This window comes from Anastrepha obliqua, chromosome 5, assembly GCF_027943255.1.
Source record: "Anastrepha obliqua isolate idAnaObli1 chromosome 5, idAnaObli1_1.0, whole genome shotgun sequence".
Lineage (NCBI taxonomy): Eukaryota > Metazoa > Arthropoda > Insecta > Diptera > Tephritidae > Anastrepha > Anastrepha obliqua.
In genome coordinates this window covers 27700021-27844199 of record NC_072896.1, presented here as the reverse complement: position 1 = coordinate 27844199, position 144179 = coordinate 27700021, and positions in this window count along the sequence as shown.

Genomic DNA, 144179 nt, shown 5'->3' with positions numbered 1-144179 from the left:
AAACGAAATTAAACGTGGGCGAACATCCGTTTTTGATGAGGATCGACCAGGACACGCGGCAGACGTAGTCACCGAGGAAATCATTCGAAAAGTTCACTACATAATTCTCGCTGATCCACGAACGAAAATGCGCGAAGTAACAGAGGCCGTAGGTGTGTCGACCGAAACGGCAACTAATATTTTATAATACACGAAAAGTCGGCAATGAAAAAATTATCGGCCCGATGGGTGCCGCGATTGTCCACTGGGGACAACAAGCGGATGCGGTTGATAACTTCGAAGCAGTCTTTAGAGCAATTTAAGCGAGACCCGAACAAATTTTTGCGTCGAGTTTCCGCCGTTGATGAAACCTGGATTCCTCATTACACACCAGAAACTAAGCAACTGTTTTGATTGTTCAAATCTGCTCCAAAGAAGGCGAAGACAGTCCCAACGGCCGGTAAAGTCATGGTGACGATTTTTTGGGATGCGAACGGAGTCATCCTCATGGGTTTTTTAGAAAAAGTAAAAACGATCACTGGACAATGTTGCAGTGAGTTATTGAACCGCTTTCACAAAAAATTGAAGGAGACACGGCCGCATTTCGTGATAAAGAAGGTGTTGTTTCTCCACGATAACGCATTAGGACATTCATCCGGAGTTTTTGCCGGCAAACTGCATGGATTGTGTTATGAATTGCTGCCGCACCCCACGTATTCACACGATTTGGCTCTCTCCGACTTTTTCTTGTTCCCTCACATGAAGAAATTCGTCGCGGTTGAAAAAAATTTAGTTGAAACGACGAAGTCAAATCCTATTTTTTAGAGAGGTTAAAAAATTGCCGGAGCTTTGAGAGACGTGTGACTTTCTAAAAAGGACTATAATGAAAAAAAAAAAAAAAAAATTTTTTTTTTTAAATGGTGTTTTCATTTCTAACACGGGTACTTATTGAAACCCCTCGTAAAACGCCCCCGTCGTAGAATAAAATATCTCACAACACCTGTCTCGCTAATTAATAGTCAAATCTCGTACATTTATTCAGTTCGGAAATTTAGTTGATCAAAGGTCGAAAAAATGCCGAGAAAATTTGCTGGTATAAAGTTTTGTGAACCTACGCATTTTTTGAGAAAAAGTATATTCATAGTTTGTAAAAAAAATTTTGAAATTTTCAACACAACACCGCGATACTACGCTCCCATGCGGCTTCCAAGTGCCCTTCTTTCTGTTCAAGCGCATAAGTTTGCTTAGAGTCATTTGATAGTTAGTGTCATTGGCATTATTAGCAACAATGAATTTATCACTGCGAAGTCTTCATCACTTTCGCGAGCACTTTGAAAGGCAAAACACCAAAGCGCATGCACATATGTGCCTGCATGTATGTGTACTACACACCTATACACATATAGGCAGCAATTCATTTTTGACAAAATGTTGGAGCCCATTAGCACGTGCACACATTAAGTCCGCCTCGGCACGGTAGTCTCATAATTTTGCGCAAATTACCACCATAGCTACGCTACTTGCCGCTACACGCCGCTTGTTTATATCGCACATACATATGTATGTGTGTACGTGCGTGCCGCGTTTGGCTTGGCACTCGAGGGGATTTTACACTTCTGTAGATTTGCTTATTTGTTTGCTTGTGCACTGCAGCAACACTGTACTTTGGTTGAGTTCCGTTTGTCTCAACATTTTCGGTAGCTTCGATTTCATAAACCATGTCGCAGTCGTCTTCCAACAGTTGATTCATGTGCACCGTGGAGTGCATATGGCAACAACAACAACAACAACAACACAAACTGCAACACAATGTTAACAATATTCATCTAACTACTCACATAAATACATACCTCCGCTTTCATGAAAGCACATGGAACAGGTGTAAAATGCCGTGGTTTTCCGAAATTCGGCATTTAACATCTCACCGAAGCCACCACATCTTTCGCCAACCACTTCTGTACGGCATTGAGTATTTGCTTTGAACAGTGGTCGTGGCTCGCAAGGATACTCAAATGGCTTTGTTGCTGCGGTGTGTTTAGCACGAATATGCACAAATCATTTCCGAATTTGTCTGTTGGTTTGAAATTCTTGTTCAGTCGTGCTTTGACTACTTCTTCTTCTTGTGCTTGCTTTTACTCAACAGCAGGTGCAGAAGGTGGGATTGTAGGCGACTTAGTTGCACTTGTGCGTGTACTGGGTGAGTGTGAGAGTGTGTTCTGCTGGAGTTTTTGTTTTTATTGCATTATAAGCTTCATACATAATTTCGCCATATTTATGCTTGTGGGATGTGATGCGACTAGACATGTTCGAAGCGTTTTTGAACGCAGTGGGGCTAAAGGATAAAGTACGAATGCTTTTTGGGTTAAGTTTCAATGAATTATCTTTCAGAAGTATTAGCTTAAGGGAGGCAGTATGCACCTACGGCAGCGACGCAAGACGTTCTAAATGTTGTAATGGATTTGAAAAGAGTATAGAGATTAAACTACTCACAAACTTTCCTGGATCTTTGAATTGCAAAAATAAGTCCAAAAATATAAAATTAAGTTCCAAAATATGTACGAGTAGGTGAGAATGATTACTGTTTTATTAATATTTAATTAAGTAGAAAGGACGATAAATATTTGCTATACAAAAGCTTAGATGTATGTTCCAATAATTCAATTTTCCAAAAGACATTACAAGATCCGGCACTCGAAGTGTAACCAATTAAAAAGGCCATAAATTTAGTTCGGAAAATTACTTTTATTCAATTCAAAGTAAAAAATATGTGAAAATAATACCAAATTAAGAATTAATTTCCTTTTGGTCGATATTACCACCTTTTCCCTTGACTATGGCCTTAAAACGGTCCAGAAACGAATCGCAAGCTGCCTGAATAAGATTTGCGGACATTTTGGCCCACTCGCGGACAATAGCTTTTTTTTTAGCGCTTCGAGACTCTTTTAGTTCGGACTTTGCTCTTCAAAATGACCCAAAGAGGACAACCCATCGGACTCGCGTCTGAAAAATTTTCTCGTCAGAAAACACAATGTTCGGAAATTTATCGCTTTCGGCAAAGTGAAGGAATTCCTTCGCTCTCTCAAGTCTGACTTGTTGCTGCTTTGGTGTGAGACCATGCACCGTTTGGATCATGTAAGGCTTGACTTTGAGATCATTTTTCTGATTGCGGTGGATGCTATGGGCAGATACAAGTGTTTTCTGTCCTTTCGTCATTTGATTGGCACTTCATCGAGAATTTCGCTCAAGTCGCTCCTTCACTTTTGAACCATTTCACATGACGGTGCAGTCTTTTGTTGACCACCTCCATGACGTTTCTCAATGCCACCAGTATCATTGTAACGAGTAATGATGCGATAAGCAAAAACTTTATTTACTTTAAGGTGTTCGAGCTCATGAACAATCAGTGACAAAGGTCTCAAGCCTGATTCGGGCGAGGGCCAGGCAGATGCACATCAAGTGTCTCGCCGCCTCATCTTTCTCTACCAATGCGGGGTAGAATGCACTGCCTGAGATGCCTATCATTTCTAAGTGCTTCGCCTATAGAAAATGGCTCCTTGCTTAATGGCAGGAGGATCTGCCACAGTCGGTGCGACAAGGCAGAAAACATCAGTTTTATCCATCTGCAGCCTCTCTCAGCTTACCAAGCTCGCTTGTGGGTTGAAGAAACCCGTTTGCTAATTGTGGTTTTGATGGCTGCAGAAGAGAGTGGCAGAATGGATTCCAGGCCAAGGAAGTGGCCTCAGAGCCTATCCTATCTAAAGAGTCATAGGTCTCGTTACCCGCGTTACCCACCTGTTCCGTGATCCATGTTAGCATCAGGATATTTTTTTATTTATATATATATACGATATATATATACCCATGAAGGGCTGTCTAAGGCGAAGCTTTGCTGTCGCTGCGGATACCTACAGATCTGCCTCTCCACCTGTTTTCCACAATGAAGCGCATTGCTTCTTGGACAGCATACATCTCCGCTTGAAACACAAATGCGAACATTCCAAGAGCAAAATCTAGGTTTGTCCCGTACTCGGTTGTGAAGTCATCCGTGAAAATGCGAAAACAGTGTTTGCAGTGTCATTTTCATAGTTTGACCACAATTGAGCCTCTGGCAGCACCATCCTGTATCTCTTTACAAGTACGACTCCTTTTGGATCGAAGCCCATGTTTTCTATGTTGTAGAATACTGGGGAGGGAGCGTACCAATTCCCATTGTACTTCAGCCTACAGATGGCCTTCAAGGCCTTTTCTTGGATGAAAACATCAAGTGGGGGTAGAGGAACCAGAGCATCTAATGTTGGGCCTGAAGTAGTCGTAAAAGCTCCGGGGCAACAGATGGTCTTCTGACTTCCACAAAGGAGCACAGGAACGTCATGGCTATCGGCTCATAAGAAAAATATATCACTTTATAGGCAGACTCAACTGAGGCCAGATCCGTCCTAATTAACGATGGATCAAAATTGACAGCCTCAGTAGATGATTTAAAGATTTCAAAAGAGCATAAATCTGAATCTGCATTGTCTTGAAACCAAACCAGCGTCTGCAGCGACCATTGGATGTTTGGTGGACGTGCGCAGCTCCCACATCGCAAATTCCACACGTATTCGTGCCATAAAGTTTTCATAAATAATCCCGCAAAATTACTGCACGCACAAAATACAAGAATTTGTTATTTTCCTCAAACCACCACGGCAACCTCCAACGCTACACCAACTACGGCCCACGTGAGTGTCAACTTCTCATTGCCGCCGCCGCCGCCACCGTCGTGATGATATCATGTAAAGACAATTACCATTTTGTGCATTCGGAACAAACAGATTGACACAAGTCGATCTGGAAAAACTAATCAAGTGTCGCGGCTAGAAACAGATGAGGCTGACTGTCGGCCCTCTGGCCACCCGCAATAGCAACATGCCGCACAGAATTTGACGTGCAACACTCATTTGACGACTGCGACATGTTATTGTACTATTGGAGTGCGTGATATTACAAGAAAACAAGCAAAAGACAGTCGAATGTGTTGATAGAAATGGCAAACGGGCGAATAAATACTCGTAGTAGGTGTGAGTATATGAGGACAATGAGCAGTGGGGTGGGTAAGGAGTTAGCAAAATGACGAAAATGTTAATATGAAAAACGGAAAACGAAAATGACAAAACGCCAAAGCGTCGAACGTGTATGTGAGTATATGAGGACATAAGTATTCTTACGCAAAAAAAGAAACGGGTGCTTATGTTCCCTTCGAGAAATGGAGTAGCCGACTACTGAACTGTTAACTTTTGCCCACTTTGAAATCGAACGTTCAATTTTTTAATTTTATTGGGCTCCCGGAAACTCCAGCACTCCTTCTATTCGAATGTGATACTATAGCGAGAAGAAAGATAAGATATCTCGGCCGAATACGACCGAAAGAAAGTCACACGCGCTCAGCCCAACTCAGCTCTAGCTTAAGTTTATTAAGAAAATTGGGTTCGGATGAGGTGCTGTGTATAGTGGACATAAAAGCCCGTAAGTTCTAAGTGCATACTTCATTTCCATTCCTTAGAGAAGAAAGATAAGATATCTCGACCGAATACGACCGAAAGAAAGTCACACGCGCTCAGCCCAACTCAGCTCTAGCTTAAGTTTATTAAGAAAATTGGTTTTGGATGAGGTGCTGTGTTAAGTAGTGGACACAACAGGCTGTAAGATCTAAGTGCATACTTCATTTTCATTCCTTCAATCATGTATCCACAATTTTGAAAGTGGTCTTAGTCCTATATCACCTTGGTTAAAACGTTCCCGATACAACCGCCAGGTGACGCTATAAGTCAACTAATGTGAGTTCTGTTTTTTTCTGTTAAGTTGCTATATCTGTGATTGACATTTACACCAAAACCTTATAGCCATGACTTGACATTTGTAAAAGGTACGCCGCCTTCAGTAAATCTACCTCCGCACGTTTTTTCGATTTTCTACAGTTTTAAAAATGGATTTGAATTTGCAACAACGAGTTTGTATTGAATTTTGCGTTAAAAATGGATTTAATGGTGCGAAAACCTTAGAAATATTGGGAAATTTTTTCTGTAATGATACTCTAAATGAAAAAGGGCAGAATTCCGTTTACGACCCGACTAGAAAATTTGCATCGATGAACGTAGTTGCAGGCCTTCGACATCTTAAACTGACGAAAACATCAATGAAATCAGAGAAAACTTGATAAACAACCGCAATTTAACCAGCAGAGTGCTGGCAGAGGATTTGAACATTGCTTATCGATCCATTCAGGGCATTGTAGTTAATAATTTGGGTTTGCGCCGTGTTGGTTGTTCGCTGCAAAGTTAGTCCTAAAGGACCTAAATTTCATGAAAAAAAGGGACCGCATTGATATCGCCATTCATCAAACGCAAAATTACTGGTGACGAAACGTGGACTTTCGAGTTCAACAGGCAATCCAGGCATCAGGCGAGTGAGTGGAGCGCTCCGAATGAATTAATACTAAAAAACTACGTCCATTCAAACTATAGTTCTTTCGAAAGCCCAAGCTTCACAGTATAAATGCAGTGAGGTTTTTTGGACCTGAGGTAAGTCAATCAGCCGCACTCATGGAGCCCATCGCCAATGGGTACCTTTGGAGTAGTGTAAAAACATTTTAATTTAAAAACATTTTGACTAAACATTCAGATGATTTTAAAAGTATAATAAAAACTTCATACTGCTACATTTCTACTACGAAGGGTGCCTTTTATATGTCGGGATTGGAGAACAAAAACAAATTTTAATCATCGAAAATCACTTTATTGTTTTTCAAAATATTCTCCATGAAGATCTATACACTTTTGCATGCGTTTGAACCGATTGTCGAAGCACTTTTGCCACTCTGAATGAGGTACCTCCGAAACATACATTCTGAATGCCGCAACCGCTTCTTCAGGTGTCGAAAAACGTTGACCTCTCAGTTTGTTTTTTACGTACGGGAAGAGAAAGAAGTCATTCGGTGCCAAGTGAGGACTATACGGCGGATGACCCATTCATTCGATGTTTTGGGTGATCAAAAATGCAGTTGTTTGAGCCGATGTGTGAGAGCTCGCATTGTCCTGGTGAAGAGTGATCCGTCTTTGGCGATTGGTTTTCCTAACTTCTTGGAAGACAACTGGCAAACAAATGGTTGTGTACCACTCAGAATTTACTGTTCTGCGTTGTTCTAGTGGCACGGTTGCGACATGTCCAGTTTTTCCGAAAAAACAGGCTACCATTTGCTTGGAAGTGCTTCGTGCCCGAACAACTTTTGTTGGATTTGGCTCATCTTGAAACACTCATACAGTCGACTGCTGTTTACTTTCGGGCTCGTACGCGTGAATCCATGATTCATCACCTGTCACGATGTCATAGACGTGTTTCGAAGCCCCGCGATCGTATTTTTTGAGCATTTCCTTCGACCAATCCACGCGAGCCTTTTTTTGAGCGATTGACAAATTGTGTGGGATCCAACGCGAACAAATTTTTTTGACAGTCAAATGTTTAAGCAATATTGAATGTATGCTGGTCCCCCTAATGCCTAAGATGGTCTTAATCTCACGATAGGTCACATGACGATCTTGCAATATCAGTTCGCGCACAGCATCAATGGTTTTCGGAACAACAACTGATTTTGGACGACCTTCACGAAATTCGTCTTGGAGTGAACTACGACCACGATTGAATTCACTATACTATCGATAAACACTGGTCCTTGATGGAGCTTCATCGCGAAAAAAATGAATTAAGTTCATCCATGCAATGTTGCTGAGTTAATCCACGTCGAAAGTTGTAAAAAATAATCGCACGAAAATGTTCACGATTTAATTCCATTTTTGGACCGAGATGAATCTTTTAAGTTACTGTAAACGACACAAATAGCGCTGGTATTTCAAAACGTTCTGAGTACATAAAATCCAAAAAATGTCAAACTTTGCGATACAGCTGTCAGTTGCCAGATTGCAACACCAGGGTTGCCAAATCCCGTCATATAAAAGGCACCCCTCGTATTCGTTAAAACAAAATTCCAAGCAAAGGTAAAAGAAAACTAGCCGTCATATGAGGTGACCCCCTTAGAGCCGATAAGGAAACTATGTCATTTCATCTTAAGTTGAAATCTACTGAACTTTTTGTTCTGAAAATTGAGTTCTTCTAATAAAGATCGAATGCAAGTTATGGTTAATGAGCAGCAAATAACAGAAATAACAGATAGCAAAAGCAGAGAGCAGATAGCTTCATATCCTTTATTGATTGCCATGTCAAAGAAGATTAGATTAGATTCTTTATGAGGTTTGCACTTTAAACTCATCATCTCTTGTGTCCGTCCAAGAAAACATGCGCATAGCCCTCTAACAAGCATTACAGTAGAAAAAATAAATACTTTTTCCAACTATGCGGCCAACACAAAGCAAATCAAAAAACTTTCAAGTAGGAGGAAAGGTAATAAATAGTGAATACCGTCTCATATTTCATTAATTTTTTTTTCTTTGCAATTCAAATATAACACCGTTTACCAGGAATTTCACACACATGAGAAAATCTATATGAGTACGATTCGACTAGCCAACGGCAGTAAATCTGTGAAAAAGATAAGAATTGTTGAAGCTCTTCAACAGTCAAGCAACAGCAAGTAAAGTAGTCGAAATATCAATGAAAAGTGGCTTAGAAAAAGTGCATCTAAAGCGAAAGTTGAGTTAAGAAAATTTCCTGCAGGGCGCATATTTTTATTCACACATACCTACACTCATATAAGAAATCGATTGCATATTCTGCGCAACAAGCAGAAACGCGAACGAGCCGCTGTGCCGCCATGACTGCCTTATGGCCAAAGTTACAAGGTTTCTGTGAGCGACAACTGTCACTCTAGTCGCACTGATGCTGGATGAAGCAACAACCGTGGCGCAACATTAAATCAACACTGTTGAGTTGCTGCTGCACATGGCATTGTTGCCATTCACACGTAACTCTCATAAAGTAGAGCAAAATTGTGGCTTAACGCGCCCTGCCAGCCAAACGGGTGGGTGGTTGGATGGTTGGCTGTTTTGGTTGATTCGAGGTATCGGTAAGTTGGCCTAAGAATCAACGTGCGACATAAGATTTGTTCACAGCGATGCTTTTCAATGGCATTCACATGTCGCATTCGCATCAACATCAACGTTGTAGATGGATAGGAAGAATACGACAAAGTAGCAGAAGTAGCATCATCATCATCACACCTTTGTGCGTGCTTGTGTGCGCTTACATCACAAGCACATTAGTGACGCGCTCAGTTGCAAACCTTCAAGTGCACCATTTAACCACACTATTTCATTCTTGCAACACACATTTTGGCCTTTCGGGTAGAACAATTGAACTGTGGGGCAGTAAATGTGTACATATATGGATATTCTGATGCATTTTTGAGTGGTGATCGCGGATTTGTAGGCACATTTTGAGCTTCAGTATTTGAATTCAATATTAAAATTCTTGTTTTTGGGAAGCTTAAGCAATGCGGTAATAAACTAATTAAAACTTGAATGACTGAACTATGCTACGGGTAATTTCCTCTATGCTGACGAATCAGTTTAACGGCTGGAATTCCTATACTTTATTGCATTTTCCCGATATTTATGCCTAGCCTTCGTTAATTCCCAGTTATTTACATAACCCAAATGCCAAGTCTTTTTAACCCTTTATTATTTGTAGCTACTGTCGGACCACATTCCCATCCCTTTTCACATCTTTTACGCTTTTTCTCTTCATTGGAGCGGTAACCGCCCAAGGCAATTTTGGCCGAGTTTGACAAATCGTATCAGTCGTTTCTTCCACGAGCTAACCGACACCAATTAGAAACGCCAAATAAATCCAATTCCTTCTCCACCTGCTCTTTTCAAAGCAGACGGGCCTTCCACTTCCTCTAGCACCACTAGAATGTGCCGCATGGAATGCTTTCAAGACTCAAGCATTTAAGCCACTGAAATCATCTATTATCTGATGAGATGTATGCTAGTTGTTTGAAGATAATAGGTCAGTGCGCTTTTACTATCAAGCGGACAAGAAATTTCTTTACCAACGGACGGATTTCCTTCCGATGGAGTTCCAGACTTCGCAACCACTTCGTGCTGTCGACATCTGACATTTGAAGGCCTTGTAAGGCCGGAGGAAGAATAATCGACAGCTAGACTCACGTTTTATAGAAAGAAGAAAGTGAGTTCAGAAAGTGCCATTTTCTGGTCGTTTGACAGACAGCAGCTTGAATGTGTCTCCAAAAACGAAAAGAATAAACCAAAAAACCAGTAACAAAAATTATTTGTTTTACAATTTTAAAATCGTTCTTCTTCTCTATCTCTTATTCGTACTGTTTCGTTTCTAGCATCAGATCAAGACTCAGGGCCCATTTTTTATTTTTATATTTTCTATTTTATCTACCTACCTACCTACCCCGGTGGGAGAATGCAGAGGTGTGGCCAGCTTCAGACCGTTAACCGGCTCTCAGCGATTTTGACGGAATCAGCTGATTTGCTGACGTAACAAGGGATTAAACAGCGGTTTTTTTTACAACAATACTGAGATTGTGTTGGTGCTATAAAACAAAAATCAAATCAATGTTGCTTCGTGTGCAACGATTGGTGGCAAGAGCGTAAAAAGAAATTATAGAGCACCAGCTTAGTTATACACAGCAAAATTGTGAGACTTACTTCGACTACCACGTCACCAGTTAACGGTCTAATATTGGTCACACTTCTGTGTTCCGTACATCGTGTCCATCTATGATGTCTCAACCGAAGTTACCCTCACAATTTTGCTTCGGATGGCAAAACCTTGTAATCTTTTATCCTGATTGCTGCTACTTTCAGAAAAACTATACAAAATGGCTCACGGTTGCGTTTAATATCTCATGGGTCGTTTGGAATCGAGACATTAAACTAAAGAGAAAGCTAGAGCTGAGCTTAGGCAGAGGGAGATAGAGTAGAGTATAGGGAGAAGAACAAGAAGTTAATATGAGATGGGTGTAATGAGTTATTACCTTTTTGTTATTAGGCATACATTGAGTATTTCTTTTAGCTTGACATTTGATCATATGACGGGCTCTAGCGATCTGGGAAACTGAGGAAAGCCAGTAGAAACTAACCAAATTAATAACTTCTTACTACTGCAGTTCAAGCGGAACTGAGAGATGAGTTGGTATACATCGAGCCCATTATAAGCTTCATAAGCTTGATGAGAATTGTAGGGATGTATACAAAGTAAAAGCGAAAAAATCGATTTGGAATGGAGTAGTTAAGACTCAATGGAAATTTGAAGATGGAGATGGATACTGCTTGAAGACCTCTTTTGATAAAAAATTCACTAGTTAAATATTATACTGGGTTGCCCATGTGCCATTCGATAACTCTTTGGGCCCATTCCAAGCGACAAGGCATATCCGCAGGCAACAATCTTTGCGTCAATTGAATCTTATACGGGAATAAATGCAAATCAATGCGAATAATTCATTGTAAAGCGGTCCGAGCAATGCCCAACGGCGATTTTGAGATGTCCTTGGCGACGTCTCAACACTGGCCCGTACAAGAGCCTTGGTCGGTTTTGATTTGGCCTCTTTGGATTAGAAAGAGCATCATCAGTCGAAAACCTTTCATACAAACGTTTAATGGTGCTCTTAGAAGGCGTACTTTTCACATTATTTAATTTTTTATACGCACGATGAGTTTTCACAATTGACTTCTTTTGTTGAATGTAAACTTCAACAATTTGTGAGCGCTCGCATGGCATGTACTGTTCCGTGATAAAAATCTGCTTGGACTGACGCTTCCAACGTGGATGTCATTAAGCGATCTGACGTCTCTGTCAAAAGATACGGGGTTGCCAGATGGGTCCGTCGAATATTAAAAGAAGGCAATCGAACGCTAGTTACCTTCGGAGCGTCTGCGAAGACTTTATATGGCCGTAAAAATACTAGCAGACAGAAGCTTGCTGTAACTGAAGAATATTAAAATTGTATGAGAAGGCAGTTAGTAAGCAAACCATTCCAACTTTATGAGACTGAACATGGCTAAATAAACCTGTGCGATAGGATGTGTTCAACTGCCACTAATTGGAGACTGATTTGATTTGTGTGTCTGTCTATGGGAAACACATTTTTTGTTTGCGTTTAGTGGGAAGAGTATTCGTTAGTTGCCGCTGAGCAAAAAGGGCATCAGGTAATATTATTTCTCAGCCTTGAAAAATTCAACATATGTAACGGGTGATTTTTTAGCTATTATCTATTTAAACAGTTGGTTTAAGCAGCTGACGCACATTTCTTGTTTTGTTTCACTCTCAAACATCTTCAGTTTTGTCTATAATTTAACCTTGAATCGTCTTACAAACGAACAACGCTTGCAAATCATTGAATTTTATTATAAAAATACGTGTTCTGTCAAGAAAGTTTAAGATCCACTTTTTTATCGAAAAATTGTGTTCAGCCACGAAGCTCATTTTTGGATTAATGGGTACGTAAGTAAGCTGGAGTGAAGATCAGCCAGAAGAATTGCAAGAGCTACCAATGTATCTAGAAAAGGTCACAGTTTGGTGCGGTTTATGGGCTGGAGGTATCATTGGACCGTACTTCTTCAAAGATACTGCGAATCGTAACGTAACTGTGAATGGTGAGCGCTACCGTGAAATGATATCCAAGTTTTTTCCCCCCCAAAATGCAAGAGCTTGACTTGCATGGTATGTGGTTTCAGCAAGATGGTGCCACATGCCACACAGCACGCGTAACAATGGACTTGTTGAGAGGCGAGTTCGGTGAACATTTTATTTCACGTTCGGGACCTGTCAATTGGCCACCCAGATCGTGCGATATAACGCCTTTAGATTATTTTTTGTGGGGCTATGTTAAAGCTTATGTCTATTCAGACAAGCCTGCTTCAATTAACGCATTGGAAGAATTAAAGCATTTATATGTGAGATACCGGCCGAAACATTGGAAAGAGTATGCCAAAATTGGACTAAGCGGATGGACCATTTGAAGCGCAGTCGCGGTCAACATTTGCATGAAATAATCTTCAAACATTAAATTATATGGATTGTACTATCGGTTTAAGTAAAAAGTTCATGCATTTTTCTGAATTTTTCGTGTGTTTTTTTTTTTAAAACTTTCCTATAGCTCTTAAAAAATCACCCTTGATATCCGATATCAGAGCTCAGTTGTAGTGTGTCTGTATTTTTAGTAATTTACCAACACACCGGAGTTTTGTAAAGGACTTCAAAAAATTTTTTTAGTAAATCTATCAATGATATTATTTAGACACATAAGTATCAAATGAAAGGAGAATATGAAGGCAAATTAAAAATGACATTCATTTAGTTTTATCCTCCTTGAGACGTGTGAAAAATGTCCTTTCAAGATTTTTAATTGGATTCAGTCCACAAAATTTGTAATAAAAATTATTATTTTAGCAAAAACTTGCCACAATTTTGTGCTTCTAGCTATACTACATACTCTTTGGTTAAAAGAACTATGATCCATACATACATATACACAGGGTGAACGATATGAAGTGTAACGAACTTCACACTGCTTGTATCTGTAGAACAGCTCATGACATCAACGTCGAAATTGTTCTAATGACAGTTCAATATATTGCTTATAAGACATCAAAAGCATTTGCGTCTCAGTTTTGACACCTCAAAGTGAATAAAATGTTTGTGTATCGCACTACAAAACGTTACAATGATACTAGTAGAATTGCAAAACGCTATGGAGGTGGACCAAAAAAAACCGCAACAACGCCAGAAATGGTTCGGAAAGTGAAGGCTCGACTTGAACGAAATTCACGACGAAGTTGAAGAAAATTTTCCAAAGAACTGAAAATATCGCAAGACAGCATTCGACGCATATTGAAAAATGAGTTCAAGGTCAAGGCTTACAAGTTCCAAAGAGCAAAAAAAAGTTCGGTGCGAAAGAGTAAAGGAGTTGTTCCTTCCGTTTGAAGGCTATAGTTAAGGCAAAAGGTAGTCCTATCGAGCTAAAGTGAATATATGTTAAAATTGTTATCATTTTGGTACAATTTTGTCTTTGAAATCAATAAAAACTAATTTCACACAAAAAAGTCATGGTGTTCTGAATATCGTTCATCCTGTATATGTACTACAAATACAGTGTACTTTTATTCAAACACTCATGATCAGTTTTCACCAGTTTTGTTTCATTTTCATTAATTTTTTATAAAAATATAGTTCAATTTACAAGAAATCAAGGAATCAATGTTAAGACTTTGTATAGAAATTATAAAAATTCAACAAATTTCCAGAAAAATTTCAAAATTTTTAACCAGAGTTTTTAGTATGTTTCGGGTAGTAGTTTCAGGAGTGGTTTCGGAAATTTCGGTTATCACATAGCACACTGAATTTTGATATAATAAAGTGAAAACTTGAAGTAGTTCGAAAATTGCGTAGATGTTTTGGAATTTTTCTTGCTGATGGTGTTGGTTGGTTTCTTCCATAGAAGCAACATTTCGCGAATTCGTTATACGAAAACAAAAATATTTAAATCAACTAGAGCCTTGAGCTGTTTCAAACTTTCACTTTATTATACTGGAATTAAATAAGCAATAAAACTGCCTGATTATATTTCTACTTCCGATTAAAATGTTCAAAATTTTGCAAAATATTTATTGGAATTTTTCTTAGCATTGTAAAAAATTTTACGGTTTAATTACATGGTTTTGGTTAAAGAATAAACAATATTTACAAATAATGAGACACAAAAATGTGAATACTAAAAACAATCATCCTGTAGTCCAGTTATGCTCGCCACTCTATATGCTTATAACCAAGGATGATAGATTACCGGGTTTGGTCTTCAGCTATAGTAAAAGAAAAGATTGTGAGGGAAACTTCAGCTGCCACATCACGTCGTTCAGACCATGAGCGAAATAGCATAAGCGAAGACCAATGCAAGGTATTGAATATTAAATTTGGCGTCCCAAGACAATTACTTTATTTTTCGCTTCGATTTTGACAAGTCTGATGTCAAGCTAATTTCCAATACAAAACAAACAAAAGCAGGAGAAATTACATGTTCAGTCATTTGTTAAGGTAGTTTCTATAGCTTTTGTCTCCTATTCCTTTCACAAAGGGGAATTCCCTTCTTTTTGTTTGTTTATTTATGGAGCCTGACGACACAGCGAATTCGAAAGGCGTAACCTTATATTCTAACATCCTTGAGCGAAGACGGTGTTGATTTTTTCGTGTGTCACCAACACAGTCTCAATTTTTTTCGTAAACAAACCGCTTCGTAATACCGGTTACGTCAGAGAATCTGCTAATTCTTTCAAATTCGCTGAGAGCCAGTTAACGGTCTGATCGTGGCCACTCCTTCTGAATTTTTTTTCACCTTGTTTATAACTAACAAAATTGGATGATTAATTTTGTATTTACGTATACTCGGAGGCGCTCTTGTTTTAACAGACATTAAAATATTTACATAGCAAATGCAAAATTTATAAGTTTTTAAAGTTTTTTTTGCCTATTATGTTTTGATGAAAAAGTTCACTTGCCTATCATGTTTTGATGAAAAGTTCAAAATTTCAAATGACATCTTTCTTCTTTCATTTGAGCCCCATATGTCCACACCATTTACTAACTTTTGTAGATTTATAATAATTTTTCGCATTCTGGGTCTTAAAAGACACTTTCAAAGGCTTTTAAAACGAACCACTGACATGCTGACGAAAAACTAAAAATGAGGTTTACTGGAATCGAGCTGTAGTATAAAATGCAGATCGATTTTTTATGGTTGCAAAAAAGGTGATAAGTGAGAAGCGAGCGCTTTTAAAATATTACTTCATAAGCCAGTTGAGAATTAAAGCCAAGTATGAAATACGTGTAGAAAAATAAGCAAATAGCACAACTTGCTTGAAAAGTTAGAAAACAGAGTCTTTAATGTACTTAAGTTTGTTTTCATTTCCTACTTCTCTTAGTACTTTTTTATAAAGGGAACGAGGGGACACAATCTTAAGTTGCCTATCGACAGATTAAAGAAAAATAATCGATTAATAGGTGGTGTTTCAAACTAGAAAATAGATGTATAGTTTTTTAAATTTTAATTATTATTTTATTTAATTCTTTTGTTTTCATTTAAATAAGATGTGACCAGTGAGGTTCTTTATGAAGAACTCCACGCGTAATAATATTTTTTTTTTAATACAAAGCGAAAAAACGGTATATTATTGTTTCCTTATCACTACAAAGCAATTCAAATGACAAAAGTCAAAAACAGAAGCGCTTCGAACTCATGACAAATCAAGGCCGAGGGGCAAGTGTTGACTGCTTTATGTATTGTGCAAGCAACAGGAGCTGCTTTGCTGCTGGTGATGAGTTCGGCCACCAAAGAGTGGGAGACTGGCTAAGTGAGGGATGTGTGTGCATGTGTGTGTGTGTGTATGTAGTGCTGTGAACTCACCCAACAAACCATCAAAGCGTTGTCACTGTCAGTGCGGTTGTCACAGACACGTCACAGGGATTACAACGGCAAGCGACTCTCAACTGTCACTCAATTTTGCCGAAGGAAGCGAACGTAGACGACGACAACAACAACAGCACAAGCACACACACACACAAACGCAACCATACATACATCTAAAATAGCAGTGAATAAAACCGGAAATGGGTTTAAAGGTTTATGCGACGCGCGTTGTTGACAAATATCGTAAACCACTCACACACACACACACATCCACCACACGCTCGCCACTTTTGGCCTTGCGCTTGACTACTGTTTGGCGTGTTTAATATGTAGGCGCCTCGAAGGGCTGACTGCAGCCAGCGTATAGCTAAAGGGGTGTGGCGTCAATTGAGCGGTCGTTTGTTAGTCGGTTGTTAAGCTGTTTGTTCGCGCATACCCTCGCCTGCGCGCCACCACCCTTTTCTTGTCATTATTTAAACCGCACTTTACATATGTCAACGTACAAGAAGCGCATCCTTTGGCTGTCACTTTGCTTTGCAGGTATGACCAGGAGCGATTTTTGGCCGAATGGAGTAGGGGTGGGGGCGATGAATTGCTTGAGTTACTTGAAGTTGGCGCGTTTTTGAAGTTTCATTGATGTCCTGTGGCATTGTCGACATGTCTTGTGCATTGTCGCATACATTATAAACGAATTACTGCTGTACGCATTTAATGTGCAGTGGCAGAGTTCTGCCTTGCCGCTTGGGATGAAAGTGGTTAATCGCCGTTAAATCTAATTAGATGACATCACCAGGTAGCGGTAATGACAGGCGGAAGAAAATATAAACACAAACATGCGTTCGCGCACATACACACATACATACATATATCTATATATATGGTATCATTTAGATGAAAGCATACATACCCTGTAGGGAAAGCGACCAACTGACGCTTCTAAAAAAAAAAACAACAAAATAATAATAATTTGGCCGAGCTGCTCCTCCACACAGGACCTACAGCTTTAAGCCGACTCCGAACGGCAATTGGTTTTTTTATTCGGAGCTTTTTCATGGCAGAAATACATTCGGATTTTTGCCATTCCATGACCTGCCGAGGTGCGATTGCTATTACACACAACTTTTTTTATCATTTTGCGGTTTCATGCACGGAGATGCACTTACCATCTGGCTACGGCGGCTGCCATGACGCGTTTTTACGTAAATTTGAAAGAACTTCAGTCTGCTCAAAGCCAGCACGTACTTCTTTCTCGATAGTTGCGAATTTCGTCAATTTCGGCATTCATAGATAAATCAGTTCAAAAGTTGATACAAAAACACAAGGAAAGAAATATAATTTCGCATAAAGTTTATTCACACAAGTTTAGGAAGGCTGGGTATTGGCTCATTCAGTTCTAAGAAATCACTTTGGGTGAGTTTGAGGTTTCATAAATCATAGCGTGAGTTTAATGAAGTGTGTCTAAGGAGCGAGGCCCTATGCAAGGAGATGGTCATGGTTGAGAGTACATTCACAATATTGGAAGAAAATATCCGCTGTTCTTACAATAAAGGATATTTCCTAGGGATCGTTCGAAAATGTATTACTTTATAGCGGCCTCATTGCGAATTCTTCAAGAGAATATGGGGAATTACCAAGACCGGTTATACTAATATGTAGCTCGGAAAAACGTGTGCAAACTATGCAATTCTATTTTCAAAATTTGTGTTCGGATCGAGAAAATGTACCGTATTCGTTTTGTTGTTTTGTTTCTTTGAAGTTCAATGATCAAAACTATAACAACCGATTCAACAAAGAATCAACCTATGTAAGAGATGGTTAACTCCCGGCTTTTCAAAATAACTTAGCCTCTCTAAGATTTAAATTTGACGAACTTTTCTTCCGGTCTTAGATTTGTATCTATAAGAATCCATCTTATCCAAGTAAATGAAGTAAACGAGTTTAGAAATAAAGCCGCGTTTGCTGATTGGAATAGTCGTGAATGGACTTGAATTTCGGCAAGAAAAAACGTCTTTAGTACAAAGTCCTCTGCCCGGTAAATGAATGTGTGAATAAGGGTAATTATCGGATCTGGTACTCCACTTATGCATACAAAATTCATCAATACCAATACATACCGAGGAAGCCACTGTTTGAAGCAGATTTTAGTTTAGCGGAGCCACTGTTCAGTACTTCTTTTGAATCAAAAATGATATTGTCTTAACAGTTAAAAGTTCAATGGCAACCAAGTTCTTTAGGCCCAAAATTAATAATATAAAAATAGACGGCATGTGGTTCTGTCTCCGATCTGTAGAGTTGAACTCTTACGTTAATTTGCGATGCAGTGTCGTAAATATTTGCTATTTTTCTCTTCTTTATGCTGTGAGTAGCCTCGACGGAATTGAAAATTCGAGCATCCGACGGAACGAGAGGTGAAAAAATGTTAGAAATATAATCTGAGAAAATGCCTTTATTAAAAATTTTCGTGCTATTTTAATTACTATTTAGGTTAGGTTAGGTTAGATTTGGCAGCCGCATCGCACATAGAAACAGTGATGCCACTAAGACCACCAAATGTGTCCGTTGTGAGCCGCAGGGGCTGGGCTACATTTCCCCTTTCCATATTGAACCAGCCCGAGCTTTTGACAAAGCGTAAAAGGTTGCTGATACCTAAACCGTATAGATTATCTATATTCATAAAGAAGTAGGGTCATAAATATCGGTTCTTGCACCTGGCTAGAGCCGGGCATGTGCAAAAAAGGTGTTGAATTATTTCCAACTTCCCCTGATTCCTGCAGCTACGACAGAAATCACGAATGTAAACGAAATATCTCCTTGCATGGTTTCCTCTGAGACAATGTCCTGTGAGTGCCCGTACTAAGGTCCTAATTTGAAGTCCACTCAATTTTATAATATTCTTGGACAGACGTAGATTTAGCCTTGGCCATGTTTGCCTAGCAATTTTATAGGTACTGGCACACCAGAATGAGACTGATTTACAGAACTGATTAGTGCGTCCATAATAGGAAGCTTACAAGTTGCGAGAGGTACCCCCATAAAAATATTTATATTTTGCATATAGGTACCTTCTCTTGCAAGTTTGTCAGCCCTACAGTTTCCTGGTATATCTCTGTGGCTCTATTTGCTTTGACAAAATTTCTAATCATAATTCAACAGCAAGTATTTTGGTGGAATGTAACGTGAAATCTTGGCTTTAGCTGGTATGAAGAGGTGTATATAAATTAATCAATAATGTATTAGAGGAAAGGGGCTGAGTTACTTGTATAAGAGTTTTATGAAATGAAAATCGCTTCAATAGCAAGTCACCGTATAACGAGGTTTGACGCCCTCACTACAGTCGATTGTACATTTCGACGAACCGGACTACTCGACCAAGAGCTGTTTCATCATTACTCAAAAAATTCATGGTGAATGCTTTGTGCACTAACAACAACCACTGCGAAATAGTTGAGAGAAAAATTGAACTTAAAATAATGAATATGTACCCTATGATCAGAAAGAACCGGGAATGTTTAGATAAAATAAAGCAAAGTTAAATTTCAGGAAAATTTATTTTATCTTCTTCAAAATATGACCCGTCTGAAGCAACGCAAATGTGCCAACGATTAACCCAGTCCTCCATGCACCTCTGGTAAGCTGACGAAGGGATAGCCTTCAGCTCCTTCGTCGCATTCTCTTTGATCTCTCTCTATCGACTAAAATCTCCCTCCACGAAGTGGTAACTTCAACTTGGGAAACAAAAAGAAGTCGCACGGGTCCATATCAGGTGAATACGGTGCTTGCACGATGGTATTTACTTGGTGTTTAGTCAAATAATTCAGCACAATTCGGGCTCGGTGCGATGGCGCGTTATCATCATGCAAAATCCAAGAATTGTTTGCCCACATTTCCGGCCGTTTGCGGCGTACAACATCTCTCAAACGCTTCAAAATGGATAAATAATATTCTTTATTGACTGTGTAGCCTGATGGAAGATACTTAGGGTGCACTACGCCTTAGCAATCGAAGAACACAGTCAACATCACTTTCCCGGTACTTTTTGATTATAGAGTCCTTGGTTGAAATTGATTTAGTAACGGTAGCAGGTTTATATACATAGACTTTATCAGATTTCACCAACTTAACTCTGACATCCTAGCTCGTGCCAGTAGGCACTTTGGGTTTTCTTTTTATTTTATCCAGACATTTACATGGAAACTTGTTGGACTAAGCTGTAATTATTTTTAGATTCTAGAAAAAAAAAAAAACTAAAAATTAAAAAAAAAATGTATTTGAATATTTACTTCAATGCAATGTCGTATTGTGAAGCTGATCACTTTAAGATTCCTTAAAATTAGCCAGTCAGCAGTTATGGATCTCAACTCCTTCGATGTTACACCAAAACTTGTGCTCGAATGTCTTGATAAGCTGAGTATCTTAGGCTAGAGCAATCAAGTACGTATCCGAAGGGGCGAAAGATGTGTGTGAGTTCGAGGGCACGTAAGTACGAGGTGATGGATAAATTAGCAAGCAAATCGACCAGGGTGGTCAACCATTTTATAGGCCCAGAGCCAACTTGTGGTCTAGGGAATGGGAACTTCTTCTCTCTTACTCAGGAAGTAGAGTAGGAAAGACAAAGAAGACAACCTATCGGGCTTATCGCAATCAAAATCAATGAGAGGAAGCTTTAACCTAAACCGATTTAAAGGTTGTGTGGAATTAAATAAGAATAATTTTGGAATCATCACAGGGAATGAGAACTTCTTCTCTCTTATTCAGGAAGTAGAGAAAAGACAAAGAAGACCATACTGTGACAACCTTCCGGGCTTATCGCAATCAAAATCAATGGGAGGAAGCTTTAATTAAACAAGAATAATTTTAGAATCATCACAGGGATCCAAGCAGCTCATTCTAGATCGCATTTTCATCTTATTAACCTAAGAATATATTCGAATAGAACTTGCAGGTTCTGTAGGGAGGAAGATGAAACCGCCAAACATGTGCTGGCATCATGACCAGCGCTCTGAGGAACAGGAGGGACCAGAGGAGGAATAAAACCCAATGAAATAGAATAAATATTAAAATTTATTGAGAGAGTTTTGTTTCGAGAAAAACTCTGAAGTCATGAAAAAACAAGAACAAGAAGGGGACATAATAGATCTTTCAGGTCGCAGTGCTAAATCGCGCTATAATAGTAATATTAAATGGGTTTGGCTGGTCTTAGGTGGAATTCGGTTAGCTTTGCGCATCCAGAGTGATCTCACATAGCTCATAACTGGGGTCTAGGTTTGCAAAAAGATTGTATGAAGGCGTAGGTTAAAGATTTATATCCAATTCTAGATGTGCTATCAGAGCATTTTAGAAATATGCTGGTCCTGTTATACACAATTAGCAAATTTCTAAAGAAGACAGAACCAAGGCATCAAACTTGCGATTCGGAAAGAACGCAAAACCAGGACATCTAAGTTGCGATTCGAAAAGACCGCAGAATCAGGACATCTAAGTTTGCAAAATATTAATTAGTCTGAAAAATTAAATGAATAGCCCCTTTAGGCATTCAGTTTCGGTTGATAAACACATTTAACTTTTTTACTCTTTTGACGGAGAAAACGTCAGAAGATGGCTTGGGTATATTGAGCTTTAGTGTATATTGGCGGCATAAAGAAGATATACAGAGTGCGTACGGTATTTGAAGATAACTTGAACGAATTAAACTTTATTTAATACATTTTCCATTAGCTGCAATAATCTCCTCGGTCCGGATCTGGAAACAATTGCATGCTCCCTATTCATATTCACCATAACGGTACTAGTTGCAGCCTTCAGAGAAGAAATGGCGTAATGAGAATGCTTACTGGTTTCACGCTCAACTTCACCCCATATGTAACAATCCTGGGGATTAAGGACGCAGGAGTTAAACGGCTATAAGTTCGATGTTATGTGGTTGTGGAAATCTTCAGCCAGCCAGCCTTGTGTCACCGTCGCTTTATGTGAGGGAGCAGAGTCTTGCTAAAAAACGTATGGGGTCTCACCGCGTACACTATCAATCCAGGGTTTCACTACCGTCTCTAGGTATGTGCAGTGGAATTCACTCGAAATCCTTGATTAAAAAAGTGTGGTGTATTGACATGTCCTCTGTTGCTCACAACTCCCGAAACCATAACAGTGGCTAGAAACTTCGTGTGTGCGGCAACAGGAACCTCTGTTGGATTGGAACATAGCCATGTGCCATTTTTGCGGTTGGTTAAAATTTTTTTCGACAGAAAAAATGCATACGTTCAACGTTTCAGCCGCTTCAGGGTTTCGGATTAATTTTGTTTAGAAGCGGTTTTGATCGGATAACTCGTGGTTCTCGTTTTTGCGCCGACATAGACTATCTTCTGCGCATAACATAAGGTTTATACTGGAGATATTCATGGACAACTCCACGGATAAGGCCATCAAGAGCATTAAGTTTCCTCGAAAGATCTGTCATTGATTTTGAAGATTAAATTAGGGTTAGGTTGGTATGGTTGCCAAGGGAATGAGCACACTTGGACGAAGAAAGATTCGTCCTTTGTGGTACCATTATGAAGGGGGTGAGGTGAAATGGAAATACCGACGGGAAGCAGGGAGAGGGCGGGGAGAGCTGGTGATGGGATGGTTAGGAGCGTGCGTATTACGAACGCTAACTATGTTTGCGTCAACCGCTTTGTGCTGCTGATGAAATTCATCAGATTTTTAATGTCAGCGCCAGCTACATCAGCAGGCGTGACAAAGAAGTAAGAGCCAAGATGCCTGGATCTTAGCCCCGCCAGACCAGGGTAGCTAAGGAGAAGGTGGTGAGATGATTCCACCTCATCTTCCATACAGCCAGCGCAAAAAGGACTCGAGGTGATTGCAAGTCACACAGCATGCATTCCTCGCACTTTGTGTCCTGTGAAAGAACCCAGGAGATTAGAGAGCTGATATTTTGTCAGCCTCAGAAGCTCGCCAGGCGCCTGCGGTCTACACGAGGCCAGAAGGATTTCGCGACCTTACACGTTTGTGTACTTGCCCAGCGCTCGCTGAGTTGGCGCGAGGCCCATCTTTCCAGGAGCAGACCGCAGGTAGTCAGGGGGATCCCAATTCTCTCCCTTCGCTGGGAAATCACCTCACATGTCCCTTGTCTGGCCAGCTCGTCCGCCTCATAGTTTCCCTCAATGAATTTTGAAGGTTTCTCGTGAATGATTGCTTGCACTGAATCAGAACGTTCCTGGTGTTTTTTGTATTTTGCAACAGATTCTGCATCTGGCAACATTTAAGAAAATGTTTAGATTTCTAAATCGGTGTGATATCCACATATAGCGACGATAGCTGTTTTCTCTTCATTTCTTGAGTTAAGTTGTAGTCCTCAAAACCCGTCAAAAAAGAGCAAAAAGAAAAATAATGGCTTCGGGAAGTTATAACCAGATTTATGCATGCCCTCGAATACTGTACACACTCTGTATATATCTCTGCATGATTCCATAGTTTTTCTCTGCAGGGTAGCATCATAACCATACTCGTAATGGGAATGCGGCAGGAGGAGACTGAAAGATATGTTGCCGCTACAACGCAAACGAACAGCGAATTGTTTAACCCTTAAATATGCAGCCAAGTATATTAAACTGCCAAAAGGTTAATAATGTTGAAACCAGTATTTGTACACGTGCAAATCACGACTATTATTTACTTACATATTTCCACACACACACACATATATACATACGTACTATTATCTACAAGTATCACTCGCATTCGCACTCGCACTCGTCCAAAACAACTTTCAACTAAAAATGTATTTTAACTTAGTAATGCTAAAATGTTGTTGTAATAAGACTGCAGCAATTATTCATCGTCGTTTATGCGCCGTTGAGCCGCCGCACCTTAGCTGGAGGGTGGCCATACCATATCGCCGCCACTCGGTGGTAATATTAAACCCAGACTGCAACTAGCAAAACAAATAAAACAAATGCTCCGCACAATATTTATGATGCTTTATAAATTTTGTATACGTCAAGTTGATGTAGTTGTAGTTGTTGCTGCTGTTGCTGTTGCTATCGTGCCGTACGGGTCGGTGTGCCCATTAAATGGCTTGCTCGATGGGTCGGTGAGTCGTGTCACGGCAATGGTGCTTAATTTTGCATTTGGTTGGCGATTTATAGTAAAGCTCTGTGCAATTTATGACACATTTCCGTCAAAATATTCGCTATACGGTAAAGTGTCGCAGTGTCACAGTGTCACAGTGTGCTGCAGCTGCTCCAATGGGCAATGGGCCTACCATTCGCGGTGGGCTAACGGCTGGTTGGAAACATGTGAAGTGTGAGGCAGTTTGTTAGTGGGCCGAAAAACGCGGTGATCGGTCGTGCAAAGTAGTGTGGGCTGTATATGTAGTGTAAAAGGGCTTCCAGCAGATAATTTCAAAGGAAAAGTGTAGAGATTTTTTGAAATCAGTTGACTGAGATATTCGTTAGGCAACTTTAACACTGTGATTTGGTGTAAACATAGTAAAATTAGTTTTTCCAATTCTCTATTACATTTTTTTATCTAAGCGAAAAACGCTTTATTTCCACCATGAAATTAACACAAGGCGCTTTCGATTCGCTACTTCTCTGCTCATTATTTTTGCGCCCCGCTCGCTTGATGAAAAGTTTTCAAGTGAAAGCAGCAACAAAGCGAGTATAGTTTTACCTAATGAAACTGGTATAACTCACTATTTTCAATGTTGCCGATCCCCCTTTTCTGATATTAGGTAAGTTGCATTAAATTTGCATTTGCTGTATGAACACAGTTTTACTAATACTTATCATGTGCTTCCAAACATATGTAATTTTCGGCAACTCCTTTCCAGTGCTGCCAACATATATTTATTTATGCCAGTTGCCTCATCTTTTCGCCACTTGCTAACGCTTGGTGAATCGACGGCGCCTACAAGCATGTCGCTTGTACGCTAAGCAACTAAATGCAAAGCCATTTTAGTTTTCCTGGCGAGCAGAGAAGTGATGAATCGAAAGCAGCTATATGTTCTTAATGCCAACGTTACTATGCATATGCATGCGAACTGTGTGCCAACTGTGATAGTCTGTGTCGTAGTAAACTAAGATCGCGAAGTAAGTTTATTGTATAAAACACCACTACACATATCCGGTTATTCTAAGCTAATATTTCCATACGATTTGATGACTTGCGCAAGTTAAAATTGTAACACTTCTTCACGAAGTCATTAGTTCTCATGAGTCCAAACCAACTTCAATTTGTTAAATCGTCTCAATCTCTTAACTCATGCATACATACATACATATATATATATAATTGGTGCTTAAACTCTTTTTGGGTGTTTGGCCGAGCTCCTCCTCCTATTTGTAGAGTGCGTCTTGATGTTGTTCCACAAATGGAGGGACCTTCAGTTTCAAGCCGACTCCGAACGGACGAGCTTTTTCATGGCAGATATACTTTCGAATCTCAGAGGTTTGCCATTGCCTGCCGAGAGGCGACCACAATTAGAACAAACTTTTTTTATAATTTTGGAAAGGAAACTCAAACCTGTGCACTTCCGATTGCTAGCTGCACACCTATGCAATTTACAATTTACAATTTACGAAATATAATTTTCTAGTAACAGAATGTCAGTTCTTTGTGCTCGCTGTCCATCTTTGAAATCCCCTACCACAAAAAATAAAAATTATCAGAAGCATATCGAGCTTTAGGGGTTAACTGTGACATTACTTTGACAAATATTGTGAAATAACTTTTGGTTGTGTGTTTGGTACGAAAAATAAAATATGTATTTTAAAAGAAAATTTTTACTATATTATTTTCTTGGAAATTTTCTATATTTTTACACCAACAAGCAGTGGCACTAAAAATATACTGTAGCAAAGTCACAGAAGCAATAATTTTTCTGAACACAGTTTTGGTTTTACTATACTGCAGACGTTGCTGTCGACGCTTGAGCACAGCTACGCTGTGACTTCAGCAGCGCTATTTCAAACAGTTTAGTCCTCTAGATCGTTTAGGAAAGATAATACGTGATTTGATTAGACCAAAAGGAGTGACTGATTTACGTGACGCATTTGCGAGACGAATACGAAAAATATTTTCCATACAAACCAAGGTTTTAATGACATTATGAGATCCAATTGATGACTTAATTTCGAAGTTTCTTAGTTTGGGGCATGTAGACCATCTTAAGTTAGATGGACTACTATTATCAAGAGCTCACCCATTCACTCCGAGGCCATATATTCGCTTTAGAAAATCTCCGTTCAGCAAACGATAGACAAAGTTTACATCTATAAATATATCCATATAAGTTCACTTACGGTTAGTAGTTGCTATAGCTTTCTTCGTTGTGCGTGAGAGTAAGAAAATTAGAGGGACTTGTATACTGAGACTAGATTTCACAAGCTCCACCTCAGAATCGTTTTCGGGCAATCATCAGATTTCTTATTTTATGGAATCAAAAATTCGCTCAATGAACTCCGCGAACAGATTTCAAAGTAAATTTTCACAACTAGGAGGAATTTTTCTGGCCTAAAGCGATGACTTGCCAAACCTTATCTTTGCCATTCGCAGCTGTCAAACTATCGATATCGATAGTTTTCATACAGCTAAAAAAACACCCGATATGACAGCCTCTGAACAGTAGCGCTCTTTGAATAGCTTTGATAGCAAAGTCCTTATTTGTCCATGTTTGCATTTGAAACTAATAATACAAAGTAGCGCAAAATTAATTACCCTATTGAAAGATTTATAATTTTTGCAAATGCCGTCGTACGCCAGTCATGTTTGACACTTGTCAACTAAACAGCTGCAGTATACAAACAGAAAAGCAATGGGGCGCGTAAAGGTCAAAATAAAGATTTTCATCACTCAAAATATTTTTTTTATTTGGGAAAATATTTTTTCTTTTTTATTTGGTAAAAAATTATTCCAAAATAAAATTGGAGTGGACACTGAATGGACTACCAAACTGCATACCCAGAATTTTTGAAATAGTCCGACTAAAAACTTTGGAATTTTGATGAAAATTTACTGATTGTTTCTAAGTTTTATAAAAAGTTTAAAACTTTGAGTTCCATGGATTATATTGTAATTTCAACAATATTTTTATAAAAAAAAAAAATATTGTTCTTAAAAACGATTCGGTCTTCGTCCAAAATTTTGTGAACTGTTTTCTGTTTTATGTTCTAACTGGTAAGTAACTAAAAAATAAAGTATCTGGAGTATTCCTATAACACTTTAGGTTAGTTGAAACCATTCAATAATGTCGAAAGGGAAAAATTGCTCCTAAGCTCTTCGAAAAGCAAGCACAGAGTTGGATCGGATTATCCTACAGTATTAATGAAAAGTTTCAAAACCGAGGGTTTTTAGTGGTTTGAAATATAAGACATCAGAAAATGCTCCCGGAAAAAGAAAGAGCTAAAGACTACTAGCCAGATTGATAAGATGAACGTTAGATTGTGAGAACAGGATCCTCGGAAAAATACTGCCGACATCCATCGAGAAATTTTTGTTTACGGAAGAAGCCATTTGAAGAAGCCCGAAACTTTGCAACATGTCGCGCTGCTATTATTATGAACACAACTGTATGTGGTTACTTACAAAATTATTTCGATGTGCCTTAAGACGTTGTTATCTTTGCTTTTACAACCTTTCTTTATTTAGTAAAAAACTCATTCAAAAACAAAATTGGATGCTTAATTTTGCGCCACCTTGTAATTACAATTTTCACATTAAAGATTTCCATAACTTTTTTTTTATTTAGTAAAGAGTAATTCTAAAACAAAATTGGATGATTAATTTTGCGCCACCTTGTAATTACAATTTTCAAATTCAAGATTTCCATTACTTATTTTTGTATTTAGTAAAAATCGGATGACTATTTTGCGGCACCTTGTATAAAATTTTCTTTGGGATCTCAAGTATCATATGCACACGGCAGCCGCCTTGGACGAATGGGTTGATGCGTGACCAAGAAAAAGCTCCGCATAAAAGATATCTGCGGTTCGGAGTCCATTTGTGGAACAACAAAAGGACGCACGCCACAAGCAGGAGGTGGACCTCGGTCTAAGACTCAAAAGGATGTGAGCGAGAATTATATGTATATATACAGGGTACTCTCTCCTAACCGACACCTCGCTTAAGCGGACAGTGTTTTCTGTACCACAAGAATTTGTTTAAGAAGACAGATACCTGTAAAATTTCGAAAAAAAAATTTTTTTTCATAAAATGTTAATAGATATAGTCCTTTACGAATGTGTCAAAAAATTTTAAGAACGTAAATTTAAGTATTTCTTATATTATAGATCGTCAACCGTGACGATTCTATTCTTTGCGTTCGAAAAAATAATTTTTTCGAGGCAAAAATATAGTATGAAAATTCGCCCCAAAAGTCATTTTTTTTTAAGCATTTTATTCCTCGAATTTTTTTTTTCATTTTTGTTTAATTCATATAGAAATTATGATATTAATAAACAAAAAAATTTTTGGTTTTTTGTATTCAGGTCACTGACGCCGATGCTACAATGCCCGCCCATTGAGAAAGCCCGCTGCGACTTTCCTGGAAGAATTGAGAGTACATCCACCATTTTAAATGATTAAAATAAAAAAAAAAATTTTGTATATTATTTTAATGTATAAATAAACTATATGCCAATTTTGAAAAAAAATTATTGACTCCTTCATTTTAAAAATTTTTAATGAAAATCAGGGAAAATATGGCCGTTTACAGGTATCTGTGCCTTTAGTTGCTTTTGTCTTGAGCGGACAACTCTCCCATAACACACAATTAACTTTTTTTACACTTTTCTGATGAGCGGACATCTCTCATAAGAGGAAACATTTTTCAGTCTTTTTGGGGTACGCTTAAGAGAGAGTACACTGAATATAGTTCAATTTTAATCCACATAATCGCTAAGGCGGTTTGAAATAAAAATTTTAAAGTAAATGTTAACAAAAAGCAAATAGAAAGTTATCAATTCCTTGAAGGAGATAATCGCAATTCTCAGATCCTCATTTAGGCACTAAATGCCAAAGTTGTCATTTTTTTTAAGGAGATAAGCGCATTTCTTAGATCTCCATCCAAGCGCTAAATTCCAAAAATGCCTTTCTACATTCCATTCACATTATTTCACCTACGCTTCAAATCACTCCAGCCCTTTAAGTGTTAAATAAATAATCTCCAAAGATAGAAATACTTACGCGCCACCCAAAAATGTTCTCTTCAAGACACGCAAAATATCCTTTTTGGCAATGATACTTGCAAAATGGAATTTTTGCGAGCGCCTCAAACCGAACTGAAGGAGTAACAACTCTAATAATTTTCACAAAGTACTCATAAATCCAACGCGCTGTAATAACTTTTATTTTTATGATACAGCGAGGCACACATACATGCAAACAGATATAGACATTGCGACAATTACTGCGTAAGCTAACCTCACACTAACCCAAAATTTCACCGCCACCACCTGACCACCGTTTCACGGATACGTCGTCGTTAGCGTCGTCTCATTGTCGATTATCATTGCGAGACTGAATGTCTACTCAACTGCCTCTGTGTGCAAGCGCGTTCGCCTACCTTGTCGGTTCGGTTGGTTAGCTAGTCCGTGCGCCAGCCAGGCTGTCTGACTACAGTTTAAGTCTGTCCACTTGTCGCACTCGTTCGTCATTCTGTCTGGCAGAAATGCAAAACATATAAATAAGTAAGCTTACGGTTTACAAACAAATATTTTAATACCTATGCATGTGTATGTGTGTGTGTGTATACTCGTAAGTTTGTTATATCCACGTCCAATTATTATGTGTGGTTGTATAAGTCCGAATGCAATGAAGTTGCTGTTGTTAACCACCTGCTTAACCCCAAGTGAACATATTAACGCTCAGGTTTGGTTTAGCTGCATTTAAAGAGAACGACAACTCAATAAAAATGTCAAAGAATTTGCTGCATTTGCACTTTTCTCTTTATGGTTTTTCTTTTTTTTTCTTTTGTTGTTTGAGTTGGTGTTCCTGACTGTTATGGCTGCATGGGTGGCACATACATACCCCATTGTTGTTGAAATATGTAATTTTTTTTGTATTTTTGGTCGCTTCGCATAAAGCCATAAATTTAGTTCTCATAATAGTAAATGGTAAACGCTGTTTAAGTAATAAAATTTCACGCTGACATTTGATAAGCAGCGTGTCACTGAGTGACACGCGGGCAATGCCAAAGCGAAAATAAAAGTTGGTCATGATATGAGTTGCAGCTTTAGAGTCATTTAAACATAAAAAATGTATAAAAACAACATTTAGTCCGGCAACAACTTTGACCGAGTTTGATGCGCAACAAGAGCAGGTAAGAGAGGACGTCAAATTTGTACGAGGTGTGGCTACTCACCCTGGGATAACATTCATTTTTTTGCAAGGCAAAGACATTATACGTCGAAACGACGACAACCACTTTTTAACTTACTCCAGATTGCACCTAAGCCCAAGCTCCATTTAATACAAATGCCATTTTTTATTCCGAATATTTATTTATATTAACAAAATGAGTGCTTGTTTATTTATTTTATTGCGATATTAAACTAAAAGTTAAATTAGGTAGGTAGGTAGGTAGGTAGGTAGGTGAAATGGTTGAAGTGCTAGTCTGGCACTCCTAAAGTAGCACTAAAGCGCCGTTTTGATACCATTATGAGACCGCCAAAGGCAGATATCTACAGCCAGGCAGAGCTGTTGATATAATGGGAATTAGGTTGGCGCATTGCCGCAGGCTGTCGAAGGAAGCAGCTCCCAGTGACTTTAGTCGTCTAGTTGCGAAACTCGGACATTTACAGAGAAAATGCGCTACAGTCTCCTTCTCTGAAAGGTTCCCACAGCTTCTGCAATGGATGTTAAATGGGAACCCTAGCCCTTCCGCGTGTGTGCCGATCGTTCAGGGACCGGTAAACACAGCTACGTGTTTGGAAATTGAACGGCGAGGAGTCCAAAGGACTTTCTGAGTCCCCCCTATATTGTACTGGGACCAAATGGTTTTCGAAATAGCACATGAAGAAATGGAGCTCCATCTTTTCTGCACTTTCCTGAAAAATAATTTGTGCAGTTCCCCTTTAACTACTGCCAGGGGGATACCGATGACCGGGTAGGAGGTCTCTGAGGCCAATTCAGTCCCTCTTCCTGGCAAGCTCATCAGCAATTTCGTTTTCCTCTATGTTCCTATGTCCTGGAACACAGATCAGAGAAATGTTACCTGCACACCCAAGTGATTTGATCTCCTCTCCTTACAGAAGTTTATTAATTTCGTTTTGCACCATGACGTCGTCTGAGCCTTAATCGTGGCTTGACTATCGGAGAAAATGTTAATATCTCCTTCACTCCCACGCTCCCTAAGAATTTTGCATGCCTGCAGGATCGCAAAGACTTCTGCTTGGAAAACACCAGCAGTGCTCGACAGTTTAAAGCAGATAGATAAATTGACTGATTTAGAGAAAACCCCTGCTCCGACTCCCGAACAGTCAGTGAAGACAGAGGTGCAAGCTTCGATGCAGATTTTCCCCTCTATCCAATCCTGCCTATTTGGAAAGATTGCTTTAGCACGACCCTCAAACTCGGGTTTGCGGATCCAAAGAAAAGGAAGTCATGGGGACTACCCGCTCATGCTTCTACGTCGTCGCCTCGGCCGAATATTCACGCTGCGAAGGTTATGCTATGTATTTGGTGGGACCAAGTTGGTGGTATTTATTATGAATTGTTAAAACCAAGTGAAACCATCACTGCGGATCGGTATCGACTTCAATTGATGCGATTGAGCCGAGCACTGCACGATAAGCGGTCGCAATACGCGGAGGGGCATGAAAAAGTGATTCTACAGCATGACAACGATCGGCCTCACGTTGCCAAACCCATTAAAACCTGCCTGGAAACACTGAAATGGAAAATCCCACCCTGCCCGCCATATTCTCCAGATATTGCGGCGTCCGATTATCACCTGTTTCGACCGATGGCACATGGTCTAGCCGACTAGCAGTTCCATTCATATCAAGACATCAAAAAATGACTTGATCCGTGAATAGCCTCAAAATATGAACAGTTTTACCTCAACGGTACCCGAGATGGGGAAAAGTATCATAGTAGCTGGCGATGGCCGATACTTTCAATGATTCACTTGTAACCATTTTTCAGAATAAATTTGTATTTTCATCAAAAAAAAAGTTAGTTGCTCACCTAGTACTTATTATTACCTTACAGCCCACTGCTATCCGTATCGACGCTCTATAGGAATCATCCATTGTTCGAGCCAGTACTAGAAATCATCTTCTACTAGCTTCTTCTGGATGCGTGTGCTTTGTCTTTGAATATTTTTATTTGCTTTTTATTTTTTATGAGGAGGAATGATCGAAAGCTTTTACCACATCAGTATTAGACTTTAAACCGAAACAAGCCTAAAAGCTTCACTTGGTACGAATACTGCAAGGTAAGTTGAAGCCTAACCGAAAGGGGGTTACGCCTAACTAGCAATCGCTGAAGAGATCTAGCAAGAAATATTGCAATTTATTCCATATTTATTGCATTAATCAGATACGGAGACCTTTGGAAGAAGCCCTCTCGCATCACTAAATTATATTGTTTTTCCAATTCAGTTCCTTAACCAAAACCTAGCAGGGAAATTTGGATTTATATGTGAAGCTTAAGCAGACGTCATTTAGTTTTTGAGGAGTTTAGATATAATTTTGTGTTTTTTGTAAAAACATTAGTTCTACTTCGAATCAAGGTTCAGTTTCCAGTCACTGGATTACCTTATCTTTTATCGAAGCATCCTCTGCATCAAGCCACAAAGCGCTTGCGAAAACGTTCATGTGTGCGGCTTTTACTATAACCACACCTGCTTCCTTCACATTTTTCCCAGTGAGCAGATGATTAAGTTTCTAATTCACCCAATCTTGCATTTACTAACTCGCTATTTAGTAGCTGACTGACGAACTCCACCTTGGGTTCGTTCACTCCTAATCCTGTTAGCACTTAAATGCCTCTGATGCTATACAGGTTGGTGAAAGCACTCGCCTATGACCTACTAACAAAGTTCCTCGACCTATCGCTGACAATCTTGCGAAAACCATGCCGGTGGTTCGCATGTTTAAAAAGGAAATCAGATAATCCGGCACAATTTTGCTTAAATTGTTTTATTACAGGTTGGTTGAAACGTTTTTAAAGCCAACATGAAATAATCTGAGCATTTAATCAAAATATTTTTTTTACTCAATTCACGTATCATTTCGATAATGCTTTTCCAGAATCTTTACAAAATACTGTCCCACAGCCTTTTGTTGAATTGTAACTAATGCAATCAATCATTTTTCGAACAATTTTTCCTTTTTTAGTTTTTCGAGTAAAATTTGGAGTACTCATTCATCTCAGTCGGCAATGATATCAGAAATTTCACACTTTTTCTGTGAGTGTCCTGGCTTTGCTAGAGCAAGGGTATGAGTTTTAGGTTCCGATGTCGTGAGAATGAGTAAAATTCGTCCTCTAAAACTGGAGGATATTTACAGATTTGCCAAAGAATCTGGAAAATTCTCACAGGACTAACTACCTCAGTCTCTGCCTCTATTCTCTCCTATCTCTTTCTCTGATACTTCTCTCATTTCCTCCTTCACTATCTACCCTTTTTCCAGAGCTCTAAATACAATGGGGTTTTTAGCCTGAGTGTTTTACAAACCACCAAATCTCTTGCAAGCAAAATGTAACGACGCAGCAGGGAGAGTACAGCGATGGCTCGCTAATGCGGGATTGGAGTTGGCAGCTCAGAAAACAGAAGCCGTGCTTATAAAAGCGTGGAAGCAAAAAAGAATTATGAGAATCACGGTTGGCGGTCACGAAATATTCTCACAGGAGGCGATTAAGTATCTCGGAGTCATGCCTGACACGAGGCTAAGCTTCAAGCATCATCTGGCAGCTGTTAATTGTAAAGCAGCGGCTGTCAATGGCGCACTAGCGAGAATTCTGCCTAACATAGGTGGCCCGCAAGGAGAGAGGAGGCGACTCATATCGACTGTGACGGACTCTATTGTATTATATGCGGAGCCGATATGGGCTGAGGCTAAACATAGCCATATGCACGAGGTAGTTCGCACCCACAGACGCGGCGCACTACGTACTGCATGCGCTTATAGAACGGTATCAGACGACGCAATATGCGTTATTGCTAGAAAGATACCAGTGGATATTCATGCGATGGAGCTGTATCGTCTCTATGGAGTAAAAGGAGTGAAATCGACGATAGCAGAAAAGGCGGTAGAAAGAACGCGATCGATGGTCGAATGGCAAAGAAGATGGGATGAGTCAACCAAAAGCCGGGGGACTTACAAGCTCATACCGAACCTTGAAGGGTGGATGAGTAGGAAGCATGGCGATATTGACTACTACCTAACTCAGATACTCACCGGACACGGCTGCTTCCTTGAATATCTACACCGTTTCCAGCTGGCCGACAGCCTGTTTTGCTCGAGTTGCTCGAATACAGTCGAGAGCGCAGAAATGTGGCCTTTCACTGCAGACGTTTCAGTAAAGAACGAGCAATGCTGGCGACGACATTCGAATACCCACCATCCCACGCAAGATTTGTCCAGGATATGTGCTCAACCATCGCTAAATGGGACGCCGCAAAAACATTCGCGGCTCATGACGTCGTGACGAGGCTCAACCGCATTGACTGGGAAAGGAAAGCCCAGAAACGACAGCAGCAGTTGCTACTGCAGCAACAACAGCGGCAGCAGCAGTAGACGCAGAAAGATAGATTAAGTATTCAATACTATTAAGATACTAAATTAATTAGGTAGCAAGACCAGCTAGATTATTTTTTATGCAATATACTTAATCCAGCTAAGTCATAATTCGACAGTTCTTCGGGGAAGAGGAAGGGGGGAAAAATATCAAACAACCTTATAAATATAAAGCCTATTCGTTGATTACAAAGTTTTTGGTACCTTTGCTAGCAGGTGAGCAGTGGAGATGAACTGTTTTAGACAAACCGACGCCACACACAGACGCTTGAGCCAAACACTCACAACAGTACCGAACTGAAGACAAGACAATAGTTTGTGAGTATCGGACTATTGCATTTTCTCCGATGTTTAATTCGACCCACAACCGCTTTCGAAGCCAGTGGGAGGAGTGAATACTATCGATGGCGCAAAATCTCTATACGCCCACAGGAGCGGAACCTGGACGCAGGAACCTGGACGCAGGAACCTGTTGTGTCAGTAGACATAAACGCGGCTCCACCTTGAAGAAATACAACCGCGGTTCCACAAAAAAGAAAAACAAAAAAAGAAATCTCTTGATGCTCCTTGGCTCGACCTATTCAAATTTCAATCAGGAATTTCAGTCTTAGACAAACTAAAAACTTTGGAAACACTATTTTGCTCTCAATAAACTCTCTAAACTTAAAAATGACTCCATTAGAGATGCTCTAGAAAATTTAACCAGCGATAAACGTACGAACTATTCACTTTGGAAGGCAACTAAAACCTTGAAAAGGCATTCCCCACCAATAAAAAAATTATGATGGCGGCTGGGCCAAATCTAACGAACAAAAAGCTGAGAGATTTGCCGAATATCTTCAAAACATTTTTCATCCTAACGAAGAAGATGAGTTAGAAAATATACCTCATCCTATTCGACAAAAAATCGATAAAATCGATACTAAAAATAAAATAGATAGCAAAAAAGCACCCGGTAATGACCTTATAACAGGGAAAATATTAAAAGAATTGCCCAATAATGCTATTGTCAATTACTTCAATTTGGTTTTCGAAATGAGCACTCAACGATTGATCAAGTGCACCGCATTACTTATGTAATTGAAAAATCACTGGAAGAAAAACAAATCTGTTCTGCGGTATTCCTGGATGGATCGCAAGCTTTTGATAAAGTATGGCATGAGGGACTAATCCATAAACTTCAAGCAGTTCTACCAATCCAGTACTCAAACATTTTAAAATCCTACTTAACGAGCAGATACTTTAGAATAAAGCAAGCAGATGTCTATTCAGAACTGAAAGATATTAATGCAGGTGTCCCGCAAGGCAGTGTACTCGGGCCAGTTTTGTATCTCTTGTATACTAACGATATACCCACATGCAGCAACACAACAACTGCAACATTTGCCGATGATACTGCAGTATTAGCAACTGATGAAAAACACTTAGAAGCAATTCAGAAGTTACAAGCATCAGTAAATGCAATTCAAAATTGGACCAAAAAATGGCGTGTCAAGTTAAACGAAACCAAGTCTGTGCATGTTGACTTCACTAATAGAAATATAAATTATAAACCAATATTTATCAATAATACGGCAATACCGCATGCAAATACGGCAAAATATCTAGGAATGACCTTAGATGCTAAGCTGTCAAGCCATGTATTGGCGGTTAGGCCGACAATCTAAACTCTCTATTTATAACAAAATACTTTTATATAACCAAATACTGAAACCAGTGTGGTCATATGGCATACAGCTCTGGGGCTGCACCAGTGAAAGCAACAAAAACATCATTCAACGATTCCAAAATAAAGTATTACGGGACATCGTTAGAGCGCCGTGGTACATTCGTAATTGCAATCTACATAAGGATCTTAATATAGACACCATTATGGATATCATAAAAAAATTCGCAAATAAACATAAAGAGAGACTTCAGCAGCACATCAATGATGAAGCAGCCAAACTACTTGTAACTGATAACCTCACGAGAAGATTAAAAAGGACGAAACCGCATGATCTCTTTTCATAAAATTTTGTCTTTACTTCAGATGTTTTAATTTAATTAAATATATGTAAAATGAATTGCTTATTAGTTTTGTTAACTACATTGCAATAGTAAAAAAAAAACAAAAAAAAAAAAAAAAAAAAAAAAACTATTTTGCACTTGGTCAGTGAGTTCTGTAGTTATTGCAGTTTTTGGTCGTCTATCACGTGGCTTTTCTTGAACGCTTATACGACCACTTTTTAACCCTAAAACCCAGCGATGCACAGTTGGAAATGAGGAAATAGATTCCTTTAACAATTTTTATGAATTTCTGTTTTTCATAAACCTTCCAAAGCAAAAAAATTTATCACTGTCCGATATTTGCTTAATTTCATTGTAAAAAAAGGGCACGTCAATTTCAAGTAAAACAAACAATGAATTGACAGATCGAATAAAAAATGTTACTGGGTTCAAATGAAAGTTGAAACATTAAACTGGTTTACGAATTGTGTTCCGTGCCATTTATTATTTACCACTTTCAATAGCTTTCAACCCACTTGTATATTTTTTTTCCCATTCAACATCACGCGCATCAGTAAAAATCCCAGCTAAGCCTGCAGATCCTTTTTTTAAAGCGTTTTGGATATTCCAAGTGATATTCCATTCAAAAGGATCTTCCAACTAAATCCGGTTGAAGTGATGCGCTCACATTTTAGTAAATCATCTTATAACCACTGCATGGCAGGACCAAATATTTAAGTCTCTTAACTCTTATACGAATTTGAAAATAAATACTTGAACTTCCCAAGCATTTACAACTCAAAATTTACCAGTTGACAAGTGGAATATTTGCTTTTCATGCATAATTTGTGCCTGGACTAACACTTACGCGCGCCAACATGGCTGACTCTCCAGCCATGCCAGCCTTGTTAACCCCACTCAAACAGTTGTCAAACGCTTTTCTGGCAGAGTATTTTCATTTACATATCTTGTCGATGGATGCGTTTGACGATGTTAAACTGCTTTGACGGGTTCGAGGCAATAAAATTCAAATGTGGCTGCCACGCAAAAATTTGCCGACTTTGCTAGAAACTAAAAATAAAATGGACAAGGAAGTACAAATACCAAAGCAAAGAGTGATTGCGGTGTGTCCCCTCTACGCCACATACGAGGACATAGTAGTGGCATAGAAAAGAAAAGGCGTAAAGCACGAATATAGTCTTAGAAAGAACAAAAGGAATATAAACAAGTGATTTAGTTAGAAGCAAATCACTATGCTACATTTGTTTTTGTATTTCATTGGAATGGAGTGTATTTAACAATCTCGCCTGCAGTAGACAACGCTGCTTGCTCTGAATCGAACCAGTTTAAAATCTTTCCCATGTCCGCCCTTACCCATCAAGCGCAACAACATTTGCTTTGGGTAGGCTGGGGCGGGTAGCTGATGGGTTGGTCACATTTTTAGTTTGTAGCTTTGTTGTTAGAGTGGACGACAACACTGTGTCAAGAGTGTCTATGCTGCCATTTGGGCCTGTTGAATGGTTGGTTAGCGGGTTGGCTGGCTGGCCGGCTGGCTAGCTGGTCGGATGCCTGGCTGGTTGCCGTCACTTTGTGTAGGAATTCCCGCACATTTATATTGGTTCGTTTCCTTAAGTTCATTGCAATCTGTCTGATACGAATACAAAATATTGGAACTTGTACAAGAAATCAAATGTATTTGAGAGTGCAGGCGGGAGGGGGGTAACGTTGGAAAATGGTCGAATGATGTGGCATATAAGATACACTTGAAGTGATTCCTTTGCTGTTGCCGTTGACGTAGCTGATTGTGTGCACCAGAGATGTGGTGATTGTGTGTGCTTTATGCATCTACTGACTCTGCGGCAACACTGCTGACATGTCACGACTTGTCACTTGATTTGACCGAAATGAAGAAATTGTGAACTAAAGAATTTTATAGCCCCTCAATCCCATTAGACTGACAGCGATGTCGATATTTGCGTAAGATATGAGGTAGAAAGGGTTTTACGTCTTGAGTGTAAGAAGAGGACGAATGAAAGAGAATGCAAAAGGGTGAAGAACGAAACAAACTCATGCTAAAGTAATCAGTCACATCCCAATTTTATTTTAAAGCGAATTACTATATATCGGCGACTTTTTGGTCGGAGGCGTCTTTTGTAGTGTACGCGTATTGGACAGCAGGTAGCGATTGACAATTACGAGTTTGGTCTTAGAAATGGGAGAGAATTGGCTGGCTGTCTAGTCAGCTGTCAAGGCCTTTTGGACTCGAGCTTTCCTGTACACTGGCGCGTATGTCTTATGCTGAACAGAAACGTATGCGAGGTTTGGTTGCACCAAAGCAGAGATTAGGTTAGGTTGAATTGGTTGACTATGTAGACACGTATAGACCGATTCGGTCCATAGCGATACCAGAAGGAGTTCATTAGTCTTGTGGTTTGAGCAACAAAGCAAAGATCGCAGCTAATTTTAGCTCCTCTCATCGTATTTATAACCAAAAAAATGGTAGCGAGCCTTTTGTATATTACAAAATATTTGACTTGGTTTCGGGCTTTTCCATAGATCAGGCGCTTAAAGGATTCTTTGTGCCAAAACTTGGTGTCACAAACTACCAAGTTTCTCCATAAAGCCGATCAGTTTCAGTACGTCAGCAGAGCTTTCACAATGCACGCAAAAGGAAGCAAAGAGGAAGCAAATAAAATTGCGGATTGGCAGTCACGAAATTCTGCGCAAGAATCAATTAAATACCTGGGTGACTTGAATGATGCACGGCTCAGCTTTAAGCAGCATCTACAGGTAACTACTGTGAGCTCCAAGGCGGCTCCAGTAAACGGAAAGCTCACAATAATTCTGCAAAATATCCCAAATATTGGGGGTGCATAAGAGACGCCTTCTGTCAAATTCTGGAAGACTCTGTTGTTCTCTATGCTGCTCCCATTTGGGCGGGAGCTAAGCCATCTAACGTACGACACGTAGCACAGGTGTTACGAAGGAATGCTTTAAATGTCGCTTGCACATTCAAGACCCTCTCTGACGACGCGATTTGTTTTATCACCGGAAAACTCCCTATGGATGTACATGCACCAGAAATGAGTCATCTCTATGACAAACATGGCGCAAACCCATCTAAGGAGAAAAAAGCTGCAGCACGGATTCAATTCATAGAGGAATGGCAACATAGATGGGATCTATCAGTCAACGGGCGTTGAATTCAAAGGCTTATACCAAAAATTGCACCATGGGTGATCAGAAAAGACGGCAGCGTTGTTTTCTATCAGCGCACATGGATGCTTTCGGTCGTATCTCTACCATTTTAAGCTGGCAGACAAGCCCTACTGCCCCTACTGCCTCTATTGCCCACACACGACCGAAGATGCGAGCGTATTATCTTCCTGTGTGGCCGCTTTTAAGACTAGCGTCAAGCTCTGGCGGTTGGACACCCGTTGCAGGTGAGCAATCTGATGCTGTGCGGTGCATGAATCAATAACTGGAATCCTGTTAAGACATATTCCGATATGCGGCGTGGGCGGCTGAAGAGTAGGAGCTCTTGAGTAAGGAGGCACTTACTGTTTGACTCACGACCATATCAAACGGGAATACATCGGCACTAACAAATTTGATATCGTTTTCTTTCGAGGATCCTTTTGCTTCAATCGTGGTCAATAGACACAATGGCGGCACAGATGGATACATAAGAAGACGAGTCTACAGCATGAAGCTGACTACCAATATGGTGGACCCAAACGTGGGCGAATAGAACTGATCCATTTCATGGACGCCGTTCTGTGCCCTCCCGAAGTAATGCAGAAAGAAGTCCCGGAAAGGGAGTCTCCCCAGAAAAGGAAGAGGGATTGGTTTTGTTTACACACCACTAACGCGACGGCTGCTGTAAGTGCGAAAACATTTTGAACCTTACGCTACCCACAAAAAAAAAACAAAAGTCAAGGACTTGGTAGATTCTCGCTGAGATGTGTTAGCCTCGGCATTATCAGAGGTGTATCAGAGGCATTGCTTAATTTTTCACTTAAATTGGTTTTGAAATGGCTGGGCGAGGACAAAACTCTATGCGCTATTCTTGGCGATTTCATTCCCGAAGAAATTTCCATAAGGAGTCGCTTGCTTTTAGACCGATGCTCACTTGTAGTCATTTTTATCGGTGGTTTTCGTGGGATTAACCCTACAAGATTTTATCTTTCCAATTTTGTTTTTGATCTCTAAAATGTGGAAACCCACTGAAAAAGCTCTTCAGAGGGTGGTGCTACAGATAGAGAAAGCACTGCGCTATAAAGAATTTGGGATGGGAGTCTTCCTTTATAGAGAGTCAACTAGTGTAGAATCTGCTATACGACACTGGATCGGCAGCTTATTAAGATGTCGGATGGTGGTGGCCGAATGAGGGTTCAGCACAATTTCAAAAAAGGCAAACAGGGTGCTCCACAGGAAGGCGTGCTCTCCTCTCTTTTAGAAAATCTAGTTATAAATTAGATTCTCATCAAGCACCGAGCCAAAACGGATGGAATATGCTGACGACTTGGCTGTCATCATCTCAGGCAGGTGTCCGCAAATGATGAGTGAAATACTCATCAAATACTTGGAGTAAATCCAAATAAGACGGACTTAGTACTATTCACAAGGAAGTACAAGATTCCCAACTAGTCACCCCTGTTACTTGGAGGAGTTGAATTAACACTTAAAACATCGACTAAATACCTAGGGATTACTGTAGATAGTAAAATGCCAGGAAAATTTAATGTGGAAGAAAAAATAAAGAAATCCTCTAATGCCTTATACGCATGCAAAAAAAAGCTCGGTTAGACTTCGGGCTTATCTCCTCGACTCACGCATTGGATATATAGGGTCCGCCATATAACTTTACGGAATTAAAAATGCTATAAAAAAGAAACTACTCAATATTTTTCCAAACTGTTTTTTTTTTATTTTGAAGTACAATCCTTCCGGTTAATGATGGAACACAACTTCATTCATATGGCTGCCTCGGCTAGCTATGCACCATCCCATACGATCGGTCCAATTTTTCAACACATTTTCGATTGTATGCGGCTGTATTTCAGCTATGACATCGCGTATGTTGGTCTTCAGTGCATCAATTGTTGCTGGTTTGATGGCATAACACTGGTCTTTGACGGCACCCCAAAGATAATAATCCAACGGCGTCAAATCGCAGCTCCCAACCCAGTTTCTCTTACTTTTTTCGTAAAGTAACGCACATACGCTTCATTCGGTGCTTTTCTTCTTCCCATTGCCGTACGTAATTTTCGTACACATTCTGCAACATTACCATGGTTTTCAAAGTAATGTCGCAATATTTCCCAGCGTTCTTTGAGCGTATACGAGTACACAACCATTTTCGTTCAGCGGAAGAAAAAACTAATTTTCTGTCAAATCAGATAACAGCTAAGTGTTACCATTCTTCAAATAATAATACCTAGTTCAAATCCGTAACGATAGATGGCGGGCCCTGTACATACGCGGCGGTTATTAGATTAATAATGCTCTATGGTTCGCTAGTATGGTGGACAACGTGTAATAAAATGACGTACGTTAAAAAATTAGAAAGTGTGCAAAGGAGTGCAAAGGAGTGCAGGAATATGAGTAAACGGCGATATGAGCACAACTCCAAGAGCGGCAATAAAAAGACTTCTCGACTGGCATCCAATCAAATTAGTAGTAAGAAACTCAGCCAAATGATCTACACTAAGACTGAAGACTGGACACTTCTCACAAAGGATATAAACGGCAGGTCAGATTACGTTAATTCACAAGAAAACTTTGTTAAGAGGCCTGGCTTTGTAATAGAACAGAACGGCTGTCGGAAGGGTTTAGAATCTGATCACCACGCATTCAAAATTACGGAAGGAGTAAGTGCGGCTGTCTTCTGCCCGCAGTTTGATTTCCAAAAAATCGTTCAGGCTTCCTAATCACTCTACCATATTTCAAACTGAGATCTAAGCTGTAACCAAAGAAGCTGATATTGGAATTTATTCCTCTCGACGCTCGCACAAAGATCTTAATTGGTAGTCTAGCTGCTATTAAATCAATAATGGCTGCAAGGACTAGCTCGAAATGCATGCAAGACTGTAGATCTAAAATGGAAGAGCTCTGCAAGAATAGACAGGCCATAATTTACTAGGTACCACAGCACAAGGGCGTAGAGGGAAATGAAAGAGTTGACGAGCTAGCTAAGGCAGGCACCCGCTTGCCTAGGATGAGAACGTTGAGCGTATATCCCGCACTCTCAGTTTTGAAGACGGAACTAGACGAAGAACTAACTCTGTAAGCTCAGACTATATGGGAAGCCTCGACATGTCACAGGATTGCCCAAATAATGCTACGCAACACGAAAACAACCAACTTTATTTTATCACTCCCAAGGAAGGAATGTAAAATATTGGTTGGAGTTATGAGCGTGTCTTATCTCTCTGCATATGAGGCAGCTAAAATGGGATTAGCCCATTTGCACGATGCGTGTAACTTATACGAAGAAGAAATTGGTACGATAGAATACCTCTTTTGTCACTGTCTGTTTCTAGCAGAATTCGTTACAACTGCTTAGGATAGGTATAATTTTCATCTCTGAAGGATTCTCCAACAAAACTACGGTAGCACTACTGACCCTTGTGGTCTATGGGAGATCTACTCAGATCAGCCAGACATTCCTAACCTAACCAAACCTAAAATTTGATAATCTATAAACAAAGATTGACAGTTTAGAGTAATTTAAAAAAAAAGTTACAATTTAGAGACCAAATCAATAAAAAAATTCAACTGCTATGCTGCTGCTACCTATTGAATGAAACTTAGAGTTAGGACCAAGAACGTTTTTTGTTTTTGTTGGCCATCCTAATAAGGCTATCCTAATCCAAGTATAAATAGGGAAGAAACTTATTTAGCAGACACAACAGCTACATCACTTTACCATTTTCGTCAAATCTGCCAATTTATGGTCAGTCCATAAGTTCGTGCGTATTTTACCAATAATTTCGGTTTTGTACGATTTTTGCATACAAAAAATTATTGGCGGTTTATAACGGAACTATTTATATTTCATATGGTTTCATATGTAGAAGTCCACACAAGTGGGGAAAGTTACTGATCACCATTCACTTGGGAGTGGCCAGGACGATTCTTCTGCATATCGTTCAAGCAGCTCACAACTCCCGGGATTAGCCCAAGTATCCTCTGGGTAGCTTCCGAACACCCGTTCGGGAGTGAGCTAAAGTGAGAAGGCGAAACATTCCAGGATAGCTGGTTGTGCGCTGGGTCTGGGACCCGCCACTTAAAACCCTCCCCCAATGAAAACATCCACAAAGCCTCGGATAAGAACTTCCAACACTGATTGGACTAAGTAGACAATTGAGTAGTAAAGTCCTCTCTCGACGAACAAAACTAACACTCTGCAAGCCTCCCATCATGCCCGTCCTAACGTATGGCGCAGAAGCTTGGACGATGAAAATATCCGATGAAGCGACGCTTGGAGTGTTTTAGCGAAAGATTCTGCGGAAGATTTTTGGATCTTTGCACGTTGGCAATGGCGAATATCGCAGACGATGAGCTGTATGAGCTCTACGACGACATAGACATAGCTCAGCGAATAAAGATCCAGCGGCTACGTTGGCTGGGTCATGTCGTCCGAATGGACACAAATGCTCTGGCTCTGAAAGTATTCAATGCGGAACCAGCTGGTGGTAGTAGAGGAAGAGGAAGACCTCCTCTGTGTAGAAAAGATCAGGTGGAGAAGGACTTGGCTTCACTTGGTGTGTCCAATTGGCGCCAGTTAGGACGAGAAAGAAACGACTGGCGCGTTTTGTTAAACTCGGCCAAAATCGCGTAAGCGGTTATCGCGCCAATTAAGAAGAAGAAGAAGAAGATTTATATTTTCTGTGATATATTGTGCATTCAACAAGTGATTTTAATCGCGGATAGAAGCACGTATTGTTAAAAAATAAAATGGAATCTTCGAATGCGTATAAGAGGCATATTTTGTATTTTTTTATAAAAGTGGTAAAAATGCAACAACTGCTGCTGCACAAATAAACACTGCTCACGGAGAAGATACACAGATACCTGGTTGAGTTAGGAAAGGTTTCCAAGCTGAGAAAATGGGTTCCGCATAGACTTTCCGTCGCCAACCTTCAGCAGAGAGTGAATGTGTGTTATCAGCTGCTGCAATGGCTTGAAAATGAAAGTTTTTTGAACCGCAGCGTTACTGGTGATGAAAAATGGGTCCTTTACAATAATCCTGTTCGCAAACGCCAATGGTTTGATAAAGATGAAATACCAGAACCGACCCCTTCACCGCCTTCACCTCAAGAAGATTCTCCTGTCTATTTGGTGGGATATGGCCGGTATTGTTTATTATGAACTTCTGGAACCAAACCAGACGATAACTGCTGATTATTATTCCCATCAGCTATCAAACCTGAATGAGGCACTTAACAAAAATCGACCGTCTTTAGTACGTTGCGAAGATATTGTAAATAATGAAGGAAAATATATTATTGATTAATAAATACTTTAAACATCTTTTTTATTGATTTTAAAACCACCTTTAAAAAACGCACGAACTTATGGACTGACGTGATAAGTGAGCTCAGTAATATTCTAAATATCTGAAATTATATTTTTGAAGTGAAAACTTCTTTAGAATCGTTGGGAGTGATTTGAGAAAAAGTGAAACGAAAAAGCGACACCAAAAAGAAGAAGAAAAAAGATATACGTATATATATGTATGTATAGAAAATGCTTCATTACCAGGCACACAGAAGGATGGCATAAGCAAATTTAAATTTGTGAATTTATATATGTATGTAATATATATATGCGGATATATGTATATATGTTGTGTGTATGTACATATGTGCCTCGCCACAGCAATACATACGGTAAAATTTCTCAAGAAATCCAGCGCGCATTCATAGGCACAGCGCACATTCATAGGCACAGCATTGCATGTACAGTAGGGCGGGTCGATTTAAAAATCGCTCATTGCTCTATGAAAATCGTATTCTAGGGATCAAAATAAGAAACTTTGCCGAAGGAACCATACCTCCAAAACGAATTCTGATGTCCCCCAATTTCAAAATATCACCATTTTTGGCCTTTACATGAAAAAATCAGCTACATACATATGTATAAAAAATTCAAACCAAGCATCCTACGAATGTTTGTGTGTATGTTAGTACGTCTGTGTAATATACGCGCTACGACGCTCATAATAGCAACCGCGTGTGCTGTATTGCGTCCGTATTTTTATATTCGTAAATATTTTCATTTTTAAATGTTTACCGCAATTATGCCGAAAAATAATGCAGAAAAGTGTCGTGAATATCGACAGAAAAAAAAAACAATTGACACGGTATTTCAAAGATATGTTAACAACATCGAAACCAAAGCATTTGTATCATATTTTAGCTATCATAAGCCACTCATATCATTTGTTGAAATTGAAAACATGGAGGATGAATAAAATATGAACTTTATAGCAATATTATAATGAACCTATAATTATCCCGCTCCTAATGCTGCCTTCGTCTCATTCTCTCTCAGTTTGTTTTACGGAAGGTTTCACTTCTATCGCGTCTAACCGTTAGACTGGTATTTTTTTTTTCTTGTCATCTCTGAGCACAATCTCCAGCACACTTGCGCCACATTTGCGCATTGCATTCACATCAACATTATCAATGAAGTCAGCAAGTGCCAGCGAGCAGGTCAAAATGTGTACTGCCTAAATGACATCTGAAGTCTATTCGTTTGATTGCGCGCCCAACTCCACCTACCAAACCAAACTTTTTTCCGCGTTGCAGCACACGAACGATTGGTTTGGCATGTTGCCTCAAAGAATGTCTTATTGTGCGCACTTTTATCGCGCGTACAGTTGCCACATATTTTGCAACACTTAATAATTGAAACGGAAACGATGCGCGATCGTCATTTCATTCGTACATTTCATTGCGTGTCTCACCTAACGTCTCCGGGTGCATACCACACGTCCTTCATGCAGACGAATGCGAATGCGAATGCGTTTAAGTGTTTATTGTTGTTGGCGTTGTGGTTGTTGTTGTTGCCTGCCTGTCTGACCGTTTGCCTGTCGCTCTATTTGATAGCGTTGCATTCAAGCAGACTGCGGCGAATTATTTTCCATTTGTTCTCCTTAACCCCACCCCCACCGCAGTCCACCCGCTGAACGGGTGCTGAGCGGGAGCGGCGATAAATTTTTTGCGGATGCAAAGTGTTTTGCCAACGCGCGTGTTGTAGATGCTAGTTGGCATTTTGGCGGCAGGCGGATGCCATCGTCATTCGCGCTGTCATATCGTGTACAGTGCGCTTCCACTGAAATTGCTGAGTTGCCTTGCAAATAACGCACGGGGGATTCAAGTAGCACTCACACACACACACACACACACACATACATACAAACAATTTCGTCGTTGACTGAAATAGTGAACGATCGTCGGTTCACCGCTGACAACGTCGCAGTCGGCATCGGCAACGACGTTGGCTTCGGTTGTGGCGTCAAAATCGACATCGCCAGCGATGAGTGCAAAATCTATTGACAATGGGATGTTGCTGTCGGGGCGTGTCATTAATTGTGATTGCTTTATGATTGCAAACGCGCGCATCCCGCTCCCGTGCTTTCCGTTGCCAGAGTCGGTATCAGTGGCAGTGCCAGTGCCAGCGCCAACATTGATATTGCTGCGCAAATTTTAGCACATTTTATTTGCGTTCGATGAAATGATTCTCCTGTTTATTACTCTGTAGATATTTTTATTTGGTTCGCGTTTGGGCCGCCGCCGCTGTTCGTTGATGTTTACTTCCAGCTGTCAATGTGCAATGAGTTACAACAGTCAGTGCAACAGCAAGGGAGGAGAAGTGGTGTAGCCAAGGAGAAGGAGGAGAAGAGGAACATTCGAATATACACAGGGTGGTCTGAATGCAAGTTTCTTAAAACAAATAAAAATAAAAGAAGTAAATTTCTTTTCTATTGGTCTCGGTTTTCTCAGAAATAACAAACGTTCTTTGCATCTGTGAAATAAGATTTCAAGCTGGCAAATCAATTTTGGCAGACCTTAATGACGGCTTCTGGCTTTATCTGAAAAATGGCTTTAATAATTTTCTTCTCAAAAGCAGAAATTGTTTCTAGGTTTTCCGGATTCCTCCATCTTTTAGAGACACCCAGAAAAAGGAGGGCAAAAGTCTCAAATTTCAATTGGCATACCCAAAATAGCTGCGACTTATAGAAGATTCCGAGAACAGAGTGCAATATAGTAGCCGTTATCTAGAATACACTCATGATATGTGCGGATCTCTTAGCCGCGTTACTGACTGGTAATAGCAGTGGAGTAAGAGGAACCCGTAGGCGTTGGTATCGGCATTCCCTGGTCGGACCTTAGTGAAGAGCAATTAGCTCAAGAAATATCAAATCAGCTTGAGCCGATGGGCCAACAGCTGGGCTAGTCAAGCACGGCGATGAGGAGCTGGTGAGCTGCACGTACCAGGTCATTTGCAGAATTTTGTGGCATAAACTTATAATTGCCGAGTCATCGGCTTTAACAACAATGCGGTTAGTTCAACCTCTTTAAGTTTGGATAGAGGAGCTAAGTGAGTGGATCTGAAGGTGAGTTAGGACCAAACGAAGTATCTTCTGTAATCACACTAAAGGTCAGTATATTCATGACTTAGCAGCCGCACCACTGTTGTCACTCATATGGAAAAGTAAAGTTTCGAAAAGTAAAGGACTTCATCTATCCGCGTACCAGCATCAACAATAGTAATAACGTCAGCCTAAAAATCCAACTTGTCATTTCTAATTGGCGATGGTTAACAGCCGGTGCGCTCGCCGCCGCCCCATATGTCAAGTTGACCAGATTCAATGGGTCATCACCAGATCTGTTCCTCTTGACAGCTTCGATTACAGGGGTGGACGAAAGCAGAAGAGCCGCAGTCGCCATAGCTCTCACTACTCTCGCCGTCTTCGCGTTCTTCTGCGTGTGTCGCTGTCTCTGCCTTTTCGAAAGATTTACTCCTGCATCTGACACCTATTCAGTGTCCATTTGTACAGTGGTACTTTCTGAGCGCGATCTCAGATTAACCATAGTCCTTATAGTCCCCGAAACTGGTGCCAGAACAGGACCAATTTGGTCGTCTCGGATGCGGTGACATGATAGGTAGGGGCTACGTTGGTCATAACCACATCTGATTCCATCAAATTGCCTCCCTGAACAAGTGCTTTATAGCCCTTAGAGTAATAGTACCTTTCAGATTTGCATCCGAATTAACCATATTACTTCCGTCCGTAGAAGAAAGCGTTCGAGTGCTGAGACGAAAATGAACTGGTCCAGCTTCCCCAAGTTCAACTACAAGATTACCAGGGGTCACCTGCACTTTCATAGCTTTCACTGGCTCCACTGAATGAAGCTCATTTTCACCCAGCAAGAGGCTCTCGATAGAGCTTCGAACAGAACTCGCTGAGGATACACCGTCTAATAAGCATCCACCCTCAACCAGTTGCTTGCTTCCTCCAGAGCCCTGATTTCCAAACCTGGGAGTCTAAGTAGCAAAGGAGTTTTGGGCACATCCGATGTCCAAGCCGCTGGAGAATCAGGATAATTTCTCTGGCAGGTTATAAAACCACCAACATGCCTTTGATCGCAAAAAAAACCTCAAGGGGGAGCTGTCTTATCTAAGCTTATCAGTCGAATAGTTTTTGCAATGGCACTGTGATGTGAATATACGTAATAATAATTGTTCCTCGTCTCTCGGAATAAATGTTAGCCTCAGCAAAGGGCACAAAACTACTAAAAATTGAGTCCAGAGATTCTCATCTTTTTTATTTTCCGCCAAAGATTATACCCCATTTAATCCTAACTGGATCGATCCATTCGGTACCAACGCAGGCGTAAGGCAAGGCTGTCCCCTGTCACCCCTTTTCTTCGCCATGGTTCTTTATGACGTAATGAGAAAACTGATCCTGCACAAAAAAGTCATCGTATGGAGTTCCAACCAATATCTTGAGGACTTGGACTTCGCCGATGACATCTGCCTGCTCTCTGATATTACAAGCGAAGGCGGACAAACTAGTCGCGCTGGCACGCACTGTCGGACTGGAGGTCAACATCGCCATTCGTTCTGGACAGAAGTTGAATACCATACATTTTATAAATTGCCAGGACGTGAGATCTGTTTTGTTAAGTTTCACACGTATTCCACAATCAACGATCCATCTGACAACTGAGCTCAGGGCCATTGTCATCTTAACAAACATATAAAGATTTCCGATTCGATCGAAAACGGTGGAGAAGTGATTTTTGTTGTAGTTGTTGTTGAGGTTTTAGCAGCTTACTAAACCCTGTTAATGCAATGTAGTTACCGGCCGTCTTCGTTTAGCTCATCTAATGGTAGGCCCAGGAATATTTCGACAAGTTGGGTCCAGAGGCAAAAGAGTGTTAGATGAAGGGGTTTGATGGGGCACGTGAAAAGGTGGTTAGTATCGTGCGGGTTGCCTACGGGTGGACATACGTTTGGTATGTAGGGATCAATTTTGGATAAGTAGGAGTTCGGTCTGCTACAGTATCCAGAACGTAATTGTGCGAAGGTTACGCGGGTTTCTCGGAATAGCTGGAGCTGGTCATCTGCTGTGGAAGGTGATTGGACTCTGATTACGGCATTCGGGAGTCGGGAGCTTAGGAAGATCGTAAGTAATTCCCAATGAATGTCGTTGCATGTGTGTCTAAACACTGTCAGATCCTGCACTTGTCGGTTAGTTTTGTCCGGGATTTGGTCGGAGTAGTTGAAGAGATGCGTGCTGACGTACCTGGGAGGAGGCTTTGGGTCAAGCGGGTATCTGCATGGATGAAACCTACGGTAGCACCCGAGTAGAAAGTGTTTTATGAGCGGTTTGTTGTGCTGCTTGACAGGGAGCATCGTGGCATAGATGTAGGTGTTGTAGGAGGTACATCAGGAAACATCCCGTGGCTGTCCTAATAGCAGTGTTTTGGCATGTCTTGAGCTTCTGGAGTTCCAGGTGACCAGAAATGCGCAGCGTAATTTCGAACCGGCCGACCAATTGCTTTAAGTGTCGCCAACAATATTTCTTTATATTTGCCCCAAGTACTGCCGGCTAGCGATTTGAGAATATTGTAACTGTTTTGGATTTAGTGAGTGATGGAAAAGATATTGGTGTTTGCCCTCAATAGTTGAGGGACTCTAAAATTCTCATTCGATTCTTACGATAAATGTTGAGTTTTAGATATAAATGACGAGTCAATGATCCGCACTTGGCTAAAGCAACTAAATCCTCGTCGGTTTCGACACCGTACAGCGGAATTTCCTTATCCACTAATTAACATGCTTCGCGCTATGATACGGACAGCCTAGATTTCAAGCGGGAGGAAGCTTTTAGCATTAAAATCACCTATTATTAAGAAGCGAGCTTGTATATGGACCACCCTATATTGTACACACATACAATCATGCTCTAATGCTAACTTAAGCTTGTGCTTCTTCAAAATTCTGCACTCCGTTAAAGAGACTCATCAGATGTCTCATAAATAGTACATATTTGTTTCGAAACTTTTTTCCCACCTCTACAAAGCCTTCTCTTGGCTCCTTTTTACCAAGTGACCATTACTTTGGCTATTCATAGTAGTTGTCATGTCTAGTTCATGGCAAAACTTCAAAGTTGTGTGGTGAAAAAATTAAATAAATAGTGGCACGTCAAAAATAGCCAAGAAATTATAAAGTGCCACCTGGGATGATAAGTGTGCAACACGAGCAACTTGACTGACATTGTTGTGAAGAGAAAAAAGAATGGCAAGCAAAAGCACTTACAAACAAGGGAACAAACATAAACACACACATATAAAACACAAAAAAACTAAAAATGTTTTCAAACAAGTAAGGCTGTCTGTGTAGTTGACTCTAAAGAAAGCTCCCTGTATTTCTTGAAAACGTCCATGACGCCAAACCCACGAAAGCTCGTTGGGTTATGAACTCAATTGGAAAAATTAATAGAAATTTTTGGTTGAGACGTTTTAGATGCTTTGCGAATTGAATCTTTTCTGTTTAGTCAAGGGCTATTCTAAACGAGATTTTTGTTCAGTGGGAGGCAATCTATTTCGCCATCTACAGTCAAAGACAAATGGCAGAGAGAAAGTCCTTCTGCGGAGGGATGGGTTCAACGAATTTAAGAGAACTAAGAACATTTTAGCTAATGGCCTCTGAAGGATTTGGATACATGTAACTATGAAGCAAAAGCTCAAGATCGATTGCTTTGGATGAGCATTCGGAAGTAAGCTTTGACGCACCACGCGTTGGAATGCTGTGAAAGAAGAAGACGAGGAAGAAGAGGAAGAAAAAGAAGAAGAGCATATTTGAGGTAGATCTTCTCGATTCTAACTCGTTCTAACTCGATTCGTTCGAATTTGCGATGAGCTCTCCAAATAAATGCAGCATATTCGCGCTTAGGACAAGCGAGAGATGTGCATAGAAGATTCAAAGTAAACAAATCTGACAAGTTGGAACGATTTTGACTAAGGAAACCTGTGTCACGTGCGATTTAGGGAGCTTCAAAGGGGATGATGTGCATTTTGTGTCGAATCCTGAATAGAATATGAAGCCTTTCCGTACCATATACCCCTGAAATCCGCCTCATGAAAACAATTTGCCGTTCGGAGCTCAGCCAGCAGACCTAACAGAAGTGAACGCGCCAATTATTGTTGTTTTAATATTTTTTGATGGCTTCATTAATCTTTTACCATGAATTCTAATTGAAGTGACCTTGGCGGCCAATCATTCTATAGATTTATATTCATTACTGACTATAGAAGAAACAACCGTCCTATGAATTAGAGCCAACTTCATTAGCAAGCTTTCATACTGATAAGTCTTGTGGAACACCGATAAAAATTCACTTTAGTAAACTATGTGATTGAGAAAGGACTTGTTTGTTCCCCATTATTGGATATGCTGAAAGTAATCTAAGCAATCTTGAGCTGCAATTGACTCGTTCAACTGGGTTAAGTTCACGAGGATTTAGTAGAAGTCCCGCGAATGGTTATTTCCCCCTTATTTCACCTAAAGAGTGCCTGATTTCAAAAATTGTCGGAAGCTATTAATGTAGATTTGTCTGACGAATTACAAGCGCTTTAGGGCAGATGCTTTCAGAAAACTTGCTGCAAGCGAAGCTGTCACCATTCAACCCAAGACGCATGCTGAGTATGGCGACCACGAGAAAAAATCGAGACTGCCGATTGAATGTAAAACCAACACTTAAGCTGCAGGCATTCAAGTTCGATTCCCTTAGCGATTGTTATAAGAGAATAGAATAAAATACCAAGCGGATTTGTTGGCAAACCACCTCACTTGATTTAAAATCTTGAAACTGAAGCGATTAGAGAGGCATCCAATTATTCAAGAATATACGAGGAGAAAAAGCTTCAGCTTTTAAAGCTGCAAGAAACTTTATCGTTCCCACCATCTGACCATCGAATACAAGGCAGAGTAAACCAGTGTCCACAATTTAATAGCAGGAAGTTTAAACGCCACTCTTTTATTATGATTGAGCTCTTAAGTTCAAGGAGGTTGTTTGAGTCGTGAACTGGGAACGATCTACCCATCCCCATATCGTTCATCTCCACTGCCGTGAGGTGGACACTGACTGGGTTTATCTTAAGCTCTAATCCTCTCTGTTCTCTCAAACTGGAGGATATTTCCGGATTTACAAAAGAATCTAGAAAGTTCTCACAGGCCTAACTATCTCTATTTCTCCCGAATGGGTTGGTGCGTGATTACCATTCGGAATTCAGAGAAAACGTAGGTTAGAATATCAATGAAACACCAAAATAAAGAAGTTTTTTCTAACAGCGGTCGCCCTTTGGCAGGCAATGGCAAACCCCCGAGTGAATTTCTCCCATAAAAAAGCTCCTTATAAAAAATATCTGCCGTTCGGAGTCACCCTGAAACTGTAGGCCCCTCCATTTGTGGAACAACATCAAGGCACACGTCACAAATAGGAGGAGAAGCACGGCTAAGCATTCAAAAAGGGCGCCCGCGTCAATTACAACAGGTGGCGCTAAAGTAATCCTCCTATCAGAAAATGCTATACATTTTGCGATTGGCCCCTAATGTCAGTTCTGTTTTGACATTTGTGTAGTAAACACATGATAAGCAATGTTACGCTACACTGTTCCAGAACGCGGAATATTGCTGACTATTTATTTGACGAATAATCGGTCGGTGATTTTGGCACAAGGTGAATTTCGTCGCAGATTTCCTCGCCGTCCAACACCTACTGGTGAAACACTGCGACGTTTAGCCGCTCGCCGCGAAGAGACTAGCACAACACGAGATGCTGCCAGGCGTGCCAGACCCCGGAGTAGCCGTTCTGCAGAGGATATTACTGCTGTAGCCGAGGATGTCATGGAAGCGCCGTCGACATCGAACAGACGACGTGCCACGCAAATGGGTATCAGTCGACGGTCTTTACAGCGAATTTTGGTACAAGATTTGAAGATGTTTCCGTACAAAGTCCAGACGGTGCATCAGCTGTTAGCTGCTGACCGCCAATCGCGTCTAACATACGCTCAAGCCATCCTTAATCACCACCAAGAGGAATATGATTTTTCATCAAAAATAATCATGAGTGGTGAGGCCCATTTCCATCTTAGCGGGTACGTAAATAAGCAAAATTTACACTTCTGGGGCACTGAAAATCCGCGTGTAACCCACGAAGAGCCATTACACCCGCTCAAAGTCATTGTATGGTGTGCTGTTTTCGCTGGAGGAGTCATCGAACCTTTTTTCTTGAGCGCTGGTGAGCGCTACACAGCAATGATCAACGAGTTCTTTTTGCCGCAACTTCATGAATTGGGATTGGAAAACATGTGGTTCCAACAAGACGATGCAACGGCACACACTGCACGTGCCACAATCGATATGCTGAAGGATGCATTTCCCGGGCGCCTAATCTTCCGTTTTGGCGATTTGCACTGGCCAGCAAGATCGCCTGATTTGACCGCTCTAGACTTCTTTTTGTGGGGCTTTTTGAAGTCGCGGGTTTATTTCAACAAGCCTCAGACTCTTGCAGCTCTTAAAGACAATGGACAAAGTGATGGAAAATGCCATAAAAAGGGTTCAAATGGCAATCAACTGTGGCGGCGGCCATTTACATGACATCATATTCTCGACTTGATGTAAAAAAAATTAAAAGACCAAATAAAAATAATCCACAAGAAGAATCAAAGTTTTTCATTTTTTTTTTTAAATTACAGCCAAAAAACATCGCAAGGTTACTTTGTATATATATCCTATCTTTTTCCATCTATTACTTCTCTCCTTTCCAATTAGACTATCTACTCTTTCGCTTGCCAGAGCTTCGAATAGATTGAGCTTTTTAGCCTGAGTGTTTCAGGAGTTACCAAATCTCTCGGTGCTTCTTGGCTCGACTTTTTAAATTTCATTTTCAAGCTCTAATCCCATTTAGATCATATCTTTCTACTAAGTATATTCCACTTTTATAAATTTGAGAAATCCATTTCATTAATGGTATAAAAGCGCCACGGAGCTTGCCTCCAGCTCAGCTCCATATAGGCAACTATGTGAACTCTATAACAAAAGGAAAAATTTACGGCAACCCACAGCTTCTATCTTTCCGCTTATGTTGTTGGAGTTTTGTTCGTGTTGTAGAGTAAAATTGACAACTCTAAAGCGTAGATGTCAAAAACTTCAGTGCTTAAGTTGTTGCTGTTGCCCTTTCTTCGCTCCCTCTCCCGTCTCTCTCTCTCTCTCTATCTCTCTTACCCCCTTGGTCTTTAGCGCACGACAAAGCTAAAACTGCTGGTCTGTTTTAAGTTTAATTCTTGAATGTTTCAACTTTCACATATCCTCAAAGGACATCAACATAAAATGCAGGACATTTACTTCTCGCAATTCAGTCACATTATTTTTGCTAGAGCTGTTGTTGTTGCTATTGTATTTTATCATCGGGTCTCTTCCATTTTTTTTTTATTATTTTTTATTTTATATCATACTTTATGACAGCTTCCAACAAATAGGAGCACAAACACAAACATAAACTTGGACACACACACACACACACATACACCGAACGCACTCACACATGTGCGCACACAAGATTTACGGGCTGGTGGTTATTTTGTGTGTGCAAAAGAAATTTGTAAGTGTATGCGTGAACCAAACCGCAAAGGCCGTCATTGCAGATGGAAAATTCCAAGAGTTGCTCGCCCCAACACTGACTATGAAACGCCTTGGCATCTTCATGTTGACTAAAACGCTCGCTCTATGTACTAAATATTGTCTGTATGCCAACCACCTGCGTCCGATGCTTAGAATGAGTGCAGGTTCTTGCATCAGTTGGGTGTAGTGGCAAGGGGATGAGCAAGTCTGAATTGTGACAGATTTTGAGAAGTTTTCAGTCCCCCATCTCTACTTTTTCATTATTATCCTTTGACGCCAGCGATGCTGCTTTGCTGCTGGCACACATTGAGAACGACGGACGGCAGCCGGACAAAGGCGTTGACGACAACAATAACAACAGCAACAACAACAATAGCAGCAGCAGTGCTACGACGACATCCACAACAAGGACGTTGATGATGATTTTTTATAAATTATAAAAATGTAAGTTTTCTTTGCTGGGTGCTTTACCATCTTTTTCCTTCACTCCTTTTCATTACCCGAATAGCCAACTGACCGACCATCAAGTTTTGCTGCATATGGACATGTGTGTGTGTGTGGACGTGTGGTGCGTGTGTGGACGTGTGGTGCGTGTGTGTGGACGTGTGGTGCGTGTGTGTGTGTGTGTGGCGCGCGCGCGTAGCAACATAACCTCAATTTCTAGTTGAAGTTTTATTTTGACATGTGGCAGAAGTAACTGCAAAGCTTCGGGCACTAACCATACTCTCGATTAGTGGTGGCAGGAGGGGAGCTGAGGAGTTGGTTTGAGCGGCGAACTGCTGCACTTGGGGGCGTGACGTAGCAATGACATTTTTCACTTTGAGTCTTCGAGCAGCTTCATGCATGCGTACATGTGTGTCCTGCTGCTGCTGCTACTGCTGCTGCTGCTCTCCAGCGAGTCAAATGTCATTCATTTTCGAATTTTTTGTTATTAGAAAAAATACTTAAAAGTAGAAAATGTTGGCAGGCGTCAAGAGGCGACAAAATACGGCAACCGGAGGAGACAAGTGAAACATAAATTTAAAAGTAGTGTAGTTTTTGAGAAAAAAAGCGGGTTGGGAAGTTGAAGGAAAGTGGAAAAACTTGGAGTCAAGTATATTTGGAGCTGGACACAGTTCAAACACATGCACTAATACATATGTACATGCACACACGAAACACGTCACACAAGTTTATAGCGACTTTTGACAGCTTTGCCACACTTCACACACACACACAAACATATGTACTTAACCTGGAACTGCCTGGAAATGCTCCAAAAACGTTGCTCACTCACTTCTTTGGTACTCATTTGCTTAATAAAATATCTAACTGGAGAACAGAAACAAAAAATGTATTTTATTGAATACCTCTAATTTTGCTTAGCTCTGTTTTAGCTTCGCTTAACCGCGCCTTACCACAAAATTGTCCACGTACAGCCGGTTTGAAGACTCGAGACACCTTTAGGTCCAACAACTAGGCAAATTTACTTTAACAGGATACTCGTAATCTATTTCCCACACCGAGAAAGTTGAAGAAAGGAGTTCCAACTTTAGGCAAATATTTTCCATCGGGGCGACTTAGGCCAAAACGAGTACCGATGATTTCAAAAAGATGGTTTTCTGATCATCTAGAACTGCCCACCGAGATCGTCCGGTTTAAAGCTCTAAGAGTTCTTCCTCTTGAGTATTTCGCAGTGAGCGCCTTTCTCAACATTTAGGGGTTTTTAATAATGTCCTCCCGGAGGCAATCATTAAATCTTTGGACAAACTGGTGGTCGAAGCCCACCTTATCAGGTTTATTTACAGAATGCTTAGCGACAGAATGGTCGTGGCAAAGTGGGTGTGTGGGTGCCAATGATTTGCTAGAGGATGTGGTGAGAAGGGGCTTAAGGGGGGACTCTACTGTAAAACTTAAAAAAAATCGATTTTTTACTTTTTGTTGAAACATACTCAGAAACAACTCCAGAATGTTCCATGAAAATCTTAAAAAGAAATCTTGAATAGTTTTCAAGTTATAAAAATTTTAGCAAAGCAGGTATAAACTGAGCGCTCGAGCGGTTTACGGTCATATGCGTGTTTTTCTCGAAACCACGTTTTCAAAATTGCCCACATCACAGCTCCGTGAAAAATTAACATATCAAGCTCAAACTTTGATAGTATATTTTTAACAATATTTACTAGTTTTTAAAGCTATGGTGGGAAAAAATTTATTATTTATAACCCCTTTTTTAATAACAAAATGACAACAAAAAAATGTCGATTTTTTAAAAAACTTCAAAAATTTTACAAAAAAATTTTTTTTTTGCAAGTAATAGGCTTAACAACTAAAAATAATGATATATAATAAAAAAAATTTGGTTTTTTTCATTTCAGATTTTTTTTAAATGCGCGACAGTGTGGGCAGATTTCAAAAGGCGTTTCGGGGGAGCGGCTGTACAGCTGCCATTTTGAAATGAAAATAAATTAAAAAAAAATTTTTGTACACTCAAGACCTGTGTTTATGTAACCCTAAACTTTTTTTTACTAAATAAATTAATACAAGTATGAAAACAAAATCCATAAAAATTTGATTTTTACAGTAGAATCCCCCCTTAATGAGGGGTACTCCGTTGATGTTTTCTAATAAGGTAAAGTACCTAGGTCTAGTTTTTAACAGTAAGATAACGTGGACGGGTGGAAAGGTCGAGGGAGACTAAACAAACACTGGATTGATGAGGTCACAGCCGACATGCGGAAAATGGGGATCGAAAACTGGAAAGGCGTAGCAGAGGATTGATCGGAGTGGAGAACCGCAATTGTGGAAGCAATGGTCTGCACAAGACTGTAGTGGTATTAATGATGATGATGATAACGCGGAAGCCCAACATTGAGAAGAGATTAAAGAAGGCAACAATAGGCTTGTATGTATGTAAAGGTCCTCAAGGAAAGAGATGGGACCACTCGGTTAAAGTTGTATTTTGGCTCTATAATGCTAATATAAAGACAATTCTGTTGTATGGAGTTATTGTCTGGTGGAACTCACTGGAAGAAATGGCATCCGTGAAGAAGCTGAAGCGAATCCAAAGGTCTCCCTTCACTAGAATCAGTGAGGCGCTTTGAACTACACCTACTCTAGCGCTTAATGCAATGGTACAGCTAGATATGGCACGCAAAGCCGCAATCAGACTGAGAGGCTCTCGCTTAACCTCAATTACGGACACTCAAGTATCCTTAGGTAGTTTGGACTCATCCCTTTGGCGACTGATCAACGCGCATCTCAGCTTAGTCCGAGCGGAGCATTCTACCTACACATTCCTTCAAGGGAAGAGTGGGCGGGTGCAGTAGTTGGGGTAGGGTCCAGTGAACCTGTTCACGGATGGCTCAAAATTGGATGGAAGCGCTGCAAGGAGCTCCCCATCAATGTATTTTAAGCAGCGGTAGCGGCAATCAAAAATGCATCTAATTGGCTGCTCACTCGTGTATTAACTGTTACGAAGGACTTCGACAATCAGTCGGCAATCAGAGCCCAGGGCTCGATAAGGGTTCACACGAAACTGGTTAGGGAATGCCTAACCTCCCTTTCGATTGCATTCGAATTCTTCGTTATAAGATTCAACTTAGTACTTGGTCACAACGACATTGCAGGAAACTGCGATGCAGATGAGCTGGCTAAACAAGGAATCTGTGAAGTAGTTTCCTGTTGACTACCTGCAGTTCGCTCTTGGACAGATGGACTTCACATCAACTCAGCGAACGCTGTGCAAGTACATAAACGAATAAGGTCGCGAAATCATTCTGATCGGAGTCGCTCGAGGGATCTCCTGTGGTTGACAAATTCTCAGCTCTCAAATATCGTGGATGCCCTTAAAGGACATTGGTCGTGAGGTATACATGCTGTGAGACTCGGTATTACTTCGAGTCCTTTTTGCGTCAGTTGTATGGAGCGTGAGGTGGAATCATCTCACAAAAAATTACAGGCGATTCAACAATTTGCTACGCAATGACTGGAATGATTGTTTCATGTGAATTTATGATTAAAAAATAAAGGCAAGACTGTAATTTTTCGGGGATTGTATTCCACACATGGAAGGTTTTCTGCTTTCTGGAGTAAAGGTCGTAGCCGGAGGAAATCTGCCAAGTGGCTCAATAATTTTGGCCGTCACTAAAAGCTTAACCCACGAGATCTCTACCAATGTGCAGTTTCATAAGCTTTAACGCAATCAGCTGATTGTCAAAAAGTGGAAACAGCTGAGATCACCTGATTTCCAAACGGTCCTTCCTGTATAATAGGGGGATTAAAAATGTTGAAAGATAATCAAAAAATCTTACCAAAAGTTTAAAAAACGTGATACATTTATTATATGGAGAAAATACGAAACACCGAAGGGAGAAAAAATTGTAAAACATCAACGGGATTTTTCAGCAAATTCAAACTTGCACTTTGTTGTACTAAAATTTAAGGAGCTGTAAGACTTCATACTCAAAATTTTTTTCTAGAAATTCTATTTAAAAATGAGATGAAAAGTTTTAGAACTTTTTATTATTTGGATAAGGTTTTAAATTTAAATAATTGTTTTTACACAGTGAGCTATACCAGAAATTGGAAATGAATGGGAAATACCTTAAGGCAGCCTAATGGCAGCAGGCGTCCTGTAGTACCAGGAAATACGTGGCACGATAGTGGTAACCGAAGCACGATACACTTGGAAGGACGTATGCAGAGGCGTTGAGCAGAGCTAATATAGTTACAGAAAAATCTTTGAGGACCTATGTCATAAGCGTCGGGTCGTTCTTCGACAGGGCGGAGGAGGAGATTCTTCTAGCCTCGGAGAGCGAGGGCGCCGTCCTTCGGGTGCTGGAGAAAATCTTGCAGGATGAATATTCTTCAGATAAATCTTCAGCACTCAAAGGCGGCGTCCGCCAACCTACTTATACACCTTGAGCAAGGTGGAGCTGATGTAGTCCTTGATCCAGGAGCCGTGGCTGAGCAGCAACAGCATTTCTGGGCACAGGATGAAAAGCTACAAACTGGTGGTGTATAGCAGGACAGGTAATCCAAGATCCTGTATACGCATCAGGAAGGAACTTAACGCATTTATTTTGACTAATTTCAGCAATGAAGACATTGTGACGGTGGGCCTGGAGGGCCCTGCTGGAAAGCTATGGCTGATGCCCGTTTATATGGCACATGACGACGAGGCGGAACCACCTTCGGCGCTGCTAAAGGAAACCCTGGCCGAAGCAAAACGCAGGAATATCGGCGTTATTATACGCACCGACGCAAGCTCCCATCACACCTGCTGGGGAAGTTCAAACATCAATGCACGAGGTGAGTCACTTTTTGATTATATTTTTAACAGGGGTAAGGACCCCACTTTTATTACCGCAGCCAGAGAAGAGGCCTCAATCTGGCTTCTTCTTCACTGATAAACCGAATCTCCGATTGGAGGGTGCTAAACGCTCATTCCTTCTCATAGGTATATTTAGTTCTCTCTCACTGAAACTCGTCCAATAAGATCCCCCTACAAGAACCTGAGGAGAACGGACTGGAATGCATACTACAGAAATCTGCTGAACCTACTCCCCAAAGCACCGGGGGAAAATCTAGATCTATCGGAAGAAGCGATCGACGAACTGATGGAAACTTTCTCTTCAGCTTGCAACAATGCCTTGGAAACCTCTTGCCCAAAAAAAGCTTTTTCCAGGAAGGGCAAACCGCCTTGGTGGGCAATGGAGCTGTCTGAGCTTGGGCCTCATGCAGACGCCTTTTTAACAGGGCTAAAATAATTAGGTTTCCTTCGGAATATACAAGTCCGAAATTAGGAAGGCTAAGAAGGACACTTGGAGAAGCTTCTCCGAGAGCGTAGAGGGCTACCATGAGTCTTCCAGGTTTAGACGAGTACTCACGAAGAGTTTCGCTCCTTTGGGGTACTTAAGAGACGAATTGGGGCGTGGGGCGATCAGCAACGAGGAGTCACTGAAGTTACTTCTCGACGCCCATTTTCCGACGAGCCCAGCACCTAGCAGCACCGGCCTGGAAGGCATTTCAACTAGCATTCAGGACCGGGGCTGGTTGCTGGATAAGCGTCGCCTGGCTTGGGCCATTGACTCCTTTAGGCCCTTCAAGTCGCCTGGTTCTGACGGCATCATTCCTGCCCAACTTCAGAAATCTGTGGAGGTATCATGCCGTTGGTTGAGCCCTGTCTATGCGAGCTCCAACCTAACCTAGTAGTCTAAGTGCGTACCACCCAATCTCTTCCATATATAATTGCCATGTTTGCTACTCATATTTTTTATTCATATTGTTATAGCTTGTTATAGCAGAAGTATTTTTTTTTTGTTTCCTCTAGCATTTTAATTTTGCTAAATTTTTGCTAATTTTTGTTTGCACTTGAATCAATTCAATTTCAATAATTAACGCCTTCAATTTTTAAATATCTGTTTGGCTTATGAAAATATAATTTACATCTTTTCTTTGTGTTCCAAAATCACTGGGCATACAATGTAACTTAAGTAGTGTACTTGAGACATTCGAAATTAATAGTTGCTAAGACTAGTGGAAAATGACATCTGCTTTTGGCAGCAGTGATGACATTCATTTCATTCATTTGTAGGATTTACCTATGTCCATATAAAAATAAATAAATAGGAAGCTTCTCTCCCTCAGAGGGTACTGCGTGCATCATAAGTAAATAAAAAATTTATGAATAAAACGAAAGTAGTGCAAGTAGGTATATATATGTATATATGGTACGTATGTATGTGTACATATATGCATTAGAGATGTAAATATTCGTGGTTGGTATTTTGATCGCACGATTTCGGGATTTTGTTAATGTAATCCTGAAAAAACGGGATTCCGCCTCGATAAATAGCTTTTTTAAATTAAGTTAGGATATTTATTGGATATGCCAATATTCGCGGTCATTTGGGATCGCAGTATTTTGGGACTTTAGTAGTGTAATCCCGAAAAAAAAACTGGATTCATCTCTGTGAATTTTAATTAAAGCTTTTTAATTAAAGCCAAAATCTAGTAAGTTTTAAATTTTTGTTAAAAATTTCTGGTTTTGAATAATGGTGCACTCGCTTGGTATATGATGGTATATTACGGTATGGTGAAAAGATTTTTAGAGCTATGATCAAGACTAGACTGTTAAGCGGAGAATTTGAAAGAATCAGCTGACTAGGGCTGACGTAACCGGAGTTATGACGGCGATTCATAACAAGCGATTTGTAACAAGAAAGTAGGTATTTTGTCCTTGAAGCACGTTTTGCTCAAACGACGTTGTTCAAATTCCATTTTTAACTGGAATGCAAAACATTCGATTGACTTAACATTTTATCGGTTTATTTAGTATTTGCTACTCCGTGCAATGAACCTTTATTTCTTATTGGAAATACAACAACCGCAGAAGTTTAATAGACAATTTAGAATTTTCTGGAAAACTCAGCCATTTTGTTAGGTTCGATTAGGTTAGACTTCGTTGATCCTCTAGATCTCACATATACCGGAAATTCATCCATAGAGATACCAAGACTTAGTATGGAGAATTTATTTCATATTTTTTCTTTGATACACAGTTGGGATAATTAAAGGCTGCTTATGTTTTGACCTTTCACGCTTTCTATGGTTGAAAATGACGAAGATCCTAAGCAGTGCATTCGTGTTTTGCTAAGTGCAGGGCAGTGGCAGAGTAAGTGTTTGCGCCTGTTTTTGTTAGATTCATTCTTTTTTTGGGATAATCACCATGTGAAGTAAATTAATTCTGTATTACTGACGTTTTTTTGTTTTCCGATTATGGGCTCTCTGACGGCTTAAAACGTTCAATGCAACAATTTTTTTTTTAATAAATTCCGAAAAATCATCTGTTACTTTGGTAAACATTGCCATTTGAGCGCCTTGAAGCCGGTACTAGCTTTTAGAATAATATAGGGTGGGCCATGTAAAATTTGCTTTTTGAATCGGTTATAAAAGAAAAACTAATCAATATTTTTTCAAACTTTTTTTTTTATTTTGAAGATTGAACATTGTCATTTATCAATAAAAAATAATATCGTTCAAATAATATCATCATCTGCCACGACTGGCTTTACAGTAGGCCATTCGATCAACCCAATTTTTAAGTACATTTTCGATTGTTTGGGCTCCAATTTCATGAATGGCAACTTCGATTTCGTGTTTTAAAGCATCAGTCGTCTCTGGATGGTTCGCATAGCATTTGTCCTTAACGGCTCCCCACAAAAAATAGTCCAATGGGCTTAAATCACAGCGCCGAAGCGGCCAATTGATATCGGTATTTCGGCCTATTATTCGGTTTTCAAAAACGGTAGCCAAAAGTTCGAGTGTAACTTTGGAAGTGTGACAAGTTGCACCGTCCTGTTGCAACCAAATGTCGTCCATGTCATCCTCTTCAATTTTTGGAAACAAAAAGTCGTTGAGCATGTCACGGTAACGCTCGCCATTTACTGGAACCGCGGCTCATTTTCGAAAACAAAGGCCCGATGATGCCGCCAGACCAAAAACCGCACCAAACAGTGACTCGTTGTGGATGCATTTGCTTCTCTACAGTAACGTGTGGATTTTCTGAGCCCCAAATCCGACAATTTCGCTTATTGACGTAGCCACCGATGTGAGAATCAGAAAAGGAGAAGACTCACCACTTTGGAAATAGGTTTTCAATATTTCCAAATTTTGTTCATGTGTATAGCGTCCCATTTCGTAAATGTCAAACCTTTAAGTAAATTATGAACATATTTGACATGTCATTTGTGTTACCATTCTCAAAAAATAGGCCCATATGGCCCACCCTGTATCTATTTTACAATTTAGGTTCAGAAACATTACTCATATGGAACAATTTTCTGTTATTCTTTAAATCTTGCACTATACCGTATTCAGATACGATTTTTTTGAAATCTGCTATGTCGTAACAACAATCAACTAAAGGAGACTTGAATATAGTACACAGCAAAAAGGCTTCAGTTCCAGTCTCAACGAGATACGGCAGTTTTATGATTATACCTTTAATATCGCCTATATATCTTTGAAGGTTCTCTTTGGGCTAAGAACACTAATAAGAGTCTTGGAAGAAGAGGCTTATTAGATTTGAAATAAGGTAGATGGAGATGAATATTCTGAATATCTGGATATCTCCTTATTTTCCGGCTCTCCGACTATTAACTGACTGTACAGTGTCATACGATATAGCGAAATCATATTTACAATTTCAGTACCATCCAGGCAGTCGACAGCCTCTAAGACAGCCATGAAAATGCAACACATCCCTTAATGAGGTCGTTGAGACATTTTGTCCAAATGCAATATGGATTCCTAGCCATTGTGAGATCGCGGGGATTTATAGGGCAAATGAGCTAGCAAACCTCGGAAATGCCGAAACTGCCTAATGAGTGCAAAGACAATGACATATATAAGTGTGCCCTTATATAAATGTAAGCAACTTATTTTTGAGAAATTTGCAATAATAGCAAACGTGATATGGCGCAGCAAACTCCCCTGCAGCGTCACTCGACAATAGTAGTCGAATCTCTGAGCAGAACGTACAGATATTTGATAAAAAGCAGACAAGCTCAGAGGCTAAGCGTGCAGACACATGATTTCAGAAGAGACCATTTGTCACCGTAAGTGCCACTGTCTTGCCACTGACAAAGATTCACCACTTTAAGTAGACACTTCTTAAATGACTTAGAAGGTCTCAGCAGTGTGGAAATCAGGGATCTTCTCAAGTTTTTGAAAAGTTCAAATTATTTTTTAGGGAGATACAAAAAAGTTCTCCAAGCGGCATTATAATGGACTATAAACCTGAGTGTGTCCCATAGTGTGTCCCCGAATTGGCAAAAAAAGAAACATGCTGTAATTTTAATTAATTTGTGAGTCTGTTTCCAATAATATTTCATTTCCAATGTTTCTTACACTTTTGCTAAAAAAAGCTCATAAGCTATGCCTTTCTATATTTAAAACACTTCCGGAGAGTAAAATTTCAAAGCCATGCAACGTTTTGGGCATTTTCGTTCTGCGAGAGAGAAAAAAGATATAACGTAGAGGAAAAGGAGAGAGAGAGCTATACTTTTTATATATCTTAGATACACTTTAGGCTATTTTTCCTGAGTTTTTCCTTGAGGTTGCTAATTTCTATTGAGAAATAACACTGCCTACTTTTTGGTGCTTGTTTTTGGAGCAAACTTGTAGGAAATATACTTTTGGTGCCTACTTGTTGGCGTTTTATTTCCTTGGTGCCTACTGTTTGGGGCGTTTTTTGGTCCCAATTTTTTTGCCGTTTTTTTTTTGGTGTATACTTTTTGGCGCTTATTTCCGTTTCCTGGCTAGTGCTTGTGCGTACTATAAAATGCTATCCATTCCGTGGTCGGATTTATTGGTATTGCCTTGCGGTAATTTGTGCCGTTGCTACGGTCCTGGAACCGCTACGTTTGTGCGGGTGATAAACGCTCGTAGTAGTGCGCGTTATTGCCACAGTTTGTGTCCGGCGTTTAGCTATACCGGTCGACCCTTGTCCGTTTTTTGTAAATTTTGTCTATTTGTATTCTCTGCAAATGTTGTGAATTTATTTAGACATATATTCTTTCTCTCTCTCTCTCTCTCTCTGTCATTCTCTCACGGATCTCTCCCTCTTTCATAGTCTGCCTTGAAAGTTTCACTTCTTTTATGTGTACTACGCTACACGCACTTTTTTTCGGTATTTACATCACTGATAAGTAAATATCTGTTTGATGCACAAACAGCACGATGTGCTTATTTGTTAGGTATTTGGCCGAGCTTCTCCACAATTTTTTGGCTTGCTTCTTATAACACCTTCGAGAGGCATATTATTTCTATGAGAAACTCATACACCCACGACGAATATGCGTTGGAAGATTTGACTATTATTCGAAAAATAGTTTGCTACCATATGTACTTAATTTCCAAAGTAGGCATCGACCTCGCCACCAATCGAATAGCAGCCGCTCACAAAACCACTCGCCTACGCCGGCCCCTCAAGTGTCAAGTACGCAGTGTATTAAGTTTATCCAGTTGATGATGTATTATGTTTTAACAACATAAAGACAAACAAAGATTTTTCTTTGATAAAAAAGAAAACTGAAAGAGTAACATAACTAAGAGACGAAAAGTCAAAGGATACGTTAAAAAAAAAAAGTTGTCATTTCGTTGCACTGTAGCCAGGCCAGTCAAATACAAATAGTAAGCTCGCGGATGGCCGTCGTCGGCGGCCAAAGGCAGTCGTGTCAGATAAACAAAGTGTTGAAAAATGATGCCTTGCAGTGTTGGAGACGAATGACCCACCAACTGGCGGGGTGCGGTAGCAGTGCAAGCGGCGAAAGTAGTGCAATTGCAGTTGACTTTTTCACTTTTTATAATGCCAATGGCGACTGCTAGTCAAACAAATTAAGTATGCAACATTTTAAAGCAAAAACGGTATTCGCTATGTACAAACAATAAACAGTAAAATTATACCCAAAGTGACGTAGTCTATTTCTTCTGTGAATGACAATGCAATCGCAACGATAGTCGGTCGGTGATGCATGATCTATGACACAAAGTGCGGCCGAAGTGTTAAAGCAGTAGCAGCTCGCACAGAGTGATCAAAAAGTAAGGAGGAGTTTAAAAATTTAAAATACGCCGGCTCATGAATTCGGGTAAAACTCATTCTTTTAGGCTGAAGTTGAGCATGGCAGTTGGCTTGAAATTTGTTGGCGAAATAAAATTTTGACTGCAGATATCTTAACAATATCTCAAATGACCTTCGGTAACCAGTTTACGTTAAAAAAATGTTTACAAGTGACAGACATTGAAGATGAAGCTCATCCTGGCTTCTGGCGTCTATTTACAGAAACTCTCATTGAGAGAAACTTTCATCCTTTTCCAAGCCTGCCGTGCTCGGCGTGGCATGGTAACAAAGTTTGAAAGCTTTATGAGTCTGACTCCATAAAATGCAGCTTTTCTTGTAAAGAGTCGCGCTGCCATCAATGACCTTCAAGCAGTCACGACCAACACGAAATGTGTGCAAGATTCCTAAGATCTCTTCGTCAGTACTGAGTCAATCTAAGCCAGTATTTCCAATCTGACAAAGTGGGATTTCCATGCATACAAGCTTAATTGGGTCTCTGCTTTCCGCTAGTTGAGAAGAAAGCTAGAGCAGCTACTAAAAAGAAGTTAACAAATTTGGCCACCTGAGGAGTATCGCGTTCCCTTTGCTCAATAATCGGCTAATGAAGATCGACGAACTTACTGAAGCTGAGGGTAATTTACATCCCATTTTTGGACTATTGACCATCAGGTTGCTAGGTTTCAAGCCACGCATAGCGATTTCTGTAAGAGTAGTAAAAATTAAGAAAATAAAGAATTTGTTCAATAGATTCTGTGTGAACGCGCCGCACTTCGAGGAACCACTTCTTCGAGCATCTTAGTAGCTTAGATTAGATTCTTTATGAGGTTTGCACTTCGACTTCGTGGTCTTTTGTGCCTTAACTGAGTGGTTAAGTCACATTCTAGCTAAAGATGATGATGGGATTCTCCAAATGAACGGTTAAGTAGAGTTAGTACAGGCAAAATCTATCCTCGGCATGAAAACGAGCCTCTATGGTTAGCAAGTGAACTCAAACGCGTCTTACCTGATCTTTCAACCAAATCCAACTAAATTCAACCTAACCTAACTATATCCCATCTTGTCAAATTTACTTTTGGTAGAGTAAGGGACGAAGAGCCTTATCAAAAGCTATCAAGAGTGAATGTACAGGGTGTCCATATAGTTGAAATGGTTGAAGTGTCGGTCTGGTGTCCATATGGTCGTTTCTTTTTTAAAAATAAAAAAAATAAAAAATAAGAAAAGTCAATTTTTTCCGGTACAGTATTGGGTTATTCGGTAGAGCAAATATTCCCATTATTTATTGAACGTGATATCATTCAAGTGGCTACCTCGACTGGCTTCCCAATAGCGCACTCTGTTAACCCAGTTTTTGCAGATCTTGGAGAGGGTTTCTGGTTGTATCTCAAGAGTGTCTTTCCCTATACTCTCCTTAAGATCTGAATCGTTAATGAATAATTCCTATAACATCAGTGGTTCACGACACCTCACAAAATAAGGCTAACAATATCAAATCATGGCTCTGAGGTAGCCAATTGTCGTCGCCGTGACGGGGGAAAAAACAAGTACCGAGCTTGGCGCGCTAAAGATCGACTGTGGCAAGGGGCCTGTGGCATGTCGCGCCGTCGTGCTGAAAAAAGATAGTCCACTTTCTTGCCTTCAGTTTCCTCTTCTTAATTGACGCGATAAAAGCTTACACGATTTTGGCCGAGTTTAACAAAGCGCGCCAATCGTTTTTTTCTCGTGAAACACCAAAATTAAAGAAAAACATTTTTCTAATAGCGGTCGCCCGAGTGTATTTCTGCCACGAAAAAGTTCCTCATAAAAAAATATCTGCCGTTCGGAGTCGGCTTGGAACTGTGGAACAACATCAAGACGCACACCTCAAATAGGAGGAGGAGCTCGGCCAAACACCCAAAAACGTGTGTATGCGCCAATTATATATAGAACCTGCGCCAGTTGGACACACCAACTGAAGTCAAGTCCTTCTCCACCTAATCTTTCCAACGCAAAGGAGGCCTTCCTCTTCCTCTACTACCACCAGCTGGTACCGCATCGAATACTTTCAGAGCCAGATCATTTGTATCCATTCGGACGACTTGTCCTCAGTTTATGGCCACAAAGAATTGATTACCATGTCTCTATAGCGGTCATCGTTAACCGAAATGGTCATCGTTACCAAAAAAAAAAATGAGCCAGTGATGCCAACACTCCAAAGTTCGCACCGAACTCTCGCTCTTTGAGGATGCATTGGCCTCTCGACGATTACGTACGAGTTTTTCGATCTCTGTATGCAGAAAATTTGTTTGCTAACATAACTGCGGTGATAAAAATGGACTTCGTTGGAAAAAATAACTTCGAATTCTTTTAAATTAGGACTACAAAACATTGACTACGGAAATAAGTTTGCAAACATTTCTCAAAGGTATTCAAGCGCAAAGCGATTCATTTCGTTTCGCGGATATTTGTATGATGCTGAGTTTCTGTCCAGATATTCAAGGGGATAAATTATAATAGAAAAAAAGAAATATATATATAGGTATATGTACCACCCTGTATTTGCTGTTAAATTATTTTAAATAATACTTTAATGTTTACGCAAAAATAGTAACAAGCTGACTTCTTTATTGTATTTATAACTGAATAAAATAAAATTTTATTAACCCATAAAGGACTCATAATCCACCACATTCTGCTCAGCTCATTGCGTGCCCCTCGCGCACCTATTCATTCCACAATATTGGCACTTTGACACTTAGCAAGCAATCAGTTCATAATTTATTCGATTTTTATAGCCTTAAAGCACAGCTTTTATGGGTAACCAAATCTACACATTTCCAAAGAAATACAAATACATTCACATGCATGCATGTGCTGCTTGCGCGCGTATGTGTGATCTGCAAAGTGCCACCAGCCTATTGAGAGAGTGAGTGAGCGTGCAGTAGATGTCGCTAGTTGGCATACTGTTGGACAACTAGAAGTGCAATAAATGACCGGCAGAGTCGTAAAAATGAATTGCTTAACTCATTGGCACTGCAGCGTGGACATCATTATGGCGTTTTATTTACTTTTGATCGTACATTCTCTGCTCGTAAAATCGCTAACGACGACGATCTGCACATCATAGTCTTCTACGCATGTACATATATGTATGTGTATGTATGTATGTATGTATGTATGTATGGATGTGTGCCCTTTGCCGACAAATCTGTGCGGATTCGCTGCTTTAAGCTCCACATATTAGTGCATATTTGTATGTTTGTATTTGTGCATATTTGTATGTTTCTGTAAATAATAAAATTGATTTTTTATGATATCTAAACGCCTGCTTCGGACGTGCCTTTGCCTAGAAGTTTTGATTTTTAAGTAAAATTTTATGGGCATACATATCATTCGTGGTGTGTTTTATGTGCTGTGTGCGAGTGAAATACGCTGAGCTTACAGTGCTGCCATTATCGGTTATCAGCGATATAAATTACGCTATTTGCTGAGATAAATGAAGAACTTCGATCTATCGAACCAACTAGGCCGTTTGTGGTAGGCAGCTTTTATGGGCGGTGAGAGGGTGTGAAAGGCATTGATTTTAAGTCTAAATAAGTCGACAGAGCGGAAAAGTTTGTTCACCCTCTCATAAGAAGATCTTCAGATATTCAGATTAAAAGTCGCTGACGTAATAGTAAATTTTAGATCAAATTAGATGAAGCGAAAATTAATTCCCAACAATATTTTGGAGACACGCATTCAAAGAGGGTTGGAGAGCTTTACTTGGAAGTAGATTATTTTTTCAATGATGCAGGCCAGCTCTTTTTTTCTTGATAACTGGCGTCGAATAAAAAAGGCAATTGGAACCAAATCTTTCTCTTTTTTACCCAGAGACTGAGCTCCACTCTTACTGCCAACACGAAAAGGTGCTAAAGGGTGATTTTTTTAAAAGCTATAGATAATTTTTCACAAAAACTCACGTAAAATTGAGAAAAATGCATGAAATTTTTGTTTTAATCGATGGTACAGTCCATATAATTTAATGTTTGAAGATTATTTCATGCAATTGTTGACCGCGACTGCGCTTCAAATGGTCCATCCGCTTAGTCCAATTTTGGCATACACTTTCCAATGTTTCGGCCGGTATCTCACATATAAATGCTTTAATGTTGATCCCATTGATCCAAAAATGAGCTTCGTCGCTGAACACAATTTTTCAATAAAAAATTCTGCGTTGAAGATGTTTAAACCAACTGGTTAAAAAGATAATAGCTAAAAAATCACCCGTTATATTGCATATCTTCACGTTGACGCGTTAGTTCATCCAAATGACAGCATTTTCGTTAAGTTCGCTAGGTACAGGGTGGTTCATATAGTACTTTCCTTTTAAAAATTAAAAAAAAAGTAACCAAATATAATTTTTTTTTGGGTACATTAATGATTTATTCGAAATATCAAACTTTCCCATTATTTATGGAAGACGATTTCGTTCATGTGGCTGCCTCTGCTGATAGAGATCGTCATGAGAAGACATGAGAGACTTTATAAAAAAGAGTCTAACGACGTCAAATCGCAGCCCCAAAAGTGGGCGATTGACATACTCGTGCAGGCTGATAACTCGATTACCGAACTTTGGCGCGCAAAAAACTGATTGTAGCATGGACTGTATGGCATGGCGCACCATTCTGCTGCAACCAAAGATCGTCTTCGATTTCTGGAACTTGTAGTGACAGTTATGTTGCACTAAGAGCCCTCACGCTGCTCTTCGAAATTAGTCGCTGAATGTAAGACGAAACTGAACAGTGTTTCAAAACACAACAAAGTTTGTCTTATTTGGGTGCCCTGACACTGCGGTGTTACAGATAACGAGTTGGCTAATGAAGCTGCAAGCTTACCACTCGGCCCTGAACCCTTTCTAGGTGTCAATTCTGCATCCATTCAACTATGGATTGACGACTTCATGAGTTCTTCGCATAGAAGACGATGGTCTGAGTTAGGCACCTGCAGAGTAGCCAAGAGCTTTGTGAAAGAACCAAACAGGAAATTAGCGACCTTTTTCCTAAAACTTAGTAAGAAGGACCTGAGAGTACTGGTAGGTGTAATTACAGGGCACAACGCTTGTGGTCAGCATATGGCTACGATAGAAATCATTGACGACCCAATATGCCAACCTCGTCGTGGAAATGAGGACATTTTGAGGCATTTTCCCTATAGCTGTCCGGCGTTTTCCAGAATCAGGCTTAGGCTGTTGGAGACTTAACCTGTTTCAGTAGCGACAGCCAAAGCAAAATAATATCAACGCCCTGATCCGCGGCTGATCACACCGATTTTCCCGACATGTGCTCAATAGAACATGAAACAGTTCGAAGAGGTCGACTCAAACATACTGACGACAATTACGGACGCTTGAGTAAACGACTCACGACCGTGTCATACGAAGACAACATGGTAATGCACATGACATACTCGCACACTTTCGAAGTTCCATCTGCTTCATAACGAAAGTAATGGAGACTATCAACAACGTATAACCGGCATACGTCATAGGTAGGCAGCCTGGACGCAGGTTACTTTCGTGGTTGATATCCACAATCACGGCTTCGCCCTCGATGTAATGCAAATGCGGTCCCGGGATGGAAGGTCAGCCGAAGAGGGGAGGGCTGTTTTAGTGAGAGAATGCGCTAAATGTCTTCGACAGCATCAAGCGAATATTTTTTATTATTTTTAAAATCCACTTCCCAAAAACAGGGGGGAGAAAAAATAACTTAACTTAACTTAACTTAACTTAACTTAACTTAACTTAACTTAACTTAACTTAACTTAACTTAACTTAACTTAACTTAACTTAACTTAACTTAACTTAACTTAACTTAACTTAACTTAACTTAACTTAACTTAACTTAACTTAACTTAACTTAACTTAACTTAACTTAACTTAACTTAACTTAACTTAACTTAACTTAACTTAACTTAACTTAACATAACCTAAACTAATCTAATCTAAATACGTCTAACCTAACCTAACTTACTTTAACATAACCTAAACTAACCCAACCTCACTTACCCTTAAGCTGAGGAAGCCGCTTCTAATGACGAGACATTCAAATGAACATTACTCAATCTTCCCGGCTCGCTGCATTGCCTATGAACTGGAAAGATTTCCATACATCCGAGGTCACACCCTCTGTATTGCGATGCGCTCCGCCACACTCCCATTTCCTAAACTGTCGACTACGTTTCATCGTTGTGCATATTGCCAAGATTCTCGCTGTCATTGTTCTTTTACCAACATTTATTAATGCCGCAAGGGCAGAGGCAGCAAGAAAGCAGAAGAAGATTTACTGTATATGTTCCGGTCAAACCTTGTCTTGCTGTCGAAATGAAGAATTGTGTGTGTTTTTCGTGTTGTTTTTTTTTATTTTATTCTATTTTTTTCTTTGTATTTTTGTTTTGTTTTGTTTCTTTAGTGCACTTGGCAGCATAACAACCGGAAGTCAATTTTCAAAATGATGGCAAATAACCGAGTCGAGTTGTCGACTCGAGTGATGAACAAAGGTTGAAAACCAAGAACAATAACAACAACAACAACACTCGTCATTTACTCGTATTTTACAATAGTTAATTTAAAAATATCGCATGCATGTTCTATTTACTACTAAACACACACTCACACACACTCACACACACACACACACATGCACTCTTACACATACGCGCTCACTCCAAATAGAACCGAAAGTATTCACTTCACTTTACTTTTACCAACTTTGACGTTGACAAGTTGGACTCTGACTGCACTGCGGCTCAAGCTTGTCCGATGCCCGATGGATTGGCTGGTTGTCTGGCTAGCTGACTAGCTGGCCGTTCGGTCGCTCAAGCGACCGGCCATACACTTGCTGCTGCTGCTGCTGCTGCTACTCCCGTTTGTCTCTAAACACTCTCGTACATGTGTAACCTAGAGACATCACTGAGACACAATTCTAAAACAGCACCGCACCGCACCACACTCCATCGCACAGTTCAGCTCAACTCAACTCAGCTCAGATCAGTTCACTTTGGTTCGACAGTTGCCCATACCAGCAAATCGATCTGCTTGCTGCTGCTGGCCTGTCTTGCCTTGTTTCATCTTGTCGACTGTCTTGCTTCATTCAAGCTGCACATTGCAACACTGCAACTCTTCACATTCCTTGCTCGTATTTATTTGTGTATCCTTTGGTGTTTGTTGAACTGTTCATTTCTTCATTCATCTTCCTGCACACAAATATACACGCTTACATATGTATGTATGTGTGTGTAAGTAACAATAATTGTTCAGTACAATACGGTACATTGCACACCGCCCGCTTGCTCGTTAGCTCCGTCACATCCGTCAGTCGGCCTTTGGCAGCATCAGCTCGTTTTCGTTTTCGCCCTCCTTGTCCTTTCCAGCATCTACAGCTTTTACTTTTCCTCTTAGCTTTAGTTTTTAGTTATTCGTTATAGGAAATTTAGTGTATTATTATTTTCACATTTTGAACTGCATTTGCTGTAGAAAATTCATTTCATTGACACGTGTAAAAGTGCGAGAAAGGGCCAAGAATATTGAGTGTGTCCGTCCCAGCTGTCCATCTATTCGTCTGTAGATTCCTAACTGCTGCTGCTGTAATGCTGTTGTCTACCTCTTGCCCTGTACCCTGCTCAAATTCTTATTTTATTTCTAGCCATTTCTTTTTTTTTAGATAAATTTAGTTTATTCGGCAAATCACTTGATATTAAAGTTCCATGTCCTTCTCAAACCATTTTAGTCCCATCCACCATGTCACCTGACAATATGAAAAGTCTTAAAAACTATTTCGGTTTATGTATGTTGCATGTATGCGTGTGTGCGTGTGTGTTTGTGTGTCTCCTATGTACTTTATTTTAGTGTCAGTCATGCTGTCCTTTACATGTCTTTAGTTGTGTAAATGTGTGTGTATACAAACACATACATGCATACGTGCTTGTACTGTACATCTTACTAAGAAAATTCCATAGCATGCAATTATTAAGGTCGGTGGCAATGACAACTGCACAACTTTATGGTACGATTATTTTCCTATCATTTGATGGTTTTTAAAATGAAGTGCCTGGTTTGGTTCAGAATATGCAGAGAACTCATTGACAGTTAAATTGCAGTAATTGCTTTGATATCGACTAAACACAAATACTCGAAAAGAAAAACGAAAATAATGGGGATTACTATTTTCTCATATAATTCTAAGAAAATTTTGGTATGGAAAAACGGTATAGGCATATTAAAATTTTTCAAAAATTAGTTGTGCATCCCTTTAAATACATTTTTTTTTTTGCCGCCATTCCGCCATTGCTATAGAATTGCTGTCCTGAAACAACCTTGAGCCTTCAGCTTAACTCAATTATTCGTTAATATTATTGATTGCGTTAAATATCTACAAAAATATAATTACAAGGTAATACAATATTTGGTTTAGTCACGTGACATGAGATGACACCACTTTACCCAGCAGCGTTTGGTGTGTAGAAGTAGTTGCAGTAAAAAAATTGTTAAAAATATATTTTTGTCCTTAAAAAGTTGTACTTCTTTACTTTCATGCAGGTGATTATGAGAACCTAAAACTATATGAGTATGCTTCTTAAAAAAACAATCCAAAGCAGGGATTTATTTCATATTTTAAAACAAAACTTTTAAATTTCCTTTTTTTTTAAGGATTTATTTAATATTAAAAAATATTAAATTTTTCCTTTTTTTAAAGGATTTATTTAATATTAAAAAATATTTTTTTTTATCGGACCATTTAACTAATATAGCATTTAAAAAAGTGGACGTACAACCAAAAAAAAATTTTTTTTTTAATAAGTGAAATAAAAAAATATATGCTTTTTAAAAAAAATATAAATTAGTGGGTAATTTCGTTTCTTTGAACACCGGAACCTATATAAGTACAAGCCTGTTTTGTTTTGCGACAGAATTAAGCTTCTTCTTACATTCTTGAACAATCTTTGAGGTTTGCTTCGCGTTCTCCAGGGCCTTTAGTGCAGCCTGACTGTCACTGAAAACTCCAATCTGTTTCCCGCTCCATCTCCTCTCGATTATCCATTCGGCTACTTTCAGGATGGCAAAAACTTCTGTTTGGAAAACAGTTCCTATTCCCCCCATAGCATAGTCATACTTAATACTATCGTTTAAGTGCCATCCGGCTCCAGACCCTACTTCATTCTTGGACACATCGGTAAAGAATATGACATCAAATTTCCTTCCAAATGAAACTGTGGGTATCAGGTCGTCTTTAGGTGCCAAAAACAGAGGATACTGCTCAGATAGCAACCTAAAGATTTCTCTGTGTCCCGAAGTTCCGTCTTCGTGCCAGAGACCATATTGATGGAGGCTACACTTTGCTTTTATTGCTTCCTGTTGTATCTTAAGATCCAAGGGCAGCAAATCAAGCATAGCATTTAGGGCATCACCAGAGGTTTTACTCATGGCACAAGTGATGCATAAACATACACTTCTTTGCAACCCGTATTGTTCCCGGATTGTGGACTTAGCCATGCTCCGTCACCATGAGACCACAGAAGCGTAAGTGATAATTGGTCTAATAAGTGCTGTGTATATCCATAGGACCACAGCAGGTTTCAGACCCCAGGTTTTACCAAAGGCTCTAAGGCATTGCTGAAAAATCCTTAATGCGCGATTCACCTTCAGTGAAACGTGTGTCTCCCAAGTCAGCTTCTTATCCAAGACTACTCCTAAATATTTAACTTCATCGGAAAGAAAAATTGTAACATCTTTCAATGTTGCAGGACTGAGCCCATCCGATTTCCGTTTTCTCGTAAACAAGACTATGGTTGTTTTGTTCGGATTAACGGAAAGACCTTGTCTCATGTAGCAGTCATCGATTTTGTCCAGAATCCTCTGCACTTTCATGCAAAGCCTCCTTAAGGATTTATCCGATGTTAGCGCACAGACATCGTCCGCATATGCTTGGACGTGAAAACCGAGTTCCTGCATCTCCGCTAGTAGAGAGTCTACGACGAAGCACCACAGCAGCGGAGAAAGAACACCCCCATGTGGACATTCTTGCTTGGCCCTGACCGCTCCCACCAGCGGTTAACAGCCTCTCAGAGAGCATGGAATATATCGATTTTACAATGGTTTGATTAACTCCGTGTCGTTCGGCATTATCAAAAGCCCCCTCAATATCCACGAACACGCCCATTGTGTCAGCTTCCAGCCCGGCTTCAATCTTGCTAACAAGATCGTGTAGGGCTGATTCACATGATTTTCCACTCTGGTAATCGTGTTGATTTCTACTAAGTGGACTTCTAGGCAATACTTTATATTAAAAAAACGGGTGTTTTTGTTAGTTTTTTTTAATTTTTTTCTAATATAATATTAACTAAATTTTTCTTTGGAGATGCTAGAACCTTAGTTGAAGTTTTTTAAGGATTTATTGAATATAAAAAAAAAATATTTTACTTTTTCTTAATCTTTTAAAGGATTTATTTATTTAAAAGAAATTCTTAAAAAGTATTTAAAAAAAGTAATAGTTTTTTTTATTAATTTTTTTCTAACATTAACTAAATTTTTCTTTGGAGATGCTAGAACCCTAGTTGAAATTTTTTTAAGGATTTATTGAATATAAAAAAAAAATATTTTACTTTTTCTTATTCTTTTAAAGGATTTATTTATTTAAAAAAAAAAATTCTTAAAAAGCTTTTAAAAAAAGTGGAAAAACAACACACTACTTTTTTTTGTATAAGGAGAATAAAAAAATATACTCCTTAAAAACCAAAAAAAAAGTATGAACATTTTTAATTTAGAACTTTTTATTTTATTTATTTATTATTAAAAAAAAAATTTGTAAAAATTTTATAATTTTTCTCGCTCCAGGATTTTAGTATCTCCAAACAAGAATATAGTTAATATTTAAAAAATTTTAAAAGAAACTAATAACAAAACATTCTTTTGTTTTAAATATTATATTAAGTAAATTCTTGTTTGGAGATGTTAAATCGCTAGTTGAGATTTTTTTGAAGGATTAAATTAAAAAAAAATTTCTTAAAATCAAACAAGTAAAAATAAATATCTTTTTGCCAATATTAACCCTTAACGGCGATAGAAAACGAATTTAAGTAGTCAGCATACCTCAGCGTAGAATCATCTGAAATCAAAAAAATCGAATAATTTAGTTAAAGTATGAGTTAAACTTCCCCCCAACGTTTATTTTAACGATTTATTTTCATTTTCAGCCATTTGGTAGTCGTTTGAAGTAAAAGGTGATTTTTGACGAAAAAATGCCGCCATTTTGTAGGTGTAAAACGACCTTAATATAAGAAAAAATGGCAAAAAAAAAAAACGTTGGGAGGAGGTTTTTTATATGTAAAATATGTGTGCAAAATTTCAAAAGGATCGGTTGAGTAGTTTTCAAATGCCAATGACTACGCACTTTAAAAAAAAAAGGTTCGAGAAAACCGCGTTTAAAGTTTGTAACGGACTACGCGCGCAACTGCTGCGTCTCGGCAAATGTTTGAGGCGGCTCGGCTTTATGCTCTATAACTTAAAAAGTTTTGCTCGGATTGACTTAAAATTTTAACACGGTATTTTTGAAATGTTTTACTACAATAACATGCAAAAAAAAAATCGATTTTTATCCCTTTTTTTTCAAAATTGAGCAAAGTTTTTTTAAATATTTTCAAGAAAACTTTTTTAAATAAATTCTTGTTGAAAAGATGCTAAGGCCCTAGGGTGTAAAAATTTAGAAGTATGAAACAATTTTTAAGCTCAAACGTCTATTTTCATAAATACTATTATTTAAAAATTCTTTTACTAAGAATCACCATTACAATTTAAGCCCTGGCAATAGTTAAAAAAAACATTTAGAACATTAAAAACCGAAACTATTCTGCAAATTATTTGAAAATCCAGTTTAATTTTTTCGCTATCCAAAAAGGTATAATCCCATTCTATCAACAACAACCCGTCTCTACTTGGAAATCCTATGACTTGCTTGACTTGTGTGATGGTATGATTTTCCACGATTTGACAAGCAATATAAATTGTATGCTCATAACTGTAGCTTAGACCAATATTCGCTAAATTTAGTATAGAACTCACTGTTTTGAGAATATTTAGCACTTGAACCAATTTAATTGGTGATTGGCACTGACTGTCGCTCAATGCAACTGATTGCAATTGTAGCCGAATTTGAGCTTACGCATACATACATAAAAGCATACACACACATACATATAAGTATATATGTATGTAGGCCGCTCTACTTCGCGCTAGTTCCATGTAAGTGTGGAAACGGTGCACGAGTGGGTTTTTCGCGCGGTGTTGAGCTTAAAGGTAAGTCCCACACTTTTCGGCTTTCAATGTTTTGGGTCACCTGTACAATCACAAGAAATATGGTACAAATGTATACGAAAAATGCCAATACAAATTGTAAATATCACATTATTTCATCATTACCACTCAAAATTAAGATTTCATGGCAAAGCAGCGAATGCCGACAGAGCAGGTGCGCAATGTGGCAAAGTCGTGGCAAACTCAACAACAGATGAATGCATTTGATTTGTTTGTGTTGGCGAATAGCAGCAGCTCATGAACTTGGATGAGATTATCATACATACATAGTTACATGCACACCCACACATCTGCACATGTATATGTATATTTCGCCTACATATTGTATATGTATGTATGCGTAATATATTAAATACCAAATGGCCCGAATAATGGCTCGTTCGCTACAGCGACAATTTGGAAATCGCTCGAATGCAATTATGTGCCAGTGTTAATATATCATAGCTTTTATTTCAGACTTAACGTTGGACAATCAGCGTTGAAGCAGCGGTGGGTATGTTGAGTGGTATGGGTTGGCCGGCTGCACGGTAATTATGGCATTTGTGGGCAAACATAAGCATCTGAGTGCTTAAATGGTTGCTGGGAAAGTGGCCAGAAATATTGGCACTTTGTAGGTGGGGGGAGGTGAATTGTGATTCGATTTTTATATTGGTCACAATTATTTGCAACAAAATTAATTAAATATTTTCCAAACGACTTGGCGAGAATGGTTAACGTAAGTACGTATGTATATAAATACATACACAAGTGCATATTACACACATACATATATGGTAAGCGTATAGGCAACTTATTCCCCACTAATTGCTTTACTTAAATAATTAGTGTGACGCTGACGCCATCATTGAATTTGAATTAAGTCAAATTATTTGTGTCATAATCAAATTTTGACATTTTTCCATTAGTTTTCAGTGATCAATTCGATTAAATGACATGTGCCAGTTTACTTAAATAAGTAAAAAAGAAATTATATTTCAAGCTTATTTGATGACTAGTTGAATATGAAAGTACAGGTGGCAACTAAGAGCTAAGGCGGGACTGACAAATTATTGTTAGTTTTTTTTCCTAATACAGGGTGGTTGAAGAAGATACATACATCGACTACTGACTTTCCAGTCTGCAAGACATTCCCCTTCAACTTACGATAAGCCAATAGAGAATTCCAAGCCGACAGAAGAACTCAAACAAGCAGAGCGTTCTATCTCGAAAGCGGCATGACAATTAAAATGGGACCAGCCACCAAAAGGCCGGTGGACTCATAGATTTATCCCACGGATAAACGAGTGGATCTGTTAAAAACACGGACACGTTGATTTTTTGTTGACGCAGCTTTTAAGCAGCCACGAATGCTTCCAAAAATATCTGCATCGCCTAGACTTGGCTGGCAGTCCTTATTGTCCAGTATGCTTGGACAAAGAGGTGACTGCCGAACACGTCGCCTTTTATTGCAGCAGGTTCGCTAAGGAATGCGACGACCTAGCAAACAAAACTGGTTATTTCTGGTTTTTATAAATCTCTGCCTGACGAGCATCGCCGCCTAACATAATTTCGAACTCAGATCTAATAGAAAAGTCGTAAATGGAGCCAGTCGAAATGTTCATAAAATGTGAAAAATGGAGATAGATTAGAGCACATTCTACGCAAAAATGATTGCACGAAATGAATCCTCTCACGGATGTTGGTAGACCAAGGGATACTTGGAGACGAACTGTTAAAAGGGAAGCTGGAAGAGTTGGAAAACGCTGGAACCAATTGAAATACATTACCGTGCAGGTGCAGTTAATGCCCTATGTCCCCCGAGGGACCTAAAGAAAAAAAATAATCTAGTCCCACAAAGCTTGAATCGGATGAAAGGTGGAGGGCGGTGCGCGCATTTGCAACACGAATTATCATGGAACCTCGCAGCACTAATTGGAGGCGAAAGAGTGATGCTAGACAAACGCAGCAGCAAGCAAAACAGCCTTATTGATAAAATGCAGCAAGACGAACAGCAGACGAATGCAACTAACGAGCTTATTGCTCACGACGGCCTCCAGATGTAATTACCAAATCGATATCTCTGTAAGATGAACCGTCGGGCTTGAAGTGTTTTTAGTGGCGTTACAGCCACACCCTGACTAAAGCTTTCGATTACTTTTACACCTCGTAAAAAAAAAAAAACAAAAAAACAAATGGTTAGGCTCTTGCCGTGCTTTCAATCACAGCCTTGACAAAGTTTAGAATGACGTGGGGAATTTTTAAATAAATTCAAATTTAAATTAAGTATATTTTTTATTTATATTTTTTGTATATTATTTTTTATTTTTATTTTATTTTTCAAATGGTATTTTGTTCTACTTTTTATTTGTGTTTAAAAAGTGGAAATTAGTGTTCATTTACTGAAATTAAATTTCTCTAAATATCTTTTAAACAAATCTGTAATTTATATTTGAAAACAAAAAAAACTTTATACAAATTTTATTAAAAAGTAGCAACCTTCAAACAATAATAGAACTTCAGAATTTAAGTAGTACTAGAACGCATTCATTTATTATCCATATTTATTATTTACAAATTACTCAGATAGGTGGCAACGCTATTGAAAAATGTACCCAAATTAATGTTTTCAAACTTAAACTTTTAAACTTTCATATAACACCAATAAAAATATAAAATTTAGTGGAAAATATTTTTCAGATTTTTTTTTAAATTTTGTTCATACTTTTTAGCTACATATAAAATGTGGTGGAAAATATTTTGCGGAGTAGTTTTTAAATTTTTTTTTTCACATTTTTAGCTATAAAATCTGGGGGAAAATATTTTTCGTAGTATTTTTTTTTCTTTTTTTTAAGGTATAAAACCTAGTGGAAAACATTTTTTAGATTTTTTTTAATTTTTTTCATATTTTTTAGCTTTAAAATTTATTTTCGTTTTTTTAATTTATTTCATATTTTTGAGCAATAAAATATAGTGGAAAATATTCTTCAGAGTATTTTTTTTAATTTTTACTTTACTTTTAAGCTATAAAATCTAGTGGATAATATTTTTTAGATTATTTTTTTTTTTTAATTTTGTTCATATTTTTTAGCTATAAAATGTGGTGGAAAATATTTTGATAGTATTTTTAGTATTTTTTTTTTCATAATTTCAAGGTATAAAATTTAATGGAAAATATTTTTCAGAATGTCTTTTTTTTTAATTTATCTCATATTTTCCAGCTATAAAATTTAGTGGAAAGTATTCTCCAGAGTATTGTTTTTAATTTTTTTCATATTTTTAAGCTATAAAATTTAATGTAAAATATTTTTTTAGATAATTTTTTTCTCATTTTTTTACATTTTCAAGCTATAAAATTTAGTGGAAAATATCCTTCAGAGTATTATTTTAATTTTTTTTCATATTTCTAAGTTTTAAAATTTTATTGTTTTTTATGTATTTCATATTTTTAAGCAATAAAATTTATTGGAAAATATTTTTCAGAATACTTGTTTTTTTTTTAGTTGTTTTCATATTTTTAAGTACTAAAATTTGGTGGAAAATATTTTTCGGGGTATTTTTTCAATTTATTCAAATTTTTTAAGGTATACACTTTAGTAGAAAATATGTTTTTAGAGTATTTTTTCATATTTTTAAGCTATAAAATTTAGTGGAAAATATTTCTCAGAGTATTGTTTTCATATTTTGAAGCTATAAACAGCTAGCTATCCGATTTTTTACGGAGTTATTCTGTTGCACGGTCTACAAAACCGCAAGAAAAAAAACCTTTTTTAACTCCCTTTAGGCTTATATATCCCTCTTTTTTTCAAAGTAAACGTGCTTATGAAGACCAATAAAATGCCTACACTGAGAAGCTTGCCGAGTTAATGAAATTGCAAGTTCGACTCATTCCAATTGCTTAGATATGTGGCAACCCTATTAAAAATATTAATTTTACTCAAGTTTTCTCAAAGTCTTTTCCAATAACTTGATAAAGGATTATACTTTAAATTTTTTAAAATTAAATTTTATTTAGAATACATTTTTCATTTAAATTTTTTACTTGTATGCGGTAACCCTATTAAAAAATATGTATGCCTTTAAAAGTTCATATATATCTTTCGTTTGATAACCCTATTGCAATATTATATTTCAATTAACTTATAGACGTCATTTGCTTTCGATTTTTAGGGAGGCGGCAATCTCGTTAAAAATATGTTTTTTTTTAATTTACTCATATTCTTTTATTTGACATAAATTTTTGAGATAGTTGACAGCATTATTCAAAAATATTTCTTGAAAAGTCTTAAGAGCTTTTCGTTTTAAATACTCATTTTATTAGTGTAATTAAATTACGCATTTTCTAATTTAAAATTTCTGTGATAGGCGGTATTCCTATAAAAAGGTATATGATTTACAAAGCTTTCTAATTTTTCTTTTATTTGGTATCAATATTGTAATGTACTATTAAACGTGCATATTTACATGCATCAATTGCTTCTAGACAGATGGCAACCTTATTGAAAAATATTTTTGAAGTTAAGTGTTCTTGGAACCTTTTCGTTTAATAACCCTTCTGTTATATTAAAATTAACGTACATTCTTTATTCATTTCAATTGTTCAGATAGGTGGCAACTCTTTTAAAAGGTATGCGTTTTTTAAGTTTCTCCGAACCAAAGTTCTACTATGCTATGCTATACTATTCTATAGTATTTAGCATATTTACTTACATTATTTTTTTTAGACAGATGGCAACCTTTTTGAAAAATATTTCTCTTCTCTTTCATTTGATAGCCCGTTTGTAATATTCTAAATAATAAACATACCTAATTCGTTTCAATTGTTTAGATAGGTGGCAACCCTTTTAAAAATTATGCATTTTTATATTTCCCAAACACAGTGGGGTATTATACTAAACTATACTAATACTATATGTTCATATTTATTTACACTAATTTTTTTAGACAGGTGGCAACATTACTAAAAAATATATCTGGTCTCTTGAGACACTTTCTTTTGATAACTTTTGTAATATTTTAATTAATAAATAAATAAATAATTGGCGCGTACACTTCTGTTAGGTGTTTGGCCGAGCTCCTCCTCCTATTTGTGGTGTGCGTCTTGGTGTTGTTCCACAAATGGAGGGACCTACAGCTTCAAGCCGACTCCGAACGGCAGATATTTTTATGAGGAGCTTTTTCATGGCAGAAATACACTCGGAGGTTTGCCATTGCCTGCCGAGGGGCGACCGCTATTAGAAAAATGTTTTTTTTTTTTATTAATTTTGCTTTCACCGAGATTCGAACCAACGACCTCTCAGTGAATTCCGAATGGTGATCACGCACCAACCCATTCGGCTACGGCGGCCGCCGTAATTAACTTACAAATCTAATTTTAATTGTTTAGATAGTTGGCAAGCCTATTCAGAATTATGCATTTCCTGAAGGTCCCTTGAACCAAAGTTTTATTATACTGTACCATACTATTATACATGGATATTTACTTACGATAAATTTTTTTAGACCTGTTCCAACCTTATTGAAAAATATTTTAGGATTTAAGTGCTCTTCAAACCTTTCCTTAGATAAACTGTTTGTAATATTTTCCCTGAGTCAATGCGGTGTTATACTAAACTATATTACTATATGTTCATATTTATTTACACTAATTTTTATAGACAGGTGGCAACTTTATTGAAAAATGTATCTGGTCTTAAGTGCTCTTGAAACTCTTTCTTTTGATAACTCTTTTGTAATATTTTAATTAACTTACATATCTAATTAGTTTTAATTGTTTAGATAGGTGGCAACCCTTTTCAGAATTCTGCATTTCTTGAAAGTTCCTTAAACCTAAGTTTTGTTATACTATACCATATTATACATGGATATTTACTTACAACAAATTTGTTTAGGCAGGTGGCAACCTCATTGAAAAATATTTCTAGATTTAAGTCCTTTTCAAACCCTTTCGTTAGATAACCTGTTTGTAATATTTTAATCTATACATTATATAATATATTATAATTAACTTTAACTACTTAGAAGTGTGGCAACCCTTTTGCAAGTTATGCATTTATGAAAGTTTACTTACACTCCTTTCATCTGATATCAATTTTGTAATATATTATTCAATAATATATTTAGTTAACTTAAATTTTTCAGAGCGCTGGCAACCTTGTTAACAAATAATGCTGCATTTAAATGAACGTAAAAATCTTCCATTAAAAACCTACCCATTTGTCATATTTTAATTGAATTGCATTTCTTATATACTGATTAAATAGGTGGCAACCATTTTCGAAGGTAAATCGTTTATTAAATTTTTCAGGTGATTCCAATATCGCAACTTAATTTTCTACTCTGTCGGAAAGCGTGCCCTTTAGTTCTTCTTTAACCCGACCATAGCCACTCCACTTTGGTCCTCGGCCTTGATGACTCTCTCGGGACCACATATTAGACTACTGGGAAAAGGTCATCCCTCGGCAGGCGATGAGAGACCTCCGAAAGTATTTCTGCCGTTCGCAGTCGGCTTAAAACTGTAGGTCCATCCGTTTGTGGAACAAATCGCGCACAACAAATAGGAGGATGTTCTCTGCCTAACGCCCAATAGAGGGTGTTAGCGTCAATTACATATACATATACATATATCAGTATATAAATGGAAAACTCGTTATGATAATAAGAAAAAATATTCTCAAAAATAGGTCCAATAAACTGAATCATTCTATCCTTCTTCCTTCAACTGACCAGCACACCACAGTGTCTATATAAATATATAGTACCTATTTATTTATATAAACTCATTATCAAGAACAAATGAACATAAGTACATATTCGAACTGCCATGTATGACCGTTGCTCAACGTATGTAGCTGCTAGCTGGATTCGCCTCGTGTCGCCTACCTTGAATGGAATCTACAGAAATCTTGTTCACACACTGCCTCTTCTTTCTTATTTACACTACTTCACCAGCTTATTTAGTGCTTTGTGCTTCTTCTTCTAACTGCAGCCTTGCGGCATGCAGTTGTTGTTGTGATTCACTACAAACACTACCAGTACAACAATAGTATGAAGAAACCATCTTCCAGCTTGCTTGCATCATCAATGACGTCCAAGCTGAAGTAGCAAGCGCTGGCTGACATAGTACCGCCTGCTAAAGTTTTAAAACGTCAATCAATTGTCCGACATGTCAGCGTTGTCTGACAACTTTTAAATTAACTGACTGACTCACTGACGACGACGACAACGGCAACGACGAGGAAGAATACGATTAACGATTTATGGCCAAGTCGATTGGTAGATTGGTTTGAGGTGGTATGCAATTCTTTGTGCTTGAAGATTTATAGATGTGAGTCACATGGCGAAAGGGAGCCGAAGGGAAGAGTTGGCAAAAAAGAGGTTCGAACAACATAGACGCCATTTTTGCGGCAAAGACATCATTTTCTTGCAACTTGCCAATGCAATGGTAATTGTGTTAAAATATATCTACAGATGTATGTGTGTACTTACCTTTTTCCTCGTCCGGCTATCGATGTGATGGGCGGGGCTGTTGTTTCGAGCGCATAGTATTGCAACTTCAACATAACACAAACAAATGAGCAACTTTTTTTTATTTCATATATTCTGAAAATGGAAAATAAAAACAAAAACAAATACAATTTTTAGATCTCTGAGGAAATAATGTTTCGAGTGTAAGTAGATAGTAATTAATTTTATTATTTTGAGGCAAGTTGAATATGACTTAATTGAATGGCTGACAAGTGGTATTAGGATACTCTGGTGGTTTCGATTTTACGTAACGGTTGCATAGGGAAATGTGTGTGTCGTCCACGCAGCTTCTTGTGCCCTTGTGCTTCTTTTCTATAATCCAATTGCCCACCACTCCTAGCAGGTATGTAAGCTTTGTACGGTAATTTTAATGCGGAACGCATATGTGAAATAATGTTGGCTAGCGGATACAGGGTGATTCATTTCTATACTCATTGCTACTCTCTCTGCACCAAACAAGACCTTTATTGTGGCGTTAATCGTGCTTTCCTTTAATAAACCAGGTATATGAAACAGATATTTCGAATCAATCATAATAATACCTCGAACGCACCAATGGCCTCTATTTCAGGCTAAATGAAAATAAATTTTTGAGGCCATAGTGATAAACTTCATTTGCTCAAACATTCCACAGTCGTTGCTTAAACGTTAAACTTTTCTTTTCATCTCCTTCGGTGTCAGTCAGTCGAAGCTTGCTCTTGCTTAGAATAGTTCTTCTGAATGCTCCTAGTGCCCTATCATCTTTGCTTAACATAATTCATGCTGTAACCTCCTATAAAAAGAAGGCGGTGGAGGTTGTTGTCTGAGTGATACAGCCCAGACCCAATTGGGATAAAGATGCCACTTTGATACACCACTTGAGAACCACTACTTTTTATTAGTCGAACCATCTTAATTTGACTATAAATCTGCCCAAATTAGTCGACAATTTTCTTTTCTGCAATTCCTTTGCAGTTAACCATCAAAAATTCCCCCAGCATTCTATATCGTAGAGCACTCAAACTTGGGCACTCATACAGATAGCGAAAGCCTATTTCCTCAGACTCTTCTTGATTGCAGCTTTTACATATTTCTTTGTACGGTCATCTCATCTTCCTGGCAGTGTCTCCCAAAGGCCAGTGGCCGGTTATTGTTGACGTAATTCTGAATATGTCTGCTTGTGACTTTCTTAACAACTCATCAGTTCTGAATTTGTCGAAATTGTACCACGTTTGTTTAGTTGCTTTGCAGTTATTCGTGTTAGTCCATCTCTTAACTGCCTGCTTCTAGAATAGCGTGAAGATCAGCCTTTCGTGCACTCCTTGTGGATAGCCATTTCTACTGCTTCGGATCCATTATAGGATATCCGCTGTCTTGTCAGTTCAGCAGCTCTCTCATTCCCTTCTATGTTCCTATGGCCAGGTACCCAGATGAGAGTAATAAGGAAGGTAGTTATGGGAGACTTGATTTTAGTCGTCGCGATCGCGATCGGGATCTGCCTAGCTGCCGAGTTCTAAATAGCACCTGTAGATAATATTTGTGCTTCACTTTATACGGACGTTTTTAAGTTTTGATGAGTTCTATTTTGGTTCTTTATTACTTCACAATCTCGAAGTTAAATTTCCCTAAAGAACCATATGGCCCAATCTGCAGGGTTATTTACAATATGCAGGGTTATTTACATTTTGCGAGCAAGCACCTTGCTTTGTCCTCTTTGCCCACTACACAAACTTTTCTGGCTTAGAAGAAAAAATAAAAAAAAAATAAAAAAATAAGCCATTGGCGTGTACACTTCTGTTAAATATTTGGCCGAGCTATTCCTCCTATTTGTGGTAAGTGCCTTAATGTTGCTTTACGAATGGAGCGACCTACAGTTTTAAACCGGGCTTTTTCATAGCAGAAATACCCTCGGAGGCTTGTATTTGCCTGCCGAGGGGCGACCACTATTAGAAAACACTTTTTTCTTCATTTTGGTGTTTCATGCACGGAGATTCTTACCTTCGTACTCACGCACCAACCCAGCAGTCCACTAACCTGCTGTTTATCTAATGTCAATATCGCCTTGTTGTACTTTAAATGTATAGCTACGGTTCGGATTGACTCCTGGTGAGGTTTACCTATGTATGAGTTTCGAAGAGTTACCAAAATTTAGACATGGGGATGCATAAACCACTACATCGAAGCTGATGTGGACTTTTTATCAACTATCTATTAACAGAAATTAAACATATGAACTGAGTATGCCTCCTATGATTACCTGATGGGAATGAGCACATTGGCAATCAAGTCGAAGATATATTCGCCAGGCAAAGCGAGATAGCTGGGAGATTTATAGAATCAGAATCAGAACCCGCCCTCAGACTGCCGTCAGCCAAAGGTATTGTAACTCGATGAGCAAGAACGCCCAACATTCGTATTCAATACGAAAGCTAGCAGGTAAGCCAAAACCTTCATTTTGCAAGTTGATATGAGGAGATCTAAAACACCCTTTATTGCAGAGTATTGAAGCACTTTTCAAGCTTCGTTAGGCGCAGTATTTTTTGCCCAGCAGATTTGTATGTGAAAGAACCAGACATTTTCTGTGGATTTATAGTCTACTAACCTCGCTTTCTAGGATCAACTTACCTAAAAGTACACAACCTAAATGACAGCTCGCCAAACTATCTTGCAAAGTTCTTTAATGAGACGGAAATCAGTGAAAACTTGGGACCGAATAAAGGTTTATAGCTGGTCACAGTGACTAGGTGACTTGCTACTTCCTCTGAAACTATTCTTCGGCATGGATTCTAGACAGTTTCGTATCATCAAAAACTGCTAGTATAAAAGGATTCCACTTACTGTGACAGTCTAATCTTACTACTGTCATAAGTACCAAAATAAATGACCTAACATCCACAGTAAAAACTGGTTCAGAGAACGTGAGACTTCAACTAATACTTAGCGCGGCACTCTTAACCGAAATTCTCATGCTAACCGACGCCAATTAGAAACACCAAGTGAAGTCAAGTCTTTCTACACCTTATCTTTCCAACGTAGAGGAGGCCTTCCTTTTCCTCTGCTACCACCAGGTGGTACTGAATCGAGTACTTTCAGAGCCGGAGCGTTTGTATCCATTCGGACGACATGACCCAGCCAACGTAGCCGCTGGATCTATGTCGTCGCTGCGCTATGTCTATGTCGTCGTAAAGCTCATACAGCTCATCATTCCATCGCCTGCAATACTCGCCGTCCCCAACGTGCAAAGGTTTAAAAATCTTCCTTAGAATCCTTCTCTCCAACACTCCAAGTGACGCCTCAACGGATGTTGTTATCGTCCAAGCTTTTGCGGACAGGCATTATGAGAGTCTTGTAGAGTGTTAGTTTTGTTCGTCGAGAGAGGACTTCACTACTCATTTGCCTACTTAGTCCGAAGCAGCACTTGTTGGCAAAAGAGATTCCACGTTGGATTTCCAGGCTGACATTATTTTCGGTGATAGTGCTGGTTCACAGATGAACAAGGTCTCTTACAACCTCGAAAACACAACTGGCAGCAGTGACGTGACTGCCAATGCGTGAGCGCGCCGACAGTTTGTTTAATGGCAGGAGGTAATTCTTTTTGTCCTCGTTCAATATCGGACCCATTCGCTTTGCTTCTTTGTCTAGTTTCGATAAGGCAGAACTATTAGCGCGGTACTTATGCGTTCTTTTCTAGTCCTACAACTTTCAATGAGAAACTCCACATTTTTTTTTTAAATGTAGAACCTCTTATCTCAGGTCGTTTAGGCCGCGAATCGTATTCCCTTCACAACTTAAATGAACTCAAATTTTATTTCATAGAAGGTTTCATATTATTATAGCAAATAAAAAAAAGAGAAGCCTGAATGCGGAGCTTTCGCAAAATACAGCAACCTAACAATGGAGTGTAGTACTTAGTAGGAATCCTCTTGACAGAGAATACTGCACCAGCCAGCGCATTGCCTTGGTGGAGAACCTGTGACTTGTCCTGCCACAGATCAAGTTCTTTTTTCATTATTCTTTCAAAGGATTTAGCAAGAATGTGAAAGTATTATTCTAGACTAATATTTCGACAATCAGGAACCTAGCGACACTACACGTTCTCATGAATATCGCAATACTCAATCATGATTGCTTCGAATTTGAATTCTTTCTATCGAGCTTCTTTCGCACACGGTGAAGGTGAGCTTTTCCAATTCATGGACTGTGGCTTTATTTCAGAATATAGGTAATATAAAACAATCCATGTCTCGTTACACATTTTTACTTAACCTTTTCAATGGCTTTCAGTATGTCACTGCAAATATTCCTGTCTGATATCGGGACGCACAAAATAAAGTGAAGCAGCAACTTGAACGAAGATTTAAGGAAGGGCATATGCGCCATACAGTTACGTGTATCGAGAAGGCCGAGAGAGAGTTAGACAACGCAAATTATATATTATTGAAATCCAAAAATAAGGCGAGGCTTGGATCTTCTTCCCTCTTGATTTCCTAAGCGGTTTTTGCTGAGTTCAAAATGTGTTTCAATTGCTTCTTCCACATGAGACGTAAAGTTTGGTGTCGATTTACAAAGGCAAAACCTTTCCAGAGCCTCTTAATGCCCGTCCTTGCGCATGGCGTAGAAGCTTAGGCGAGGACAACATTCGATGAGGCAAGCTTTTGAAGAGTTCAAGCAGACGATCTATGGAATTTGACGCGTTAGCGACTTCGAACGCTAAATTCGATACACAAAAGTAATACTTGGCTCCCTACTTGTTTTATTTATTTTTTATAAAGACACCCTTTAAATTTAGAAAGCTGATGAAAGCCAAGCAGACCTTCATGGCAAGGCGAGAAGGTGCGTTTTGAAGTCGGGGGACTGCTGCATGGAAAAATTTAGTGATTTCCCCACTGGCTTGCCAGCAAGTGTGGCAGAGCAGATCCATTCGAGGTTTTTTTTGTTTTTGCTTTCTGCTTGTTGTTACATGCGAGGACACGCAAGTGATTGTAAACATTAAAAAATTAAAAACAACAAGAAATTATGAAACAAAATGAATGCAACAAAAAACAAAAAAAAAAATAAATGTTTCAACGCCAACAAATTATGTTAATAAGAACAGCAGAGCATAGAAAAAAATCAACACAACACAATAGCCGCTGCCCGCGCGCATAGCTGCCGTCGATGTCGCAATTTTTCACTGCTTGACTTAAAAAGTTGCCCTATGCGCGGCGTCCAATGCGACGAACCCTTGTTGAACGTAAGTGTCCCCGGTTGCCTAGCTCGAATGCTTAATAAGCGCGGGCAGCTACACACACAGTAAATAAATGGACACTGGGGTGAAAAAGAGTGAAAAAGGCGGGGGAGAAAGTGCAGTTGAATGGAGCAGAGGGCAACAAGTGCGCGGCGCGAGGCTTTTGAAGAAATAATACGAGACAGGACAACGTAAACAGCAAACAGCCAAGCAGATGCAAAGTACGTGGCGCGATTGAGAAGGGAGTTGAAGAGTCGGGGTATTTGGTTTGCGCGTCGAGGTTGACAAAGTGCGACAAAAACGTGTTTTTAATTTCTCACTTTTTAATTGTTTTTTTTTTTGTGTTTTTGCTTTATTTTACTTTAGCATTTTATAACAATTTTTATTTTCTGATGTTGATGATGTTGACGGCATTGACCGAATAGCGAGCGACGCAGCGGTAAAGATAGCATAGGAAGTAAGTATGTCGACGCCAGGAGAAAACTGGGGGGTGGCAGAGAGGTAGTAGAAAATCTTGACGAGAAAAAATAAATAAGAATAATTAAATTTCCTAACAAACATGACGAGATAATGGACCGAAGCCATTAGTCCAAAGCAGTGAAAAACCTCAACGCTGCTGATGGCAACTCAACGCTAGTGAGATCAGTCAGTCAAAGCGACAGCTCAACTAAAATGAACTACTACATTGACTTAACTGACCCCATGGTGTGTGTGTGTGGGTGTACACTACGCGCTATGACCTAAAGTGACGATATTCTTCTACACAGATATAAAAATTAAATGCGGAAAGTAGCGTAGAAGGAAACGCAAGAGTTAAATGACATACCAGCGAAGGAGTTGGTAGATAAAGTCGTTGACGCTAACTAGTAACTAAACATCACACTTAGATGACCCACTGCGGTGGAGGGGCCGTCTTTAATGTATAATATAGCTGGTCAAATAAAAGAATCGATTAAAGGAAGGATTTAAAAATCCACAAAAATTTGCTAAGAAACATTTCATTCGACAAAAAACGTCGCATTCTTCAACAAAGTCTCTTGTTTGCTAGAAACAATGCATTCTTCAATTTTTTGACGCCCTCCAAACAACATGACTTCTCGAAGCAGTTAACATAGTCCTTTTTATGGCTTCCTCGTTCGACCAAACCAACTCGTTCCCAGTTTCGCCAATATTTTGATGCCCTCCAATTGGGAAGCCCTCAAGTAGACATTTGTTTCATAGATGACGTCTTTATTCCACCAACTGCCTTACCGTTGTCCCCGTTTTCGTAAGTGTATACAGAAAATAGGCGCACTGTGTTAAATCTGTATAATCCGATTGGTGCAAGTCGTAACGTATTTCATGCGACTGCGGATTTCTAAGCCATCCTGTTGGAAACGAAGACTTTTCTCACTGTAGTTTTTACTTAAAATCAGCCTTGAACTTCGTTTGCCGTGGTCATCATCAGAGTTGGGTGTTCTCATCCGAGGTACTGTTTTTATTTTCTTTAGGATTTTCTTTATGACAGGTTCCAAGCCCAACGCACAACTAGAAATCCTGGTCTGTTTCGTCTTCTCACATTAGCTCGCTTCCAAACGGGTGCTCGAAAGCTGACCAGAAGACACTTGGGTGAACTCGGAAGTCGTGAGCTGCTTAAACCGTACACAGAAGAATCCCCTTGGCCACCCCCAGATGAATGACGATCAGATACTAGGTCCTGTCGTCCGAATACGGATACAAGCCCTCCAGCTCTGAAAGCATTCGAGACGGTAACTGCTAGTATCAGCAGAGGAAGAGGCACGGTAGGAGAAAGAAAAGACTCGCACGTTTTATTAAATTCGATAAAGCGATTAGCATGCCCATCAAAGCGAAAAAGATTCATCTGACCCCCTTCAAGGTAATTAATCAATTTGTCAGTTGGGCGACCAGAAAATTTTTTTTTTGGTCGGGACAGACTAGCAAATACAGCACTCGGACAACATTAAGTCCATTCTACTGCACTCGAGCTTCCCTTTTAATTTTCTTTAAAACTGCCCGACTTCCGAAAAATTCTGAGTAGATCTTTTGGTACCAAGGAGCCAAGGTGGTCGCTTCTTAATACGTCAATGCCAAAGACCTCAAGTCTGATTCGAGCGAAGGCCGGTCAGATGCACAGAAGTGGAACCCTGCTCGGTCCTGGAAGCAGACGTCAAAATGCGAAAACAGTGTTTGCCGGGCTCATTTTCAGTGGTTGACCAGAATTGAGCCTCTGGCAGCACCACACTGGAGGTACTGATGGCATGTAGTCAAGGGACATGGAGTGGATCATCGGATCGAGGCCCATGTCTTCACTGTTGTCCAATGCTGGTCAGGGGCCGTACCAATTTCCATTGTGTTTTAGTCTGAAGACGGCCTCTCCTGGGATGAAAACATCAGGTGGTGGTAGACTAATCAGAGTATCTAATGCTGGGCCTGAAGTAGTCGGAAAAGCTTCGGTACAACAGACGGCCACAGTGCATTGTAGTCTCGATAAGATTCTCCTGACTCCCACGAGAGGGAGTCTGCTCATACAAACCACTGATGCATAATAGATCTCATCAGAGGCCTTAGTGAGATCTTTTTACAGATCAACCAACATAAGCTAACCTACCTACCTGTCTGCGGTAGAAGTTCCAATAATTGGCGCATGTTATCAGCGCGAAATGCATACACAAATAAAGCAAGAGGAAGACCAAGTTCGATATGAATAAATGAAGTGAAAGAAGACCTGGAACAACTTAGTCCAAAGAACTGGAAGGAAGCGCCAACGGATGGAGCTGTACTGTTCAGCAGGCCAAAGCTCACAAGTAGCTCTAGCGCCAAACGGTGTTGATGATAATGATGATGATGAGGCGCGAAAGTTTCTTTTTCTTCGAAAGGTTTTCCTACGAATTTATCTCTTTTAAAGTATTGTGAAATTCTGCCGAAGCATAGCTGACAACTTTGGGTTTGACGTTACCCAATTCGGCTTTCTTAAGCCTTTTTACAGATAGCATTTCTATGTACGGCTCTATACTAACACAGCTTTGAACTGTTTATCTTTGCCATCAGCTCATTTTTACGCTTTCTTTTTCCGTGTCACACATACATATGCATGCACATGGAAGAAAGTTGTGTACCATTCATAAATTGAGAATATTTTATTAAAAACTTTTAGTGCAGCAGCTCAACATCTTGAATTTATCCTTTTCCTTGGCAGCGTAATGAAGGCATTCAATCAGTCAATGACATAAGGAAAACGGACTGGTTGACAGGTTGAATGGCTGAATGGCTGAAAGGTGGTGTACCCTACCCCGCGCAAACGTTTGACCTGCCGTTTGGCGTTGCTTGCACGTCAGCTTTGAATTTATGATGAATACAAACGAATCAATAATCGAAAGATATTTCTGTGTAGCGGTGACCCACCCACCCACGTTCACTGCAGAGTGCATCTGTGAAAACAGCAAAGAGGAGTGGATATTATGTCTAAATAAAACACACACCCAAACACACACAAGCACACACATAGAAAAATAGAAATTTCTAAGAAAAATTGCTTGTGCGAATATGTATTTATTTTGCTTTGCCAAGAAGAAGCGAGCTGAGGAGGAGGAATATTAGAAATCATGCACGTTGAAGGATAAGCGCAGCGTCCAAAGATGTGTCGACGTGCGCGTCTATGTCCACGTCCACTACGCCAATAACTAGAATGATCCATATGCTCGCCAACAACTCATATGTTCGTCCATGTATGGGTGAATGAGATGCTGTGTGTGTATGTGCGTGTGTGTGTAGAAAACGCTGATACTTTTCCTCAATGGTCGTACATCAAAATCGAAGGAAAATCAGCTAACGCAAAAGATTGCCCGAAGTGTTGGTGTGAGTGCGTTTGCATGTGAGTTCAAGTCTTGCATTGCATTTGTGTGTGTGTGTGTGTGACGTATAAAAGATATGTGAAACATCCATCTCAGCTGCCATATGCGATTGCGATGCCACTGGGACTATGACAGTCAAGCAAACAGTGGTGAGCTGGTGAGCAGTGAAAGCTGCTCGTGTACGTATGTGTGCACGCGTGAGTGTGTGTGTGCTACTGAGTATGTTGAAAAGAGGCGTTCGTTGGTTATAGCAGCAAGTGGACGACAGAAGCGCTGAACTTTTTGAAGAAATGAATATGAATGTGCGACAGTGGCAGCAATGGCGCTGCAGCAGGACATTCGAGATGGATTATCGTGTGCCAACTTTGCCTTTAGTTGAGTTGCTTGTCTTCTCTTAGCCTTCCTTAGTGTCTTGAGTGAAGCTGCGCGCTTTGTTGTTGCTATTGCCATTGCTGCTCTTGACGACATTGGCACTCGTTTTGTTGTTGCTTACTTTTCTTTTTCTTTCCTCATTTCGTCCACGATGAGCTTGCAGGATATTGGCAGGTCGAAGACAGCAGCATACAAATCGGTTGAGGACGTCCGAGCAAAGAAAAAGTGCCAGACATTTGGCATCGTAACGTTTTTTCGTGATGAAAACGTCGTCCTCGCCGTCGTCGTCATCGTCGCCAAAGACAGCACAACAAATACGAGTACCATCAACCAACTGGTGCAACACGGGTAATATATAGAAAGTAGAAACAAAAGCAACAACATCAAATGTAAAGAATAATGCACATTGCACATCAATATGGAGACGTCAAATGTTGGCAACATTGATATATCAGAATAGCAACAACAATAAAAATAAACGAGCAAAGATCGCAATTGAGGTTCGTCCAAACCAAACTGTACCGAAAAGCATTTGGATGAGCTAAGTTGATGAAGAGTTCAACTTTGCGCTTGTTTTGGCATTTTTTTTTCTTTATTTGGTTTTTCTTTTCTTGCTTCTACGTCCTTTGTGCATTTTGACGAATGAGCTGTCATTTTGCGCGAATATAGATTTTTGTGCTGCTTATCCCTCATGCTTTGAAGTCGCATAGAATTTGTGCTTTGTATTTGTGCGCTTTCTTTGTTTTTAAGACATTTTGTATGAAAGTCTGAAAGTCTTAGCAGAAATTCAATTGCGCAGAAAGAGAAGAAAGTTCATCATTTGGATGACAGTTAAATTTTACATGAATTTGTATCTAAATTCATTGAAAAGGGTATCATAAAGGAAAAATTCGATTTCTTCGTCCAAGAGTGCCCACTTTTTGGGCAACAACTCTTTCGGCAACCTTCAGTGATTCCTCGCCGCTCATCACCCAACGTCCCGATTTGTCCCTCAGGTACTCCAAGGGAGCGGAAGTCCTCGTGAGCATTCGTCTAAGCCTGGACGACTCATGGCAGTGTACTCCACCCTTTCCCTGAAGATTCTCCAAGAGTCCCTCTTAGCCTTCCTAATTTCGAACTTATAGATTCCTAGCCCCACTTTTTAAGGTTCCTATTCCGAGTGAGACTTAATTCTTTTAGCTCTGTTAGAAAGGCATCAACATCAGACCCTAAGCTCAGATGGTTCAGTTGTCCACCAAGGCGGGTTTCCCTTCTTAGGGAGAGTTCTTAATGGACTCATGGCAGCCCTCCACGCTGTCGCAAAAGCTTCTCCAAGGGTCCCTCAGAGCCTTCCTAATTTCAGACTTATGGATTCCTAGACCTACTTTATATAGCTCCCTTCCCGAGGGACAATTAAAAAGGCGTCGGCAACAGGCCCTAAGCTCACATAGTTCAGTTGTCCACCAAGGTGGTTTTTCCTTCTTACGGATAGTTCTTAGTGGGTAAGAGCTTTAAAAGGCACTAGTGCAAGCTGAGGAGAAAGTCTCCACCAATTCGTCGAACGCGCCTTTCGATAGTTTTAGATTTTCTGCCGGTGCTTTGGGGAGTAGGTTTAGCAAATTTATACATCCTCCTCAGGTACCTGTAGGATGATCAAGACCAGTTTGATCCAACAAAAGTTGCTTGCGGAAGAAGCACCTCAAAGCAAAGGAATGGCAGTGTTTTAGGAAAATCGGAGAAACTTAAAACAGTCGACTCTGAGTGATATACAACCATTTTTTTGCCACAAGTTTTCGGAGCTTTAAGGGTAACCAACAGCTGAAGGCGAATCATTCGTCATCCTTCATCGAGGCGGTATAAACTCCCACGTTTCAGCTCACACAGAGATCTTTTGAGCACTCAAAAGATCAAAAGCTCAAAGTAATGGGTCATTCGCCTTACAGCCTTGATTTTGCATCCAATGATTTACTTTTGTTCTTCCAGAATTAACCCTGTTTCTATGTTGTGCTCCACGTTCCAATTGACAAACTTGGGAAAACATCTGTATGTAAGTCTGTTTCTTGGACGAAAAACAGATTTTGAAATTATCAACCGATGATTTGCAAACGTAGTTCAAACTGGTGGGTATACATGAACTGAAGAAATCGATTGAGCAACGGATATCTTGCTTTAGATATACGAGAGTGCTCTGAAATATAGTGAAGTCTAAAGATTTGGTTGGTCATTAATTACCTCGATTAGTATTGAAAGCTTCATGGAAATAGAAGCCGCTCTAAAACTATCCTTATGCAAGATGTAACATCGTCTATTATGACCTTCCTCTTGCGGACGCGAGTTCGTGAGCAAAAAGGTCATCAGGTCTGATCGAATTAGCAAATCAAGGCTCTTATTCGCACGAACGAGACGTATCGGATAAAGCGTAAGGTCTCACAGTTTTGTCTGCATGAATCCTAAATGAAACGCCAGTTGGGTCGGTCATGCATTCATTCCACTAAAGCTATCTATTGGCTTCAGCAGTTACTTTGCACATACACGGTTCTGTTTCCTAACAGAACCGCTCGTTTTACCATAGTGAGAAATTAGCTATAGGCCTGATTCGCTGTCAAACTCCCGTAACGATGGTCATTGAGCAGCTTTCTGCAGGAAGCCAGCCGAATTTTTGATAGACTATGCGTAAATACGATAATTCTTGACAAAACTCAGGTTTTCTTAAACAATTTTTCATATTTTTGCTGATCTTGGTGCCATAAAACGACATCAATAATATGCTGGTGTTGAAAACGGGAACTCGAGTATATCGGAGAAAGCCATTGTCCTATGATACAACTGTGCCCAGCTGGTAAACTTTAAAACTGGTCGAAGGCTGTGGTCAAAGTTTATCATTAAACGGATTCGATTCCTCGTTACTGAAGGCTACACCTTAGAAATATTGATTATGAGACTACTTGAGGGAAAAATTTGATTTTCGTATGTTGCAAAAAGCTTCTGCTACCTCGGGTGCACTATCACAGGGCAGGTGAAGATGTCAACTGCAAGCTAAACAATACAGGGGCGGCGTTCGGGCGGATGCATGCAGTATGAGCGAGTTCGCAAATCTCCAGGCGCTCTAAACTGTGAGTATTCAGCTCATGCATGAAGTCCGTATTATTGTACGGAAGCGAAACATGGCTAGTGTCTAACACCATCACACAAAGGCTACAATCTTTCGTCAACAAATACCTCCGTATCATCTGTCTGAACACTGTGAAGATTAATGAATGAGAAATCCATCCTACAACAAATCAGACGCAGAAAGTGGTGATGGATAGGTCACAGGCTTAGAAAACTACCAGGCAGTATCCCGAAAATGGTCGCGGTCGTCCAAAGATGACTTGCAGAAGGTCGATGTTGAGCGAGTTAGCAGATGCCGACATTACATGGAACGGTGCAAAAACAACAGTCCAGAACCATGTACGATGGATAAGTCTTGTTGAGGGCCTGTGCTCCCTGTTCACGATGAATTTTATTTCAGCTTTCTACAGCTCAGCTAGGAAGCTGGATCTAGTTCTGAAAGAGAACAAACAAAATGACTCAAGGCAATCAACAAAGGGACTCCAAGTATTTGGAAATATTTACTTCAGTGCTGACAGTTGTAACTTTGAAGTTTTGAAAAAACCACTTTTAACAATATGAACCTCGAGGTGCAGCGAATAATACTATTAACAACAGGTATTACTTTAGGATCGGTAAGCAACTGAAAATCAAAGCTCTCTGGCGCAAAACCATATTAAACCGACTAGACTTGGCAAATACATTGGAGTAGTCGGGCAAAGATGAGCAGGCGCTAGGCGTACTCGAGAACCTGTCTGAGACAAGATCTTTAGTCATATTCGCGTGGGCAACAAAGATACCAAATTGGATGGAATAGACAACTGTTCCTGTTTTTAATGATCTTTCGATGCAGCAAAAAAAGGGTATCCGGAATCACGTTGAAGCGGTTGTTCTGTAGGACAAAATCAAGCTCGTAGCTCTCTGTGATGCCGGGTGGGGACCTTGTCCCTATCTCTCTTAAAACCAGTGCGTGCTTTTCAAAACTTTTAGAATATCTCTGATTTCTGCAGAATTGAGATCTTCCAATACATAAAAAAATTGCCTACCTAGAATAGAAAATCTACGTCTGAATAGAGCAGGACAGCGGCACAAAAGGTGCGAGATTGTCTCTTCATCCTCCTCATCTCGACAAGTTCTACAGAAGTCAAGTGCTTGCACACCCATCTGGGCGTGCCTAGCTATTAGGTAGTGTCCCTTTATAAATGAGATCAGTGTACTAAGACTGTGCTTGACTCGGAGAGTCGACCACAGCTGTCGGGTGATTTTTCAAGTGGTTTAATTAGGCCATCTTTCAATCGCTCTTCTTACGATTTGCTCAAGGATAAGTAGCTTACATATTTGTAAGCGTATGCCTATGCCATTGTCTATGTACTCATCGGTCAATTGGGTGCCGAGTCTCGCTAGTTCATCGGCTCTGCAGTTACCCTCAATGCCACAAAGGACAGGAATCCATGTTGTCTTTAGTTGAAAGACTTAGCCACCTCGTTAAGAAATGTGAGGCATTTCATGGCTTATCTTGGCGATTGTCGACTGCTTTGTGAGGGACTTTGTCACTGTTAGTGCAAATGTGCAATAGGTATAATTTCCGGATATCGCATCACACTGTATCAGTGTCGCGGCTTTCATTATTACCATCAGTTCAGCCTGAAAGACACCACAGTAGTTGGGGAGCCGAAAACTGAAGAACATCCCCAGATGTTTGGAATACACACATACGCCCACCCAGCCCTCGAGCTTTGAGTCATCTGTGTATACATGACCCTCGCTCTGTCTTACATCGTCGCGTTCCCACTCTTCCCTTGAGGGTAGAAAGGTTGTGAACGTTATGATGGCAAGTGTAAGAAGGAGTGCATAGTCCATCAGTCCGGGGAGCTACAAAATGCAAAGCTAGGATTTTACCGTGACTGTAATGCGTATTTGACCACTTACGCAAAGTATTCAGCCTTATTGCCGTACTACGTGCGATATATCTTGCAAGATCTACCGGAAGGAAATTTATTGTCGCATATATTGTAATACTTTCGATGGTCTGGTTGACATCGCACTGGTCATCAGAACAGATGCGAGTCTTTGGACTTTGTCAATTTCTTTGATGCTCACACCCTTCTCAAGAATATTCTACCATATTACAGCGTAGTTAAGAACCATCTCTCTGCTCTCCGTGTAAATAACCATCCCAGTTGTTTAAAAATGTGCTTCAGTGGCTGAGTTTTAAACCCAAATTTCATCACAAATTGCAGCTGTTTGGCTCTTTAGCCCATAAACTGTGCTCTCATCTTAAACACAATCGGCTCCATTGCCTCGCCAGTCGCTGACAATAATAAGCACAATTAAGGATATATATTTATTTTTGTAACAGATGGAAATGGAGGAGGAGGCAAACCATTTCATAGCAAACTGCATCGATTGCTACTGGCTGCTAACCCACTCACACAATTACTGCAACTAATGCGGACAACCAAATCAACTATGAATTTGTACATTTGTACGTATTTCTCATCACTGTCAACAATGACATCAGCAGAAGCAACTACAGTTGAGCAACTTAAAGCCAGAGCTGTACAAGGACACTGAATTAAGACTCTGTGAATGGGGCTTTCGTACAAGGAAATGAAGGGAAAATAAGTAAAGAATAGAAAAGAATAGAGATGACTAAGAAACCCGTTCAGTTGGCGAGCATTGCATCACATTGCATATTGCAGTGCAATATTGTTGGCCTTGCACACCCGCACTCTCCGCTCGCTTTCTCACTTTCCATCTACACCAATTCAACCCCGCTGGTCTCGGAAATCTAACAAGTGTGGGCGCGTGGGAGTGTGTGCTATGCCGAATACGTGTTTGTGCGCCTCTCCATTACTCCTCTTTCGCCAGGCAGGCAGGCAGGCAAGCAGCATGTCAGTCATTTCATCGTATTGTTGTCTGTCTCTGTAGCTGTCTGTCACTTGCATGTCTACGTGACATCATCCCAGACAATTTTCTTACTGTTACCGCAGTCTTCGTTGCTCGCTGCGCTATTGCTTTCGTCCATTGCTTTCACTAGCGCTACTGCTGCTGCTGCTACTGTTTGCAATCTATTGCAGTCAAACGCACACAAGCGTCGTAGCGAAGTGCAGAATGCTGCTAAGAAGTACCAATCTGCTGGCACTGGCTGAGTTAAGTATGAATTCTTGGAATCGGATTCGGAAGTTTCGTTTGGTTTGTGTGTGCCAAGTGCGTGTGTGTGCGTGTGTGAGTGCGTGTGTGTGCATGTGTGTGAAAGATGTACTGGCAAAAGAATGACAGTTGCCTTAACATGAACGTGTGAGCTTGACAATATTCTTGTCTTCCGCTTTTTCATCCCCATTCAGTTTACTATTGTTTTTTGGGGGCCATCAGTGGTTAAAGCTGTGTATGAAATCCTGCATAAAATGCACACGATTAATACAAACCCCCGCAGCCGTGCTCTTGAAAAACAGTCGCTCACACGCTACGGTCAGTAAGTTAATCAAATATAAAATTTTTAGCGTAATTCTCAACGGAAACTTTTATAAAATTACCAGTAAATAAATAAAATTTAGTGGAGTAGGTACACAGAAGTTTTTGCTGCCAAATTCCAGCACGCCTTGGTTAAAAAAACGGCTTTTTCTGATACCGAGTCATCTCAAAGGCGCCTCCTCCTTAAGCAATCAAGTAGACCCCATGAAATTCCCTATACATTAATTCCTTTTCTTCTTAATTGGCCCGATAACCGCTTACGCGATTTGGCCGAGGATCTTTATTCGCTGCGTCTATGTCGTCGTAAAGCTCATACAGCACCTCGTTCCATCGCCTACGATATTCGGCGTTGCCAACGTGCAAAGGGCTAAAAATCTTGCGCAGAATCTTTCTCGCAAACACTCCAAGCATCCCTTCATCGGATGTTATCATCGTCTACGCTGTTGCGCCAAAAAGGACTCGAAGTAATTCGAAGTCTCACGGCATATATACCTCGCGGATAGTGCCCTGTGAGGACACACACGAAGTTTGAGAGCTGAGGTTTTGCCATCCTCAGAATATCCTTCGAACGCCTTCGATCCACACGTGGCCAAATGGATTTCGCGACCTTACAAGTTTGCGTACTTGCCCAGCGCTCACAGGTCCCTTGTTTGGCCAGCTCGGTCGCTTTGCATTTTCCCGCAATATCGCTATGACCAGGTACCCAGATTAGCCTTATGTCAAAGATTTCAGGGCACTAATTGTCGCAAGGCTATCAGAGTAAATATTTACTTTCTTAACAATTTAAAACACAAGCCAGTATCCAATCAGCTGCTTCTTTAATTGCGGCTACCTCTGCTTGAAACACACTGCAGTGATCCGGTAGCCTGAATTTGAGTCTTATGGGGAGCTCTTTGCAGAATACCCCTTCTCCAACCCTTTCGTCCATCCGTGAACAGGTTAAGCAAACCCTCTCCCCAAGTGTTGCACCCAGACCACTCCTCCCATGATGGAATATAGGTGGAAAAAGTTCCGCTTGGACTTCCGGCTGATCCGTTGTCGGAAAGATGATCCTTAAGTTTTAAGGATATTTAAGAATCGATCTCAATACGGATTTGAGTCTTATGGGGAGCTCTTTGCAGAATACCCCTTCTCCAACCCTTTCGTCCATCCGTGAACAGGTTAAGCAAACCCTCTCCCCAAGTGTTGCACCCAGACCACTCCTCCCATGATGGAATATAGGTGGAAAAAGTTCCGCTTGGACTTCTGGCTGATCCGTTGTCGGAAAGATGATCCTTAAGTTTTAAGGATATTTAAGAATCGATCTCAATACGGATTCTTAAATATCCTTAAAACTTAAGGATCATCTTTCCGACAACGGATCAGCCGGAAGTCCAAGCGGAACTTTTTCCACCTATATTCCATCATGGGAGGAGTGGTCTGGGTGCAACACTTGGGGAGAGGGTTTGCTTAACCTGTTCACGGATGGACGAAAGGGTTGGAGAAGGGGTATTCTGCAAAGAGCTCCCCATAAGACTCAAATTCAGGCTACCGGATCACTGCAGTGTGTTTCAAGCAGAGGTAGCCGCAATTAAAGAAGCAGCTGATTGGATACTGGCTTGTGTTTTAAATTGTTAAGAAAGTAAATATTTACTCTGAAGCCCAAACCTCTCAGGCTGATTGCGGTGTGTGCAGCGGCAGTTTTGCCCGCGATGCTTCCAGATACCATATTTAACATTACATTAAGTGATAAAGAAAGAGTAGTTCGAAGTGCCCACTGATTCCAATAAGTGCAGACCTTTGAACTCTCTCTAGTTTCTTTACTCATGTCATCATCTCCAGCGAGTTCCACCAGACAATGACTCCATATAACAAAATTGGCTTTATAATGGTTTTATAGAGCCAAAATTAAATTCTAGGTGAGAAACCTCATCATTTGGCAACGACGCCTTTGCACCCATACAGGCCTTCATTACTCTCTCCTCAATGTTAGGCTTCCACGTTGGCTTACTATCCAGGATTAAGAATAGGTACCTCACCTTGTCAGAATGCACCAGGAGAGTTCAGCTCTGGGTATTTTATATTTTCTCGTGAATAGGACGTACTTCATCTTAAGAAGATTCATCGACAAGCCGCAGTCCGCTGCTCATCGAACAACTACGTTCAGATAGCCCTGCATCAAATCGTACAGGGTATCTACAAACTTTCCTCTAACAATTAGTGCGACGTCGTCCGCATAGGCAATAACCATTTCTCACCAGCTGCTCCAGCAAGTCATTGATAACGATAACCCAGAGAAATGGTGAGAGAACATCGCCTTGAGAAATTCGCGGAGAGAGACCCCACCCCACTGAGGCACGACCGTTTTGTCGCGAAGTATTCTGTAGATAAATCTGATAAGGTTGGTTTCGGCCACTAGTTTACTCAGAGATTTAGTGATTGCCTTCGGAAATACGTTGTTAAAAGCCCCGTAAATGACGAGGAAGGCGCCAACTGCTAGTTATTTCTAATATAGAGACCCCTTAATATCTGTAACAATTGTATGGATGGCAGATGCCACTGATCTGCCTTTACAGTGAGCATGTTGGGTATGCGACAAAGGCTCCTGACGCTTCTTATGTGCAAGTTCATCAGTCTCTTAAAGACTTTCAGCAAGAAAGATGAAAGGCTGATTGGCCTGAAATACTAAGAGAGACATGTGGGCTTTTTTCTGCTTTGTGTATGAACACATCCCTCACGGCCATCCAAGATCTTGGTATATAGCTTCTATCAGCAGCTCGGATATATAGGGCTCAACCAATGCCATGATACCTCCGCAGATTTCTTCAGTTGGCCAGATATGATGCCATCAGGACCAGGCGACTTGAAGGGCCTGAAGGAGCCAATGGCCCAACCCAAGCGGCGCTTATCTAGCAGTCAGCCCCGGTTCCGAAGACAGATTGGTGTGCTTCCCAGGATGGTGCTAGTGGAATGCTTAGAATATACCTCCTTTAGGTTAGGTTAGGTTACATGGCTGCCCTAGCTAAAGAGCTCACTTAGACAAATGTAATACGTCCGGTGTGGTGCCATACATGGGAGAGGGGAAAGGAGATGGGAAGGAAGAAGGAGCTTTGGGATTTGATACGATGATGACCATACATTTTACAACGGCGCCGACGGGGGCTGATTTGCGTTCGTAGTTGGCCGTAACAAGCTACTAATGAACTTCATCAACTTTATGACATCTACACCGGCTATATCCGCAGGCGTAGCGAAAAAGTAAGAGCCCAGATATCTAAGTCTTTGCCAGGCGAGAGCAGGGCAGCTGAGAAGAAGGTGTTGAGGTGATTCCACCTCGTCCTCCAGACAGTTTCTGCAGAACGGACTTGAGGCAATCCCAAGTCTTACGGCGTGAACACCTAACGGACAGTGTCCTGTAAGGATGCCCACCAAATTTGAGAGCTGGGGTTTTGTTAGCCTTAGGAGTTCTCTTGAGCGTCCCCGATCTACCCGTGGCCAGAAGGATCTCGCGACCTTGCACGTTTGCGCAGTAGCCCAGCGCTCGCTGAGTTGTCTCGAGGCCCATCTTTCCAGGAGCAGACCACAGCTTCTCAGGGGAACCCCAATTCTCTTATTACGCGACGAAACCGTCTCCAAAGTTCCCTGTCTAGCCAGCTCATCAGCCCAGCAGTTTCCCTCTATGCCGCTGTGCCCGGGTACCCAAATGAGCCTGATGATGAAGTATTCGGATGCAATCGAGAGAGAAGCCAGACATTCTCCGACCAATCTCGAGCGCACAAACAGCGAGCCCAAGGCCCTAATTGCCGATTGGCTATCGGAGTAGATGTTTACTTCCTTAACGGTAATTACCGAATTGAGCAACCAGTCCACCGCTTCCTTAATTGCGGATACCTCCGCTTGGAAAACACTACAGTGGTCCGGGAGCCTAAATTTAAGTTTGATGGGAGGCTCCTTGCAGAATACTCCCCCACCAACCCTTCCGTCCAACTTCGAGCCATCCGTGAACATGTTTGCCATGCCTTGCCGCCGAATGTTGCACCCCGCCCACTCATCCCTTGAGGGAATGTGGGTAGAAAAAGGTCCGCTCGGACCTAGCGTGGGTGTACAGTGGTCCAGCACCATAGGGATGAACTCAAAGTTTTTAAGAATACTAGAGTGTCCGTAACTTAAGTCTAGCCTATGTCCCGAACACCTTAACCTGATTGCGGCGCGTGCAGCGGTAGTTTTTCCTACAATGTCCACGGGCGCCACATTCAGCATAGCGTTAAGCGCTAGAGTAGGAGTGGTACGGAGAGCCCCACTGATTCCAATGAGGGCAGACCTTTGTACCTTCTCCAGCTTCTTAACTGATACCATCCTTTCTAGCGAGTTCCACCAGACAAGGACTCCGTATAGCAAGATTGGTTTTATAATCGTGTTATAAAGCCAAAAAGTGACTTTAGGCGAGAGGCCCCATCTTTTGCCGATAGCGCCCCTGCAACCATACAGGGCGACTGTTGTCTTTCTGATTCTCTCCTCAATGTTTGGCTTCCATGTAAGACCTCTGTCAAGGATGAGTCCCAGGTACTTCACCTTGTCAGAGAGCACCAACGGAGCGCCCGATATTGAGGGGAGAAGCACTCTTGGTACTTTGTATTTCCTCGTAAATAAGACGAGCTCCGTCTTCAGAGGATTAATCGATAGGCCGCATTTAGCGGTCCAATTTATAACTAGATTCAGATACCCCTGCATCAGTTCCATCAGAGTATCTAGAAACTTGCCTCTGACAATAAGTGCCACGTCATCCGCGTAGGCAATCACCTTACAGCCCCTCCCCTCCAGCTCCTCCAGCAGACCGTTAAGTACGGCAACCCAGAGTAGTGGCGAGAGAACACCCCCTTGCGGAGTGCCTCTGTTCACTTGCCGGCGGAGAGAGGTGTTACCCCATTCTGCCACGACCGTTCTATCGGTAAGCATCGTGTGGATAAGTCTTATAAGTTCGGTTCCGACTCCTAGTTTACCTAGCGACCTGGTGATTGCCTCCGGGAGGACATTATTAAAAGCCCCCTCAATGTCGAGGAAGGCACCCACAGTGAACTCCTTCTGGTGGAGGGACACCTCGATGTCCTTAACAATTGTATGCAAAGCAGACTCTACCGATCTGCCTTTACAGTAAGCATGTTGAGCGCACGATAAACGCCCCCGAGGAATTTCACTCCTTATGTGCAGATCAGTCAGCCTCTCCAGGGTTTTTAAGAGGAACGAGGAGAGACTGATTGGTCCGAAATCCTTAGGGGATACATGTGAAATCTTACCTGCCTTGGGTATGAAAGTTACTCTCACATCCCTCCAAGATCTGGGTATATAGCCCCTATCTATGCAGCTCGCGTAGATAGGAAGAAGCCAATGACAAGATACCTCAGCAGATTTCTGCAGTTGAGCCGGTATAATGCCATCGGGCCCAGGTGACTTGAAGGGTTTGAAAGAGTCAATCGCCCAAGCCAGGCGTCGCTTATTCAGCCAGCGGCGGTGGGTGTGTGGAGTGCTATGCGTCCTATCCCAGCCGATGTTAAGCGAGCCCGGATTTGTCGGAAAATGGGCGTCAAGGAGTAACCGTAGTGACTCCTCGCTGCTCATGGTCCAGCACCCCGAGCTGTCTTTCAGGTACCCCATAGGTGTGGAGTTCCTCGAGAGAATACGTCTGAATCTCGCGGACTCATGACAGCCCTCCACGCTTTCGCAGAATTTCCGCCATGAGTCTCGCTTCGCTTTCCTGATTTCGGACTTGTAAATACTTAGTCCTGCTTTGTACAGTTCCCATCCCGAGGGAGACTTAAGTCTTTTGGCTCTATTAAAGAGTCGCCTACATGAAGCCCTGATTTCCGAGAGCTCAGTTGTCCACCAGGGCGGCTTTTCCTTTTTGGGGGGCGGTCTTAGTGGACAAGCGCTCTCGAGGGCTCTGTTGCACGCAGCGGTGAAAGTCTCCACCAATACATCTATAAGTTCTTCCGAGAGATCCGCGTTTTCTTGCGGCGCTTCCGGAAGGAAAACCTGCAGGTTTCTGCAGTATAGGTCCCAGTCCGTACTCCTAAGATTCCTGTAGGAGGATCTATTCGGTTTTGCTTCATTCAGAGAAAACTGGATGTATCTGTGATCCGAAAAGGAATGAGCGCAGAGCACCCTCCAATCAGATATTCGATACCTTAGTGCAGAAGAGGCTAAGGTGAGGTCAAGCACCTCTTCCCTGACCGCCGTAATGAAGGTTGGGTCCTTACCTCTATTGCAAATAACTAAGTCTTCGCTTATAATAAAATCAAAAAGTGACTCACCTCTTGAGTTGATATCCGAACTTCCCCAGCAAGTATGATGGGAATTTGCATCGGTTCCGATAATGACGTCGATTTTCCTTCGCCTCGCCTCAGCTAGGGCCTCCCTTAGCAGCAACGGAGGTGGCTCCACCTCGTCATCGTGCGCCATATAGGCTGAGATCAGCCAGAGTCTCCCGGTGGTGCTCTCCAGGCTTATAGAGACAATGTCCTCATTGCTGAAATTAGGCAAAATGAATGCTTTTAGTTCTTTTCTGATGAGTATGCAGGATCTTGGTTTACCTGCACCACTGTGAGCCATCAGTAAATAGTTTTTCGTCCTGATTCCAGAGATGCCGCTACTGCTCAGCCACGGCTCCTGGATCAGGACTACGTCGACTCCACCTTGCTCAAGGTGGATTAGTAAGTTGGCGGAAGCTGCCTTAGAGTGCTGGAGATTTATTTGAAGAATCTTCATCTTCAATAATCTTCTCCAACATCCTGAGGTCAGCCTCCTCACTATCCGAGGCCAGAAGCCCCTCCTCCTCTGCCCTGTCGAACAGTTGCCCGATACTGAAGACTGACCCCGCTAAAGAGCGGGCGTCGTCAGCACTGCCCCCATCCGACATGACAGATTCCACATCCATCTCCACGGGAGCTTCCTCTACCGTGGGCCTATCCCCTCCCAGCATTACCGGAGTCGCAGAGACATCACCCCTGGCATCGGTCTGGTAAACCTTCATGGCTACCTTCTCGAAACCATAGGTGATGATCCCTTTAGTTTCGGCAAGAGGTCCGAGGGACTCTGCATTTAGCAGAATCAGCGCTTGCCGAAAGTGTCCCTCGGACTTCTCCACCTTGACTACCTTCCAGTTATGCGTGGGAAGATTCGGGTTACAGTAACGGAGGATTTCCTCCATATCCTCTGGAGCAGAGGGTTCTGAGGGAAGCCAGACCCGGGCGCGTGGACGAAGAGGTAGGTCCTTTTTGTCCACAGCTTCCAGCTTGGCTCCCTTCCAGACCTCCCCCACCAGAGCTACTGCCGCCCTGTACATAGAAGCCGATCGCTCATCGGCACACACTATTCGCTTAAAGGTGCCGTGGTGCCACCCGGCACTCTCACAGCACGGTGGAGGTCCAGGGTTTTCCCTTACCACCTTCATAAAAACCGCAGAGATGGCCGATGCCACTATTTTCCATTCGTCCCTGGAAATGGCGCCATCTTCCCTGCTATTGTCGACCACCCCCAGAGTGATGGATCCCGCCTGCTTAGCGACTTCGCTAAAAGATTTCGGCGGACCGGCCCCAGTCCTCGGCTTCTTCGGCCGGAGAATTTCCTCCTCTTGAGAGCGTTGCCGCTTCACTGCCGATTCTACTGGCGGTGCTACCGCACACACCCTTTCCACTCGGCCTTTCTCTGCCCCACTAAGTACCATCCTGGCCCACTCAAGCGTCCTTAAATGCTTCTCAGGTACCTGCGAAGCATTTTGGCCACCGTAGCGTTCCAGGATTTTAGCGGCTATGCGTTGGTCAGAGAAGGCTTTCCTGCTCTGTCCTGGCTGCCGTTTAGGCCTAGCAAGGGACCCCTGAAAAGAAGCCCCGGAAACCCCCGGAAAACTTGGGGAAAACCCCTTGCTGGTACTGGCCATCCCATCCAGTCCTACCTCACTACGGGTCGCAGGCGGTTCCGCAAGCGACCGTCTACCTACGTGAAGCGGGTTCCCGCTCACCCCCCCTGGGATGGTGCTCGAAGTCGATTCCGACTTCCTCCCAGAGCCCCAGCCTGAAAATGCTTTGAGCGTCGACTCCGACGCCCTTCCGCCCTTACTAGTTTTGCCCCCCTGGGCTGCCTCTCGGTTAGGGCTGGTTAGAGAAGGCGGTTCCGCCCCTCTTTCCTTAAGTGAGGAGACCTTGGGGTTCGGCTCCGAATCCCCACTGCCGCCTAAATTTTTAGGGTTTTTGTTATTAGTTTTGTTTTTGTTGTTGTTGTTGTTGTTGTTGTTCATGTTTAATTTTGTTGGGTCCCCACTCGGAGCCGCTATCCATAACTCGAAAGTGTAGTCGTCCTTAAATGATCCCACGGTTATCTGTGCCGAGGCAGGGAGGCCGTGCTAGGGTTGACGCATACCCTTATGAGGCATGCGTTCAGAGCCAGATCGGACGCAAAGCGGGAGTCCTCTCAACCGCACCTACACCACCAACCCAATGGCGACGAGTTAGGAACGTACTCCGAGGCCTGCCAGGGTTTTAACGGGACGGGGGCAGTCACGACATTTGCCCACCAGCCGTTTCGGCTGAGTTTCACCCCAGCGTACTCGGGTGGCAGAATGCCGCAACCACCAGCTCAGGAAACCAAGTTCAAGTTCAGAGAGTTTAGAAAAAGCCAAAAGAATGCAGGGTCGTCACCGTTCAGGTTTAAGGCCGTTAAGGCCGCAGATCATTTGGCGTTACCCGGGGTGCACCGCGCGGAGGCGATCTGCCCTACACCCCATATACCTCCTTTAATCAACAAGCTTTTGACTATTAGTTTAGATGGCTACACTGTCAGATGTGTCCTTCCAGCCTTTCTTTTTGGATGCTTGAAACTTATCCGCGGACACAGAGATGGCAGCTTGGCATGACCTCTTCTAGAAAAGCTAAAATTATGTATATTTGCGTGGTCCGTGGCTTCCGAGCTCCACTGAAATGTCCTCTTAAGGGAAGGCCAGCAAGTATTACCTTCTAGTATACCTAAGTCCACAAGCAAGAGGTTCGCACTAACACTTGGAGCTTCTCCGGCTGTGATCATAAGCACTCCATTTATGTAAATCATCTCAGATCTATGCAAATTTGAAAATGTTCTTAGATAAGACACTTTGTTCAGAGGAGTTCATCACACAACCAATCGATCAAAGAATTTACGAAAAAACATTAAAGAGGAAGTACCACAACCCAAGCACGTCAGTATAGAATTTTTCAAAGAAAATGCGACAAGTTGTTTCAATTAGTCAATAATTAGCATCTACAAACCTAAAAGTATTTTCTCTTCAAAAACTAACAAACAAAAATACATCAGCCCTGTCTCATAACCCCCTACTTTTCCCCATGTCGCCACGACTGATGTGTAAATGACTTTCTTCACATTTATCTACTAGTAAACCCAGCGACATTTTCAGTTACTTATATTCGTACTTTCTTTTCCATACTTTTCCTCATTTTGTCTGGTACAAGTATTAGTGCTTTTACACCCCGTCTCTTTCTACGCCTCGGATAACTATCTTTGTCTTATGTCTTTTGTCTCTGCGCTGAGCTGAGCTGAGCTGAAAGTGACATTGGCAATTTCAAAACTATTGAATGACTGACAAGCTGTGCAGACACATAAATGAAACTGACAGGCTCAGCTACAGTTTCTGTTTCTATTTCGTCCAACATTATTTGTGCAAGTCTTGCTCGGTGGAGTTTCGGGAGAAAGGGGTACATCGCGTGTCAACTGCTAAGTAGTTTTGTGTGATGGCTTTGGTATAAACGTTACGTAAGAGGAAGAAGAAAAATATAATATTTTTGTAAGAAATCTTATCATTTACTCTTCCATCTGCATATAGAAATGCACAGAGATTTGATGGCTTTTCTCAAAGATTCTATTGATTACTGCAGTCATGCACAAGGATTAGTTCACATGCATTTAGAGTAAAAAAAAATGTTTAACAAAATTTAATTAATTTAAGCTGGAAGAAATGAAAGTGAACTTAGGAAGCTCTTCTTAGTCTCTCTTCCACGCATTTAAGGATGTTTTCACATTTAGTCAGGAGAGCTAAATCACGAATCATTGCTTTCAATAGTAAGTAGAAAAGTTTTGCGCGGTAATGATAGCCAAACTATGTAACCAATTGGGTCTTTAATGATTAGACTTCCAATGTTGGCTCGCCAAATCAACTCAGAATTCATTAGGAGTGTATGCAAACTAGTCTTAAGGAATTTTCAACAAATTGAAAAATTGGGTTTTTTTCTTACGGCCATATAAAGGGTGGTTAAGTTTCAAGGGCGAGCCTTGATTTTAAATAAAATAAAGTTTTTTTAGGAAATTTTTATCATTTCTCTTCATTATGATAATACTGGTATAGCTCAATTACATATGGAACAAAATATCGGCCAAATGGCGACCGCGCCCTTGGCGGCACACCTCCAAAGACCACGAAATGCAAATAGTTCCTTATCTAAAGGGTGGTTAAGTTTTAAGGGCCGGTGTTCATTTTGAGTAAAATACAATTCTTTTAAGAAATTATTGTCATTTATCTTTATTATGACAATATTGGTATGGGTCAATTACATATAGAACAAAATATCGGCTGCCTCGGTCTCGGCAGCACACCTCTATCCGATGTTCCAAATTCCGAACGGCAGATATTTTTTTATGAGGAGCCTTTTCATGGCAGAAATACGCTCGGAAGCTTGCCATTGCCTGCCAAGGGGCGACCGCTATTAGAAAAATGTTTTTCTTAATTTTGGTGTTTCACCGAGATTCGAATCTACGTTCTCTCCGTGAATTCCGAATGGTAGTCACGCACCAACCCATTCGGCTACGACGGCATGGAAAAGGGAACCATATCCAAGTCATTCTTTGGATTGTCGTTTCATCGTAAGAGCTCTCACACACCTCCTCCACCCTTGTACATTGTATAACGTAATGATCAGTTCTCGGAAGAGCAGAAGCTCATGCTTCGCTTAATTATTTCTATACTTACTAGGTTGTTCAATAAGTTTTGTGGTTGAATAAGAAAAACACAATTTCATGGTTTGAAATACGCTTTATAATTGAGTATACTCTCCCTGAACATCAATACACTTGTTCTAACGAGATTCTAATTTATGAATCTCATCCCTGAAGTGAGAATCTGAAAGAGCTGCAAAATATGCTTTCATAGCTGTTATGACCTCATCATTTGATGAGAAACGCTTTCCGCGGATGCATTTTTTAGGGTCTAAAAACAGATGGAAGTAGCTATTGGCAAAATCTAGAGAATATGGTGGATGCTCCAACAATCTGAAGTTTAGTTCATGGATTTTAGTCATTATCAAAATATTCTTGTGACACGGCGCATTGTCTTGATGAAAAATATTGTTTTTCTTTTGCAAACTTGGTCCTTTTCCAAGAATATTTTTCTTCAGCTGGTCAAAAAAGTTCCAATAATATTCAGAATTTGTAGTTATACCAGTTTGCAAGTTTACAAACAAAATTCCTTTCGCATCCCAAAAAACTGATGCTAACACCTTCTTGGCCGATTTCGACCCGAACTTGTTTCGGAAGCGAAAAACCAGATTCCCACCGCTCTTAAGCCTCTTCTTTTGATTGAGAATCTCGGTGATAGGTCCAAGTCTCATCTATACTGATGAATCGATGCACAATATCAACTTTATCTCTTCGAAAACACTCTAACTGTTGCCGAGAAAGTCGCATTCGAATGTGCTTTTGTTCCATTGTTAACGAATGCGGCACCCAATGCGCCACAGACTCTGACTGAAACCCAATACTTCCGTCAAAATATTGCTTACACTGCCCAATGAGATGCTAAGGCTTCTACTAAAACTTTTTCACTAACTCGATGGTTTTCTAATATGGTATCCTGTACTTTTTCTACGATTTCTGGTGTTGCTGGTTTTGGACGTCCTCGACGTGAATCGTTATCAAGGCTTGTACGACCACGTTTAAATTCCGCAACCCATCTTTCTACTGTATTAATTGATGACGAAAAGTATTTATACACTTTCAGCATTCGTTCATAAATTTTCTTTGCTTTTAAACATTGACCTTACCTCTTTGAATATGTGTTTTTTTTTCAATATTTTTGTTTTCTTGTTACTATAAAAAATTAGTGATATGTTATTTACCTCAAATAAATAGCTCACTTTACATAACCAAAGAACTTAAATTTCGCACGATATCGCATCAATACATTTTAAGCAATGTGAAGGTCATATTAATCAAGTTCGTTGCTTAAGTCTTTGTTGAAAGTGCACGTAATGATGCTTTTACGATTACTTAGTATGTACAGCTGAATGTGTGCAGCAAAGAACAACAATTAAAACCACTGCTTGCGAAAATAGAGTTCAACAGCTGTTATAATGATTTAACAATAACAATAACATTGATCATGGATGGCCGTTAGCAGAGAAAGTGAGAGTAAATTTTGTTCATTACACTATGAGAAGTGTTCTGTACTATTAGAGATTTCGTATGGCTGCATGAAAATTGAGTTAGTTATTAAAGTTATTGCTGACTTTGGATAATTTTAAGTGATAAACGATACTTTATGATAAGATGCATAAATTTAGTTTGGTAAATCGTATTTAAATGAGAGTGAAAGTAAGCTTTTAAGGGAGCGCTGCCCCCGCCACGACATAAAAGTCGTGCTTGGCGACTTCAACGCCAGGGTGGGGAAGGAGGGAATTTTTGGTCCCACAGTCGGAAAATTCAGCCTGCACAACGAAACATCCGGTAACGGACAGAGGCTGATCGACTTCGCCGGGGCCCGAAACATGGTAGTCTGCAGCACCAGATTCCAGCATAAAAAGATACACCAAGCTACCTGGCTGTCTCCTGATCGAAAAACCCGAAACCAGATCGATCATGTTGTGATAGATGGAAGACACGCTTCTAGTGTATTAGATGTACGCACGATCCGAGGACCCAACATCGACTCGGATCATTACCTTGTTGCAGCCAAGCTGCGCACCCGCCTCTGTGCAGCAAAAAACGTACATCTACCTACGCAAAGAATGTTCGACATCGAAAAGCTGCAATCACAACAGACAGCCAGAAGATTCGCCACTCGACTCTCACTCCTGCTCTCCGAAAGCACTGCTCAACAAATCGGCATGCGCGAGCAATGGAGCCACATTTCTCGTTCCCTACGTACCGCCGCCGAAGAAGAAATCGGATTCCGGCGAGCCCGAAAAAACAATTGGTACGACGAGGAATGTCATGCTGCCGCAGAAAGAAAAGATGCCGCTTATAGAGCCACGCTGCGATCGGGCGCAACGCGAGCCATGTGGGATCGCTACAGAGAGCTGAAAAAGGAAGAGAGACGTATTATCCGAAAGAAGAAACGAGAGGCCGAAATACGTGAGTGCGAAGAGCTTGAGATGCTGGCCAACAGGAACAACGCCCGAAAATTCTACCAGAAAGTTCGGCGGCTTACAGAAGGTTTCAAGACCGGGGCGTTTTCCTGTAAGAACAAAGACGGCGAACTGGTGACTGACGTACAGAGCAATCTTAAATTATGGAGGGAACACTTCTCGAACCTATTAAACAGTGACAGCTGCGCATGTCACAGAGAAAGTGAAGATCCCGATACCCCAATCGTTGACGACGGAATTGTCGTTCCGCTACCCGATCATGACGAGGTGAGAATAGCAATATCACGGCTAAAGAACAACAAAGCCGCGGGCGCCGACGGACTGCCGGCTGAGCTATTCAAACATGGCGGCGAGGAGCTGGTAAGGTGCATGCATCAGCTCCTATGCATAATATGGTCGGATGAAAGCATGCCTGCCGATTGGAATTTAAGTGTGCTCTGCCCAATCCATAAGAAGGGCGATCCTGCAATTTGTGTCAATTACCGCGGGATTAGTCTTCTAAATATCGCCTATAAGGTTCTAGCGAGCGTATTGTGTGAAAGACTGAAGCCCACCGTCAACCAACTGATTGGACCTTATCAGTGTGGCTTCAGACCTGGAAAGTCCACCATCGACCAAATATTCTCAATACGCCAAATCTTGGAAAAGACCCATGAAAGGAGAATCGACACACACCATCTTTTCGTCGACTTCAAAGCTGCATTCGACAGTACGGAAAGGAGTTACCTGTATGCCGCGATGTCTGAATTTGGTATCCCCGCAAAACTAATACGGCTATGTAAGATGACGTTGCTCAACACCAGCAGCGCCGTCAGAATTGGGAAGGACCTATCCGAGCCGTTTGATACCAAACGAGGTTTCAGACAGGGTGACTCGCTGTCGTGTGACTTCTTTAACCTGATGTTGGAGAGCATTGTACGAGCCGCAGAACTTAATCGCTCAGGCACAATATTTTATAAGAGCGTACAATTGTTGGCGTATGCCGATGATATAGACATCATTGGCCTTAACAACCGCGCTGTTAGTTCTGCCTTCTCCAAACTGGATAAAGAGGCAAAGCGAATGGGTCTGGTGGTGAACGAGGACAAAACGAAGTACCTCCTGTCTTCAAACAAACAGTCGGCGCACTCGCGTATCGGAACCCACGTCACTGTAGACAGTTATATTATAATTTCGAGGTTGTAAAGGACTTCGTCTATTTAGGAACCAGCATTAACACCGATAACAATGTCAGCCTTGAAATCCAACGTAGAATCTCTCTTGCCAACAAGTGCTACTATGGACTAAACTAACACTCTACAAGACTCTCATCATGCCCGTCCTAACGTATGGCGCAGAAGCTTGGACGATGACAACATCCGATGAAGCGACGCTTGGAGTGTTCGAGAGAAAGATTCTGCGTAAGATTTTTGGACCTTTGCACGTTGGCAACGGCGAATATCGCAGACGATGGAACGATGAGCTGTATGAGCTTTACGACGACATAGACATAGCGCAGCGAATAAAGATCCAGCGGCTACGTTGGCTGGGTCATGTCGTCCGAATGGATACAAACGCTCCGGCTTTGAAAGTATTCGATGCGGTACCAGCTGGGGGTAGCAGAGGAAGAGGGCGGCCTCCTCTGCGTTGGAAAGATCAGGTGGAGAAGGACTTGGCTTCACTTGGTGTGTCCAACTGGCGCCGGTTAGCACGAGAAAGAAACGACTGGCGCGCTTTGTTAAGCTCGGCCAAAATCGCGTAAGCGGTTATAGCGCCAATTAAGAAGAAGAAGAAAGTAAGCTAAATTAATATTTAAGTAAAATAGAACATAAAATAATTGCCTTTCATGAGCTCATTTCGTGCGCCACCTCTAATATATAAAAGAGAAATTGCTCTCGTCATACTCAACTTTTTAGATGTACCGGAAGATGTCAATTATTAATCAGATGCCTCCGAAAGTAGCATTACTGAGACGTCTGAAACTGAAAACTTTTGATAGAATTGTAACCAAGAATAACTTTTGACCTAAATGTAAAATGAAAATAATATTAATGTTTAGAAAGATTATTGAACTATTTGTAAAAGCGTTTCAGAAAATTTGAGATCAAATAGTGGATTATAATCAGTGATTGCATTTCATTGCATCTGACCTACAAAGTGCGTTATATATGTCAGTATTTATGTATATTGCTTTTTGTATCTGTATTATTTTTATCTTTTTTGAGAAACAAAATGCTGTATTATTCATTAGTAAGAGGGCCGCTTTGAAGGCAATAGCATAAATTTTATTGCGAGACAAATATTGTGAGCTTTATTGGCCCAATACTATTTTGGGCAAAATATATGTATGCATTTATGCATGTATGCATGTAATTATCACTATATATACATACATATGTATGTACATGTATGAAAACTTAAAAATTACTGCTCTCATTTTAACCTTTCTTACATAGCTGGAAAGCGGAAGGTTTGCTTGGAACACTCAGTTTAGCACAGTGCGGTCACCTGTTCGCATTAAAAAGAATTCATTAAGAAATTTATTAAAAAATACACACAATTATTGTAGTGCTTGATACCTGATATTACTAAGAAAAATCTATCCCAAGAACAATTTTGTTTGGTAGCGTTGCCACCTGAACTTTTTTGCGAAAACAGTAACTTATCAAAAATCAGAAGTTTAGAAATTGATGAAAAAATTAATTGTAAAAAGTTATATGTATGCATGTATAACAAAATACTTATAGCTGACCACTGTCTTTGTTTTTTCGGAAATTAAAAACTTGAATAATATACAGGGTGCCCATCTTTTATGTCGGTATGTAAAGCTGAATAACTTTGTCATTAACAATTTCAACCATGGATCGCTTCACACCGAAATAATGCGCTGAAATAGTGACGCTATACATAGAAAATGCAGGGTGAACGCTATGAAGTACCAATTTCAAACTGCTTGCAACTCCATTGCATGATCGGAAAGTAACTGTTTGGGCCGGCATTTGCTCCAAAACCATCATTGGGCCATATTTTTACCGAGAAAACGAAACGGTCGATGGAAACCCATATCGATGAATGTTGGCTCATTATGTCTGCCCGCAAATGCGTCAGAAAGATTAAAATGGTTACTGGTTTCAACAAGACGGTGCGCCATGCTACACTGCGAATGCAATAATTGAATTTCTGCAATGAAAATTCCCAGAACGCGTAGTGTCAAAAAGAGGCGACATCGACTGGCCCACCAGATCACCTGACTTAACCCCCCCCGGACTTTTTTGTGGGGTTATCTGAAAAGTAAGGTTTAAGGTAAATATTCGTGCGGAAATCGTCGCTATAAAACCCGAAATGCTTGACAAGGTGATGACAAACGCATGAAAAAGATCGCAGTTTGTGATTGCTAATAAAGGTGGCCACTTGATTGATATTGTATTCAAGAAATAGTTTTAATTAATTGTAAATAACCAAACCAAATAAAAATACCTCATTTACCTATGTAAATCAGTTTTTTTTTTTCAAAGTTATTCAATGTTTTCACACCGACATAAAAGATGGCGCGCCCTGTATTAATTGTAAAAATGTTATACATGCATGCATGCATTTATATCAATGTGAAGGCGAAGATGGTTTTAGTCTAACATTATTTTGAACTGACGCTGCCGCTTAATTAATTTTTTTATTGTTAATAAAAATAAAAATTTAAGGATAGGATGTCGGTATCAAATAAAATGTATGTATAAGTAATGGACAAAGCTTTCATTAAAATTATATACCCATGGCGTTGCCACCAATTTTTTTACGATGAAAATGGTAAATTTGAGAACAAATTAATAAAATGTTAGGATACCCACACACATCATGATTGAAAAAATTGTATTACAAATATTTTATAAATGGCGTTGCCACTTTTTTTGCTTCAGATAGTATTAAAAAAAATAAATAATTGGCGCGTACACTTCTGTTAGGTGTTTGGCCGAGCTCCTCCTCCTATTTGTGGTGTGCGTCTTGATGTTGTTCCACAAATGGAGGGACCTACAGTTTCAAGCCGACTCCGAACGGCAGATATTTTTATGAGGAGCTTTTTCATGGCAGAAATACACTCGGAGGTTTGCCATTGCCTGCCGAGGGGCGACCGCTATTAGAAAAATGTTTTTTATTAATTTTGCCTTCACCGAGATTCGAACCAACGACCTCTCTGTGAATTCCGAATGGTAATCACGCACCAAACCATTCGGCTACGGCGGCCGCCAGATAGTATTAGAATTGCCTTATCTATATATATAAAAATGAAATGATGTTCGTTTGTCCGCATTTTTTTGGGCCGATACGAGGCCAATTTTATTCGTTCTTTTTTCATATTATAGGGATCCACTAGGGGAAGGTTTTTAGCAAAAAAAAATTTCTTTTAAATATTTTCTTCATATAAAAAAAAGAAAAAATCAAAATATTGTCCAAAACAAAACTTGCTCGATTGTTACATTAAAGTAAGTTTCGAATCGACATTCATTTTATGTGTAATTTTATGTGTACAACTTTTTTTGAATTTTTTGTATTTGTATTGTGATACAGAAATGTATTGTATACAGAAATTTCAAATGATTCGAATGAAAATTTTTTTTTTTTTTTTTTTTCTTCCATAAAATTTTACACCTGTCGTTAGACAATAAGTAATTTGATTTACAAAAAGATGGAATGAGAGTGATATTGAAGGGCCAATGCCCCCAAGCTCATTTAAAAGAAATATATACATATTATTTAAAAACAAGTGGTTAACAAACAATGATATATACGATTAGTTGACAATTGATTACAAGGATTTTGCAAGATCTGTTGGTGTTTAACGGTTAAGCCGACTTTGGGTAGATTTTTCTTTATTTGGTAGTCTTCTCATCATAGGATTTGTATGCCTTAATAGTCTATTTATGTGTCTTCTGCTAGCGCTTTGTATTGTTTCATCAATAGTATCGATGTCAAGGTCGCGATGAATATCTGCGTTAGGTATGTACCAAGGTGCATTAGTTAAGGTCCTAAGTATTTATGAAAATAATGTTTCAATTCAATTGAGCAATGCTTTCTTTGACCAATTCTATATGGAAATGAATGCGTTTGCAAACGATGTTTTCGGCTATGAACAAATGTTGGAATCGAATGAAAAAGGAAAGAAACGCGAAATGATAAAAAAAATTCTTGGAAAATTTAAAATGAATGGTGCTTCATTGGAAAAATTCAAAGGTAATAAGAACATACACAAGATAAAGTTAGAATTTTTAGATTTATTTTGTTTATTTCTCATTTTTTCAGAAGTACACCACACAACAACTCATTCCAACTCTGATTCTGAAATCCTGTTGGAATTGGTGATCGATAATTTTGTCACTATAATGGTCAATGGAAATTTGCGTGTATCAGACCCTGCATATTATTTACCATATCAACTTTTTATGGAACATATGGACCAAATGAACACAAAAAAATAATTTAGTTTTGTTTTGATTTTTTGCAACATTTTGGTTTTCAGTTAATACAATAAAAACAATACTGTTTTTTCGTGAACACAAAATTCTTAATTTATTACGTTGTTTGTTTAGAATTTTTTTAGAAAAAAAGTAAATTTTTTGGTTTTGAGGAAATTTGTTTATTGTTGCTATTTGTGAAAGCGTAGATATTTGTAAGTATTTGACTATAATCCTAAAAGTTAATGGAATACCACTATGACACATAGAAAACATTTCGAAAATTATAAAAAAAATTGTTTTCAAAAATTTTGAAGAAATAAAGTAAAATAAAAAAATTTCGAAAGCATGAAATTTTTTCAAAACCAAATTTTCCTCAAAAAGATAAAAGAAATTTCTTCGAAGAGGTGTTTTTCTAAAATTACAAAAAAAAAATTTCAGAAATTTTAAACAAATAAAATAAAATAAAACTTTTTCAAGGGTATGAAATTTTTTCAAAACAAAATTTTCAGAATACCAAACAAAATTAAAAAAAAAATGGTGTTTTCAAAGCATTTCATATTCCACTATTAATAGAGAATACATTTTTTCGAGGGGGTGTTTTTCAAAGCGGAAAAAAATCTTTTTTAACAAATCAATTTAAACTTTTACAAAAGTATGAAATTTTTTCAAGAACAAAATTTTCTCAAAAACGTTAAATTAAAAAAAAATAGTTTTTTCAAAATATTTAATTTTTAGCAATTAACTGAGAAGAAATTTGTTAGAACGAAGTGTTTTTCAAAACTTCAAAAAACACTTTTTAACCAAAAAAATAAACCTTTTTTCAAAAACAACAGGAATGATAACATTGCCTAACAACTTCTGCACTTTTGCACAGTCTAAAGAGGCATTGATACAGAGTGTATTTCCAAACATAGTTCAACATTACAAAAACCATGATTGACTCAGCGAAAGAGCAATTTTAGCTGGGAAAAATAAGGACGTCAATGATATAAATTCAGCTATTTTAGATCAAATACCTGGTGACATAGTTGCGTATAAGTCAATGGACACTATTACTGATCAAGATGAGGTCGTAAATTATCCAACTGAATTCTTAAACTCACTCGATTTGCCAGGCTCACCACCTCATAATTTACGATTAAAAATGGGAGCACCGATTATTATGCTGCGCAACATTAATGTGCCACGACTTTGCAACGGTACCTGACTCGCTGTGAAGAAGCTAATGGGTAACGTTATCGAAGCAACAATTTTGAAAGGGAAGTACAAAGGAGAAGACATTTTGATACCCTGAATTCCACTGATTCCAGCGGATTTACCATTCGATTTCAAACGTTTGCAGTTCCCTATTCCCGAATTAATAAGGCGCAAGGACAGTCTCTACAAATGTGCGGTATTAATTTAGAATACCCAATTTTTTCTCATGGACAATTGTATGTAGCTTGCTCACGAGTTGGCAAACCATCGTCATTATTCACGCGAAAGATGAAAAAACCAAAAACGTTGTCTACCAAAAAGTGTTACAATAAAGTTCGAATGAAATTGTATCAAAGAATTTGCTTTGTTTCGTATTAATTTTATTCTCTTTCAGCAAATCATTGAATTCATCGTCTAGCGAAGCGGGCGAGGGTACGCTAGTAATATAATAAAGTATATACATTTAGTGTTCAAAGCATCCCGCTATCTCTATTAGTATCAAATCTCGAAAACCACTATCCAAAGAGGAACTCATGAGTTTGCAAACGACCTATGAGCTGAAATATGAACACTTAGAAATAATAGCCACAGAATTTTAGAAAAACTTATCGGACACGAAGTGGCGTTTACTTCGATAGGTTTACGGTGGAAGATTAATAAATTGTTTATTGAGTCGAAAGTTTAAATAAGCTTCAACACACAGCACTCCAAATAACTTTAAAAACTGAATTGCGAGCCCACTTCTGATAAATTTAAACCTCCATAAGCTGTGCAATCGCTCACATTTCCGAGTTAAAAAATGCAAAAGAATATTATCGACAACTATTTTGATGGGTTACGTCAAATAAGACTCCAAATTAACCCGAGCTCCAATTATCCCAGAAAACTATGGATTCAAATTCCAGGGACTTTAAGTTCTGATAAGTTTTTGTTTTTCATTCACAATTAGTAAGGCACCGACTGAAACCTGTTAATAATCACATTATTAATCTGCGTACTGACTGTTTCTCCTATTGCGCTACTTACTAACAATAAAAAAAGAAATATTGTGTATAAGAAGCTCTTTTATAAATAAGTGTGCATTAAGGTGGTTCTTAAAAAATCTAATTACCGATATTTCTCAGTTTCACCCCCTCAATCGGTAGTACCGCCGTCGAAAATACCAGTTATAAAATTTGGAGACAGTTCAGTTCGCAAGGGGACAAAGTTAAAATTACAAAGTGTGAAGGCTCAAAAACTTTAAATTAATTAATATTTTTTGAAGGCTTTTAGTTTTAAATTTTTGAGTCTGTACTTTGTCCTTTGTGCGACACGCCTTAACTGGCTCCAGTCGATTCCAGAATTTGTTGTGTCTTTTTTGACAATAGTAGTACAGATTTTGGGTGAAAAAAACACATTATTTAAAATTTTTCAGTCTTCATATGGTTATTTGAAATTTGTCGCCTGGGTGATACGGATTGGCCGTCTCTAAAAGTAACCAGAATTTAATTTGAAAAAATAATTTAATTTAATTTTAATTTAAAACGTTTAGTAAAAATAATTACAATAAATGAAGAAAAAGTGCAATTTTCTCCCTTCATTTAAGGACCACCCTAATGTTTTAGCAAACTAAAAACAATTGATTTACCCTTCCGCTTCAAAAATTTAATGTTGGTGAGTATTTTATCAAAAGTATTTCACTTTCACGAAAAAGCGGACACCTGCTATTGCACACACAAACGTACATCCATACGTATGTAGGAGTACTCACATCTGACTTTTTGAGATTCGAAATGGGCTCGTTATACTCATCTCATTAAATTCCCAAAATATGCCTCCAGATGATAGTTATAAATATTTACATACATACGTACACGCATCGTAAAAATACGCACGCACTGATGTACATACATATCTACATTCACATATACCCGCATGTGCATGCATTTATGTAACACCTGAAGTGCAACGGAACTTTATTTAGCGCATTGCCGAAATACTTTCGAATGACACATCCTAATTTATGACGGGTTTGTTTACTTTTACCAGATGCTAATTGACTTAGTCCGCCTTTGTTGACAGCTGTCAGCGCATATACGCATCACTTAACTGCTGGCCGTTGTTGCTTTTAACAATTAAATTAACTGGAAATCATTTCACGACTGGTCATCAAATCAATTTACAGTTATGACTAATTTTGACGGCTGTCCAACAACGTTTGCTTTGTTGCTCCACCTTTTTCGTCAGTCACTTGCGTATTTTTCCAGTTCGTCTCTTCAAAGTGTGACATTTATGGGTTTTTGGTTTAATTTACGATAATATCTTTCGATGAAAAATAATGTATTTATGTATGCGAATAGCTTTATTTAAATTTATATTAAATAAAACTGATTAATAAGATGCAATACTGAGCAGCGACATTTAAGTTTTTAAACTCGAATCGAATGTTATTAAGTAATGTGCATACAGGGTGTGATCAAATTTTTGTCCAAACTTTTACAATTATAATACTCAGTGGTGTTTATTCCATTCTATAGTATGGGGTGATTCGGCGAATCTGGCGAATAAATACTTCCCAAAAGTATTTCTCTTCTCATTACCCATAGAAATTTCCAGTACGGTTTTTGGCAATAGCTCGACTACAGCGCTACCTGGCGAGCAAATTATTTGTAAAAGCATTTCTTTGTCTAAAAACAATAAACCCTGTATTAGTAATAATTCGACTCAAGCGCTACTGGTGGGTAATTTTTTTTTCATAGAAATCTAGTCCTCACAATTTCTACGAGTTATACGAATACAACAAAAAAAAACCGGACCAAATCGGTCTATCTGTTCTCAAGTGTGATATAACCATGCGATTTTATTTTCTAAATTAAAAGTAAACACATATCCTGAATACGAATTCATCAATACTATACGAGGGATTGTTAAATTTTGCTTTCTCCAAATCCAATAAATTTTTTGGTCTTCCAAATTTTCATATAATATAGAAAGTATGCCCTTCCTGGGTAGCAAAACCTTGCCGCTGCATAAGGGCTTGCGTGCATCAATGAGGAGTTAGGCTATGCCGACGTAAGGTTCATTCAGGCAGGGTCCCCTATATAGGGTGCCAGACTAAGATTGGTACACCACTTTAAGCTAAGGTGTTAAACAAGATATAAAAAAGAAGAGGCAAGCCAAATTAGTTCACGACACTGCTATGACAAAGGATAAAAGAGAACTGAAATACCGTACTCTGGGAAAGAATGTGCACCCGCGCATACCACCAAGCGCTAAAAAGAAATCGCTCTCAGAACGATAGCGGTAACGCCCACCCCAAGAAGCACAAACCCGGGGATGAGCAACTAGCAGTAGAACCAGCATTCACAAGACACTTCAGCGAGGTCACAAAGGATCATCGACAAGTGATGATTGTCAAAGTTTCGAAGACGCCGCAGAGAGTTCAGCAGAATTGGGGGGAGATCGATGTGAGAATATTACGAATCACGTTGAATTACCTAGTAGACAATCCCGAAGACGATCAAAAACCTTTGGGGGTTACAAGGTAATCAAATGCACAGACCACTTTGGCTGCTACAACAACAACCAATTTTCTTTCAACTTCCTCACCGGCAGTGTTGCTAAGCTCAGCGGCTTGGTATCGGGCTTGAAGCTCAAACTGATCCCTCCGATCGAGATCGCAAGAAAACCCAGAGCTCGTATTTGCTTGCCGCCGACGGACGAACCAGGGGAGAATCTGGATAGCAAAATACCAGCTATCAACGAATGGAAGCTAATAAAGGTAGAAAAAGCCAAGAAAACATTTTGACCATCAATGATGAATCACTGGAAGATTAGTCAAAGGTGGACAACAAAATCCGCTTTGGCATCCAAATGGCCAAAATGAAGATATTCAGAGGCGATGCGAACCCGGAGGAAGACGATACAGAGGAGGTCGACTGAGTAATATCAGATTTGATATATTCAAACTGGTGTTGCCATATCGCAAAACTAAAGTAGCAAACCTCACACTAAATTGCTGAGTGCCATTTTTCCCAGGAGTTGTAAAACATTATTGAAATAGACTACGAAATTGAAGGATAAGCATGGAACAGTAGCTTCGAGATGAATCTCGAAAAAATTTTGGGACAACATATTTTAAGGGGTTTAAGATAAGATTTGACATTTAAGATGTGGATATTTTATATTCAAATCCGAAAATTAGATAAGGGACTTAGCTCCAAAGCTGGGTAAATATTTGTATGCCTTTTCACGTGGAACAATTTTTTTTATGAAATTATGAAAATTATTTTATTAAAAAATTGTTTTTCCAAATTAATGAAGGTTAGGAAAGGGCTCGGGGAATTAAAGCAATAATCTAATGAAATGCCTTAAGACGCATAGGCTTGGTAGTCTGGCAACCTTCAATTAAAATTGTTTAAGGTATGGAACTGAAGAAAACTCAATCAAAAAGATTGGCTTGCGTGGCAAGTGACAATTTTAGTTTATAACTGAATTTTTGTAAATTGCTTAGGAAAAGTTTTGGGAAGCCATATATGGCGCATGAAGGCTTCGTAGTCTAGCAACTGTGAAGTAAAAATTTGTTTCGATTTTTTTGGAAAAAAAAAATTATTTTGAAAACAGCTAACAAAAGCATTTAAAGGGCAGTAACATTTTTTATATTAAGAAACAAATTAGTTTGAATTTAAAAAGGCTGAAGAAGACTCAATAAAAAAAAACTTGGCTAGCATGGCAAGTGAGAATTTGATTTTGTAACTGATCTGCAAAATAAAATGCAAGAAAATGGTTAATACCTATAAATAAATGATGAAAATGAGATTCTTCTTTAGTGCCGGTTGCAGTTTGAAGCCCGAAGCCTGAATCCCTTTTTGGCATTTTTTATGTTTGACATGCGTAACGTTGTGAAAATAAGTGATAAGTGATCTGCGAGCGACGGCAGAGATTGGATGAGACGGGTGGTCACTTCTCGATGAGACCTGGGTATTTGAGTATGAGCTCGAGGTGCGTAATCGTAGTCAACAGTGAGCGAAAAAGGATTGGCGATGGCCGACGAATGTGGGGACGTCCAAGGTGAGCTGAAAGGAGTCATGATTCTTTTTTTGTGTTTCTTTTGGATATTCACGTGGTCATTAATCGTAAATATACTCCTGCCAGATACAAATCGGTCAACTCTGTGTTACCGTCCTCTTGCAACTGCAGTTCTTACACTTTTAAGAGAAGAATTTCCTACTCGCTTTGGACTCCCTTACTTAGTCAGCTATTGGATCCACATATTTCAGAAGAAAGCATCGCATACACGCAAACATAAATCACTTAAAGAGCACGTCAAAATGTGCACACATTTTGCAACATTCACTTATCTTTACTTGAAATATGCAATAGGAGTTGACGTTTACTTTAAAGCTTTGCCCTCAAATGATTAATATGTTATAAAATTCATTTCGACATTTGATGGCCCCAACATGCAACCGTTAATGTCACCATACCGAATGCATCATTCAGACGCCAAAAACATGCATACACACGCACATACATGCATACATATATACAGGCATATGTCAGTGTGTGCCTGTGGCATGTGGCATCGTTACTGCAATTGGATTGTTCTGCTGACGATGATTGACACTGGATGTTGCTGCACTAGATGTGTCCACCACATGACAGCCAAATTCAGACTCCCACCGCAAAACGCTCGGCTAACACTGCCCCGCTCTTTCCCCCTTAACACTGCATAATAAATGGCATGGCATTAATGATGAGTCAATGTTGCGGCAGAGACTAATGTTTTGTTGTGTCGCTGAATTGGAGGAGTACTTACATACCTACATACAAATATGTGTGAATTTACAGCTGTGTTGGCAATAATAGCAGTGTGACTTATTGCGAAATTTAAGTATTTTTTTATATATATTTTTTCATAAAAATATACGTCATATTACAGCAGAAGCCATATAACTTAAAGTATCAAACTTTGTACAAAACTTTAAAAAATTAAAAAGAAGGATGTTTGATTTTGATTAGAGCCTTAGAAAAATTTCGAATATGCAACTTTATAGCCCATTCAATTATGACATAATAAGTGCAAGTTTGAAATGGCTGAAAGTCCCGTTGATTTTTGACAATTTTTTTTGCGGGCGGTTTTTTCTCCTTATAAGAAAAAAAAAGCTTTACCTAGAAGAAAATGCATAACACCGTCAACATCTTCTTTAATTTTTTATTTTTTTTTTAATTTTTTTTTTTTATTTTTTATAATTTTTTTTTTATATTATGAACACATATATATTTTATTCTACAACAAAAAACGTATAATTCACACTTTCAATCTTTGTACAAAATTAAAAAAAAAATCTCCACAATTTCCAAGAAAATTGAAAAAATTTTGATCGGAGCATTAGAACAATTTGAGGTATGCAGTTTGATAGTCCATTAAATCTTTATATATAAAAATGAATGTTTGTCTGTATGTCATTGATGAACTAAAAAACTACTGGACTGATTATTATAAAAATTGGTATATATATGTATTTTTCTACGGAGAAGGTTTGTAGGATATGCTCATTGATGCCACTCGCCACCAGGTGGCGCTGCAGAGTAGCAACTTCTGCCCCGTTCAACCGATTGTAATAAAAATTAGTATGACCATGTATTTTTACACAGAGGAAACGAATATGACATGTTCATAGATGTAACATAGATGCTGATTGAAGACATACGTTCGACAATCGCTAACAAGGCACTGGTACAACTGGGAATATCTGCTTCGACCTGCAAAAAACCTTTTCAATCGTTATTTGCAACGAGAAACACATTATGATTCTGACGAACTGGGACAAATCTTCCGCAGTTGATTTCAGAACAACGCATTGCGTTTGACAGAATTATGCGTGCAATCACAGAACAAAGCGGTGCGCTGTTTTTTCATAGATGCGCCCGGTGGTACAGGCAAAACTTTTCTTCTTCCACTAATTTTAACAACCATACGATCACAAAATAATATTGCACTGGCTATTGCATCATCTGGAATTGCGGCAACTCTTTTGGATGGTGGCCAAACAGCGCATTCAGCTTTGAAACTGCCGTTGAATTTGCAAAACGCTGAGGCACCAACAGGCAATATCAGCAAAAACTCTGGAATGAGAAAAGTACTCCAAACGTGTCAAATTATCATACGGGATGAATGTGCAATGTCTCACAAGAAAGCATTGGAAACGCTTGATCGTACAATGCGAGATTTGCGAGAACACAGAAGGATCTTCGGTGGCGCACTCATTTTACTGTCTGGTGATTTTCGACAAACACTGTCCATTATACCACGTTCAACATCCGCTGATGAACTTAATGCATGTCTTAAATCATCAGTTCTATGGCGTCATTTACAGAAATTGACTTTGAAAACTAACATGCGTGTACAACACAGCGGGATGCACCGGCTGGAAATTTTGCAAAACACTTTTTGGATGTTGGAAATGGGCGAATGCAAATTGATGAATCTACACAATGTATCAGCCTGCCAGCAAACTTCTGTAAGATCACAGAAAGCAAAAGCGACGAATTGGTGTAAAAAGTTTTCCCAAACATTGCACAAAACTACAAAAACCATCAATGGCTCAGTACGCCTGCTATATTAGCAGCCAAAAACATCGATGTCAATACCATCAAATTTACCATTCAGCATGGAATACCCAGTGACAACGACAACATATAAGTCCATCGATACTGTGGAGAATCAAGACGAGGTGGTCAACTATCCAACTCAATTCAACTATCTTGAATTCGCTTGATTTGCAAGGCATGCCGCCGCACGTTCTTATATTGAAAATTGGCGTACCAACTCTTCTTCGAAACATAAATCCACCACGACTTTGCAACGGAACCAGTCAAGTCTCAGTCAAGATAATGATGAACTATGTTATCGAGGCAACAATTTTGACTGGAAAGCTCAAAGGTGAAGACGTACTGTTGCCACGTATCCCAATGATCTCGACAGATATGCCATTCGAATTCAAACGTTTACAGTTCCCGCTGCGGCTCGCTTTCGCAATGACTATTAATAAAGCAAAAGGACAATCTTTACAAGTGTGGAGATTAAATTTGGAGAATCCATGCTTTTCACATGGACAGCTCTATGTGGCTTGCTCACGTGTCGGAAAACCTTCTGATTTATTCGTCTACGCACCAGATGGAAAAGCAAGAAATGTTGTGTATCCCACAGCACTTCAATAAACATCGAATTGAAACTAAACTTTGAAATGTCACGATTTTTTCGAAATAAACAAAATCAATAAAATGGTTAAGAATTAATTGAATATTTGTGTACTGACTTTTCTTAACGGGGGAGCCTGGTTTATGAGGTCTAAAAATTGCATCTCTTTGCGATTTTTTTTTTTAAGGAAAAAATTAATTTAGCACTGCAAAGTTTTTTCTATCTTTTAATGAACATTTAAAAAGTATACAAACTTTTTGTAATGGTTAAAATAAGTTGAAAAAAATGTTTAACGTAGAAATTAGTAGAACGCTGCAACGCTGGAGTTTCCAACTGGCGTACAAGATACAGCTCGTAATTATTATCTAAAGCAAAAAATTCAAAGGGATTTCTAACTATCATGATTTTTTATTCTCGATGAACTAAGAAAACTGAGAGAAATTCCAAAATTTCAACTTTTTGGAGGTTTTAAAGAAAAAAATGCCTTTCTATAAAAAAAAATTCACTTCAACTTGGTATAAAAATCTTGAAAAAAAAATTTTTTATCTATTTTGTTAGTTCAAGGGAACAAGTTCATTCATGTACGCCAATTCAAAGAAATCATAAACATGAAAATTCGAGAAAAGAAGATAAAGTTTGTACTATAGCTGTCCGGTCACAGCGTAACTACCTAACGCTCGCCTACCTTTGGCTTTGTATCTACGGAAATATTGAGAATTAGGCTCTGTAACTTTGTGTGAATATTCTGAAATATATTAGGAATCGCTTAAAACGAAAAAAAAAATTGATTTTTTTTACCTTATAAACCAGGCTCCCCCCTTAAATTTATTTTAGTTGTTGGCGTAGCAACAGCTAGTTTTCATATAATAACGATCAACTTTGAAGTGGCTGAAATTTGCGTTGATTTTTCAAATTTTGTTTTTGTTGGCGGTATTGCGAATTTTCTTCATGTATTTAAGTAAAAAAAATCGTTATATACATAAAAATTTAAGCGAATTTCGAGCCACTTTAAACTCAGATAGCATTAGATCAAAATTCAATGGGCTATAAATTTCTTTTTAAATTATGATCTTGTTATTTTGTTAAAAATGTTGATGAAAATTTGTTGAATACTCGTATTTTTTTACATTTTATTTGAGTTATGCGGCTTATTTTTTGTGTTATGAACTATATTAGTATAAAAAAATATTTTAGAAATTAAACAAAAAATAAATAAATAGTCAAAGCTTCATAATAAGTCGCGTTGCTATTATTCTGGGCACTGATGTGCCGCTACCTGCGTATGAACTCGCCTGCAAAGGTTAGGTGGCGAATACTCGGACTTGGCCATTATTTAATATGTTGTTTTATTGTTATTTTCAGCGCTATTATGTATGTAAATTGCGTATTACTATGAACATAATTACCGAAATGCAATGACACGAAGCAGGTGCTACTGCAATGTGGCGTGGAAGCTGGAACTTTTGTTTTGCAAAATTTTTAGTTACCCAAATTACACTGCAATTTCTTGTCGAACTAATATAAAATCATATAAACACCCCGCAGTAAAAAGCCCAGCTATTTAGCAAATATTGTAGTTCATGAGCTTATACGAGTATTTTTATTTTATTTTTAATTTATGGTAGAAGTCGCACTAGTTAGAGAGTGAAACAAATGATACCAGTTGCAAAATTACCGAATAGAGGTGTCTGCAGAGTAAATCTTTTTTTTCTTCACTATAAAAATTACAAGGTAATCAAATGCGCACACCAATTTTCTTTGGATTCCCTCATGGATTGGTGTTGCTAAGCTCAGCGGCTCGGTATCGGGCTAGAAGCTCAAGCTAATCCCAGCAAGCGAAATCCCTCAAATTTAAATTGAAAAATTAAACAAGTCACTTGCAACTTTTTTGTTTACGGCGCGTGTAGGTCCACTTCAGAGATAAGAAGGGAACACCTAATATGTATGGATAGATGCATTGAGAATATACTTGAGCTAACCAAAATTAATTCGTACCTATTGCAAAATTGTGGGTAAGCAGGTTAGATGGCAAGATTGCCACAGGCATCTGCGAAAATTATAAAACTTAAAGGCAGTTAAACCATCTACAGCCAACCAGTGCTGTTGATACAGTGGAGTAGAGAAAAGGAAACTAGGCTGGAGAACTCCCTCAAGATATCTCCTGCAACGCCAGCCGCCAAACCCGGGCATTTGCAAAGAAAGTGTTCAATTGCCTCTTTCTCTGTCGTTTTTATCACAGCTTCTGCAGTGGGGGTGAACGGAAGTCCACGCTTCCGCGCATGAGCTCCGATCACCCAATGACCGGTGAATACCGCTATGAGTTAGGAAATTGAATGGCAGGGGATCCCCAGTACTTTAAGCGTCCTGCTTCTGTCGGCCGAAGGGTTTTTGAGATAGAGGTTAACGTGTTTTTGAGATGGAACTCCATCGCGTTTTTTTAACAAAGAAATTGTGCAGTTTCCCTTTAACAACGGTGAAGGGGGCACCAATGTCTGATATGGGGACTACTGAAATCGATTTTGTCAACTCAAATTTAAAGTATGAGCTCAATGAGGATTAAATTAATTTAAATGATAATCGATTCCAGCATCTGCTTTTTTGTTCTTTGATGCAGATGCTAGCAATCGACTTTTCGTAAGACATCGACACACTAAAAGAATCAGCTGACAGCATTGGAAGCAGAGAGAGTATACTTTCTTCTTCTTCTTAAACAACGAAGTATTTTACAACCTCGAAATTATAACTGTCTACAGTGAGGTGGGTGCCGATACGCGAGTGCGCCGACTGTTTGTTTGAAGACAGGAGGTACTTCGTTTTGTCCTCGTTCACCACCAAACCCATTCGCTTTGCCTCTTCTTCCAGTTTGGAGAAGGCAGAACTAACAGCGCGGTTGTTAAGACCAATGATATCGATATCGTACACTTTACAAAAGCTAATAAAGCTAACTGGTAGTAAAGTTCTTATTCAAGATTCCCAATTAATCAATCAATAAGCAACTCTTCTGAGTAAAGTCCTGTACAAAAGTGGACGCATTTGAAGTAGAATTTGTGGCACGAACGAGGCTGATAAAAATTTTCACGCTTGCCATTAAATGTTTATAGGGGAAGTGGCGGATAGATGAAGCCACTGGTATAAAAAGACAGATTTGGGTAGCGCTGGAAAAGAGCTCGAATGGAAGAGAAATCTTGGCATTGCAAAATCTAGGTCGAGTAGTCTATAAGCACTATTTAACTCAGTAAGAGCCCTCGTAATAGGGGCAAAGTTATAGTAGTTTTATTTGACTGTTTGACGTTAAATGGATAGAAAAATTGTAAATCGTCTTGTGATTGAAATTGAAATTGAAAATTGAATTGTTTTTATTATTTCCAATGTGTTCAAGAAATTCGAGACAATCAACAGAAGGACAAACAACATCAAGGACTGAAGGGTACGTCTATTGTACGTCCAGATTTATTCGCATGCACCGAGTACCGTAGGTTAGGTTAGGTTATGGTGGTAGTCGGTCTGTACGACCAACTTACTTCGACCTTATAGATACCACTGCGCTGCACGGGAACCTCATTTATTTACTTTCGTTGAGCCATTTCGTGGCTCTTATGAAACCTCGAATTGATCCTATCCCCACGCTAGACAGCTCTGTAAGAGAATTGAAAAAGTATTTACCTAGACAACCTGCTCTGATTTTAGCTAGGCCAGGACAATTGCAAAGGAAGTGCTCGACTGTTTCTTCCTCTTTCTCATCTCTGCAACTTCTGCAATATCCATGGGAGAAAACTCTTAGTCCCGAGGAATTCCTGCCAAATAGCCAATGACCGGTTTTACAGGTGCAGGTCACGACCTTCGAGATATCAACTCTGTAGAGGATAAGCAATTCCTTTGTATTTTTCTTGCTTATTTGCAGTCATAGTAGCCTAGCTGTTACGCATCTATCTTCATCTCTCCATGACCTATTGACCTTTTGAGTAATGTTGTTTTTGATTATTAGGTTACTCGTGGCCAAAGGCATACCAATGGTACTTTTATCAAGAGCAGTACCTTTCCTGGTTAACCTCTCCTACCTTACCTACGGCCAACCTGTAGAGCGTGACTGACCTGGTGTCTTCGCAGGTGATGAGTTAGCTCTACCCTGATACCAGCCCGCGTCATGACAAACGGGAGGAGGTTCGGGGAGTTCCTCTAGGACCTGGAGGAATACTTCGGCGATAGCCTCTTGAATCCATCTCCATTTTTCCTTAGGCCATTCCTTCATCTTCTCCCTTGCCAATGATGGTGAGTATCTCACCGCCGCCCTTTACAACCTCACTAAAGGTTGGATGTTTATGGCCACCTACCTTTTGTTTTATGGCGACCCTTTCTATTGTTTGTTCTGTAGAACGTTGTCTTTTAGGAGTAGCAGTCGCCGGTTTTCCCAAGTCGGATATTACTCCCTTTGCCCATTCTAGCGATTTAGCCTAGTCTACCTTTCCCAGTCTAAATAAGAACCTATTGGCCGCCTTTTTTTCGTAGTAATTTTGCTTGCAGGGATGGATATGTTTAGCCGGCCCCGCCTGTCCTACGCTTGTAATCCTACTAAAGGTACTAGGCTCTTCTATGGTAACCTGGTTAAACTTAGAAGCAGGCGCCAACCACTGCCCTCTATAAGAGGTTGAGGTGAGATGGGGTTGTTCACCCTAAGCAGAGTTGACCCCGTAACTCCTGCTATCGACCGATCGGAGGTTGGCTTACCCAAGCCTCCTCGCTCCCCGCTGCCTCTTGCAGTACTCACGCTGGGACCAGCCCTTTCGCTTAATCCTCCTTTAACTCCTAATAACGGCGGTCTGACCACTAACTTGCTCTGTGTTGATCCATCGATGATTGCCATTAGTCTTTTTTTGTTTTGCTTTTGTTCGTATGCATTGTCTACTCATAAATTATACTCAGTTTCGTAGTAAATTTTGTTTTTTAACATTGAAGTGGGGAGCTAAGTAAAATCGTAGTGACTGCATTACAAAAGTGTGAATTGCTGAAAAAACTTTATATTTTCCAAATATTTGTTTACCGCAAGATCAATTGGTTTTCCCAAACGTCTGAAGTAACAGACAGAACAAGAAAAGGTCGTCCTCGCGTGGTTCGAACCAATGCAGCCATAAAAGTCGTTCGAGGAAGAATTAGCAGACATCCTCTTACCAAGCAGGAAATCATGTCCAGGGAAATGATGGGTGAATGTATCGACCAGATCCATGCCAAGTCTAATTATAGATGATGTTCACAGAAAAGCCTTTTGTAGCTCAACTGGTAATCTTTTGACAACGGGCTTGAGAAAAATTAGACTCGACAGATGCAAGCAGCTTCTTCGGTGGCACGCGGTGAACGGCTATGAAAATATTCTTTCCACAGATGAAAAAATGTTCACTGTTGAAGAAGTTTTTAATAAGCAAAACGACAAAATCTATGTTAAAACTTCTAAAGACACAAAAAATGCTGTTCCAAAGCTTCAGCATGGCCACCATCCAGTCTCTATAAGGGTTTGGTCGGAAGTGTCTTGTAAAGACGTTACATCTCTTCATTTCTGCGAAAATGGGATTAAGGCCGGGGAAAAAGTATACCAGAAGGATGTCGTAAAAGGCTCTCCAATGAAGAGCATTCGATCGTCCAGCAAGATTCCACTCCAACCCATAAGGCAAAAACCACCTAGTAGTGGCAAAAAAAAAAACAATATTCCTGTGTTCATAGCCGCCGAAGATTGGTCGCCTGGAAGTAAATATCTGAATCCTTTGGACTACAGTTTGTGGTCAGAATTGGAGAACCTGACATGTCGAAACCTTACAGAAATTTGACGAGTCTCAAACGATCTTTGGTTCGAGCAGCAATGTCAATATCCATGGAAACCGTGCGTGCTGCAATAGCTGTTTGGCCTAATCATTTGAAGGCTTGCGTAAAAGCAAATGGTACCCATTTCGAATCAAAATTTCAAACGTTTTGTTTAATATTTACTTGAATAAATAAAATTAACTTCATTAAACAAGTAAAGGGTTTCCCAATAAGAGTTGTTATTCCCGTAAAAGATCAATGGTTTCGTTGCTTGTGTGGCACGTAGCGCCGTCTTGTTGAAAATAAATGTTGTCCTCAATCCATTCACCGTAACTGTTGCGCCAGCTTCTTTTTCGAAAAAGTTGGGTCCAATGACTCCGCCGGACCAGAAACCGCACCAAACAGTCACACGTTGAGGATAGAGAGGCTTTTCAACTGTAACTCTTGGATTTTCTGAGCCACAGATCCGACAATTTTGCTTGTTGACGAAGCCACCGAGGTGGAAATGGGCCTGATCACTCAGCATGATTTTTCAATGGAATTCCGGATCATTTTCGTACATTTCAATGACCCAATCAACAAAGGCACGACGTTGTTGTTGTGTTAACTGGCTTATAAAAGCCTGAAGACTCAAATCTTTAAGCAAAATACGGTGCAATGACCTTTGTGGAATGCCTAATTCCAAAGAACGACGAGGAATGAACAAACTTGGGTTTTCTTCAACACTTTCGGCTACAGCAGCAATATATGCAGCTGTTCTTGAGCGACGTGCACGGGTTTTATTCTTCACATCACTAACTTTTCCAACAACTCGAATTTTTTCTCCAATTTCTGTATTGCGGTCCGACAAGGTGCTTCACGATGACCCAAAAATGTTCCAGTTTTACGAACCGTCTCTGCCAAATTTTCACCATTTTTATAGTGAATCTTAATAATTTCAATGCGTTGTTTAAGCGTGTATCGTTCCATTTTTATTAATGGCGTAGTTTCTACTTGTCAAATATTAAAAAATGACAGCTTAAAAAGTGACATCTGCCGAAATAGCGGGCTATTCAAAATAATACCTGTTGTTGGAAAACCCTTTATTATAATTTCACAGCTACAGGGTTGCCCACATTCGACAGACCCATCTGGCAACTCTGTATATTTTGACAGAGATCGCTTAATGACATACCGCGTTAGAAGCGTCAGTCCAAGCAGATTTTTACCATGGAACAGTATACGCAACGCGAGCGCTCGCACCACAATCGATTTTTTGAAGAAATTGTTTCCTTGTCGTTTGATGTCGAAAAATGGCGATTTTGACTGAACCGCGTTCGCCCGTTTTATTGCCACCTGACTTCTTCTTGTGAGGATATTTAAAATTAAAGGTTTATATTAATAAGCCAAAGACCATAGAAGAGCTCAAGAACAACATTCGTGAGGAAATAGCCGCTATTCCAGCCGAAATGTTAGCTAAAACTATGGAAAATGCTGCAAAACGGGCACAATACGCCGTACAGGCTCAAGGCGGCCATTTGAGAGACATCATATTCAAAAAGTGATGTCAACAAATCTACTTGAACTAAATAAAATGATTATTATCGTCAACATCAAAAAAATTGTGTTTTTCTTTGATTTAAAAAAAAACATGGACAAATATGGACAACCCAGTATAACGGACGTAAGTTGTAACAGAACTTATGGCACGGCTAAGTGGGATATTTTTATATTTTAATTTGCACTATCTGCTTTGAAGTAGTAGAGGGCTCTTAACGCCCCCCAAACTTTGAAAGTGGCAAAAAAAGTAATATTTTCGGGTTGCATGCAACTGCAGTCCATTGCTGTGCTTCTTTGCAAAATTCAATTACCGATATTATTCCAAACTGGCGCGTTGATTTATCTATTGACAAGCCATTATATCAATTTTTTATATACAAACGTATCTACATACTCATAAATACATACATACATACATGTGTATGCTAATGTGTGGCATTGCGTGGATAAATACACACACACACTCATACAAAATTTATATACATACATACGCTCATATGTATGTATGCATGTAGATAGTAGGTTTTATGTGTTGCCCAAAACTTTTGTCCATCGTCGTTTATTATAGCTGATGCTATTGTTGTTTTTGCTTTGGTTATCATTTTTTAAACAATAACCGGATTTAATGTAAAATTTATTTGAAATTGTTTACATGCAAAATTATTTTCATTATTATTTGCTTTTTGTAGCATTTTTAATGGGTGTGCGATGTGTGTGCGATTGTGTGTGAGTGTGGGTGATTATTCAAGCACGAGTGGTATTAGTATTTATTTGTTATTCCATTTGTGATTTTGTCGGTGACAAATAAAAGTATTCAAATATTTCATTAAGCGCACCAGCACACGCACACATACAAACAAGCGTTTCCGTTTTTATGCTTTTTTCGACCCTATAATTGATTATACATATGCGTGTGTGTGAGTGCATGTGTATGCGTTGCTAAAACGCCCCACCGCCCGCTGGCGCTACCCATCACTTCTATTTGCTGTTGATTTATGGGATTTACTGTGCGTTTTGCCGCGCTGACATTCCGCTGCTTGCCACTTTTTCTATTTATTTTATTATGTTTTGCACATAATCGCCTTTCTATTTTAATTTAAATTTTATTTTTGACCATTTTATTATAATTACTATTGATATTGAACGCACAAACAAATGCATGCCACGCTAGCATTGCGTGCACACACACACATGAGTACGCGTTCGTGTGTGTGTGTTTGTATGGGCTTGGGCTGGTGTTTTTTATGGTCGCGCGGATTTTTCCTTTGTTTAGTGGCTGCAGTTGATATTTCCTTTTGTTAGTGTTGTTGTTGTTGTTATTATTGCTGCTGCTGCTGCTGCTACTGCTGCTGTTGTGATCCTTATTATAGCAATTACGGTAAAGCATTGTTGTTCTTGTTGTTGCTGTTAGTGCTGCTGCTGTTGCTGTTGATTTGCTGCTGGTAGCGGTTTTTTGGGTTTTTAGCCAAAAATTAATAATAATCGCTACAGTTTTTTTCCCCCATTACAACAACTTGCAATTCATATCTGCATTTTATTTATGTTTTTCTATCGTTTCGTTTTGTTTCGTGTGCTTTTTTTATTGTTTTTGTATTGCTGTTGCTTTATTGTAATGCTCTATCTAAATATTTATAACATTTTAATGCAAATTTTTGCATTAAGTGCATAACAAATACATCGCCATGCATACACATACACACACACACACGTGCGCCACTAAGCACATTTATTGTCTGTTTGTGATATTTTAATTTTACTGTCACATTCGATCATTAATTGCGTATACGCAATGGTGGCGGAATTGTCACAAGCACACGCATACCCCAACACACACACGCACATACGCGAGCACTCAGCCACACACACTCGTGGGCATGCAGTTAACAATCACATGCACGCACTCCCCTCTTTCATTTCATTGGCGTGGCGGCTTTGGTGCGAGTGATGGCCATTATTTGCATATTGCGCCGCAAAATTTTTTTGTTTGGTTTTCATTTTCTGATTTTTCTGTGTTTAGACAAATTCGTAATTACCAAAAATTAATAGAATAATTAATTAGCAGTGAATGCCGCTTTATGCGAGTACACCAGCTGCATTTAGCTAAATCTAAGCATACAAATGATTACTTCCCGCTGCTGTCGTTGTAACCGACTTATTGTTTACAATTCATTGTGGTGATACACTCACACATACACCCATATATTTGCGCATATATACAGATGTATACACTTTTTTCTGCTTTTTGCTAATCTTCCGGATATCTATTTGAATATGATAAATAATGTAAAAATTGTTATTTATGAAAATTACTATTTGCAAAGTCCAATGAAGCTTGGTAAAAACTGTTGGTGAAATCAGCCTAAATATTTTATTCTAATTTCCTATTAAAATATAAGTAGATATCGCGCGTTGGTTGCTGCAAGAATGCTTTGTGAATGCAAAAACAAAAAAAAACGCTTTATGAATTCAAAAAACAAAAAACGAACAACAAAAGCCGTATCAAGAAAAGTGAATTAAAAAATATCAATTCACGATTCCTGCTTAAGTAAAAATAAATAAAAATTTTCTTCTAAAGAAATATACGAGTATAATTATGAAATGAGACTTTCATCTATTAGAAAGAAAAAGAAAGTTAGAGTTTCCTGCATTGAAAATAAATGAAACAGTGATAGAACTAAAGGAAGAGGTCAAGTATCTAGGTTTAACCTTAGATAAAAAAAGAGGTTGCCTGTAAAGTCGGTTTACTGACGATAGTTTAACGTGATAACGTCATAAGAAAATACTGATTAAATGGTTGCATTTTTCAAAAGAAAATTTTAATTTTATTTGTTTGATAGATATTTTGTATGGATATAGAGAATGAGTTAACATTAACATAACATAACATAACATAACATAACATAACATAACATAACATAACATAACATAACATAACATAACATAACATAACATAACATAACATAACATAACATTACATAACATAACATTACATAACATAACATAACATAACATAACATAACATAACATAACATAACATAACATAACATAACATAACATAACATAACATAACATAACATAACATAACATAACATAACATAACATAACATAACATAACATAACATAACATAACATAACATAACATAACATAACATAACATAACATAACATAACATAACATAACATAACATAACATAACATAACATAACATAACATAACATAACATAACATAACATAACATAACATAACATAACATAACATAACATAACATAACATAACATAACATAACATAACATAACATAACATAACATAACATAACATAACATAACATAACATAACATAACATAACATAACATAACATAACATAACATAACATAACATAACATAACATAACATAACATAACATAACATAACATAACATAACATAACATAACATAACATAACATAACATAACATAACATAACATAACATAACATAACATAACATAACATAACATAACATAACATAACATAACATGCTGTTCAAGCAAGGTAACGACGTATGAGCAAGATAACGACGCATTTTTTGGTGCGTGCAGCCGGCTACATAGAATTATAAGACGTTATCACGTCAAAAAATAATAATAACATTAAAACAACAGGTATTATTAACAAACTTGGTTTTGTTTTAAATTCTTCAAGTGAATCAAATTAATAATAATCAATAAGAAAGCATATGCAAATACAAATACGTGAATTTATATATGTACATATGCGCATATACATACATATATACGCTCACTTAAGTAGGAGAGAGCAAGATGTCGAACGTTGCCGTTCGTTTGTTTTGTTTGCTTTGTCGTTCGTTCCGCGCTTTCGCTTGCAGTTCATTCAAGGTAACGGCAATGAGCAAGGTAACGACATATGAGCAAGGTAACGGCAATGAGCAAGGTAACGACAAATGAGCAAGGTAACACTAATGAGCAAGGTAACGACACATTTTTTCGTGCGTGCAGCCTGTTAAATCGAATTATAAGACGTTATCACGTCAAAAACTCACTTGGGAATCGCATATAAATAATATAACAAAAAAAGCCACGAAATCTCAGCCCTAGTATGGCCCTCTGGATATACACCCAAATGGTTACACCAATCATACTGTATGGGGCACTAGTATGGTGGAGCAAATCTATTAAAAAAACAGCGGTAACCAAACTGAGAAAAGTACAAAGGCTTGCTTGCCTAGGCAACACAGGGCCCAACAGCTGGCATGGAAGCACTCCTTAATCTCCCACCACTTCATATAGCAATCCAAGAGGAAGCAGCTATGCAAGCACTCATGCTACACATGAAAGAAAATTTCAAATTGGGCAACCTCACCGGTCACCTAAGTATCCTAAATAAAGTCAAAAACACCATAAGCATGGCTCAAGTTTCAGACCACATTGACCCAACCCTCTGTTTCACAAAACGATACATAGTTACCTTTCCTGAGAGGAACGAGTGGAAAACAAACCCAAAATGGATGAATGATGATTCACAAAAATGGTACACTGCTGGATCAAAAACACCTTATGGCGTAGGAGCAGGAGTAGTATGTTAAACAAAAAGAGCATTCGCACTCTCACAGGCGTCCTCACGGGTCACTTCACTTGCAACAAACACTTACATAAATTAGGCATAACTAACACCAGCACCTGCAGACTTTGCTGCGAAGATGAGGAGTCTATAGAAAATCTCATCATTGAATGTCCTGGGTTGACGCATAGAAGGAAACGGTTTTTAACCAAGTTCATGCTTACAGATGAAGACCTCCAATCACTCCCTCAGAAGGAGCTGGTACAATTCATAAGTATACTTAACAGTCAATAGACAGCATAGGTTGCACAATAGATCAATATGGTCGCGGTGCTAAAGGGCCATACCTTAACCCTTTACTACCATTAACCAACCATT